General features: G+C 47.0%; 2 protein-coding genes across 8 annotated transcripts; one reads left to right on the top strand and one right to left on the bottom strand.

The window, feature by feature from the left end:
• Positions 1-29,759: 29,759 nt before the first annotated feature.
• On the bottom strand, positions 29,760-30,689 carry LOC146397951 (vomeronasal type-1 receptor 3-like). Its single transcript, XM_084987402.1, has one exon. The coding sequence runs from the start codon at positions 30,687-30,689 to the stop codon at positions 29,760-29,762; it is 930 nt and encodes a 309-aa protein (XP_084843528.1).
• Positions 30,690-54,726: 24,037 nt separating this feature from the next.
• LOC110259168 (aryl hydrocarbon receptor-like) lies at positions 54,727-125,426 on the top strand. 7 transcript variants are annotated; one of them, XR_014825311.1, is made up of 12 exons: positions 54,727-55,386; positions 75,633-75,820; positions 93,994-94,115; positions 105,461-105,550; positions 106,994-107,120; positions 111,143-111,285; positions 111,895-112,097; positions 112,650-112,833; positions 112,951-113,060; positions 113,230-113,371; positions 119,048-120,794; positions 121,781-123,191. XR_014825311.1 is itself a non-coding variant. In XM_084992450.1 (11 exons), exons 1-11 carry the CDS (start codon positions 55,328-55,330, stop codon positions 121,862-121,864), a joined length of 3,015 nt encoding a protein of 1,004 aa, XP_084848576.1. In that variant the 5' UTR covers positions 54,774-55,327; the 3' UTR covers positions 121,865-125,426. The 7 variants fall into 7 exon arrangements, 5 of the variants coding, with proteins under 5 accessions (XP_084848576.1, XP_020938157.2, XP_084848577.1 ...); XM_084992450.1 differs by lacking the exon at positions 112,650-112,833 and having other exon boundaries at positions 54,774-55,386; positions 121,781-125,426; XM_084992451.1 differs by lacking the exons at positions 106,994-107,120; positions 111,143-111,285; positions 112,650-112,833 and adding an exon at positions 68,972-69,062 and having other exon boundaries at positions 54,928-55,386; positions 121,781-125,426.
• The last annotated feature ends 6,220 nt before the right edge of the window (positions 125,427-131,646 follow it).

The following is a 131,646-nucleotide window of genomic DNA, read 5'->3' as shown; positions in this document are numbered from 1 at the left end:
CTAACCCTAACCCTAACTTTTTTTTTTTTCCTAACCCTAACCCTAACCCTAACCCTAACCCTAACCCTAACCCTAACCCTAACCCTAACCCTAACCCTAACCCTAACCCTAACCCTAACCCTAACCCTAACCCTAACCCTAACCCTAACCCTAACCCTAACCCTAACCCTAACCCTAACCCTAACCCTAACCCTAACCCTAACCCTAACCCTAACCCTAACCCTAACCCTAACCCTAACCCTAACCCTAACCCTAACCCTAACCCTAACCCTAACCCTAACCCTAACCCTAACCCTAACCCTAACCCTAACCCTAACCCTAACCCTAACCCTAACCCTAACCCTAACCCTAACCCTAACCCTAACCCTAACCCTAACCCTAACCCTAACCCTAACCCTAACCCTAACCCTAACCCTAACCCTAACCCTAACCCTAACCCTAACCCTAACCCTAACCCTAACCCTAACCCTAACCCTAACCCTAACCCTAACCCTAACCCTAACCCTAACCCTAACCCTAACCCTAACCCTAACCCTAACCCTAACCCTAACCCTAACCCTAACCCTAACCCTAACCCTAACCCTAACCCTAACCCTAACCCTAACCCTAACCCTAACCCTAACCCTAACCCTAACCCTAACCCTAACCCTAACCCTAACCCTAACCCTAACCCTAACCCTAACCCTAACCCTAACCCTAACCCTAACCCTAACCCTAACCCTAACCCTAACCCTAACCCTAACCCTAACCCTAACCCTAACCCTAACCCTAACCCTAACCCTAACCCTAACCCTAACCCTAACCCTAACCCTAACCCTAACCCTAACCCTAACCCTAACCCTAACCCTAACCCTAACCCTAACCCTAACCCTAACCCTAACCCTAACCCTAACCCTAACCCTAACCCTAACCCTAACCCTAACCCTAACCCTAACCCTAACCCTAACCCTAACCCTAACCCTAACCCTAACCCTAACCCTAACCCTAACCCTAACCCTAACCCTAACCCTAACCCTAACCCTAACCCTAACCCTAACCCTAACCCTAACCCTAACCCTAACCCTAACCCTAACCCTAACCCTAACCCTAACCCTAACCCTAACCCTAACCCTAACCCTAACCCTAACCCTAACCCTAACCCTAACCCTAACCCTAACCCTAACCCTAACCCTAACCCTAACCCTAACCCTAACCCTAACCCTAACCCTAACCCTAACCCTAACCCTAACCCTAACCCTAACCCTAACCCTAACCCTAACCCTAACCCTAACCCTAACCCTAACCCTAACCCTAACCCTAACCCTAACCCTAACCCTAACCCTAACCCTAACCCTAACCCTAACCCTAACCCTAACCCTAACCCTAACCCTAACCCTAACCCTAACCCTAACCCTAACCCTAACCCTAACCCTAACCCTAACCCTAACCCTAACCCTAACCCTAACCCTAACCCTAACCCTAACCCTAACCCTAACCCTAACCCTAACCCTAACCCTAACCCTAACCCTAACCCTAACCCTAACCCTAACCCTAACCCTAACCCTAACCCTAACCCTAACCCTAACCCTAACCCTAACCCTAACCCTAACCCTAACCCTAACCCTAACCCTAACCCTAACCCTAACCCTAACCCTAACCCTAACCCTAACCCTAACCCTAACCCTAACCCTAACCCTAACCCTAACCCTAACCCTAACCCTAACCCTAACCCTAACCCTAACCCTAACCCTAACCCTAACCCTAACCCTAACCCTAACCCTAACCCTAACCCTAACCCTAACCCTAACCCTAACCCTAACCCTAACCCTAACCCTAACCCTAACCCTAACCCTAACCCTAACCCTAACCCTAACCCTAACCCTAACCCTAACCCTAACCCTAACCCTAACCCTAACCCTAACCCTAACCCTAACCCTAACCCTAACCCTAACCCTAACCCTAACCCTAACCCTAACCCTAACCCTAACCCTAACCCTAACCCTAACCCTAACCCTAACCCTAACCCTAACCCTAACCCTAACCCTAACCCTAACCCTAACCCTAACCCTAACCCTAACCCTAACCCTAACCCTAACCCTAACCCTAACCCTAACCCTAACCCTAACCCTAACCCTAACCCTAACCCTAACCCTAACCCTAACCCTAACCCTAACCCTAACCCTAACCCTAACCCTAACCCTAACCCTAACCCTAACCCTAACCCTAACCCTAACCCTAACCCTAACCCTAACCCTAACCCTAACCCTAACCCTAACCCTAACCCTAACCCTAACCCTAACCCTAACCCTAACCCTAACCCTAACCCTAACCCTAACCCTAACCCTAACCCTAACCCTAACCCTAACCCTAACCCTAACCCTAACCCTAACCCTAACCCTAACCCTAACCCTAACCCTAACCCTAACCCTAACCCTAACCCTAACCCTAACCCTAACCCTAACCCTAACCCTAACCCTAACCCTAACCCTAACCCTAACCCTAACCCTAACCCTAACCCTAACCCTAACCCTAACCCTAACCCTAACCCTAACCCTAACCCTAACCCTAACCCTAACCCTAACCCTAACCCTAACCCTAACCCTAACCCTAACCCTAACCCTAACCCTAACCCTAACCCTAACCCTAACCCTAACCCTAACCCTAACCCTAACCCTAACCCTAACCCTAACCCTAACCCTAACCCTAACCCTAACCCTAACCCTAACCCTAACCCTAACCCTAACCCTAACCCTAACCCTAACCCTAACCCTAACCCTAACCCTAACCCTAACCCTAACCCTAACCCTAACCCTAACCCTAACCCTAACCCTAACCCTAACCCTAACCCTAACCCTAACCCTAACCCTAACCCTAACCCTAACCCTAACCCTAACCCTAACCCTAACCCTAACCCTAACCCTAACCCTAACCCTAACCCTAACCCTAACCCTAACCCTAACCCTAACCCTAACCCTAACCCTAACCCTAACCCTAACCCTAACCCTAACCCTAACCCTAACCCTAACCCTAACCCTAACCCTAACCCTAACCCTAACCCTAACCCTAACCCTAACCCTAACCCTAACCCTAACCCTAACCCTAACCCTAACCCTAACCCTAACCCTAACCCTAACCCTAACCCTAACCCTAACCCTAACCCTAACCCTAACCCTAACCCTAACCCTAACCCTAACCCTAACCCTAACCCTAACCCTAACCCTAACCCTAACCCTAACCCTAACCCTAACCCTAACCCTAACCCTAACCCTAACCCTAACCCTAACCCTAACCCTAACCCTAACCCTAACCCTAACCCTAACCCTAACCCTAACCCTAACCCTAACCCTAACCCTAACCCTAACCCTAACCCTAACCCTAACCCTAACCCTAACCCTAACCCTAACCCTAACCCTAACCCTAACCCTAACCCTAACCCTAACCCTAACCCTAACCCTAACCCTAACCCTAACCCTAACCCTAACCCTAACCCTAACCCTAACCCTAACCCTAACCCTAACCCTAACCCTAACCCTAACCCTAACCCTAACCCTAACCCTAACCCTAACCCTAACCCTAACCCTAACCCTAACCCTAACCCTAACCCTAACCCTAACCCTAACCCTAACCCTAACCCTAACCCTAACCCTAACCCTAACCCTAACCCTAACCCTAACCCTAACCCTAACCCTAACCCTAACCCTAACCCTAACCCTAACCCTAACCCTAACCCTAACCCTAACCCTAACCCTAACCCTAACCCTAACCCTAACCCTAACCCTAACCCTAACCCTAACCCTAACCCTAACCCTAACCCTAACCCTAACCCTAACCCTAACCCTAACCCTAACCCTAACCCTAACCCTAACCCTAACCCTAACCCTAACCCTAACCCTAACCCTAACCCTAACCCTAACCCTAACCCTAACCCTAACCCTAACCCTAACCCTAACCCTAACCCTAACCCTAACCCTAACCCTAACCCTAACCCTAACCCTAACCCTAACCCTAACCCTAACCCTAACCCTAACCCTAACCCTAACCCTAACCCTAACCCTAACCCTAACCCTAACCCTAACCCTAACCCTAACCCTAACCCTAACCCTAACCCTAACCCTAACCCTAACCCTAACCCTAACCCTAACCCTAACCCTAACCCTAACCCTAACCCTAACCCTAACCCTAACCCTAACCCTAACCCTAACCCTAACCCTAACCCTAACCCTAACCCTAACCCTAACCCTAACCCTAACCCTAACCCTAACCCTAACCCTAACCCTAACCCTAACCCTAACCCTAACCCTAACCCTAACCCTAACCCTAACCCTAACCCTAACCCTAACCCTAACCCTAACCCTAACCCTAACCCTAACCCTAACCCTAACCCTAACCCTAACCCTAACCCTAACCCTAACCCTAACCCTAACCCTAACCCTAACCCTAACCCTAACCCTAACCCTAACCCTAACCCTAACCCTAACCCTAACCCTAACCCTAACCCTAACCCTAACCCTAACCCTAACCCTAACCCTAACCCTAACCCTAACCCTAACCCTAACCCTAACCCTAACCCTAACCCTAACCCTAACCCTAACCCTAACCCTAACCCTAACCCTAACCCTAACCCTAACCCTAACCCTAACCCTAACCCTAACCCTAACCCTAACCCTAACCCTAACCCTAACCCTAACCCTAACCCTAACCCTAACCCTAACCCTAACCCTAACCCTAACCCTAACCCTAACCCTAACCCTAACCCTAACCCTAACCCTAACCCTAACCCTAACCCTAACCCTAACCCTAACCCTAACCCTAACCCTAACCCTAACCCTAACCCTAACCCTAACCCTAACCCTAACCCTAACCCTAACCCTAACCCTAACCCTAACCCTAACCCTAACCCTAACCCTAACCCTAACCCTAACCCTAACCCTAACCCTAACCCTAACCCTAACCCTAACCCTAACCCTAACCCTAACCCTAACCCTAACCCTAACCCTAACCCTAACCCTAACCCTAACCCTAACCCTAACCCTAACCCTAACCCTAACCCTAACCCTAACCCTAACCCTAACCCTAACCCTAACCCTAACCCTAACCCTAACCCTAACCCTAACCCTAACCCTAACCCTAACCCTAACCCTAACCCTAACCCTAACCCTAACCCTAACCCTAACCCTAACCCTAACCCTAACCCTAACCCTAACCCTAACCCTAACCCTAACCCTAACCCTAACCCTAACCCTAACCCTAACCCTAACCCTAACCCTAACCCTAACCCTAACCCTAACCCTAACCCTAACCCTAACCCTAACCCTAACCCTAACCCTAACCCTAACCCTAACCCTAACCCTAACCCTAACCCTAACCCTAACCCTAACCCTAACCCTAACCCTAACCCTAACCCTAACCCTAACCCTAACCCTAACCCTAACCCTAACCCTAACCCTAACCCTAACCCTAACCCTAACCCTAACCCTAACCCTAACCCTAACCCTAACCCTAACCCTAACCCTAACCCTAACCCTAACCCTAACCCTAACCCTAACCCTAACCCTAACCCTAACCCTAACCCTAACCCTAACCCTAACCCTAACCCTAACCCTAACCCTAACCCTAACCCTAACCCTAACCCTAACCCTAACCCTAACCCTAACCCTAACCCTAACCCTAACCCTAACCCTAACCCTAACCCTAACCCTAACCCTAACCCTAACCCTAACCCTAACCCTAACCCTAACCCTAACCCTAACCCTAACCCTAACCCTAACCCTAACCCTAACCCTAACCCTAACCCTAACCCTAACCCTAACCCTAACCCTAACCCTAACCCTAACCCTAACCCTAACCCTAACCCTAACCCTAACCCTAACCCTAACCCTAACCCTAACCCTAACCCTAACCCTAACCCTAACCCTAACCCTAACCCTAACCCTAACCCTAACCCTAACCCTAACCCTAACCCTAACCCTAACCCTAACCCTAACCCTAACCCTAACCCTAACCCTAACCCTAACCCTAACCCTAACCCTAACCCTAACCCTAACCCTAACCCTAACCCTAACCCTAACCCTAACCCTAACCCTAACCCTAACCCTAACCCTAACCTAACCCTAACCCTAACCCTAACCCTAACCCTAACCCTAACCCTAACCCTAACCCTAACCCTAACCCTAACCCTAACCCTAACCCTAACCCTAACCCTAACCCTAACCCTAACCCTAACCCTAACCCTAACCCTAACCCTAACCCTAACCCTAACCCTAACCCTAACCCTAACCCTAACCCTAACCCTAACCCTAACCCTAACCCTAACCCTAACCCTAACCCTAACCCTAACCCTAACCCTAACCCTAACCCTAACCCTAACCCTAACCCTAACCCTAACCCTAACCCTAACCCTAACCCTAACCCTAACCCTAACCCTAACCCTAACCCTAACCCTAACCCTAACCCTAACCCTAACCCTAACCCTAACCCTAACCCTAACCCTAACCCTAACCCTAACCCTAACCCTAACCCTAACCCTAACCCTAACCCTAACCCTAACCCTAACCCTAACCCTAACCCTAACCCTAACCCTAACCCTAACCCTAACCCTAACCCTAACCCTAACCCTAACCCTAACCCTAACCCTAACCCTAACCCTAACCCTAACCCTAACCCTAACCCTAACCCTAACCCTAACCCTAACCCTAACCCTAACCCTAACCCTAACCCTAACCCTAACCCTAACCCTAACCCTAACCCTAACCCTAACCCTAACCCTAACCCTAACCCTAACCCTAACCCTAACCCTAACCCTAACCCTAACCCTAACCCTAACCCTAACCCTAACCCTAACCCTAACCCTAACCCTAACCCTAACCCTAACCCTAACCCTAACCCTAACCCTAACCCTAACCCTAACCCTAACCCTAACCCTAACCCTAACCCTAACCCTAACCCTAACCCTAACCCTAACCCTAACCCTAACCCTAACCCTAACCCTAACCCTAACCCTAACCCTAACCCTAACCCTAACCCTAACCCTAACCCTAACCCTAACCCTAACCCTAACCCTAACCCTAACCCTAACCCTAACCCTAACCCTAACCCTAACCCTAACCCTAACCCTAACCCTAACCCTAACCCTAACCCTAACCCTAACCCTAACCCTAACCCTAACCCTAACCCTAACCCTAACCCTAACCCTAACCCTAACCCTAACCCTAACCCTAACCCTAACCCTAACCCTAACCCTAACCCTAACCCTAACCCTAACCCTAACCCTAACCCTAACCCTAACCCTAACCCTAACCCTAACCCTAACCCTAACCCTAACCCTAACCCTAACCCTAACCCTAACCCTAACCCTAACCCTAACCCTAACCCTAACCCTAACCCTAACCCTAACCCTAACCCTAACCCTAACCCTAACCCTAACCCTAACCCTAACCCTAACCCTAACCCTAACCCTAACCCTAACCCTAACCCTAACCCTAACCCTAACCCTAACCCTAACCCTAACCCTAACCCTAACCCTAACCCTAACCCTAACCCTAACCCTAACCCTAACCCTAACCCTAACCCTAACCCTAACCCTAACCCTAACCCTAACCCTAACCCTAACCCTAACCCTAACCCTAACCCTAACCCTAACCCTAACCCTAACCCTAACCCTAACCCTAACCCTAACCCTAACCCTAACCCTAACCCTAACCCTAACCCTAACCCTAACCCTAACCCTAACCCTAACCCTAACCCTAACCCTAACCCTAACCCTAACCCTAACCCTAACCCTAACCCTAACCCTAACCCTAACCCTAACCCTAACCCTAACCCTAACCCTAACCCTAACCCTAACCCTAACCCTAACCCTAACCCTAACCCTAACCCTAACCCTAACCCTAACCCTAACCCTAACCCTAACCCTAACCCTAACCCTAACCCTAACCCTAACCCTAACCCTAACCCTAACCCTAACCCTAACCCTAACCCTAACCCTAACCCTAACCCTAACCCTAACCCTAACCCTAACCCTAACCCTAACCCTAACCCTAACCCTAACCCTAACCCTAACCCTAACCCTAACCCTAACCCTAACCCTAACCCTAACCCTAACCCTAACCCTAACCCTAACCCTAACCCTAACCCTAACCCTAACCCTAACCCTAACCCTAACCCTAACCCTAACCCTAACCCTAACCCTAACCCTAACCCTAACCCTAACCCTAACCCTAACCCTAACCCTAACCCTAACCCTAACCCTAACCCTAACCCTAACCCTAACCCTAACCCTAACCCTAACCCTAACCCTAACCCTAACCCTAACCCTAACCCTAACCCTAACCCTAACCCTAACCCTAACCCTAACCCTAACCCTAACCCTAACCCTAACCCTAACCCTAACCCTAACCCTAACCCTAACCCTAACCCTAACCCTAACCCTAACCCTAACCCTAACCCTAACCCTAACCCTAACCCTAACCCTAACCCTAACCCTAACCCTAACCCTAACCCTAACCCTAACCCTAACCCTAACCCTAACCCTAACCCTAACCCTAACCCTAACCCTAACCCTAACCCTAACCCTAACCCTAACCCTAACCCTAACCCTAACCCTAACCCTAACCCTAACCCTAACCCTAACCCTAACCCTAACCCTAACCCTAACCCTAACCCTAACCCTAACCCTAACCCTAACCCTAACCCTAACCCTAACCCTAACCCTAACCCTAACCCTAACCCTAACCCTAACCCTAACCCTAACCCTAACCCTAACCCTAACCCTAACCCTAACCCTAACCCTAACCCTAACCCTAACCCTAACCCTAACCCTAACCCTAACCCTAACCCTAACCCTAACCCTAACCCTAACCCTAACCCTAACCCTAACCCTAACCCTAACCCTAACCCTAACCCTAACCCTAACCCTAACCCTAACCCTAACCCTAACCCTAACCCTAACCCTAACCCTAACCCTAACCCTAACCCTAACCCTAACCCTAACCCTAACCCTAACCCTAACCCTAACCCTAACCCTAACCCTAACCCTAACCCTAACCCTAACCCTAACCCTAACCCTAACCCTAACCCTAACCCTAACCCTAACCCTAACCCTAACCCTAACCCTAACCCTAACCCTAACCCTAACCCTAACCCTAACCCTAACCCTAACCCTAACCCTAACCCTAACCCTAACCCTAACCCTAACCCTAACCCTAACCCTAACCCTAACCCTAACCCTAACCCTAACCCTAACCCTAACCCTAACCCTAACCCTAACCCTAACCCTAACCCTAACCCTAACCCTAACCCTAACCCTAACCCTAACCCTAACCCTAACCCTAACCCTAACCCTAACCCTAACCCTAACCCTAACCCTAACCCTAACCCTAACCCTAACCCTAACCCTAACCCTAACCCTAACCCTAACCCTAACCCTAACCCTAACCCTAACCCTAACCCTAACCCTAACCCTAACCCTAACCCTAACCCTAACCCTAACCCTAACCCTAACCCTAACCCTAACCCTAACCCTAACCCTAACCCTAACCCTAACCCTAACCCTAACCCTAACCCTAACCCTAACCCTAACCCTAACCCTAACCCTAACCCTAACCCTAACCCTAACCCTAACCCTAACCCTAACCCTAACCCTAACCCTAACCCTAACCCTAACCCTAACCCTAACCCTAACCCTAACCCTAACCCTAACCCTAACCCTAACCCTAACCCTAACCCTAACCCTAACCCTAACCCTAACCCTAACCCTAACCCTAACCCTAACCCTAACCCTAACCCTAACCCTAACCCTAACCCTAACCCTAACCCTAACCCTAACCCTAACCCTAACCCTAACCCTAACCCTAACCCTAACCCTAACCCTAACCCTAACCCTAACCCTAACCCTAACCCTAACCCTAACCCTAACCCTAACCCTAACCCTAACCCTAACCCTAACCCTAACCCTAACCCTAACCCTAACCCTAACCCTAACCCTAACCCTAACCCTAACCCTAACCCTAACCCTAACCCTAACCCTAACCCTAACCCTAACCCTAACCCTAACCCTAACCCTAACCCTAACCCTAACCCTAACCCTAACCCTAACCCTAACCCTAACCCTAACCCTAACCCTAACCCTAACCCTAACCCTAACCCTAACCCTAACCCTAACCCTAACCCTAACCCTAACCCTAACCCTAACCCTAACCCTAACCCTAACCCTAACCCTAACCCTAACCCTAACCCTAACCCTAACCCTAACCCTAACCCTAACCCTAACCCTAACCCTAACCCTAACCCTAACCCTAACCCTAACCCTAACCCTAACCCTAACCCTAACCCTAACCCTAACCCTAACCCTAACCCTAACCCTAACCCTAACCCTAACCCTAACCCTAACCCTAACCCTAACCCTAACCCTAACCCTAACCCTAACCCTAACCCTAACCCTAACCCTAACCCTAACCCTAACCCTAACCCTAACCCTAACCCTAACCCTAACCCTAACCCTAACCCTAACCCTAACCCTAACCCTAACCCTAACCCTAACCCTAACCCTAACCCTAACCCTAACCCTAACCCTAACCCTAACCCTAACCCTAACCCTAACCCTAACCCTAACCCTAACCCTAACCCTAACCCTAACCCTAACCCTAACCCTAACCCTAACCCTAACCCTAACCCTAACCCTAACCCTAACCCTAACCCTAACCCTAACCCTAACCCTAACCCTAACCCTAACCCTAACCCTAACCCTAACCCTAACCCTAACCCTAACCCTAACCCTAACCCTAACCCTAACCCTAACCCTAACCCTAACCCTAACCCTAACCCTAACCCTAACCCTAACCCTAACCCTAACCCTAACCCTAACCCTAACCCTAACCCTAACCCTAACCCTAACCCTAACCCTAACCCTAACCCTAACCCTAACCCTAACCCTAACCCTAACCCTAACCCTAACCCTAACCCTAACCCTAACCCTAACCCTAACCCTAACCCTAACCCTAACCCTAACCCTAACCCTAACCCTAACCCTAACCCTAACCCTAACCCTAACCCTAACCCTAACCCTAACCCTAACCCTAACCCTAACCCTAACCCTAACCCTAACCCTAACCCTAACCCTAACCCTAACCCTAACCCTAACCCTAACCCTAACCCTAACCCTAACCCTAACCCTAACCCTAACCCTAACCCTAACCCTAACCCTAACCCTAACCCTAACCCTAACCCTAACCCTAACCCTAACCCTAACCCTAACCCTAACCCTAACCCTAACCCTAACCCTAACCCTAACCCTAACCCTAACCCTAACCCTAACCCTAACCCTAACCCTAACCCTAACCCTAACCCTAACCCTAACCCTAACCCTAACCCTAACCCTAACCCTAACCCTAACCCTAACCCTAACCCTAACCCTAACCCTAACCCTAACCCTAACCCTAACCCTAACCCTAACCCTAACCCTAACCCTAACCCTAACCCTAACCCTAACCCTAACCCTAACCCTAACCCTAACCCTAACCCTAACCCTAACCCTAACCCTAACCCTAACCCTAACCCTAACCCTAACCCTAACCCTAACCCTAACCCTAACCCTAACCCTAACCCTAACCCTAACCCTAACCCTAACCCTAACCCTAACCCTAACCCTAACCCTAACCCTAACCCTAACCCTAACCCTAACCCTAACCCTAACCCTAACCCTAACCCTAACCCTAACCCTAACCCTAACCCTAACCCTAACCCTAACCCTAACCCTAACCCTAACCCTAACCCTAACCCTAACCCTAACCCTAACCCTAACCCTAACCCTAACCCTAACCCTAACCCTAACCCTAACCCTAACCCTAACCCTAACCCTAACCCTAACCCTAACCCTAACCCTAACCCTAACCCTAACCCTAACCCTAACCCTAACCCTAACCCTAACCCTAACCCTAACCCTAACCCTAACCCTAACCCTAACCCTAACCCTAACCCTAACCCTAACCCTAACCCTAACCCTAACCCTAACCCTAACCCTAACCCTAACCCTAACCCTAACCCTAACCCTAACCCTAACCCTAACCCTAACCCTAACCCTAACCCTAACCCTAACCCTAACCCTAACCCTAACCCTAACCCTAACCCTAACCCTAACCCTAACCCTAACCCTAACCCTAACCCTAACCCTAACCCTAACCCTAACCCTAACCCTAACCCTAACCCTAACCCTAACCCTAACCCTAACCCTAACCCTAACCCTAACCCTAACCCTAACCCTAACCCTAACCCTAACCCTAACCCTAACCCTAACCCTAACCCTAACCCTAACCCTAACCCTAACCCTAACCCTAACCCTAACCCTAACCCTAACCCTAACCCTAACCCTAACCCTAACCCTAACCCTAACCCTAACCCTAACCCTAACCCTAACCCTAACCCTAACCCTAACCCTAACCCTAACCCTAACCCTAACCCTAACCCTAACCCTAACCCTAACCCTAACCCTAACCCTAACCCTAACCCTAACCCTAACCCTAACCCTAACCCTAACCCTAACCCTAACCCTAACCCTAACCCTAACCCTAACCCTAACCCTAACCCTAACCCTAACCCTAACCCTAACCCTAACCCTAACCCTAACCCTAACCCTAACCCTAACCCTAACCCTAACCCTAACCCTAACCCTAACCCTAACCCTAACCCTAACCCTAACCCTAACCCTAACCCTAACCCTAACCCTAACCCTAACCCTAACCCTAACCCTAACCCTAACCCTAACCCTAACCCTAACCCTAACCCTAACCCTAACCCTAACCCTAACCCTAACCCTAACCCTAACCCTAACCCTAACCCTAACCCTAACCCTAACCCTAACCCTAACCCTAACCCTAACCCTAACCCTAACCCTAACCCTAACCCTAACCCTAACCCTAACCCTAACCCTAACCCTAACCCTAACCCTAACCCTAACCCTAACCCTAACCCTAACCCTAACCCTAACCCTAACCCTAACCCTAACCCTAACCCTAACCCTAACCCTAACCCTAACCCTAACCCTAACCCTAACCCTAACCCTAACCCTAACCCTAACCCTAACCCTAACCCTAACCCTAACCCTAACCCTAACCCTAACCCTAACCCTAACCCTAACCCTAACCCTAACCCTAACCCTAACCCTAACCCTAACCCTAACCCTAACCCTAACCCTAACCCTAACCCTAACCCTAACCCTAACCCTAACCCTAACCCTAACCCTAACCCTAACCCTAACCCTAACCCTAACCCTAACCCTAACCCTAACCCTAACCCTAACCCTAACCCTAACCCTAACCCTAACCCTAACCCTAACCCTAACCCTAACCCTAACCCTAACCCTAACCCTAACCCTAACCCTAACCCTAACCCTAACCCTAACCCTAACCCTAACCCTAACCCTAACCCTAACCCTAACCCTAACCCTAACCCTAACCCTAACCCTAACCCTAACCCTAACCCTAACCCTAACCCTAACCCTAACCCTAACCCTAACCCTAACCCTAACCCTAACCCTAACCCTAACCCTAACCCTAACCCTAACCCTAACCCTAACCCTAACCCTAACCCTAACCCTAACCCTAACCCTAACCCTAACCCTAACCCTAACCCTAACCCTAACCCTAACCCTAACCCTAACCCTAACCCTAACCCTAACCCTAACCCTAACCCTAACCCTAACCCTAACCCTAACCCTAACCCTAACCCTAACCCTAACCCTAACCCTAACCCTAACCCTAACCCTAACCCTAACCCTAACCCTAACCCTAACCCTAACCCTAACCCTAACCCTAACCCTAACCCTAACCCTAACCCTAACCCTAACCCTAACCCTAACCCTAACCCTAACCCTAACCCTAACCCTAACCCTAACCCTAACCCTAACCCTAACCCTAACCCTAACCCTAACCCTAACCCTAACCCTAACCCTAACCCTAACCCTAACCCTAACCCTAACCCTAACCCTAACCCTAACCCTAACCCTAACCCTAACCCTAACCCTAACCCTAACCCTAACCCTAACCCTAACCCTAACCCTAACCCTAACCCTAACCCTAACCCTAACCCTAACCCTAACCCTAACCCTAACCCTAACCCTAACCCTAACCCTAACCCTAACCCTAACCCTAACCCTAACCCTAACCCTAACCCTAACCCTAACCCTAACCCTAACCCTAACCCTAACCCTAACCCTAACCCTAACCCTAACCCTAACCCTAACCCTAACCCTAACCCTAACCCTAACCCTAACCCTAACCCTAACCCTAACCCTAACCCTAACCCTAACCCTAACCCTAACCCTAACCCTAACCCTAACCCTAACCCTAACCCTAACCCTAACCCTAACCCTAACCCTAACCCTAACCCTAACCCTAACCCTAACCCTAACCCTAACCCTAACCCTAACCCTAACCCTAACCCTAACCCTAACCCTAACCCCTAACCCTAACCCTAACCCTAACCCTAACCCTAACCCTAACCCTAACCCTAACCCTAACCCTAACCCTAACCCTAACCCTAACCCTAACCCTAACCCTAACCCTAACCCTAACCCTAACCCTAACCCTAACCCTAACCCTAACCCTAACCCTAACCCTAACCCTAACCCTAACCCTAACCCTAACCCTAACCCTAACCCTAACCCTAACCCTAACCCTAACCCTAACCCTAACCCTAACCCTAACCCTAACCCTAACCCTAACCCTAACCCTAACCCTAACCCTAACCCTAACCCTAACCCTAACCCTAACCCTAACCCTAACCCTAACCCTAACCCTAACCCTAACCCTAACCCTAACCCTAACCCTAACCCTAACCCTAACCCTAACCCTAACCCTAACCCTAACCCTAACCCTAACCCTAACCCTAACCCTAACCCTAACCCTAACCCTAACCCTAACCCTAACCCTAACCCTAACCCTAACCCTAACCCTAACCCTAACCCTAACCCTAACCCGTACCCTAACCCTAACCCGTACCCTAACCCTAACCCTAACCCGTACCCTAACCCTAACCCTAACCCTAACCCTAACCCTAACCCTAACCCTAACCCTAACCCTAACCCTAACCCTAACCCTAACCCTACCCTAACCCTAACCCTACCCTAACCCTAACCCTAACCCTAACCCTAACCCTAACCCTAACCCTAACCCTAACCCTAACCCTAACCCTAACCCTAACCCTAACCCTAACCCTAACCCTAACCCGTACCCTAACCCTAACCCGTACCCTAACCCTAACCCTAACCCTACCCTAACCCTAACCCGTACCCTAACCCTAACCCTAACCCGTACCCTAACCCGTACCCTAACCCTAACCCGTACCCTAACCCTAACCCTAACCCTAACCCTAACCCGTACCCTAACCCGTACCCTAACCCTAACCCGTACCCTAACCCTAACCCTAACCCTAACCCTAACCCTAACCCTAACCCTAACCCGTACCCTAACCCTAACCCTAACCCTAACCCCTAACCCTAACCCCTAACCCTAACCCGTACCCGTACCCTAACCCTAACCCGTACCCTAACCCTAACCCGTACCCTAACCCTAACCCTAACCCGTACCCTAACCCTAACCCGTACCCTAACCCGTACCCTAACCCTAACCCTACCCTAACCCTAACCCTAACCCTAACCCTAACCCTAACCCTAACCCTAACCCTAACCCTAACCCTAACCCTAACCCTAACCCTAACCCTAACCCTAACCCTAACCCTAACCCTAACCCTAACCCTAACCCTAACCCTAACCCTAACCCTAACCCTAACCCTAACCCTAACCCTAACCCTAACCCTAACCCTAACCCTAACCCTAACCCTAACCCTAACCCTAACCCTAACCCTAACCCTAACCCTAACCCTAACCCTAACCCTAACCCTAACCCTAACCCTAACCCTAACCCTAACCCTAACCCTAACCCTAACCCTAACCCTAACCCTAACCCTAACCCTAACCCTAACCCTAACCCTAACCCTAACCCTAACCCTAACCCTAACCCTAACCCTAACCCTAACCCTAACCCTAACCCTAACCCTAACCCTAACCCTAACCCTAACCCTAACCCTAACCCTAACCCTAACCCTAACCCTAACCCTAACCCTAACCCTAACCCTAACCCTAACCCTAACCCTAACCCTAACCCTAACCCTAACCCTAACCCTAACCCTAACCCTAACCCTAACCCTAACCCTAACCCTAACCCTAACCCTAACCCTAACCCTAACCCTAACCCTAACCCTAACCCTAACCCTAACCCTAACCCTAACCCTAACCCTAACCCTAACCCTAACCCTAACCCTAACCCTAACCCTAACCCTAACCCTAACCCTAACCCTAACCCTAACCCTAACCCTAACCCTAACCCTAACCCTAACCCTAACCCTAACCCTAACCCTAACCCTAACCCTAACCCTAACCCTAACCCTAACCCTAACCCTAACCCTAACCCTAACCCTAACCCTAACCCTAACCCTAACCCTAACCCTAACCCTAACCCTAACCCTAACCCTAACCCTAACCCTAACCCTAACCCTAACCCTAACCCTAACCCTAACCCTAACCCTAACCCTAACCCTAACCCTAACCCTAACCCTAACCCTAACCCTAACCCTAACCCTAACCCTAACCCTAACCCTAACCCTAACCCTAACCCTAACCCTAACCCTAACCCTAACCCTAACCCTAACCCTAACCCTAACCCTAACCCTAACCCTAACCCTAACCCTAACCCTAACCCTAACCCTAACCCTAACCCTAACCCTAACCCTAACCCTAACCCTAACCCTAACCCTAACCCTAACCCTAACCCTAACCCTAACCCTAACCCTAACCCTAACCCTAACCCTAACCCTAACCCTAACCCTAACCCTAACCCTAACCCTAACCCTAACCCTAACCCTAACCCGAACCCTAACCCTAACCCTAACCCTAACCCTAACCCTAACCCTAACCCTAACCCTAACCCTAACCCTAACCCTAACCCTAACCCTAACCCTAACCCTAACCCTAACCCTAACCCTAACCCTAACCCCGTACCCTAACCCTAACCCTAACCCGTACCCTAACCCTAACCCGTACCCTAACCCTAACCCTAACCCTAACCCTAACCCTAACCCTAACCCTAACCCTAACCCTAACCCTAACCCTAACCCTAACCCTAACCCTAACCCTAACCCTAACCCTAACCCTAACCCTACCCTAACCCTAACCCTAACCCTAACCCTAACCCTAACCCTAACCCTAACCCTAACCCTAACCCTAACCCTAACCCTAACCCTAACCCTAACCCTAACCCTAACCCTAACCCTAACCCTAACCCTAACCCTAACCCTAACCCTAACCCTAACCCTAACCCTAACCCTAACCCTAACCCTAACCCTAACCCTAACCCTAACCCTACCCTAACCCTAACCCTAACCCTAACCCTAACCCTAACCCTAACCCTAACCCTAACCCTAACCCTAACCCTAACCCTAACCCTAACCCTAACCCTAACCCTAACCCTAACCCTAACCCTAACCCTAACCCTAACCCTAACCCTAACCCTAACCCTAACCCTAACCCTAACCCTAACCCTAACCCTAACCCTAACCCTAACCCTAACCCTAACCCTAACCCTAACCCTAACCCTAACCCTAACCCTAACCCTAACCCTAACCCTAACCCTAACCCTAACCCTAACCCTAACCCTAACCCTAACCCTAACCCTAACCCTAACCCTAACCCTAACCCTAACCCTAACCCTAACCCTAACCCTAACCCTAACCCTAACCCTAACCCTAACCCTAACCCTAACCCTAACCCTAACCCTAACCCTAACCCTAACCCTAACCCTAACCCTAACCCTAACCCTAACCCTAACCCTAACCCTAACCCTAACCCTAACCCTAACCCTAACCCTAACCCTAACCCTAACCCTAACCCTAACCCTAACCCTAACCCTAACCCTAACCCTAACCCTAACCCTAACCCTAACCCTAACCCTAACCCTAACCCTAACCCTAACCCTAACCCTAACCCTAACCCTAACCCTAACCCTAACCCTAACCCTAACCCTAACCCTAACCCTAACCCTAACCCTAACCCTAACCCTAACCCTAACCCTAACCCTAACCCTAACCCTAACCCTAACCCTAACCCTAACCCTAACCCTAACCCTAACCCTAACCCTAACCCTAACCCTAACCCTAACCCTAACCCTAACCCTAACCCTAACCCTAACCCTAACCCTAACCCTAACCCTAACCCTAACCCTAACCCTAACCCTAACCCTAACCCTAACCCTAACCCTAACCCTAACCCTAACCCTAACCCTAACCCTAACCCTAACCCTAACCCTAACCCTAACCCTAACCCTAACCCTAACCCTAACCCTAACCCTAACCCTAACCCTAACCCTAACCCTAACCCTAACCCTAACCCTAACCCTAACCCTAACCCTAACCCTAACCCTAACCCTAACCCTAACCCTAACCCTAACCCTAACCCTAACCCTAACCCTAACCCTAACCCTAACCCTAACCCTAACCCTAACCCTAACCCTAACCCTAACCCTAACCCTAACCCTAACCCTAACCCTAACCCTAACCCTAACCCTAACCCTAACCCTAACCCTAACCCTAACCCTAACCCTAACCCTAACCCTAACCCTAACCCTAACCCTAACCCTAACCCTAACCCTAACCCTAACCCTAACCCTAACCCTAACCCTAACCCTAACCCTAACCCTAACCCTAACCCTAACCCTAACCCTAACCCTAACCCTAACCCTAACCCTAACCCTAACCCTAACCCTAACCCTAACCCTAACCCTAACCCTAACCCTAACCCTAACCCTAACCCTAACCCTAACCCTAACCCTAACCCTAACCCTAACCCTAACCCTAACCCTAACCCTAACCCTAACCCTAACCCTAACCCTAACCCTAACCCTAACCCTAACCCTAACCCTAACCCTAACCCTAACCCTAACCCTAACCCTAACCCTAACCCTAACCCTAACCCTAACCCTAACCCTAACCCTAACCCTAACCCTAACCCTAACCCTAACCCTAACCCTAACCCTAACCCTAACCCTAACCCTAACCCTAACCCTAACCCTAACCCTAACCCTAACCCTAACCCTAACCCTAACCCTAACCCTAACCCTAACCCTAACCCTAACCCTAACCCTAACCCTAACCCTAACCCTAACCCTAACCCTAACCCTAACCCTAACCCTAACCCTAACCCTAACCCTAACCCTAACCCTAACCCTAACCCTAACCCTAACCCTAACCCTAACCCTAACCCTAACCCTAACCCTAACCCTAACCCTAACCCTAACCCTAACCCTAACCCTAACCCTAACCCTAACCCTAACCCTAACCCTAACCCTAACCCTAACCCTAACCCTAACCCTAACCCTAACCCTAACCCTAACCCTAACCCTAACCCTAACCCTAACCCTAACCCTAACCCTAACCCTAACCCTAACCCTAACCCTAACCCTAACCCTAACCCTAACCCTAACCCTAACCCTAACCCTAACCCTAACCCTAACCCTAACCCTAACCCTAACCCTAACCCTAACCCTAACCCTAACCCTAACCCTAACCCTAACCCTAACCCTAACCCTAACCCTAACCCTAACCCTAACCCTAACCCTAACCCTAACCCTAACCCTAACCCTAACCCTAACCCTAACCCTAACCCTAACCCTAACCCTAACCCTAACCCTAACCCTAACCCTAACCCTAACCCTAACCCTAACCCTAACCCTAACCCTAACCCTAACCCTAACCCTAACCCTAACCCTAACCCTAACCCTAACCCTAACCCTAACCCTAACCCTAACCCTAACCCTAACCCTAACCCTAACCCTAACCCTAACCCTAACCCTAACCCTAACCCTAACCCTAACCCTAACCCTAACCCTAACCCTAACCCTAACCCTAACCCTAACCCTAACCCTAACCCTAACCCTAACCCTAACCCTAACCCTAACCCTAACCCTAACCCTAACCCTAACCCTAACCCTAACCCTAACCCTAACCCTAACCCTAACCCTAACCCTAACCCTAACCCTAACCCTAACCCTAACCCTAACCCTAACCCTAACCCTAACCCTAACCCTAACCCTAACCCTAACCCGTACCCTAACCCTAACCCTAACCCTAACCCGTACCCTAACCCTAACCCTAACCCTAACCCTAACCCTAACCCTAACCCTAACCCTAACCCTAACCCTAACCCTAACCCTAACCCTAACCCTAACCCTAACCCTAACCCTAACCCTAACCCTAACCCTAACCCTAACCCTAACCCTAACCCTAACCCTAACCCGTACCCTAACCCTAACCCTAACCCTAACCCTAACCCGTACCCTAACCCTAACCCTAACCCTAACCCTAACCCGTACCCTAACCCTAACCCTAACCCTAACCCTAACCCTAACCCTAACCCTAACCCTAACCCTAACCCTAACCCTAACCCTAACCCTAACCCTAACCCTAACCCTAACCCTAACCCTAACCCTAACCCTAACCCTAACCCTAACCCTAACCCTAACCCTAACCCGTACCCTAACCCTAACCCTAACCCTAACCCTAACCCGTACCCTAACCCTAACCCTAACCCTAACCCTAACCCTAACCCTAACCCTAACCCTAACCCTAACCCTAACCCTAACCCTAACCCTAACCCTAACCCTAACCCTAACCCTAACCCTAACCCTAACCCTAACCCTAACCCTAACCCTTACCCTAACCCTAACCCGAACCCTAACCCTAACCCTAACCCGTACCCTAACCCGTACCCTAACCCTAACCCGTACCCTAACCCTAACCCTAACCCTAACCCTAACCCGTACCCTAACCCGAACCCTAACCCTAACCCGTACCCTAACCCTAACCCTTACCCTAACCCTAACCCTAACCCTAACCCTAACCCGAACCCTAACCCTAACCCTAACCCTAACCCTAACCCTAACCCTAACCCTAACCCGTACCCGAACCCTAACCCTAACCCTTACCCTAACCCGTACCCTAACCCTAACCCTAACCCTAACCCGTACCCTAACCCTAACCCGTACCCTAACCCTAACCCTAACCCTAACCCGTACCCTAACCCTAACCCTAACCCTAACCCGTACCCTAACCCTAACCCGAACCCGTACCCTAACCCTAACCCTAACCCGTACCCTAACCCTAACCCGTACCCGTACCCTAACCCTAACCCTAACCCTAACCCGTACCCTAACCCTAACCCTAACCCGTACCCTAACCCTAACCCGTACCCTAACCCTAACCCGTACCCTAACCCTAACCCTAACCCTAACCCTAACCCTAACCCTAACCCTAACCCTAACCCGTACCCTAACCCTAACCCTAACCCTAACCCTAACCCTAACCCTAACCCTAACCCTAACCCGTACCCTAACCCTAACCCTAACCCTAACCCGTACCCTAACCCTAACCCTAACCCTAACCCTAACCCTAACCCTAACCCTAACCCGTACCCTAACCCTAACCCTAACCCTAACCCTAACCCGTACCCTAACCCTAACCCTAACCCTAACCCTAACCCGTACCCTAACCCTAACCCTAACCCTAACCCTAACCCTAACCCTAACCCTAACCCTAACCCTTACCCTAACCCTAACCCTAACCCTAACCCTAACCCTAACCCTAACCCTAACCCTAACCCTAACCCTAACCCTAACCCTTACCCTAACCCTAACCCTAACCCTAACCCTAACCCTAACCCTAACCCTAACCCTAACCCTAACCCTAACCCTAACCCTAACCCTAACCCTAACCCTACCCTAACCCTAACCCTAACCCTAACCCTAACCCTAACCCTAACCCTAACCCTAACCCTAACCCTAACCCTAACCCTAACCCTAACCCTAACCCTAACCCTAACCCTAACCCTAACCCTAACCCTAACCCTAACCCTAACCCTAACCCTAACCCTAACCCTAACCCTAACCCTAACCCGTACCCTAACCCTAACCCTAACCCTAACCCGTACCCTAACCCGTACCCTAACCCTAACCCTAACCCTACCCTAACCCATACCCTAACCCGTACCCTAACCCTAACCCGTACCCTAACCCTAACCCTAACCCTAACCCTAACCCGTACCCTAACCCTAACCCTAACCCTAACCCTAACCCGTACCCTAACCCTAACCCTAACCCTAACCCTAACCCTAACCCTAACCCTAACCCGTACCCTAACCCTAACCCTAACCCTAACCCTAACCCGTACCCTAACCCTAACCCTAACCCGTACCCTAACCCGTACCCTATCCCCTAACCCGTACCCTAACCCGTACCCTAACCCTAACCCGTACCCTAACCCGTACCCTAACCCGTACCCTAACCCTAACCCTAACCCTAACCCTAACCCTAACCCTAACCCTAACCCTAACCCTAACCCTAACCCTAACCCTAACCCTAACCCTAACCCTAACCCTAACCCTAACCCTAACCCTAACCCTAACCCTAACCCTAACCCTAACCCTAACCCTAACCCTAACCCTAACCCTAACCCTAACCCTAACCCTAACCCTAACCCTAACCCTAACCCTAACCCTAACCCTAACCCTAACCCTAACCCTAACCCTAACCCTAACCCTAACCCTAACCCTAACCCTAACCCTAACCCTAACCCTAACCCTAACCCTAACCCTAACCCTAACCCTAACCCTAACCCTAACCCTAACCCTAACCCTAACCCTAACCCTAACCCTAACCCTAACCCTAACCCTAACCCTAACCCTAACCCTAACCCTAACCCTAACCCTAACCCTAACCCTAACCCTAACCCTAACCCTAACCCTAACCCTAACCCTAACCCTAACCCCTAACCCTAACCCCTAACCCTAACCCGTACCCGTACCCTAACCCTAACCCGTACCCTAACCCGTACCCTAACCCTAACCCTAACCCTAACCCGTACCCTAACCCTAACCCGTACCCTAACCCTAACCCTAACCCTAACCCGTACCCTAACCCTAACCCTAACCCTAACCCGTACCCTAACCCTAACCCGTACCCGTACCCTAACCCTAACCCTAACCCGTACCCTAACCCTAACCCGTACCCGTACCCTAACCCTAACCCTAACCCTAACCCGTACCCTAACCCTAACCCTAACCCGTACCCTAACCCTAACCCGTACCCTAACCCTAACCCGTACCCTAACCCTAACCCTAACCCTAACCCTAACCCTAACCCTAACCCTAACCCTAACCCGTACCCTAACCCTAACCCTAACCCTAACCCTAACCCTAACCCTAACCCGTACCCTAACCCGTACCCTAACCCTAACCCTAACCCTAACCCGTACCCTAACCCTAACCCTAACCCGTACCCTAACCCTAACCCGTACCCTAACCCGTACCCTAACCCTAACCCTAACCCGTACCCTAACCCTAACCCTAACCCTAACCCTAACCCGTACCCTAACCCTAACCCTAACCCTAACCCTAACCCGTACCCTAACCCTAACCCTAACCCGTACCCTAACCCTAACCCTAACCCTAACCCTAACCCTAACCCTAACCCTAACCCTAACCCTAACCCGTACCCTAACCCTAACCCGTACCCTAACCCTAACCCTAACCCTAACCCTAACCCTAACCCTAACCCTAACCCTAACCCTAACCCTAACCCTAACCCGTACCCTAACCCTAACCCTAACCCTAACCCTAACCCTAACCCGTACCCTAACCCTAACCCTAACCCTAACCCTAACCCTAACCCTAACCCTAACCCTAACCCCTAACCCTAACCCTAACCCTAACCCTAACCCTAACGCTAACCCTAACCCTAACCCGTACCCTAACCCTAACCCTAACCCGTACCCTAACCCTAACCCTAACCCTAACCCGTACCCTAACCCGTACCCTAACCCTAACCCTAACCCGTACCCTAACCCGTACCCTAACCCGTACCCTAACCCGTACCCTAACCCTAACCCGTACCCTAACCCTAACCCTAACCCTAACCCTAACCCGTACCCTAACCCTAACCCTAACCCTAACCCTAACCCGTACCCTAACCCTAACCCTAACCCTAACCCTAACCCTAACCCTAACCCTAACCCGTACCCTAACCCTAACCCTAACCCTAACCCTAACCCGTACCCTAACCCTAACCCTAACCCGTACCCTAACCCGTACCCTAACCCCTAACCCGTACCCTAACCCGTACCCTAACCCTAACCCGTACCCTAACCCGTACCCTAACCCGTACCCTAACCCTAACCCTAACCCTAACCCTAACCCGTACCCTAACCCTAACCCTAACCCTAACCCTAACCCTAACCCGTACCCTAACCCGTACCCTAACCCGTACCCTAACCCTAACCCTAACCCGTACCCTAACCCTAACCCTAACCCGTACCCTAACCCGTACCCTAACCCTAACCCTAACCCTAACCCTAACCCGTACCCTAACCCTAACCCTAACCCTAACCCTAACCCTAACCCTAACCCTAACCCTAACCCTAACCCTAACCCTAACCTAACCCTAACCCTAACCCGTACCCTAACCCGTACCCTAACCCTAACCCTAACCCGTACCCTAACCCTAACCCTAACCCTAACCCTAACCCTAACCCTAACCCTAACCCTAACCCTAACCCTAACCCGTACCCTAACCCGTACCCTAACCCTAACCCTAACCCTAACCCTAACCCTAACCCTAACCCTAACCCAAACCCTAACCCTAACCCGTACCCTAACCCTAACCCGTACCCTAACCCTAACCCGTACCCTAACCCTAACCCTAACCCTAACCCAACCCTAACCCATACCCTAACCCTAACCCGTACCCTAACCCTAACCCGTACCCTAACCCTAACCCGTACCCTAACCCTAACCCGTACCCTAACCCTAACCCGTACCCTAACCCTAACCCGTACCCTAACCCTAACCCTAACCCGTGCCCTAACCCTAACCCGTACCCTAACCCTAACCCGTACCCTAACCCTAACCCGTACCCTAACCCTAACCCGTACCCTAACCCGTACCCTAACCCGTGCCCTAACCCTAACCCGTACCCTAACCCGTACCCTAACCCTAACCCGTGCCCTAACCCTAACCCTAACCCGTACCCTAAACCGTACCCTAACCCGTACCCTAACCCTAACCCTAACCCTAACCCTAACCCTAACCCGTACCCTAACCCTAACCCGTACCCTAACCATAACCCTAACCCGTACCCTAACCCTAACCCGTACCCTAACCCTAACCCGTACCCTAACCCTAACCCGTACCCTAACCCTAACCCGTACCCTAACCCGTACCCTAACCATAACCCTAACCCTAACCCTAACCCTAACCCTAACCCTAACCCTAAACCGTACCCTAACCCGTACCCTAACCCGTGCCCTAACCGTAACCCTAACCCTAACCCGTACCCTAAACCTAACCCGCACCCTAACCCTAACCCGTACCCTAACCCTAACCCGTACCCTAACCCTAACACTAACCCTAACCCGTACCCTAACCCGTACTCTAACTCTAACCCTATCCCGTACCCTAACCCGTACCCTAACCCGTACCCTAACCCGTACCCTAACCCGTACCCTAACCCTAACCCGTACCCTAACCCTAACCCTAACCCGTACCCTAACCCGTACCCTAACCCTAACCCTAACCCGTACCCTACCCGTACCCGTACCCGTACCCGTACCCGTACCCTTACCCGTACCCGTACCCCTACCCTAACCCTAACCAGTACCCTAACCCTTATCCTAACCGTACCCTAACCCATACCCTAACCCTAACCCTAACCCTAACCCTAACCCTAACCCTAACCCTAACCCTAACCCTAACCCTGTAAAGATCAAATGCCCCATATGTCAATTCCTGTTGTTACACCTATCTGATCCTGAGACTCAGACCCCAGGGACTTCTCTCACTGTTCTAACGTTGCCCTTCCCTTATCACTTTCCCTGCCACAATCATTCTGTCTTGGGACTCAACCGCCCACCCCTTCCCCAGATTGTGTAGCCTTCTTTTCATTGTCCTTGCTCCAAGTTCCCACTATAGACCTCACCGCAGATTCCCTTCACGAACACTTATAACACTAAATTTTCCTCATAGGCCGATTCTTGAGCTCAGCTCAGCCATATTTTAATAAATGAATTTACAAATCATTTTAATAAATCTCCTATTTGGCCTTGTGTGCCCCTCCCTCAGAAAACCTAACAAACAGAAATCCTCCTTCACTTCTGACGGTGACGGGGTTAGGGGACTTGTACAGCCACGTTGTGAGACAGTTTGGCAGTTGGTTCCAGAGTGAAGAGAGTCTCGCCCTGGGATCCAACAATCACGCTTCCAGTATTTAGGCAACTGCTTTGAAAAATTGTATCCAAACGCAAACGAGGATGCAAGTATGTACAGCAGCTCTGCTCATAATGCCTACAGACTTGAGGAGACCAGGATGCCCTTCAAGAGATGAATGTATACACAAAGCGGGGTACATCCATGTCAAGAAGAGCAGAACACGCCACCTCAAAACATATCTCTTTGGCATAAGGATTATTTTGGTCTGATTAATTTTTTAAAAAAGAATCTCGGAAAACAAAGTAGAGTTGGACGTTTTGTGAAGGACATTTACGTTTATTAAGTAAATCTCCATTTGAAGGATGTGCCCCTCTTTGTACCAGAAATTGAAGGATAATTAAATCTTAAGTAACTATTATCAAGAGACAGGTCCTGACTTAAATTGGCATAACAACCATATCCTTGTTTCCTGTGGTTTGCATGATAACACGCCCACCCCTCCAAATCTTTCTTTTGTTTTTAGATGGTATTTAGGTCAATGGCTTTGGCCATCTCAGGGAGATATCATTTTCCCTGGGTATCTCCCATGTATTCAGGTTGTATGCCTGCTATTAAAATCCTGTTTGTTTTTCGCCTACTAATCTATCTTTTATGTAAGGGGAATCTCAATCAAAAGCCTAGAAAAGTAGAGGGAAAGTTGGTTTTTCTCCCATATGCATGCAGTGGAATACTGCTCAGCAACAGAAAGGAATGAACCCACAGAAAGACTGGGACAAACCTATGTGCATATTGCTCAGTGAAAGAATCCATTCTGAAGAGCCTGCACACGGTATGACCCCATCTGTGACACTCTGGGAAAGGCAAAGCTACGTGAACATTCAGATCATGGGGCGGGGGAGGTAATCTGTGTGATACTTTAGGATGGATGCCTGTCACTATGCATTTATCTAAGCCCATAGCTTTGGACGCCCCAAAGGGTCAGCTGTAACCTATTCCAATTTAGTTATTTAGGATGTAGGAGCGTCACAGGGTAGAATACACACTGTGACATAGAATCTAACTGAATCAGAAATGTATGGAAACCTGTTGGGGGTGGGGCAAAAAGTGATGCCCTAAGTTAACTTTGGAAATGAAAGGGATCTGTAGACTAAAAGCACCATGGACGGTGCATAAACACTGGGCTTTGCTTTATGATGTTCTTCCCAGGGGCAGCAGCTAACAATGCTGAGACCTCTGCACATGTGACCTGGGAGGAACAGTGCATTGATCATGGCGGGTGGTGGGAGCCAGGTAAGTTGCAGATAAACAAGGGGAGAGTCTCTGCCCTCTTAAACCTGGATCTGACCTTCCTGGGAGGATGGTGTGGGGAGGTGGCTGCCTGGGGGAAAGGCATAGATCTTCACACTGGGAAGGCCCTGTAGACTTTGGAGCCTCACATTCCATCTTTCCACCCAGACCTGCTGGAAATGCTCAGCTGTCTATGATCAGTCAGCTGCAGCTTTTAAAATGTTCTTCCCCAGGCAGATAAAGGAGTGTGAGGGTCTTGCATGACCCCTAAGCTGTCCCAGAATCCAGGCCCTTGGGGAGGGGGGTGGAATGAGTATGGCAGTGTCTGGGCCTCTGACCAGAAGGTGAGAGGAAGACCAGTCCTGGGGGCAAGCCTTCCCTTTCTGTGGACCCCAGTGCCCTGATGGAATTCATTTTCGGTTGGTGGGGCCTGCAAGTGGTTCTGTTCTGCACATGATCCCCTTTGACTGAAATGGCAAAAAGGAGCTCAGAATTCGTCTGGTGCTGTCTCAGACTCTGACACAGCAGCTTTACAAGGAAATAAGAGACTGGGCTTCTTCCAGAAACTTCCGCAATAAAAGAGAAGAGTGAAAGTGAAAGAGATGAACTCAAGAAGCTTTTCCTGCAAGAACCCCTGTTGGGAGAGGCAAGGATGGAAGAGCTGGGATTGGTGGACAAAAACTCCCACCAAGCACTTCCCTCACATAGGGGTCATTGAGAAAAAAAAGGGGGGGGACCTTATTCCTGCCTGAGGATGCCTGGAAGAGGGTGGCCCTCGGACCCAAATGCCTCTCAGGTTTTGGGATTGGGGTCGTGATGGGGGACCCCTCACCTAGTATGTCTCCAGGGGATACTGTGGTCATCTGACTCATCGAAGGCCACCCACAAGGAGACCCTCCCGTGTGGACATCTGCGAGGTGGACTGGATGGAGGTGACAGCCATGAGAGACAGATGCCATCTGGGCCTGCTGAGAGCTGGTGTCTGAGTCAGAGGGAGAAGAATGCAGAGGCTCTTTGCTGGAGCTGGACGCCTCGCTAACTGCATGTTCACTGAAACACAGGCAGGAGTTCTTGCTTCCACCTCTGGAATGTGAATGCGTGCTTTCAGAATGACAGCAGCCCACACAACAGACCCTTTATTTGGAAAAGAGAAACAAAATCAGGTGAAATAGTTTGCTATCTACTGAGATGACATCTTCATCCCAAATACTTCTCAAGTACAAGGGTTTTGGTTTGGTTTTGGTTTTGTTTTGAGGGTTAATGTTATTTAGTTTAGCTTTTTAATAACCGAATATCCAGCAGCGTGACACTAGGTAAGTGTAACACTCTGGAATCTTTGCAAATTGTGAGAACATGTCTGTGTAAAGGCATTTACAGAAATGAGAAGAATGCAAAGATTGTGGAAGAGATGTGAACATGTGCATGGTTTTTCACACACAAGCAAGTGACGTAATCATTGTGGAACAGGCATTGGGACAGGCCAGAGGGTCTGCGGTCAGGCAACAGGGACGTCAAATTGGGGCCAGTTTTCCGTGGCTAATCCCCAGTTCCCCCAAACCTCGATGTGACTCTTGAGAGCAGGTGGTACCTCCAACTCTCCCTACATGACCCAGAAAGGTTATGTAGAAGAAAATAGAACACACCCATGTGCTCAAAGTCCCCAAGACAATTTGATCTTTATCCTCCACCCAAAGATTTAAGCATCTTATCAAACAGGAGTTAACCAGGGCCAGGGCCAAATATAGAACGTGCCATACAGTGGATGTTTAATAATAATTTTAAAAAACCCACTGAATTAATATTGCTGCTTCTATGTGAAGGCTGAGTAAAGAATCTGACACATCTCACTGCCCTTTATAAAACAGTCAACTGAAAATGCCAGCCTTCTAACAAGGTCTAGGTTGATTAATTATAGAATTTAACAAATTTATTTTAAAAGCAATTGCAAAAGAGTGTCTTGGTAACAAACATACAAAACCTGTGACATTATTCATCATAAAGATTGACTTACATGCATTGTAGACATTTAATGAAAAGCTAGCATTTACTAGATGTCAATTATTACAAAACATCCTACATTACACGTGCTACTGTTTCATAAAGTTTTAAAGCTTATATACATGACATTATAATCTAAACCTTGTTAACTCAGCCCAATAAGAACAAAAATGTAACTTGTCATATGATCATTTCATTTACTTTAGGAAGAGAAAATTCTGATTCTTGTTTTAATGTAATTTATTCTGTAAATTCTATTTTCATTTTTAATCAGTAAGAAAGGACAGATGCTTGGGTAACATGATGCAATAAAGTTACCAAATTTTTCCAGTTGCCAACTTGTATTTTTTATAACAAATAAATAAACAGTAAGAAAGGTGTTGATCCAGTAAAAGAAAACAAAGCCAGTCACCAGCGTAAGAATAAGTCTGGCAGCTTTTTTTTCGGGAGAGTCTTGTGAAGAATGGGTGGTACTGCGAACATGCTGAGCTGTTTTGTGATGTTTAAAAAGAATATTCAGTATGTATATACTATTACATGTCATTAGAGAGAGAAAAAACAAATCTCTAATGAATATTGTACTTAGAAACATTGCATCAATATGGGGATTCTGGGTAATGGTTTCACAAGGGACGGCGATAGGCTGAAGGCTAGCCTCAGTGGCATTCCTTCTGGCTATGTATTCTAGGATGACCATAGTATAAATGACCATATTCATGATCCAGGCACAAAGCAAAGAGGGCTGAATCAATGTAGAAATTTTGGGTTTGAGCCAGACCCACTTACTATCACTCGGAGTAAGAGTCACAGCCTGAAATGTACTCTGGAGGGAGGTTGTATACAGAGAAATACCTCGGGTCACTCTCTGAACGTAAAACACAGCTTTACATCCAACATCACCTATCTCAGGACTCACTCCAAAGGATGACATTATGTTTGGAACTCCTCTGAATATGAGGGACAGGGTGTTAGCAAAAGTCAGGTGGGCAAGAATGACATCTGCAGGCTTCTTCTTATGGGGGAGAATTAAAAAGATGTACATATATATAAGAAATAACAAGAAATTCCCCATGAGCCCAGTACACATTTGAAAGATGAAGATGATTCCAAAAATCATTTCACTGGAAATCATTGTCTTTCAGTATTGGATCTTCAAACCAAGGCCAGCACATCCTACGGACAAATAATTTGATTATGAAAGTAAATATTCAAAATCATTGTGGTTGTGCATGTACCAAGTTTCCAGGTGACTCCCACAGGATGAGTAAATGTTCAGCTACCTCAGACCAAGGGGCACCAAGATTCTTAACGAGCAGAATTTAATGTTCATGAAGACAAAAAGTATCCCATGTTCTCACAATTTCTTCCAGTCAATTTCTCTTTGAAGTGTTCTGCTCATTCTGAAGACTTTTTTTACATATTAAGAGGCAGTTTATTTTAAAAGTGCAACTCTTAACCTATGTCATCTAGTTTTCTTATCTTTCTATGAATACCAGCAGCATATGTACAGTGATGTTCTTCCCAAATGCTTACTGTATTATACAGCTCATTTTTACAAATAATAGTTATGGAAGCATATAAAAATATGTCACGTAAGAATTCTGGTAAACCAAACTTATCAGACACTAGTATATTTTATTGTCATGTTTGTCATAGGTTGACTTAATATAAGAGAGACTACAGCAGATATTATGACCAAATTCAAAATCAACAGCCAAGTTACAGACTACCTTTGTCATGTTCTAAATCTCCATCCACAGCACAAATGAACATCGCAGAAAAGAAAATCATGGACTTGGAGAAGAGACTTGTGGCTGCCTGATGGGAGGGGCAGGGAGTGGGAGGGATCGGGAGCTTGGGCTTATCAGACACAACTTAGATTTACAAGGAGATCCTGCTGAATAACGTTGAGAACTTTGTCTAGATACTCATGTTGCAACAGAAGAAAGGGTGGGGGAAAAAATGTAATTGTAATGTATACATGTAAGGATAACCTGACCCCCTTGCTGTACAGTGGGAAAATAAAAAAAATTATATAAATAAAAAAATAAATTAAAAAAATAAATAATTTTTTTAAAAATCTAACTTAAGAATAAAAGTAAGGAGAAATGAAAAAAAAATCTCCATCCGCTGATCTGCGGAAGACGGAAATTTAGAATTACCTGATTTCACTCCACAGTCAGTGCGTGTACACCACAGTGTGTCCCATACTGCACACTGATGTGTCTCATGGCCCCCTTTTCTTTTGCTTGACTACTTCCCTGAGTCATAAGTGGAGACTGATGAGGCCACAGACAGACCTAGGGGTGGGAAGAGGCTCTGTCTGGGGAGAGAAGGACAAGCCTCCCGAGATGATCTGAAAATGGCTAGAGAACATAAAAGAGATTAGCCTGTGTTGTTGTTTTTCAGGGTCAGGGTGTGGCCTGGGTGAGGGTTCACACCTGCCAGCAGAGGGCTGCCTGCTTTGAGTCTCTTACTGGGGCCAAAGGAGTGAGCACTTGAAATTGATTCTCTATCAGTTTGCCCAGATGTGAGTCACAGAGGGAAGAGTGAGCAGCAGGCCTAAAAGCTGACGGCAAGCATCCAAAAAAGAGTCAGACTTATTATTTCAACTGCTCACCTACTGGAATAGCTGAAATTTAAAAATAACGTCAAATGCTGACAAGGGTGTGGGGAAACGTATCACTCATCTATAGCTGGCTGGAATGTAAAAATCAATCGTGCTGGAAAAGAGTTCAGCAGCTTCTTCAAAAAACACTTAACATGCAACATCACTCCTGGGAATTTATTCCGAAGAAATGAAAACATATCTTCCCACAAAACCTGTACTTCAATGTTAATAGGAGAGTCATTCGTAAAAACCACAAATCGGCAACTTAGGCATTTTTTGTTCAATAGACAAATGATTTAAATAAAGTGTGATACATTCACATAATGTGATACTTTTCAGAAAGTAAAGAAGCAAACTATTTATATACACAGCAACTGGTATGAATTATGTTGGAAGAACAAAGTCAATCTCAAGAGGTTACACAATCTATTGTTGTATTTATACATCGCATTTGCATGACAAAATACGGAAATGGAGAACATATTGGTGGTTGCCAGGAGTTCTGTAAGGGAAGGGGTTTAATGCAAGATGGTGTGGCTGTAACAGGGCAGCATGAGCTATCTCTGTGTTGATGGAATGCTCTGTATCTCTGTGAGCATCCCACTTGTGGTATTGTCCTATAGTTTTGGAAAATGTTACTAAGGAAACTGAGTACAGGGTACCCATGATCTCTCTGCATAATTTCTAATAAATACATGGGAATATATAATTTTCTCAAAATAAAAAGTGTAAGTCAATATTTTAAAACTCATTGTCACTCCCATTAATTATGTTGTAAGCTATACGAGTTAAGGGATGACCTTTACTGAGTTAAGGGTGTTCAACTCTATTCCTAGTTTGCTGAGAGTTTTTTAAATGAATGGACATTGAATTTTGTCACATATTTTTCTGCACCCATAGAGATAATAATTTAATTTTCCTTATTTTATCTATTAGCATGTTGTTTACCTTGATGAAAATTTAGACCAACAAACCTTTCATTTCTGGAGTGAATCCAACTTCATTATGTTTCTTCTACTTTTTTATAAATGGCTGGATTCAGTTTGCTAATATTTAACTTGAGATTTTTGTGTCTGTGTCCATGAGAAAGAGTGATCTTTCATTTTCTGGTCCAGTTTTTACAGTAGAGTAAAAGTGGCCTTAAAAGGTGATTTGGGAAGTGTTTCTTTCCCTTACATTTTGTGGAAAAGCTTGTGTAGAAGAGGTATTATTCTACAAACATTTGGTAGTATTTGCTCCTGAAACCACCTGGGTCTGGAGTTTTACAAATGATTCTTAAACATAACTTCAATTTATTTAATAGGTACAGGGATATCTAGTTCTTCTGAGTGGCTCTTTGTAGTTTGTCTCTAAAGGAATTGGTCTATTTCACGTAAGTTATCAAACCTACAGGTTTAGAGTTGATTGTGGCATCCTCTTCCTAATATTTAAGTGCTTTGGGGATCATTAGTTATGTTCTCTTTTATTCCTGTAATTAGTTTGTGTCTTCTCGCTCTCTCTTTTTTTTCCCCTTGGTCAAACTGTCTGGAGCTTTACTACTTTTCTTGATATTTGATTCACTCCATTGCTTTCCTTTTTTTTTTTTTTTTTTTTTTTTAGGGCCTAGGGTGAGGCTTATGGAGGTTCCCAGGTTAGGGGTCAAATCAGAGCTACCGCTGCCGACACACACCACAGCCACAGCAACATGGGATCGAAGCCATGTCTGCGATCTACACCACAGCTCAAAGCAACACTGGATCCTTAACCCACTCAGTGAGGCCAGGGATTGAAGCCACAACCTCACGGTTCCTAGTCAGATTCGTTTCTGCTGCCCCACTACAGGAACTCCTGTTTTCTCATTTTTTAAGTCATTGATTTCTGCTCTAATCTTTATAAGTTTCTTGCTTATACTTGCTTTATGTTTCATTTCCTTTGCTTTCTTGGATTGTATTTGGTAGCTTAGCTGAACTCTGAGCTGAAATTAGCAGTTCTTACTGTGTCTTAAATAGCTTGTGTCTGAAATTCATTACCTTCGAGAATTTTAGTCTCTATTTACAAAACCTGTGACTGCATGAGAACAGAAGCTGTTTCTGTCATGATATCTAGCAGGATAAGAATGCCTCCATATCAGTGTTATTGGTGCTACTTCCACCTCTGCTTTTAGCTTAGATACCCAGGGACCCATCCAGACCATATCAGCAATAACAACAAGCTGCCACTATTACTGTTGCAGCCTCTCTGGAGAAGAGCCTGGCTGGTCTGTCCATTCCTACTCCCATCCCAGTGTGTAAAGTGCAGGATGAATCACAGTTTGAGCAGAGTCATAGAAAACTGAATCCAGCACCACACTAAAAGGATGACACACAACAATGGGTGGATTTATCCTAGGAATGCAAAGGTGGTTCAGCATATGAAAATTAATCAATGTAATACACCACATTAATGGAATGAGGGGAAAATCCACACGGTAATTTCAATGATGCTTCAAAAGCTTTTGAAAAAATTCTGCATCCTTTTGTGATTAAAAAAATACTCAATAATCTAGGAATAGAGAATTTCCTCAAGACAAGAAAGGGCATATATGAAGGTGCTACCCTTAGAAAAGCTGATCATCAAATTCCTATGAAATTTCAAAGGATCTCAAATTGCCAAAGCAATCATAAAAATGACAAGTTTGAGAATTCACAGTTCCTTTCTTTAAAACTGCAATAACCAAAACAGTGTGATACTTCCATAAAGATAGAGATATCAGTGAATGGAATGGAATGGAGAATGCAGAAATAAACCCGTATGTCTGTGACAAAATGATTTGTGGCGAGGATGCCAATACAATTCAGTGGAGGAAAGAACAGTGACCAGTGTCGGACAACAGAAGATCTGCATGCACATGAGTGATGTTGGACCTTTATTTCATGTCATATACAAAATAACCCCAAATAGCTACATTTAAGTGCTATAAAACTCTTAGAAGAAACAAAGACAAATTTCCATATCCTTGATTTTGCCAGTGGTATCTTAGGTATGACACGAAATGCACAAAACAACAAAAGAAAAAATAGATACATTGAGCTTCAAAAAATTAAAAATTTTTGTACATCAAAGGACAAGATCAAGCAAGTAAAGAGATTACCCACAGAGTGGGAGAAAGCATTAGCAAATAATATTTCTGATAAGGGCCTTGTAGCTGGAATATGTAAAAAACTCTTACAACTCAACAATGAAAACACAAACAAACAATCCAATTAATATGTGGGCAAAGAACTTGAACAAACACTTCTCCAAAAAAGACATTCATATTTCCAGGAAGAACATAAAAAGATGCTCAACATTAGCATTCTTTAGAGAAATTCAAATCAAACTACACATGAAATGCCACTTCAAATCCACTAGGATTGTCACAATCCAAAAGAAGAAAAATACTGACAAGTATGTGGAGAAGTTGGAACTCTCCAAATACTGCTGTTCAAAAAGTAAAGTGGTTTCACCTTCAGGCAAAAAAATTCAGTTGTTCTTCCATATATACAATATAGAATTACCATATGATCCAGCAATTGTATTCCTAGACATACACTCAAATAAACGAAATAGGTGTTCAAACAAAAACTTGTGCACAAATGTTCACAGCAGACCCAGTTGCAATAGTCAAAAGGTGGAAATAGCCTAAATACCCAACAGAAGACTGAATAAACAGACTATAGTACATTCATCTGATGGACTATTATTCAGCTAGAAAAAGGAATGAAATGTCAATACATAGGTGAATCTTGCAAACATTATACTGTGTTTAAAAAGCCAAACCCAAAAAAGTCCATATTGTATGAGTCCATTGATATGCAATATCCAGAAGAAGTAAGGCCACAGTGATGGAGAGCAGATCAGTGGTTGCCAGAGGCTGTGGGGAAGAGGGAATAGGGAGTGACTGCTTAAGGGGTGGGAGGTTTTCATTTGGAATGATAAAAATGTTCTAGAACTAGGTAGTCCGGTGATGGTCACCTAACATTGTGAACGTCTGTGCTACCACCGAATTACAGACTTAAGAAGGTCAAAAACATGATTTTTGTGTTATGTGTATTTCATTACAGTAAAAATAATTAAGAAAAAAACGACTTTAGCTCAAAATAGAGACTATCATTCTTGAGAATGTTTCAACACTTATAACGGAAGTCACAGATAACAGAATTATATATTTGATGTAATAAAGGAAAATAATTGCTGTATGAGAAATTGACTGCAAATTAAAATGTCAAATAATAGGGATATTTCAGACACACGTGTACATACATGTGCACACGCACTCCAAAATCACCGCAATCACTACAAAAAAATTCTAAAGAATGATTTTCAATCGGAAGAAAAAGTGACTGCTGGTAGATAATACCCTAAATTAGATTCTTAAAACAGCCCTTACAATGAGGTTGTCAGAAAATTGTCTGTGAGTAAAGCTCTGGAACCAGAGAGCATCATGGTGAATTACATCCAATTCTTACGGTACAGGAATTCCATAATTCCCTTTATTGCCCTGCTGTAACACTGAAATAAACCCCCACAGTGATAGGACATGACAACGAAAAGACACATCAATATTATCATATCAATGCTGTCCTTGAGGATAAAATCCTGATCAAAATCAGTTAAGAAATCCAACATATAAAAATGATAGTTTTCAAAAATTAGTTATCCTCATCTCATGAAAATAGGTTTACCTTAATACTAAAAAGAAATTAGTCAAGAAATAGCTATATTCACAGTATAAAATAAAGTATGATCATCCCAGTACTTGCATTAAAATTCCACGATAAAATCCAAAATGCTTTCAAAATTAAAACAAGGCGTTCCTGTCGTGGCACAGTGGTTAACGAATCCGACTAGGAACCATGAGGTTTCGGGTTCGATCCCTGCCCTTGCTCAGTGGGTTAAGGATCCAGCGTTGCCCTGAGCTCTGGTGTAGGTTGCAGACGCCCCTCGGATCCCGCATTGCTGTGGCTCTGGCGTAGGCCGGCGGCTACAGCTCCGATACGACCCCTAGCCTGGGAACCTCCATTTGCCATGGGCGTGGCCCTAGAAAAGACCCAAAAAAAAAAATTGAAATAACTTGTAGAAAGTAAGGATGAAATGGCACATGCTTAACCTAGAAAAAAATAATTATAACCCTTGGTCCATAGTCACCCTGTGTAACGGTTAATCCCTGTGAACTCACTCCTCATGAATGGGAAGAAAACAGGATAACTCTTTTCATCTTTGTGCCAGAGGATATGACCCCCAAAGCAGGGCAAGAATATGACTAGCATAAGTTTGGGAAAGGAAGAAACATAATTTTCCCATTAGATGTTATGATTTTGTGTATATAAACTCCAAAGAATCTAGAGTTTAAGAAATAGAAATAAGAGAGCTTTACAAGGTGTAAGTGGATAAAAATATCAATACACAATAATCACTTATATTTGTGTATATCAGAAACAAACTCTATTTCTGTAAGATAAAGTTTAAAGTTGAGATACTCTCTAGTGTAAAAATATCAAGTAGCTATAAACAAAGAGATAAGAGACAAGAATGCAGTAAAAGAAAAAGTATGTAGCCGCGTTAAGAAACATTAAAGCCCTGAACAAATGCAGAGGTGCACCATGCTGAAGAACTCAATAGGTACTATGTTAGTGACGTCAATTTTTAAAAATGACATATGGATATTATGGAATCCAACTCCATTCTTGTTTTTTTACGGGCCACACCCATATGGAAGTACCCAGACCAGGGGTCAAATGGGAGCTGCAGCTGCCGGCCGATGCCGCAGCCACAGCAATGGCAGACCTGAGCCATGTCTGCGACCTACGCCACAGCTCTCGTCAGCGCTGGCTCCTTTAACCCACTGAGCAAGGCCAGGGACTGAACCTGCATCCTCATGGATCCTAGTCAGGATCATTGCCACTGAGCCAAAACAGGAATTCCCAAATCTATTCTGAAAATGATTTTCCCAACTGTTGAATGTCTATGCTGCACACAACATCAGCAATAGCCAAAGCAATTTCTTTAAAAGAAGAAGAATGTGTAAATAATGGTTCCAGGAGGTACCAAGAGAAATCATTAAGATACAAAGGTTTTGGTCCAGGAAGCCCCTATGAAACATCTTAGAATTCCTAGAAATCAACCTATACATTTTTCTAGTCCTGATACGTGATAGAGGAAGTAAAGAAGCGATGGAGGAAAAGAAGGATCTTTCACAAAAGCGGTGTTGAGTTTTTCTAAAAAATGGCCTTAGCTATTTCTGTTATAACACCATATGATCGCCATTTTCATATCCAGTGAACACCTCATAAAACAAATTTATTAAATAGTTTGGAATATAGAGAGCATCTTCAAGAGTTTAGTCCAGATATATTTTCTAAAATTTTTTAAAAGAACAAATACAAATAAGAATATCAAAAGTTTTGACCACATTAAAATTAAGAATATAAAGTGAGAATAATAACAAGCCCTACGGATGAGGAACCAACTTGCCACAAACATCACTTCAACTTCTGGTATGCAGATGTACTCAGGAATAAAACAAATATATTTAGGCTAAAAGATAGTAGAATCGAGTATAACCTAATGAGAACAAAAAAAGAAAAACAAAAGATCAAATACTCCTCTGAAAATAGGGGATGATGGAGAAGGTCATGGAAAGCACAGAAATGCTATAAGCAGCAGCAGGGAGAAAAGGATGATACACGTAAAGATGTAGCTAAATGGAAGAACAGAGAAAATGACTTGAAATATTAATTGGCAGGAAAAATTACTGGATATATACTTAAAAGAAACAAAGGTCTGTGAAGTGTTAAAACAAGGGTGTGAAAATTGAAAAGAAAGTGCAGCAAGAAAAGAAGCAAGGAATAGAACAGGTGTTCAGTCACGTTCTTCAAGTGTGAAGGACCAAAAAGAAATCATCAAAGAAAAACAGCCCCCAAAATGCTGTGTAATCAATACATGATGCGTTTTAATTTATAATCAAACACACATGATTATATTAACTACATGGAGGAGTTTTTTGGAAAATGAACAAATACTAAAGAAAAGAAATGAAAATGACTAGGAAGGCCAAAGAAATTTTAAAAGAGGAACGAGGAATTCAGTAAGGGAGATTAACTCACAGCAGAGAAAAAGATAAACAGAAGAAATTGTAAAAGTTTATAGAGTAAAACCACAACATAGTCGTATCATTAACATTTACCATAACAAAGAAGTTGAACTAGAAGGGGATGTAAGAGGGATGAACACGAGTTTAGATTTGGAAAGAAGAGAACAGAATGTGTAGGAGAAATTGCAGGAAAGGTTTAGCATCTTCCTTGCAGCCCTGACACCTCAGTCACACCCGCATACTTACCGAAGCTGGTCTTGGTGGCCCTGGTGCAGGGAGATAACCCTCTTGGGCTGTCAGAAAAGCAGTGACAGGATGCCACAGTTATGGGGAAGGGGCTGTGTGACTTCATCTCCCACTGGGCACTAACTAGTTTGTTATCCAGAACGGCAATGGCTTTGTATACAGGGACTCAGTTTGACGTGCCCTCTGTAGTCTAAACTGCCCTCCCTGATGCCTTGTGTCCCCTGTTAGTTATTATGCTCATCAGTTTCAAGTGTGCAATTACCTTCTGAGGTAAAAATGGCTCCTGAGTGTAACTGAGCCTGCTAATTATTCCTCAGCGTTCCAGAACAATAACAGGAAGGTAATCAGAAATTTAATTCTCTCAGATGACAGAAATTAAGCCAATATTCAGTGCTACACTGGCCACCATGCAGCATCTCTGAGGCTGTGGTGGTGACTATTCAGAGCTGAATTCCAAGTTTATAAATTTTCCATGTAAAACAAGGGCATTGCTTTATCTTGCTCAGTGACCAAATCCTAATTTTTACTTGAGTTTCTAATACATACTCAGGAATATAAATTAAAATTAAACACATGAAAAATTTTACATTTTAAATTTCAAATCTTTTATTTTGAAGTGATTACAGATGCACAGTAAGTTGAGAAAGTAGTATGCAGAAGCCCCATTACCTCTTCACCCAGGTTCCCCAATGGTTGCACTCTTCATATTTACAACACACTACAAAACTTTTTTACAGCAATGCAGTATATATGTACAGTCATGTCATTTTTTCGCATGTATAGATTCATATAACTATCATCTCCATCAAGATACAAAACTGTTGGAGCCACACAGATTTCCCTTGTGCTGCCTCTTAAACTCACATCCACATCACCAACACAAATCTGTTTCCCACTATAATTTTGTTTTTTTCAGGAACATTATCTAAAAATAATCATGTAATCCTACAGCATATAATCTTTGGGGATTTCCCTTTATCACTTAACATTATCCTCTAGATCCGTCCAAGTGGCTGCATGTCTCAAGAGTGCAATTGCTTTTGTTATTAAGTAGGAATCCTAAGGTGGATGCACCACAGTTTAACACCTACCCATCAAGAGACACTATTGTTGTTTTGCAGTTTTGGCTATTACGAAGAAACAAGTTTTGCCTATTACTATGAACAATCATGTACAGGTTTTTGTGTAAACATAAGTTTTTATTTCTCTGAAATAAATGCCCAACAGTACAATCAATGGATAGTATGAAAACTGCACATTCAGTTTTTTAAGAAATTGCAAAATTGTTTCCCAGAGTGGCTGTACCATTTTACATTCCTATCAGCAATGTATGAGAGATCCAGTTTCTCTGAATTCTTTCCAGCATTTGGCATTTTAATGATTTTTTGTAACTTGTAGCAAATAACACACAACATAATCCTTATCATCTTAACTATTTATAGGCATATAGTTCAGTGGTGTTAGGTACATTCGCATTATTATGTATCAGATCTCCAGAATTTTTCATCTTGCAAATCTGAAATGTTACACCTATTAAACAACAACCTGCCTTTCCCTCCTTCTCCCAACGTTCTATTTTCTGTTGCTATGAACTTGGCTACTATAGATACATCATATAAATAGAATCATAAAAGTATTTCTCTTTTGCCACTGTTTCATTTCTCTTAGCTAATATCCATGCTATAGTGTGTGACAGAATTTCCTTCCTTTTAAAGAATGAATACTATTCTACTGTAGGTATATGTCACATTTTGTTTGTTTGTTGTCTGCAGCATATGGAGTTCCTGGGCTAGGAATCAGATCTGAGCCACAGTTGTGACCTATGACAGAGCTGTGGCAATGCCAGATCATTTAACCCACTGTGCCAGGCCAGGGATGGAACCTGTGTTCTAGTGTTGTAGAGATGCCCACTGATCCTGTTGCTCCACAGTGGGAACTCCTGTTTATCCATTTATTTTTTTTAATTTTTTGTTTTCTGTAATTATACTATTCTATTTATTTATTTTTTCTGTTCTTTTTGCCTTTTCTAGGGTTGCTCCAGCAGCATATGGGGGTTCCCAGGCTAGAGGTCTAATCAGAGCTGTAGCCACCAGCCTACGCCAGAGCCACAGCAACACAGGATCCGAGGGGCGTCTGCAACCTACACCACAGCTCACGGCAACGCCGGATCCTTTATCCACTGAGCAAGGCCAGGGATCGAACCCGCAACCTCATGGTTCCTAGTCGGATTCGTTAACCACTGAGCCACGATGGGAACTCCGATATGTGAATTCTATCAAACATTTAAAGAAGAGTTATCACCTATCCTCTGAAACTCTTTCAAAAAATTGCAGAGGAAGGAACAGTCCCAAACTCATTCCATGAGGACACCATCATCCTGATATCGAAGTAAAAGATACCACCAAAAAAAGAAAATTGCAGACCAATATCAGTGAACATAGATGCAAATATCCTTGACAAAATACTAGCTAACAATATCCAGCAATACATTAAAAGGATCATACATCATGATCAAATAGGATTTATCCAGTGATGCAAAGATATTTTTCAACATCTGCAAATATACCTCAAACAATAAAAAAAGTATATGAAAAACCCACAGCTAACATCATTCTCAATGGTGAAAAATTGAAATTATTTCCACTAAGATCAGGAACAAGACAAAGGATGTCCACTTTCACCGCTATAATTCAACATAGTTTTGGAAGTCCTAGCCACAGCAATCAGAGAAGAAAAAGAAATAAAAAGAATCCAAATTGGAAAAGAAGTAAAACTATCACTGTTTGCAGATGACATGATACTATCCCTAGAAAACCCTAAAGACAGCACCAGGAAACTGTTAGAACTCATCAATGAATTTGGCAAAGTTGCAGGCTACAAAATTAATACACAGAAATCAACTGCATTTCTATATACTAACTGAAAGATCAGAAAGAGAAGTCAGAGAAACCATCCAATTTACTATTCCAGCAGCTTTCAATATTTTCTGTCTTTAATTTTGGCCAGTTTGATTAGTATGTGTATTGGGGTGTTCCTCCTTGGCTTTATTCTGTACGGTATTCCCTGTGCTTCCTGGGCTTAAGCGAATGATTCCTTTCCCATGTTAAGGAAGTTTTCAGCTATTATCCTTTAAAATATTTTCTCCAGAACTTTCTCTCTCTCCTCATTCTGGCACCTATTACGTGATTATTGGTGCATTTAATGTTGTCCTAGAGTTCCCTTAGACTGTCCTCATTTATTTTCATTCTTTTTCTTTATTCTATTCTGCATCAGTGATTTCCACCAGACTGCCTTCCACCTCACTTACTTGTTTTTCTGTCTCCTGTATTCTGCTATTTGTTCTTTCTAGTGATTTTTTTTTATTTTGGTTACTGTATTTTGCATTTCTTCTTGTTTAATTTTTAAATCTTCTATTTCTTTGTCCAAAGTTCTTTATAACTTATGGATATTTGCCTCTATTTTTTTTTCCAAGATCTTGGATCAGCTTTACTATAATTACCTGAAATTCTTTTTTTAATAAGGGTTGCTAATCTCCAGTTCACTTAGCTGTTTTTCTTGGGTTTTGCCTTGCCCCTTTATTTGAGTCATATTTCTCTGCTTTTGTATAGCTTCTTCTGTGGTTTCCTTTTTGCAGGCTGGAGGGTTGTATAGCCTCTCTTGCTTCTGATGTCTGCCTCCTTGTGGGTGAAGTTGATACTGAGGCTTGTGGCTGGCTTCCTGGGAGGGACTGGTGCCTGCCCACTGATAAGTGGAGCTAAGTCTTGTCCTTCTGGTGGGTTGGGCTTTGTCTCTGGGTGTGATTAGAAGTGGTTGTTTTCCTAGGAGGACTTTAGACAGCCTGTTTGTGGATGGGTGGGGCTGTGTTCCTACCCAGTTTGTTGTTTGCCCTGGAGATTCTCAGCCCTGATGGGTGGAGCCAGATTTTTCCAAAATGGCATCCTCTAGAGGATCTCATGCTGACAATTATTCCTTGTGACTCCACCTCCAATGTCATACCCCCGCAGCAAGCCATGGCCAACCCCAGCTTTCCAGGAGACACTCCAAGAACCCCAGGTAGGTCTGACCTAAATTCTTATGGAGACCCTGCTTTTCCCGAAGACTCAGTGCACATGAAGCCCTGTGTGTGCCCTCCAAGAGTGGAGTCTCTGTTTCCTCAAGTCTGGTGGAGCTCCTACACATAAACCCTGATGGCCCTCAAAGCCCAATGATCCATGGGCTCCTTCTCCTAATGCCATCCCCCCAGGCATGGGAACCTGATGTGGAGTTCAGAACTCTCACCCTTGTGGGAGAGCCTCTGTGATATAATTACCTTCCAGTTTATGGGTCACCCACCTGGTGGGTATGGGATTGCTTATATCATGAAAGTGCCCCCTCCTGCCACCTTGATGTGGCTTATTTGTCTTTGGGTGTAGTTTTGGTAGCTTCCAGTCTACTTTGTTGATGGCTGTTCAGCAGTTAGTTGCAATTCTGGTGTTTTCATGAGAGCTTACTTCTGCCCTACCGCCTTGTCCCTAACCCAGCACTATTTGTTGAACGGCTGTTCTCCCTCTTTTGAATTGCATTTGCTTCTTTGCAAAATATCAGCTAGGCATATTTGCACATGCCTATTTCTGGGTTCTCTATTCTGTTTTTATTGACTTTTGTGTCTATCCCTTCATCAATACCACAAAATCTTGATTCCTGTAGCTCTTGCTATATAATATAGTCTTGAAATTGAGGAAACTTATTCCTCTTACCTTATAGTTATTTTTCAAAATCATTTTATTTATCCTAGTTCCCTTGTCTCTCCATATAAATTTAAGGTATATATCATGTGTCTCTCCAAAGTGTTTACTGAAAAATTTAAAGGAATTATGTTAAGTATATAATGTAATTTGGGGAGAAATGACATGTGTGCTATGGACAATTCCAATCTGTGGAATGCATTTGTTTAGATTTTTGATATATTTCTTTAGCATTTTTTATTTTCAGGAGACAATTAGCTTTAATCAAGTATTTCATGTACATTTGTCATATTTTTAAGTTTTGATTCCATGTGTTCATGCTAGTATACAGAAATGTAATTTTTTTACATGTTTATCTTTTATCTTGCCACTTGCTGAATTCACATATTATTTACAGGATTTCTTTTAAAAAGTTAGTGGATTCTTTGAAATTTTAATGTAGACAATCATGTTATCTATAGATAAGATAGATTACTTATCTTATCCCATCTATGTACCTATTTCTTCCTTTCCCACCAGTGTACCTATTATTTCCTTCTCTTGCCTCCTTGTACTGACCAGAATTTGCAGCACTATGTTAAATAAAAGGGGTAATGGAAGCATCCTTACTTTTTTTATTGCTTAAGAGAAAAATATCTAATAGTTCACCATTAAGTATGAAGTTAGGTTTTCATAGGGTTTGTTAAAGGAAAGAAATACTCAAAACAATTAAAGTCCTCATTTCTGTACCTGGTTACATGTTTGTAGCTGATATTTGTAGTATCTTCTTCTACCCATTCTGTGTATTCACTTTGCCTTCAGAAAGCACTTCTTCTGATCATAGCTCTTGGTAGGTAAGTTATACAAACCTTCATTCCTGAAGGGTATGGGCCACTAACTGTCCTGCCTGAATTGGGCATTGACATTCACCACAAGACGTGGTGGCACTAAGAGTCACTCCAAGGCGTCATATGTACTTCAGACACGTACTCCATACATCCATGGTACAGCAGCAATCCAGATCAATGATCCCAATGAGCAGAGTAATTCAGTTTTTTTCAGTTGCTTCAGAGACATGATGAGCCCAAACTGGCCAGATGATAATCAACATCCCAGCCCATAGAATGATTGTTGTATCTCCCGGTGGAGGCATTCCTGCCTTTGACTAAGACCTCTAAGCCAGCAGATGCTAAGGTCATATGAACAGGAGGTTAAAATTGTGTCAGCGGCTATCTAGGGGTAATAGTGAGTGGTGTCACTCCCATTCCACCTCTTGATTCCTGGATCCATGGATTCAGGCTGTGGGAGAGGGAGCATTAAGTATTGGATACTGGTTTTGAGCATATATAGTCTCCTAGACATCATTGTCCCAGCCGTGTCAAGGATGGTCACTGGTGTATCCCTATCACCTAAAACTGCCAGCACATGAATATGCACTGATTGCATCCCCTCTGATCACAGCCAGCTCCCCTCCCAGCACTCTCACCCGATCCCTTCCCTACACCAAGATCCTCAGGCCTCAGGAGACTTCCTCCTTCAGGAGGTGACGTATTGCTCAGGCTCTGGAGTCCATCTGAATCCCAGACCTAGCATGATACTGGAGTTAATGTTTTTTGAGCTCTATCTTCCTCATCTGCGAAATGAAGCTAATAACTGTACTTGCATCTTAGGGTGATGGTGATGACTAAATAGGTAAGCATGTAAACCACTTAAGAGAGTGCCTGGCAATGATAAGAGATCAATAAAATCAGGATTATTTGTCTTCTTCCCTCAACATTTTCTTCACTATCCAGCAAGGAGCTCATTTTTATCACTTTGATTATACCCCTTGGCCAGGATATGCAGCTCTCCTTAGCCACTGTCTTTCCAGCCCTCTCACCCAGCACATGACAAAAACACTCAACAACCTAGGGAGAAGGGAACTTCCTCAAACCAGTCAAGGGCGTGCACAAAGAACCCGCAAATAACATCATACCTAATGGCAAATAAATGGATGGTGTCCCCCTAAGATCAGGGCTCTTGCCATTTCTCTCAACACGGTACTAGTCAGGGCAATTAGGCAAGTTAAGTAAAAGGAGTACAGATTGGAACGGGATAAGGAAAATCTCTACTCACAGGTGACATGATCTTAAATAACGAAGATCCAAAGGGCTTCACTTTAGAAAGTTAGAACTAGCAAGTGAGTTCAGAAGATACCAATTGGTAAGCAATTGTTAGACTTAATGAAAAAGACAAAATACACAAAATGAAAATTTAGTAAATTGGACTTCATGAAAGTTTTTTTGAAAAAAACAAGAAACAGACCAGGAGAAAATGTTTCCAAACCACTCATCTGACCAAGGAACTCTGTCTAGAATATGTCTCAAAACCCAATAGCAAGTAAAACAAATGATCCTTTTAGAAAATGGGAGAAAGATATGTCCAGCACAACTCACTGAAGGTGTATGGGTGGACCATGAGCACATGAATAGGTGCCCAATACCATTAGCCATCGGAGAAATGCAAATTCAACCACAATGAGATATCATCACATGCTCATGAAAATGGCTAAAATTTTTAAAGTGAGTGAAAAATGCCAGACAGAGAAAGGCAAATACTGCATGATATCACGTATGTGTGAAATCTTTAAAAAGTCAGAGAAACAGAGTAGACAGGTGGGTTGCCAGCCAAGGGCTAAGGTGGGAAGGAACAGGAAGGTGGTAAAAGGGTATAAACTTTCAGCTAGAAGATAGATAAGGTCTAAGGATCTAATTATAACATGGCTTCTATAGTTGATAACACAGTATTCTATCACTAAAATTTGCTAAATAAGTGTAACTTAAATGTAAAAAAAATAAAAAGCAAGCAGTGGCAACACCAAATGCTATGAAGGTGAGGAAAAACTAGATGACTTATACATGGCGAGTGGGATGTAAATTTTTTTTAAAGAGTCAGTCTGGAATTCAATTTGACAGTTAAAAAAGAAAAGAAAAGAAAAGAAAACTGAACATGAAGCTTCTCTATGACCTGACAATGACATTCCTGCACATTTATCTCAGATAAATGAAACTATATGTTCACACAAAAACCTGCACCCTTCATTCATAACTGTCCCAAGCTGGAAACAATCCAAATGTGTTCAACAGGTGAAGGGTACATCCATACCTTGGAACACCAACTTTATGTGCAATAAAAAGAACAAAATATTGCTATGCACAACACTGCAACACAACACAACAACAGAATGAATCTCCAGAGAATTACATCATGTGAAAAAAAATCAATCCCAAGAGGTTACATATAAATATTTCCACTTATATAAGATTCTTGAAATTACTAAACTGTAGAAACCCAGGACAGATTAGTGCTTGCCATGGGAGGATAGGAGAGACAGGCAATGACTATAAAACAGGAAGATGAGGATTCTTGTGTTGATAGGACAGTCTTGCATCTTGGCTGAGTCAAAGTGGACCCTGGTTGTGATATATTTCTGCCTGGTGTTACCATTGGAAAACCTGAGTAAAGAATTCACAGATCGCTCTCTTATTTCTTACAACTGCATGGAAATCTAAAATAATCTCATATTTAAAGTTTAAATTATAAAATTAGCTATTCAAGTTTTCTTTGTTTTGGGAGTTCCCGGCATGGTGCAGCAGAAACAAATCTGACTAGGAACCATGAGGTTGTGGGTTCGATCCCTGGCCTCACTCAGTGTGTTAAGGATCCAGCGTTGCCGTGAGCTGTGGTGTAGGTCGCAGACATGGCTCGGATCTGGTGTTGCCGTGGCTCTGATGTAAGCCAGCTGTAGCTCCGATTAGACCCCTAGCCTGGGAACCTCCATATGCTGTGGGTGCAGCCCTGAAAAGAAAAAGACCAAAAAAAAAAAAGTTTTCTGTTTTATTTTTCTATATAAACCAAACTTAAGTTGCAACAAACATTTTCAAAATTAAATAATGAAATTTTGGGATTGTTATTTTTAAAGGGGGGGCTGTTAGCTGCCCAAACTGGGAAAAATGGAAAGATCAAAGAGTGGCTCCAAAGTCATCAGCCCCTGACTGCACCCCTCTTCCTCTGTGGTGGTAGAGAAGGAATACGCAGCTGTGCCAAAGCAGCGCGTTGCCTGAGTGCTCTATTTTGCAGCCCAGGCAACATCACCTCCACTGCCTCCACTCCCTGGATTGATGTCAACCCTCTCACCTTCCCTCTGCACTCTCAGTACTTCCCGAACACCCTTGTGGACACTGCTCTGGCACCAGGAGCACAACTGAACCAACGATGACATATCTGCCCTCAAGAGCACCAGCCTGGTGAGGGAGACATTTGAGTAAACAAACATCTGCAAAGCAGATGCGCATGGAGAAGACACTGGATGGGACACATAACCCAACTTTAGCAACTGTTATCCCTACCGGTGTGAGCCAGGTGATTTTTAATTTTACACACACCTGGATTTTCCACATGTTTTACAATGGACACATATGACTTATATTCAGGAAATAACTTTTCAAGAAGCTTTCAATCAGTATGATAAGAGCTATATGGAGACATGCCCAGAGTCCCAAGGGAGGCGGGGGCTGGGGGGGGGAGATCATGGGAGTCCTGAGTTGCATGTTGAAGAATAGAAAAAATGCATACGTCAAATAAAGGGGAAATGGATCACTCTGTGAGAAGGAAGCCCACATTAAAGGAGATGGAGACGTGGAATCTGGAAACCACATATTGTTAAACAAGGTCGCAGGTGTAAATGGGGGTGGGGGCAACAGATGCATCTGAAGGGACAGAGGTGGATGATGTCTAAGGCTCGGAAGACCAATGAAGAGTCACATACAGACTCTACCCAGGTCATGGGGACCCACCAAGGAATTTCGAGCAAGAGGGCAGCATGATGATCATTTTTTTCAGAAAGATGACCCTCAGACCTGGAAAAACAAATTAATAAGAAAGCAGCAGCTCTGAAGAAGAACAGGCTCACTGGCCAGGAATCCAGGACAGGGTTGTTAACTGCAGAGAACAGAAGCCGCTGTGGATGGCTGGAGCAGAAAGGCAATCAATTAGTGGGTAGCGGGAGTTCACAGGATCTCTGGAGACAAGGGACCAGCCTCTGAGACTAGGCAGCCAGGAGCACAGCTCAGCAGTGAGGGGTGTGCCTGATGGAATCCCACAGTCCCGGCTCCTCCCACTGACAATGCCCAGAAGCCAGGATCCCTCGGCCAGTGCCAAGAATCAGGCAGCACCAGTTCGATTGTGGACAGTGGGCAGCTTCCCTTGTTCTCTGCTACCTGCTCACACCTGCCCTGTGAGCCCAAGACCTGCAGATGCACCTGGCAGGGAGGGCACTGCACGATCATGTGCCTAAGCAAGTGCCTAGGAGTCTAGTAAGATGGGTTTTCTGACCTCCTCCTTGGAAGGGGGGGGGGGCCTAGTATGGAAAATGACTGAAGCATAAGAAGGGCATGGGGGCTGCCACAAGAAACAGATGTCCATTTAGTGCCAGGTAAGAAATTGCGGAGCCTCTGAACAAAGGCAGTGCTGGCAGAGTTGGGGCTGAGGGATCGGAATGCAGACCCCAAGAAGCTGGGTCAGCAGAATCTGGTCCCTTTTGAGATGGAAGGAGGGGGTAGGAAAGGGCAGCATGGAGACTCCCAAGTGCATAAATCAAGAGCAAACCACCCACATCTGGAAGGAGGTGTGCACAGATAAGAATTCCTAAACCTGCATCTGGAAGCAGATGGTTCTTATCTAGATGATTGGCCTGATCTGAATACCCTGCTGACAGTTATGTGCCCCTAAATATCCATCTACCCAGGAAAACAACAGCCAAGGTCAACAGCACCTTCTCAGGTACCCAGTAGGGTACAGAGCATAAGGTTAGCGGCAAGTCTTTTTTTTTTTTTTTTTTGTCTTTTTGCTATTTCTTGGGCCGCTCCCGCGGCATATGGAGGTTCCCAGGCTAGGGGTCCAATCGGAGCTGTAGCCACCAGCCTACGCCAGAGCCACAGCAACGCAGGATCCGAACCGCGTCTGCAACCTACACCACAGCTCACGGCAACGCCGGACCGTTAACCCACTGAGCAAGGGCAGGGATCGAACCCGCAACCTCATGGTTCCTAGTCGGATTCGTTAACCACTGCGCCACGACGGGAACTCCGAGCGGCAAGTCTTTAGATAAAAGCTTACCGGTTACACAAACTGTGCTTTTTATATTTTGATGGAAATAACTTTAAAATATACACTTCACTGTCCTGTTAATGAAAGTATTCCTATAAGTTGTACCTAGTTTACTTTTGTTAATGAGTAGAGCTGATCCTTGCAAACACTGGGGACTTTACTGAGCTGTGGTTACTGGATCTGGAGGGCTGGCTCAGTGCCTTAAGGAGAGAATGCTTACTTTTCATGCATCATGGTGCCATGAGGAGAAGGGAGCTTCACTCCCATTTGAAGGGATTTTAAGACAACCTCAAGTTTGCTGGTCCACTAGACTCACAAGACTCAATGCAAGTTGAGGGGAAAGGTTAGCAAAAAAGTGCAGAGCAGCAGGAAGAAGATGTGTATCCGGTGGGGTCCAGAGAACAGGCACAAGCTTCTGAGCTTTCCCCCTTCAGGGACACTCAAGATGTGCCTTCTGCTTATAAATAAACTACAGAAACATATGTGAAATGTCTTTCCTCAGGGAAAACAATTGGCGTCTTGGGGTCCAGGGATTTTACAGAAGGCTGGTCACACAGGCACATCCTGTTACAATCAGTCGCGGTAACCAAGACACAGGACCCCAACAACGAAATCAAGAACATATCATCAGTCTTTGACATGTGTGCAGTCCTGACAAGCTGATGTGGCCTGGCCCACTTCTCAGACACACAAAACGAGTCATCAACCACCTACGTAAAGAACTTTCCTAATGCCACATTCCGGGTATCGAGCCAGTAGTGAGTCCAGGCGCCCTTGGAGACATGTAAAGACTGAACAGCTAGATCTGCTGTGCTCTCTCCTCACACTCCATCCCCTGACTCCTGGTCAAGGTCACAAATATTTGGTCTCTTTCATTTTTCCTCCTATTTTTTTCTAGGGGGAGGGGGGAAGGAATCTTTTTCTCTCTGGAAACTCATAGAAATGATTTTATTTTGAATGTCATGAAATGCCAAGGTATTTCAGTCTTTTCTTTTCTGCTGTTTATCACCTCTGCTGAGGGTTTTCTTCTTCATACGTTTTGTGTTTGCTGTGTTACCATACCCTCCTTTATCTCTGGACAGATATTATCAAACTTGGACTGCCTGTGGCTCGACTTGCTTTCTTTACATGGGTTTCTGCTCCAGCTGCTGGGGGGTGGCAGCCCTAGCAGCTCTAGCTCACCTCTTCATTGGCTACTGTCTCAGGGAGCTCAGGCCTCCATAACAGGTACCACAGACTGGGTAGCTCAAACAACAGACATTTATTTTCTCACAGTTCTGGAAGTGGAAGTCCAAGATCAGGTTGCCAGCACAGTCAAGTTCTGGTGAAAGCTCTCTTCCTGCCTGCCAGATAGCCACCTTCTTGCTGTGTCCTGGTATGGAGCAGGGAAAGAGATGGGAGTCGGAGAGGGGGCAGAAAGAGAGCGGGGGAGGTCCTCTGGCATCTCTTCTTATGAAAGTAATAATGCCATCACGAGGGCCCCAGGCTTGTGGCTTCATCGAAGCCTAATTACCTCCCAAAGGCCCTGTCTCCAAATACTGTCACGTTGGGGCTCAGGCTTCAGTAGCGTATAGAGTGCCTCCGAGCACAACCTGGACTAGGCTTCCTGGAACCTCCCTCTGGACTCTGCTCCTTGCCATGAGCCCCCAGTGCATGGGGAACGGGGTGTGCAGGGGCCACCTACTCCACCCACACCATTTGTTACCTATGTGTCATCTCCTCTGGGCATCAGGGCCCACCTCCCACAGGCACCATGTGGCTCTGCTGCTTCTCTGTCCTGGGTGCCGAAGGGTGAAGGCATGGTGGGTGCAGCTGCGGACCTAGGCGAGGACAGCCTTGGAACCTCCGTGTGACACTGGCCACCTGCCCCCTCCCAGCACTGTCACTTGATGCCCGTGGCTATCTCAGTTTCATGGCAGCTGTCCAGTCCACACACTTTTTGTGGTGCTGCTCCCCAACCTCAGACAAGGCCAGGACCTTCCTCCTACCAGTCTTCCAGAAGCTTCCCTACGAACAGGGCATGTTGCAGGTCATGACACAAAGACTCTCAAATTCTTCAAGAGGGCTCTCCACTCAAAGAAAGAAATCACACCACTTTCATTCAGAAAGACACCAACTGGACTTTTACTGCCCAGGGCAACTAGCTCCTGAGAAAGACAACCCATTTTTCAAGACATCTTAGAAATCATAAATGACTTTCCTTAAAATCAAGCATTCGCTAAACCTGGGGATTTTAATGGGTTGTTTGGTTTTTGGCCACCCCATAGCACATGGAGTTCCCAGACCAGGAATCAGATCTGAGCGGCAGCTGTGACCTACTGTGACACCAGATTCTTAACCCATTGTGCCTGGCCAGGGACCAAACCTGCAACTCAGTGTTCCAGAGACACTGCCAATTTCTTTGCACCACAGCAGGAACTCCTGGGGATCTTAGAAGATTCATTTGTTACTGGTGATATTTCAGTAGTAACAGGAAACAGGGTAGACTGCATACAGTTAAAAACCTCCATGCAAGCATAAGCACTGAGGAGAAAAAGACTGTTTTCTAGAAGCACCTGAGGTGCCACCATCAGGGGCACCTCATACTTCCTTAAGGCTCAGACTTTGTCAGCCTGTGAGGGAAGTTGGGCGGGGGGGGCACTTCATCTCTCCTTCCTCATAAGCTTCCATTGGGAGGGTCTACCCTCCCTCCTCCCCCACTCACTCAGCCCTGGATGCATGCCAGGGTCTCTGGGAATGGGGTTGGACACCAGCGTGTATTAAAAGTCCCCCAGGAGAGTCTGACGTGCAGCTGAAGACAAGAATCCCCAGGCTATGCTCTTAAGACAAAGGAAGGACTCACAGTGGAATCGCAGTTATTAGCTGTTGGGAAGAACAGGCCCATAAAATCTAAAACGGACAAAATTAAAAAGAAAATTTTAACTTGCCCTGCTTTTCCCCTGGGAAGGGTGGCCTTCTCTCCTGAATTCAACAAGGTCTTCTGACAGAGGGGTCTCCCCAGAGCCATGTGAAGGGTTCCCTCCTGGGTTTGGAGTCAGCCTCTGGTGCAACCTGTGAATCTGCATTTCTGACTACTCCCCCTTGACGCTGATGCTGCTGGTCTCTGGAACCCACGTTGAGTAGCAAAGCGCTAGATGGCGTCACAGCCCAGAACATAAAATGCAGCCCAGGCTGTTCTCCACCTGATAAACAGTATTCCTCCCTGGCAGGACTCCCAGGGCAAGACCGTCCTTCCAGAGCTTCCAGATGTGGGCGTGCTGCTCTGAGGTCCTTAGGTAACTGTTTACCCCAAGTTCTAGGGAATTAATGGCACTCATGAGAATATCAGAGCACCATTACCCTAGAATTTTGAAAACTCACCCAAACTGCACAATGTCAGGTCTTGAGCTAATACAAAGCAATTCCCAGAGACTTCCAAACTCCCTCTGTCTCTCTCTCCATCTCTGTCTCTGCCTCTCTCTCCTCTGCTCCTCCTTTTACTCTCCATCTCTCTGTCTCCCTCACTTCCCCCCTCTGGCTTTCTGCCTCTCTCTTTCTCCATCTCTCTGTCTCTCCCTTTATCTCTCCTCCCTGTCTCTGGCTTTGTCTCTCCATCTCCCTCCGTCTCTTCACATGGACTGTGGCCATATGCTGCCACCCCTGGGCCTGCCCTCTTCAGTCTCCTCCCCTAAGATGCTCAGGAGAATGTGGGCACCAGGAACATGGTCCAAGTCAACCAGCAAGCCTCCAGGTGGACCCCAAAGACCTGCAGCCGATGTGCCCAGGTCCAGGGCACCACAGCCAGCAGGAGGTGGACCCTGCACTGCTGCCTCTCCCCCCAGGCAGTCACAGAACCACAGAGCTCACTAAGGAGGCCCACACATGGGGAGTAAACCCAGGACATAAGCTTGTCTCTCCCAGCATATAGCAGGTGCTCACATAACACCTGTTTAACACTGAGGCTTGGGACACCTTCCCAGATAGTCTCTGTGGTACAAGGATTTCTGAGAGCTTGAGGACCAGCCCCTCGGCTCAGCCTCCTGCAACCTCCTACATGGCCACCTTCCATTGCCCCCCCCAACCCTCCAGCATGTGTGTCCAGATAATCTGAGCCTTTCCCTTGTATTTAAGACAGGACATCCAATAAAGACAGAGTCCAAGAGAAGATGATTGTTTGGCCCCCCACAGAGCTCAGGAGGTTGGGCCACAGTCAAGCCTCCCTCTCCACGTGCAGCCTTTTTCTGGCCCCACCCTTGATCCACACAACCTTGTGCAAAGTCCTCACCCATTCAGCTCCACCCTTCACAGGCGGGGTCTTCACAGCAGGACATAATGCGGGGGCTTCTTCCCCAAGCCCCGCTCACAGCCCCAAATCCTTCACTCCCAGAATCACACACAGACACGCATCCAGCAGAATTAAGCACAAAGGCTCCCGGGCACAGACTTACAAACCAAGGCCTTCGCTTCCTGGAGGAGATTGCTTGTCTGCTTCCTGGGTCACACGTGAAAGAGTCACTCTAGGCGAGCTGGTTGCTGGAAGGTGCGGTCTGGTGCCGCACTGAGTCACAACTTACGAGTGTGGCGCACAGCTGCCAAGGAGGAAACCTGTGTTCGCCTGGACAGAGAGTCCCCGGGGAAGCCGGCCAATCTTGCTCCACCTTCCGCATCCCTTGCCCGAAATCCCGGAGGACCCCCCTCAGCCGGCGGACCCGCGCTCCCCTGACCCGGGAGGGGCTGGTGCAGACCCTTCCAGGCGCCGGCGGCCAGGCACTCTCCTGCCCTGGGAGGGAATATTGACGACCTGTCCAGGTGTACCCGGGTGCGACGAGCACGTGTGGTGCGGTCACGGTCAGAAAGGGAGGGCCGTGACCTCGGAGCTGGCAACCTTCGGGCGAGACCCAGCGGAGCAGGCGGGCTCCGGAGGGAGGCCCAGCTTACTGGCGCTGGGCGGCGCCCCCAGCCTGCGCCCTTGTGTGCTGCCACCTACGGGCACCATGCTGTCCACCGGGGGCCAGTACGCCGTGAAGAAGAGGAGAAAACCGGTGCGGAAGAGGTATGTGGGGCAGAGGGGACGGGAGGGGGCAGCGAAGCCCGGGGGGACTGGTTGGGTGCGGGAGTGGGGGTGGGGTTCTGAGTCCTCTCGCAGCCCCCAGCTCCGCACTCTGCGCGTCCTCCGCGGGTTGAGAGCCGACTTTATCTGCCTGGGGAGGACAGATTTCATTTTAGAGTCCCTGCTCCCACCCCTGACACCCCTGCTGGGTTTTTGACGGTAAGGTCAAAGTGCAATTTGGGACACTTGTTTCTGGGAAGCACCGGGTCTCCATATTAGTGACCTGTGCCTTCCCGCCGGCCCCCGGCTCCAGGGCTGAGTTTGCTGGGCGCGCGCATCAGCAGGTGGCGGGTCCTGAGTCACAGCGGGACTGGAAGGGAGAGGCTTCCGGGATGGGCCACCCAACCCGGTTACAGAGCGGGTGCCGAGCCCCGCGGGGTGAGAACCCCCACGGGTGTGCGTCCTGCCCCGACTGACCAGACAGGGTCCCTTCTAGGCTCTTCAGTCTGGAGCGGCAGCTCTGTGGGGCGACGGGGCTCTGGCAGGGAGGACAATGGCTCGAAGGTCCGGTGGAGCAGACTCTCCGAGGGCTTCCCGAGGCCCCGAGCGCTGGGATGACCCAGGAAGCGGGGCTGGTCCGGGGCGCTGCAGAAAACCGAGCGGCGGCGGCCGGGGCACCGGGAATCTTCCAAGCGACCTGAGATGCTCACCCGGCTGGCGCAAGGTTCCCAATGCCAGAGGCTCATCCATGTCTGAGAAATTTCCAAAAGCTCTGGAGACAAACTATTCTAGGTCCCTTTAATTTTTAAATACCAAAAAAAAAAAAAAAATGCCATGAGAGAAGCAAGGTACAAAAGGGAAACTGTCCTATGAGTCCATGTATATGAAGCGTCTATCTACGAAAAGCAGATGGGAACGGCGGCCAGGAGCGACTGCCAATGCTAAGGGATTTCTTTGGGGGCTGAAAAAGATCTGGAACTGGACAGTGGTGATGGTGACACAACATCCTGAGTATACTTAATGCCACTGAATGGTACACTTTAAAATGGTTAAAATGTAGCATTTACCTTATGTGTGTTTTACCACAATTAAAAAAAAAAATAGGGGGTTCCCCTTGGGGCTCAGCGGTAAGGAACTCAACTAGTATCCGTGAGGATTCAGGTTCCATCCCTGGGTGCGATCAGTGGGTTAAGAATCCTGCGTCGCCGTGACTGTGGCTGTGGTGTAGACTGCTCCAATTAGACTCTCAGCCTGGGAATTTCCATATGCTGCAGGTGCAGCCCTAAAAAGCAAAATGAAATAAATAAAATGAAATAAAATAAAATAAAATACAACCATGCAACTTCTCCATGGGAGCACGTGTATCCCAGACCAAGCTTATCAGAAGTTCCCTTTTCAGGGCAGCAAACCAGTAAGCATTGGTTAATTGGAAAATGTGCTCAAAATGGTGGGGTCTCTAAGAGTGCTGCAAATATCTTACATATTTTAAGTGAAAGAGTCAACATATATCAACTTGCCAGTCTCGTAATGCTGGTACACTTTATTGCACAAGTCATTTCCACAAGGTACTGTCTACAATTTAAAGAGCTTGTGACACTATACAGATATTAAACAACTTTCTCCCAGGTTTTACAGGAATGCCTGGTCCAACAGAAATTTTTTTTTTTCCCAACAAATGTCCATTGATGCTTTTCAAAGCACCAGTATTGTTTCCTTAAAAACTGTGCTTTTGGAGTTCCCATTATGGCTCAGTGGTTAACGGACCTGACTGGTAACCATGAGGCTGAGGATTTGATCTCTGGCCTTGCTTAGTGGGCTAAGGCATTGCTGTGAGCTGTGGTGCAGGTCACAGACACAGCTTGGATCCCGCGTGTCTGTGGCTATGGCGTAGACCAGTGGCTACAGCTCCGATTCAACCCCTAGCCTGGGAACTTCCATATGCCAAAAAAAAAAAAAAAAAAAAGACAGAAACAAAAACCTGTGCTTTTGTTTCCTTGATGATTATTGACAAGATCTGACATGACACAGTCTTGGGACTTTAAGCAGTGATTCTCCATTAGCACAGAGCTCACCTTGTGGGAGCAAAGCTTCAGGCACCTGCGCCCCCCTGCCCGCAGCGCTGTGGTGTGGGCATGTTAGATTTTCGGAGCGACAGAACAGCACTGTACATGGGGGAACAGAGTTAGGTGGTTGCCAGTTAAAAGTCCTCTACTGGAATAACATCCTTCTTGTTTGCAAAAACCCTACACTCTTGCTTTCAGAATCATTTGAAATGTATTAATGTACTTGGTCCTCAGGCAACCCAGGAGGAAGCATGATTCCCTATTACCACTTGGGAAATATTGTGCACCAGGCTGCGTGGTGAGGGGGCTGCCTCCTTGCCTACCACCTCACTTGGACCCAGCCTCTTCTGCAGCCCCTTTGTGTGGCTTGTTGAAGAGGCTGAGATCCTGCCAGCAGGCTGGGGCAGACCTATCGGGATACATCTTCCGGACAGCAGGCTGCACTTTAGAGGATGGAGGGCAGAGTACCGAGCCCCCTCCCCACTGCCTTGGCCAGCTGGTCCGCCCCAGAAACTGGGGCGCAGCCGATGGAAGTGATCGGCACCAGCCTGAGTGGCCTTGCCCACAGCCAGTTGTCCTGTGTCATATATGTGGCGCCACAATGCAGAACCTGGGCCTACTGTGAGTGGCTTACTACACATTAGTCTCTGTCTTCCATCACTGTATTATGTAGAAATGTACACAGTTTTACTTCACATTTGAAAGAACTAGGGCCCTGGGTCATGGGTGGATTCACTTGTTAAATCTGCATAAACTTTGAATTTGAGCCCTGGGGAGAGCAGGGTGCAGCCGCCAACACCTGGTCCGATATTGTGTGTTCAAGATGCCCCAGAGACACTATGGCCCCATTCCGTCCGTCTGGAGGTGCTGGTGATCAGAACCTCCTCCTCGGTCTGCCTTTCAAATCTGTGGGGGGACCCTGGGCCCGAGCACGGAGAGCCCTCTGTCTCTGAGACACATACCCCCAGGTGAGAAGTATTGGCAGCCTCAGCTCGGGAGCTACTGATTTTATTTTATTTTTTGTCTTTTTTTTTTTTTTTTTTTCAGGTCTGCACCCGCGGCATATGGAAGTTCCCAGGCTAGGGTCCAATCAGAGCTGCAGCTGCCAATCTGTGCCAGAGCCACATCAGATCCAAACCATATCTGTGAACCACACCACAGCTCATGGCAACACTGGATCCTTAACCCGCTGAGGGAGGCCAGGAATCAAACCTGCATCCTCATGGATACTAGTCAGGTTCATTACCACTGATCCACGACAGGAACTTCAAGGAGCTACTGATTTTACTGAGTCTTCCCTTCAGCTTAGGAACAAAAGGCGAGGGATGTGGTCCAGGTGGGAAGAGCCCCTGTGAGTGGGGCTCCCTGGGGATGCACCCCTTGATGTAGAAGTACCCCTGCCCAGGCTAAGAACTGCTGACATCACAAGGGCTTTGAAGACTGGTCCTCACGCCAGCCTGTGCCTTTCTGGGCTCTCCGCCATATGCCTTCTTCCCTTGTCCACTGGCTCTCTGCCAGGCCTTTGTCTTCCCACCAGAACTCCTCTGCTGATCCATCTCCTGAGGTGGCATTCCAGCCCTCCTTCACTGGAAGGGTCCTGGAGGCCTCCACCACCTGCAGAGAGGCCCTCCTTTCCTTGCACTCTGAGGGAACAGGACTCACCACCCCACAGAGTCACAGAGCCTTCACCCCCATCGCTGCCACCTACTTAGGTGCTGGACCACTTCCTGCCCCTCTGGCTGCTCGGTCCTGGCTATGTGACACTGCCTACCCTGTTCACCCATGATCTCTGACCACCAGAATGGCCCTGCCCAGTTCGTCCCCCTCCCTTCCAGGCCCAGGGGCTCCCTGATTTCCCTGCACCCCACCTTTCTCACCTTCACTGGTCTCCTTGCCTTGCTCTCCTCTCCAGCCCAGCCCAGGCTCCAAAATGCTGTGTGCACCCCACAGACCTCCCACCAGACTCGTGGGCAGAGATCGGCCCCATCCCTCTGCCTGGACACCCTCCCATGGCCAGAGTCTCTGGGGTCCTGCCCACCTTCCATGTCTGTGGCTGACCAGGGGACCCCCTTCTCTGCTCAGCCCCTCCTCAGAGTGTCCTGAGCTCCTGGGCCAGGGATGGTGGCTCTTCCATCTCTGTCCCAGGCTCTTGCACTGTGCTCTACTGTTTGCTGTACTTAGCTGGAGTTCCAAAATCTGGGACCAGCTAACAAATCCCTCTCAGTTAGACAACCATTAAGGGAAAGTGGTGCCAGCTGAATTCGTGATCACCAGAAGTTTAAGATCTTTCAGGTCTCTACAGTGATGTGGGTGTGTGTGTGTGTGTGTGTGTGTGTGTGTGTGTGTGTGTGGTCAAGCCTCGGTTTAAACCCCACATCTGTCCTGACCTTTGCCCCCCACCCCACCCCACTGCAAGGCCTCCCTCCCCAGTTGGTGTCCTGGAGCTCACCGTCAGCTTCAGGGCTGTTCTCTGGGGCCCTACTCTGCCCCCACCACTGTCAGAGTCACCTGCACTTCGGTCCTCTGAGCCCCTCCCAGACCCGCCGGTCCTCGCACACACTCCACACCCACCTCTAGGGGGCAGCAAACAGCAGTGTAGTCGTCAAAGATGCCCTTGATCGTCTCTGTGGACGTCATAACTTTCCAGCTGAGGACGCCTGATTTTTCGCATCGGAGGGAACCCAGCACTTTCAAATTGCTGGTGAGGGCACAGGATGGGCGAAAAGGTGAGGTAAGGAACCAAGCCGTTCCCTTTAACACATATGGATCAGGTAAATTGACCCAGTGTGTCACAATGTCTTCTTATGATTTGTGGCTTGTTTTTCAACTCTCTTCATAGTATTTCTGTGAACAGAAGTTCTTCATTTAAATCTTTTTGAAGGCATCAATCTGTTCCTTTGTGGTTAGAGGTTTTTTTCTCTTGCCTAAAATGTCTGTCACCACTATGACGTCATAAAGTGTGCCCTCTGCTTTCTGAAAGCTTCATAATTTGTCATTCACATTTTAAGCCTGTGGTCCACCTTGAGCTATTTTAGGATGTGGTAGGGGGTGCCCCCTTAGAGACTTTTCCTATGTGAAATGCCAGTTATGCCAGCACAGTGGTTAACAGGTCCAGTTCCCCCTGCCCTTCCCAGTTCCCCTTGAGTCGGGTTTCCTTCTCGGTGCCGGCTCCAGGCTGAGCCTCTGCCCTCCCCCACCTCCACCCCACCTGAGTGGCGCCAGCTTTGCTTTCCTCGTGTTTCTTCCTCTCCAGGTATGTCTGACTCCTTTGCACCTCAGCTCACCCACATCGACATGAGAATCACCTTGCTAAGTTCCACCAAGGCACACTAAACAGAAACAAACGAGACACCTCTGGGGAGAAGCTCTTTGGGGAAATGGGCGTCTTTACTCTGCAGACCTTCCTGTGACCAGACTCGGTCTCTCCGTGTGGTGGGACCTTTTTAAATGACTCTTTTTGAATTTTATAAATTTCTCTGTACAGATCTTGCATATCATGACATGTACTCCTAAACAGGTTTTTATTTTATAGGGGTTTTTTGGTAAGATTTTTTTTCTATTATAGTTGATTTACATTGTTCTGTTAATTTCTGCTGTACAGCAAAGTGACCCAGTCTCTCTCTCTCTCTCTCTCTCACACACAGACACACACACATACACATTCTTTTTCTCACATTATCTTCCATCATGTACCATCACAAGTGACTAGAAATAGTTCCCCATGCTATACAACAGGATCTCATCCTCTCCAAATGCAATAGCTTTTGTATCTACTAACTCCAAACTCCCAGTCTATCCCATTCCCTCCCCCTTCCCCTCCCCCGGCAACCACAAGTCTGTTTTCCATGTCCATGAGTTTGTTTCTTTTCTGCAGAAAAGTTCATCTGTGCTGTATATTAGAATCCACATATAAGTGATATCATGTGGTATTTGTCTTTCTCTTTCTGACTTACTTCACTTAGAACGAGAGTCTCTAATGCCATCCATGTTGCTGCAAATGGCCTTATTTTTATGGCTGAGTAGTGTTCCATTGTATATATGTACCACATCTTCTTAATCCATTCTTCTGTCAATGGACATTCAGGTTGTTTCCATGTCTTGGCTATTGTGAATAGCAGTGCAATGAACATACAAGTGCATGTATCTTTTTCAGTGAAAGTTTTGTCTGGATGTGTGCCCAGGAGTGGGATGGCTGAGTAATGTGGTAGTTCTATATTTAGTTTTCTGAGGTACCTCCATACTGTTTTCCACAGTGGTTGTACCAATTTACATCCCACCAACAGTGAAGGAGGGTACCCTTTTCTCCACGCCCTCTCCAGAATTTGTTACTTTAAACTTGCTACTAATGGACATTCTGACCAGTGTGAGGTGGTACCCCATTGTAGTTTTGATTTGCATTTGTCTGATAATGAGTGATGTTGAGCGTTTTTTCATGTGCCTATTGGCCATCTGTATATCTTCTTTGGAGAAATGTCTATTTAGGTTCTCTGCCCACTTTTCCATTGGGTTTCTTTGGTTGTTGTTTTTTTGTGTGTATTTGCTGTTGAGGTGTGTAAGTTGTTTGTACATTTTATTTATTTTTTAAATTATTTTTAATAGTTATTTCCCCAATACAATTTTTTTTCCTACTATACAGCACGGTGACCCAGTCACATTCTATTTTTTTATATTATTATGCTCCATCATAAGTGACTGGGCATAGTTCCCAGAGCTACACAGGGCATAGTTCCCATTGCTAATCCATTCCAAAGGCAAAAGTTTGTCTATTAACCCCAAGCTGCCCAACCACCCCACTCCCTCCCCCTCCCCCTTGGCAACCACAATTCTATTCTCCAAGTCCATGATTTTCTTTTCTGTGGAAAGGTTCATTTGTGCCATGTATTGGATTCCAGATATAAGTGATGTCATATGGTATTTGTCTTTCTCTTTCTGACTTACTTCACTTAGGATGAGAGTCTCTAGTTCCATCCATGTTGCTTCAAATGGCATTATGTCATCCTTTTTTAAGGCTGAGTAGTATTCCATTGTGTGTATATACCACTTCTTCCTAATCCAATCATCTGTCAATGGACATTTGGGTTGTTTCCATGTCTTGGCTATTGTGAATAGAGCTGCAATGAACATGCAGGTGCATGTGTCTTTTTTAAGGAAAGTTTTGTCCAGATATATGCCCAAGAGTGGGATTGCTGGGTCATATGGTAGTTCTATGTGTAGATTTCTAAGGTACCTCCATACTGTTCTCCATAGTGGTTGTACCAGCTTACATTCCTACCAGCAGTGCAGGAGGGTTCCCTTTTCTCCACACCCCCTCCAGCATTTGTTATTTGTGGACTTATTAATGATGGCCATTCTGACTGGTGTGAGGTGGTATCTCATGGTAGTTTTCATTTGCGTTTCTCTAATAATCAGTGATGTTGAGCATTTTTTCAAGTACTTGTTGGCCATCCGTATATCCTCCTTGGAGAAATGTCTATTCAGGTCTTTTGCCCACTTTCCCATTGGGTGATTGGCTTTTTTGCCATTGAGTTGCATAAGTCGCTTGTATATCCTGGAGGTTAAGCCCTTGTCCATTGCATCGTTTGAAACTATTTTCTCCCATTCTGTAAGTTGTCTTTTTGGTTTCTTTTTGGTTTCCTTTGCTGGGCAAAAGCTTGTCAGTTTGATTAGGTCCCATTGGTTTATTTTTGCTCTTATTTCTGTTGCCTTGGGAGAATGACCTGAGAAAATATTCATGAGGTTGATGTCAGAGAATGTTTTGCCTATGTTCTCTTCCAGGAGGTTGATGGTGTCCTGTCGTATATTTAAGTCTTTCAGCCATTTTGAGTTTATGTTTGTGCACGGTGTGAGGGTGTGTTCTAATTTCATTGCTTTGCATGCAGCTGTCCAGGTTTCCCAGCAATGCTTGCTGAATAGACTTTCTTTTTCCCATTTTATGCTCTTGCCTCCCTTGTCAAAGATTAATTGACCATTAGTGTCAGGGTTTATTTCTGGGTTCTCTATTCTGTTCCATTGGTCTGTATGTTAGTTGTGGCACCAGTACCACACTGTCTTGATGACTGTGACTTTGTAATATTGCTTGAGGTCTGGGAGAGTGATGCCTCCTGCTTGGTTTTGTTTCTCAGGATTGCTTTAGCAATTCTGGGTCTTTTGTGGTTCCATATAAATTTTTGGATTGTTTCTTCTAGTTCTGTGAGAAATGTCTTGGGTAATTTGATAGGGATTGCGTTGACTCTGTAGATTGCTTTGGGTGGTATGGCCATTTTTACAAGATTAGTTTTTCCAACCCAGGAGCATGGAATATCTTTACATCTTCTTTAATTTCCTTTATTAGTGCCTTATAGTTCTCGTCATATAAGTCCTTTACCTCCTTGGTCAAGTATATGCCCAGGTATTTGATTTTTGGGGGTGCTATTTTAAAAGGTATTGTATTTTTGTGTTTCTTTTCTAATATTTCATTGTTTGTATACAGAAATGCAACTGATTTCTGAATGTTAATCTTATATTCTCCACTTTGCTGAGTTTGTTGATCAGTTCAGTTAGGTTTTGGGTTGAGTCCTTAGGGTTTTCCATGTATAGTATCATGTCATCTGCATGCAGTGACAGTTTTACCTCTTCTCTTCCCATTTGGATTCATTTTATTTCTTTTGTTTGTATGATTGCTGTCGCCAGGACTTCCAGCACTATGTTGAATAACAGTGGTGAGAGTGGACATCCTTGTCTTGTTCCAGATTTTAGTGGAAAGGCTTTCAGCTTTTCTCCATTGAGTGTTATATTTGCTGTGGGTTTGTCATAAGTGGCTTTGATTATGTTAAGGTATGTTCCTGCTATAGCCACTTTGGTAAGAGTTTTGATAGTGAATGCATGTTGGACTTTGCATCTATTGAGATGATCATGTGGTCTTTGACTTTTCTTTTGTTAATGTGGTATATGACATTGTTGACCTGCACATGTTGAACCATCCTTGTGCACCTGGGATAATCCCACCTGGTGGTGGTATATGATGTTTTTCATATATTGTTGGATTCGGATGGCTGAAATTTTGTTGAGAATTTTTGTGTCTATATTCATCAAAGATATTGGCCTATGGTTTTTTTTTTTTTTTTTGGTGGTATCTTTGTCTGGTTTTGGAATGAGGGTGTTGGTGGCATCATAGAATGTCTTTGGGAGTGTTCCTTCTCCCTCAACCTTTTGAAAAAGTTTAAGGAGGATGGGTATAAGTTCTTCTTTGTATGTTTGGTAGAATTCACCTATGAAGCCATCTGGTCCTGGGCTTTTATTTTTAAGGAGTGTTTTTATGACGTATTCAATTTCACTTCTGGTGATCAGTCTGTTCAGTTGATCTATTTCTTCTTGATTCAGTTTTGGCAGGCTGTAAGTCTCTAGAAAGTTGTCCATTTCTTCCAGGTTGTCAAATGTGTTGGCATACAACTGTTCATAGTATTCTCTCATGGTTTTTGTATTTCTGTGGTATCCATTGTGACTTCTTCTTTTTCATTTCTGATTTTGTTTATTTGGGTTTTTTCTCTCCTCTTCTTGGTGAGTCTGGCCAGAGGTTTGTCCATTTTGTTTACCATTTCAAAGAGGCAGCTCTTGGTTTTATTGATTTCTTCAATTGTTTTTTGAATCTCTATTTTATTGATTTCCTCTTTGATCTTTATGAGTTCCTTCCTTCTGCTGAGTTTAGGTTTGGTTTGTTCTTTTTCTAATTCATTTAGGTGGTGGGTTAAGTTGTAGATTTGAGATTTTTCTTCTTTTTTGAGGAAGGTCTGTATTACTGTGAATTTCTCTCTGAGCACTGCTTTTGCAGCATCCCATAGATTTTAAGTGGATGTGTCTTCATTGTCATTTGTCTTGAGGTATTTTTTAATTTTCTTCTTGATTTCCTTATTGACCCATTGGTTTATTAGTAGCACGTTGTTTAGTCTCCATGTAGTTAGTTTTTTCTCATTTCTTTTCCTGTGGTTGAATTCTAGTTTCATGCCATTGTGGTCAGAGAAGATACTTGAAATAATTTCTATATTCTTAAATTTGTTGAGGTTAGCTTTGTGCCCCTCTATGTGATCAATTCTTGTGAATGTTCCATGTGCACTTGATAACTTGATAAGATGTATATTCTAATTTTTTTAGGTGTAATTTCCTGAAAAATGTCAGTTAAGTCTAACTTTTCTACTGTTTCCTTTAGGATCTCTGTTGCCTTATTGATTTTCTGTCTAGAGGATCTGTCCATTGCTGTGAGTGGGGCGTTAAAGTCTCCTACTATGATTGTATTCCCATCCATTTCTCCTTTTATGTCTGTTAGTATTTGTTGTAGGTATCTGGGTGCTCCTATATTAGGGACATATATATTGACGATTGTAATGTCCTCTTCTTGAATGGATCCTTTAACCATTAAATAGTGTCCATCTTTGTCTTTCTTTATGGCCTTCATTTTAAAGGCTATTTTGTCTGATATGAGTATTGCAACTCCTGCTTTCCTGTCTTGTCCATTGGTATGAAATATCTTTTCCCATCCCTTCACTTTCTATCTGTATGTGTCCTTTGCCCTAAGGTGAGTTTCTTATAGGCAGCAGATTGAAGGTTTTTGCTTTTTTATCCAACCTGCCACTCTGTGTCTTTTGATTGGAGCATTTGGTCCATTGACATTGAAAGTGATTATTGATAGATACATATTTATTGCCATTTTAAACCTTGTTTTCCAGTTGATTCTGTTTCTCCTTTGTTCCTTTCTTTTTCTGGTTGGATGATTTCCTTTTCTTTTATGCTTGTTGTCATCTTCTTTTTGGTTTTCGTGGATGTAGTATTTGGTTTTGATTTGTGGTTGCCCTGTTTTTCAAGTATGTTAACCTCTTCCTGTATCTGCTTGCTTTAGCCTGATAGTCATATAAGCTCTAACACATTCTTTAAAAAAACAGTCTAGATTTTCTTATTTTCCTTCCCCACATTTGATGATTTTGAAGTCCTTTTTTTTTAACATCTTCATATTTGTCCTTTTGCTGTTCCTTGTGTTTATTGTTGCTTTTACAATAGGGTTTTTTTTTCTTTTAGATCTGTATACTGGCTTATTTCAGTGATTGCTTTCCAACTGTTATTTCCTACATCCTATTCCTTCTTACTTCTTTTTTATTTAGAGGAGCCCTTTCAGCATTTCTTTTAGAATGGGTTTAGTATTGCTGTACTCTTTTAGCTTTGTTTGTTGGGGAAATTCTTTATTTCTCCTTCTATTTTAAATGATATTCTTGCTGTGTAGAGTATTCTAGGCTGCAAATTTTTCCCTTTTAAAACTTTGGATATATCTTGCCACTGTTTTCTGGCCTGTAGTGTTTCTTTAGAGAAATCAGCTGGTAGTCTTATGGGAGATCCCTTATAATTAACTCTTTGTTTTTCTCTTACTGCCTTTAGAATCCTCTCTTTAACTTTTGCCATTTTTCTTGTAATATGTCTTGGTGTGAGCCCGTTTGGTCAACTTGTTTGGGGCCCTCCGTGCTTTCTGTATCTTGGTATCTGTTTCTTTTCAATTTGGAAAGTTTTCAGCCATAATTTTTTCAAATATATTTTCAATCCCCTTTTCTTTTTCTTCTCCTTCTGTAACCCTTATTATGAATAGATCAGACCACTTTGTATTATCCCATAGATCTCTCATATTGTTTTCATGTTTTTTCACTTGGTTTTCTGTCTGATGTCCCGACTGGGTGATTTCTATTATTCTACCTTCCAAGTCACTAATTCATTCCTCTGCATCATCCATTCTGCTCTTCAGTGACTTTAAGTCAGCTTGCATCTCTGAAAATGAATTTTCAAATTTTTCTTGGCTCTTCCTTATATATTCTAGTTCCTTTCCAAAGTAATCTGCATTAGTGTTCATATCCACTTTTAATTCCTTCAAGTTTTATCTTAATTCCTTCAGTATTTTCACTATCTCCTTTTTGGACTCGGTGTCTTTTTAGAATCCAGAGTTCTATTGCATTATTTGCTCCTTTAGGAGAATTCTCCTGTTCTCTTAACTGGGAATGGTTCATGAGCTTCTTCATTTTGCTTATATTTTCTTATTCTGTGAGTTTAGTGAAAACAACTACTGTAGTCTTGGAGGGCTATTTATATGCATGAGTTCCCCTGGGTATTTTGTGAGAGCTTATTACTTTTTATTTCTAGGGTGTGTATGTGCTTCCAGGGAGATGGAGGCAATTGGCAGGGCTAATAGCTAGTGCCTGGTTGCTGGACACTTGGCAGCAGCAAGGACCCATGAGAAGGTGGTGCAGGCTGCTCCTAGTTACAGGGGCCTTGGAAGTGATAGTAATCAGGCAGGTGTAGGTGGTGCCTGGAGCATTTGGCAGTGGCAGCTGCAGGGTGGGTGTGTTCCCAGAGAGGTGAGAGCCACAACGGGTGGTGCTTGCTCGCAGTGCCCTCTTCTTTGCCCACCAATGAGGTGCCTGGGGCTGCAGGTGGTACCTGTTCACAGCCCCTACTGGTCGCAGGCCATGCCTACCTCTGGTGTCTGAGATGACTGCTGCAGTTTGCCACCTGTCCATCATGCAAGAGGTGCCATATTGCACTTAGCCCCCCACTGCCCTAGCCCAAGCAAGAGGTGCCTGGCCACAACTAGCCCACACAGGAGGCGACCTGTCACCCATAGCCTGTGCAAGTGGTACCTTGCCATCTGTAGCCTGCACCAGAGATCCCCCACCCTCTGAGATTCCATACATGTGAGGGAAATATATTCCTATGGAAGGTCTGCCCTTCCTCCTCTTGCCCTCCCCAAAAATGGTGCCTTGCTTATTCTGAGGGCCCAGACCTCCTCCCGGTTTCCCTCTGCTGTGGCATTCTGCACCCCGGCTTATGGCACACCGCTCCCCAGCCCATAGCACACTGCTCTTTAGCCCCTCAGGGTGTCTCCAAACAGCGAACAGCAGTCCTCTCCCCAGAACTGTCCTCTGGAGCCTGAGTCTCAGTGCCCAGCCCCCACTGAGCATCTCAGGCTGTGGTGTCCAGGGTGGTGGTACAGATGGTCTGTGTGGCTGTCACTTCTCAGTCCAGCTGTTTTGCCCTTCTCAGTCCAGCTGTTGCACTTTTCTCTGTGACTTTGAGGTCCTCCATCTCTGCTGACTTCCCTGTGGGTTAGGTAGCTCCCCAGGGTGTGGATTCCTTTCCTCTTTAACAGCTCCCTCTCAGGGGTGCTAGTCCCATCCTGATTCCTTTTCTCTCTCTCTCTTTTTTTTCTACCCAATTCTGTGGAGGGTTTGTTGCCTCTTTGGAGGTTTAAGGTCTTCTGCCAGCATTCAGTAGATGTTCCATGTGAATTATTCTAAATGTAGTTGGGGGTTTTTTAATGTGTTTGTGGAAGAAGGTAAGCGCCACATCTTACTCCCCTGCCATCTTGATTCTTCTCCTATTTTATGGTATTTTATATGCTATTTTCTCGTTGATTATTGCTGCCATCTCAGAATGCATTTATTCTGTTAGTATTGATTATTTAACCCAGAAATTTAATTAAACTCTGTTATTAATCTACAAATACACTTATGTTTCAGTTTGCTGGGCCTGTCTGGAAGTACTGCAGCCTGGGCAGCTTACACAGTTTATTCTCTCAGAGTCTGGAGGACAAGATGCCCAAGTTGGCAGGTGATTTCTTCCAAGGCTCCTCCACTGGGCTTTAGGTGCCACCTTTGTGCTGTGCCTGCCTATGGTCTTTCCTCTGTGCAAGCACATCTCTGGTGTATCTTTGTATGTCCAAATTTCCTCTCCTAAAGACATCAATCAGGTTGGACTAGGGTCTGCTCTGAACTCATTTTAGCTTACTCACCTCCCTAAATCATCACCCAATACAGGCACATTCTGAGGTGTTGAGGGTTAGGGCTTCAGTGTATAGATTTGGGGGAGGGGCACCGTTCCGCCCATAAAAACCTACAGATCTTCCGTGGAGGGCAGTTTCCCAAAGCACAGCTCCACAACAGCAACGCTATCACCTGGGAACCTGTTAGAAGCACAGGTTCTCCAGCCCCACCCAGACCTACCAAAGTGTGGGGCAGGGCCACTTGCCCTGCAGGTGACATTTGAGCACTGCCCATGGGCCAAAATATAATCTGCTTTAAGAGCTGATTTTTCTTTTTCAACTCAGTCATTGTCATTTTGTCATATTAATGTTTTTCTTCCCACAGTGAACTGGCTATGTCTTTCAGTGCAATGCTGAGACAGGTGGTAATGGCAGGCATTCTTGTGCTCAGGTGTCACAGGGTCTGATTTTAGTATTTTATCACTAATAGTGCCTTTTGCTATAAGTTTTTTGAAACTGCCTTTTGCAGTGAGGGTTTCCTATATATTCCAACTTGTCTAAAACTATTTTTTATAACTAAAGGATGTCACATTTTATCAAACACTTTCCTTCATCTATTGAGATAAATGTATTTTTCTTTTAGCTTTTCAATGTAGTGAATTACAGTAATGTTCCAATACTGAGCCAAATTGAATCCTGAGATAAGCTCAACCCGATCACAGCACACTATTTTTTCATATATTTCTGCTTTTAACTTTTGATTCAATATCTCTGTTTGTGAGTGAGAGTTACCTACACTTTTTGTTTCTTGAACTGTTCTGGTTAATTTTGGGGGTGAAGTTTATGCCAGCCTCAGAAAAATTATTTGGGGATAGTTATCCTTTTCTATTCTCTGTATAAACTTGGAACTTGATTCCTTAGATAGTTGACAGAAATCACCTGTGAAAATCTAAGCCTAGGAATTCTTTGTGGGAAGAATGTTTTGTGGAAAAACATTTTTCTTTCCTTCTAGGGCTGCACATGCGGCATATGGAAGTTCCCACAGCTAGGGATAGAATCAGAGCTGCAGCTCCAGCCTATGCCACAGCCATAACAGTGCCAGATCTGAGCTGCATCGGTGACCCACACCACAGCTTGTGGTAAAATGGAACCCTTAACCCACTGAGCAAGGCCACAGATCAAACCTACATCCTCACAGACACTGTGTTGGGTTCTTAACCTGCTTAGCCACAGCAGGAACTCCAAGAGGGAAAACATTTTTAAATGTTTTCTTATTTATTATTTTTATTGAGATATGTTTTACCTATAGAGAAATTGTCAGATCATAAGTTAACCATGAAATAAGTTTAATGAAAGTGTATCAAAATACAGAACATTTCTTTCACCCCAAAAAGTTCTACCTGCCCTGACACAGCTGCCCAGAGCAGCCTCTGATCTCACACTAGGATTAGGTTATTCCCAACCTAGAACTTTCTAGAAGTAGAATCATACAGTGTGCACTTTTTTCATCTGGCTTCTTTAGCAATTTAGTTTCATCCATGTTGCTGCATGTGTAGTTGGTTTGCTCCTTTCCGTGGTCAAGTATTTTATTTTATGAATGTCTGGAGAGTTTTTAAATCTATTCATCTGTATGTGGACATCTGGGCTGATTCCAGTTTGGGGCCATTATAAATAAAGTGCTGTAAGTATTCCTGTACAAAGCTTATGTGGACACATGCTTTCATTTCATTCCAATAAGTACCCAGAAATGTAATTGCTAGGCCAAATTTAACATTTCAAGAAACTGTGAAATAGTTTTCCAATGAATGAGAGTTCCAGTCCATTTAGGGAGTGACCATGATGGCCGAGTAGGAAGACCCTGAGCTCACCTCCTCCCAGGGGCACACCAAAGTTACAGCTGTTTATAGTGCAACTTTAGATGAGAAGGGCCTGGGAAAGATCTTCCACAACTAAAGATATAAAGAAGGAAGCACAAGCTGGGAGGGGCAGAGTGCTATAGTCAAGTCCCACAAGCCCAGGTGGGACCACAAACAGGAGGATGATCACGGTTGCAGAGTTTCTCCCCAAGGAGCAAGGGGTCCAAGCCCCATATCAGGTTCCCCACCCAAGGGCTCCTGCACCAGGTAGATGAGTCCCCAGAAGTCTGGCTTTGAAGGCCGGCGGGGCTTACTTTTGGGAGAGACAGAAGGCTGTGGGAAATAGAGACTCCACTCTTAAAGGGCACACAAGATCCTGCACACTCCAGGACCCCGGCAGAAGCAGTGAAGAAGCCTAGGTCAGACCCACGTGGTGATCATGGAGAGTCTCTGAAGAGGCAGGAGGCAACTGAGCTCACTCTGAGGACATAGACCGTGGTGGCAACCAGTTTGGGGAACTCCTTCTACCTCCTGGACACTGGTGCTGGCAGGTGCCATGGTGGAATCCTCCCTCTAGCTTATTAGTGCTGGTTCCCAGCCCTGCCTACCAGTCTGCTGGCACCAATACTGAGACACCTCAGGCCAAGCAGCTGGCCAGGCAGGGACACAGCTCTACTCATGAGCAGGCACACTGCCTTAAGACCCCCTCAGCCCACAGTGTGCCAACCACATTGGCTTCACACAGCCTTCACACCAGTGTGCCAGCACCAGCCCCAGGACCTCCTGGACCCATACCTGCCAATGGGCTGACACCAACTCCTGCAGCCAGAATCCCCAGGACCTGGTTCCTCATACCAGTGGGCCAGCACCAGCCCCAGGACTCAGCATCAACCACCAGTGGGGAGCACCAGCTCCAGGAACACTGTGGCTCAGGAACCTACTGTGTCAGACACTGCCCACCCACCAGCATGCCAACATCAGCTCTGGGGTACTTTGGGCCCTCAGCCAGCTGCCATAGGATCTGGCATCACCCAACAAAAACTTTGCCACCCCAGAACCTAAAGCCAGCCTTGTCAAGAACCAGCCTGGCCCAGCAGGGGACCACTAGACCCAGGAATCACAGAACCCAGCCCCACCTGCCAGGAAGTCAGCACCTAACCCTATGCAACCAGCTCTCCCATTACCCAGCCCCACCCTCGGTGGCTGGCAGCCTCAACAAAAGGCAGGGCCTAGAAACCAACCCAAACTAGGGCCAACCAATCATACCAGACCCCCTATGTAGTCAGACCACCACAACAGAAGGACCCATGCAACCCTTAGTGGGGACCCCGAGGCATATAGCACTGCTAGGAAGCATAGGACGTGTCCTACAAAAGGCCACTTCTCCAAAGTCAAGAAACATAATCAGCTTACCAAATACAGAGAGTCGAAAACATGAGGTAACAGAGGGATATGTTCCAAGTAAAAGAACCAGATAAAATCCCAGAAGAAGAACTTGGCCTTGTAAGCTTCTGGACCTGGAAACAATCATCTGTGTTTTGCTCTGAGCTTTGGATGGTGAAGGTGGAGTGGAAGTGAAATGGAGATAAACAAACTACCCAATAAAGTGTTCAAGGTGATGCTGATAAAGATGAGCAGAGAATTTGGGAGAAGAATGGATGAACAGGGTAGAAGTTAGAATTTTTTAACAAAAGGCTAGAAATATAAACGAGAAACAAACAGAAATGAAGAATGCAATATCTGAAATTAAAAATGCACTAGAAGGAATCAACAGTAGATTAGATGATACAGAAGAACAGATCAGTGACTGGAAACAGAGCAATAGAAATCACTGAAGCTGAACAGACAAAAAGAATAAAAGGAGAAGAGGACAGTTTAAGAGGCCTCTGGGACAACATCAAGCATATGAACATTCACATTATAGGAGTCAAAGAAAGAGAAGAGAGAGGAAGGAGCAGAGAATGTATTTGAAGACATAATAGCTGGAAACTTCTGGGAAAGGAAACAGACATCCAAGTTCAAGAAGCTCAGAAAGTCACAAGCAGGATCAACCCAGAGGACCAGGCCAAGGTATGCTGCACCTAAAATGGCAAAATTAAAGATGAAGAGAATGTTAAAAGCAGCAAGTAGGAGTTCCCGTTGTGACCCAGTGGTAACAAATCCAACGGGTGTCCATGAGGATGCGGATTCAATCCCTGGCCTCGCCCAGTGGGTTAAGGATCCAACATTGCCATGAGCTGTGATGTAGGCTCAGATCTGGCATGGCTGTGGCTGTGGTGGAGGCCAGTGGCTACAGCTCTGATTTGACCTCTAGCCTGGGATTTCCGTCCGCCGTGGGTGTGGCCCTAAAAAGACAAAAAAGAAGAAGAAGAAAAGAAAAGCAACAAATAACATACAAGGGAGTCCCCATAAGGCTGTCAGCTGACTTTTCAGCTGCAATCCTGCTAACAAAGAGGGAGTGGCACAATATAGTTAAAGTGATGAAAGAGGAAAACCTACATCAGTACTCCACCTGTCAAGGCTCTCAAGGGTCTCATTAGATTTGATGGAGATCAAAAGTTTCGCAGACAAACAAAAGCGAAAAAAAGTTTAGAGCCAGCTTTACAGGAAATGCTAAAGGGACTTCTCCAAGCAGAAAAGGCCACAACTAGAAGTAGGGAAATTACAAAAGGAAAAATCTCTTTGGTGAAGGAAAATGTGCGGTAAAGGCGGGAAACCAGCTGGATATGAAGCTGGTGGGAAAGTTAAGAGTCAAAAGGAGTAAGACCACCTTATTCAGAATAAGCCGCTAAGGAATGCTTCGACGTCTGTCCTTCTCCTTTCCTTCCTTTGGATTTCGAAGTGTTAGTATCTCTGTCTCTCCTTTTGTGGCTCAGCAGCTGTGCTGTGCTTTCCCAGTGATTGCTGTGAGGTTTACAGTGTAAATCTTCTTACTAAATACCTTCAGAGAGTTACTCTACCACTTTGTGAATGTTGTAGGCCCCTCGCGGCCGTGTTCTTCCATTTCCCATCCCATTCTTTGTGCTGCTATTTTCATACATTTTGCTGTTTCCACACATGCAACACTATAATCATTCTTTACGCAGTCAAATAGCTTTCAAGTAAATTAAAACAACTAAGTTTGTTTGGCATTTACCCTCATTTTTGTCATTGTAGCTTTGTTTGTTCTTTCATGAAGATCCACATTTCTTTTGCCTCTCTTTTTTTTTTTTTTTTTTTTCTCATTTTTGGGCCACGCCTGCAGCGTAATTGGAGCTGCAGCTGCCAGCTTACCACACAGCGCTGCGGTCTTTGTACTGTTGCAGCTTTTGGCAACAATCCTTAACACACTGAGTGAGGCCAGGGATCAAACCCGCATCCTCATGGGTACTAGTCAGATTCTTAACCCACTGAGCCACAACAGGATCTCCCATAGGGTCCACATTCTGTCTAGTTCCATTTTCCTTCAGCTTAAAGAACCTTTTTAAATACTTACTGCAGCTCAGACTTTCTGTAGACACATTCTCTAAATTTTTGTTTGTCTAAGAGTGTCATTACTTTGCCCTCATTGTTTTCTTTTCCTTTTTTTTTTTCTTTTTTTTTTTTCTTTTTTTTTTCCTTTAGGGCTGCAAGTTCCCAGGCTAGGAGTCAAATCAGATCTGTAGCTGTCAGCCTACACCACAGCCACAGCAATGCCAGATCAGAGCCGAGTCTGCAACCTACACCACAGCCCATGGCAATGCTGGTCCTTAACTGAGTGAGGCCAGGGATCAAACCAATATCCTCATGGATACTAGTTGAATTCTTAACCTGCTGAGCCACAATGGGAACTCCTGCCCTCATTTTTCAAGAATCTTTTCTCCATATTGAAATCCTGGGTTAAGCTTCCCTCTTTTGGGACACTGTCTTTTGGCACCCACCCTTTCTGACGGGAGCTCAGCATTCATTCTATCCTTACTCATCTGTATGAAATTCCTCTGGCTGCCTCTAAGGTCTTCCTCTCCAACACTGGCTTTCAGAATTCGATTATGATGTACTTTGGTCGTGTGTGTGCGTGTGTGTGTGTGTGTGTGTGTGTGTGTGTGTGTAGAAAAAGGAAGTGTACACCCAGATTAATATATTTTGGGTATATGTTCATCTGTGGGGGCTCAATTATTAATAAATTATAATTTCTAAGTGGAGTTTCAGTCTTTTCTGTGTTAATTGTTGTATAGAGATTTCCTAATTTAAAAATCGCATATGTATGCAAGTGCATCAGGCCAGGGGAGGGAGGGACAATAAGCCCCTGGGTCCCTGTGCTGTGAGGGCCATCAGGTCTAACCTTCATGCATAGTGTGAAGCAGCCCCATCTGTGCCTGGGGCCACAGCCGTGAGGATGGTGGGGGCAGAGCCACAGTGGGGCTTCATGGATGAGCACAACTTGAAACTGTACACAACAGCTTCTGCCTCAGAACACCAAGAGTTTGAGCTGCACTGAGCCTGGCCCAGTGTTGGGGCCCCTGAGTGATACTGCAGAGGAGGTGATATTGAGAGTGAAATGGCAGAGGAGGGTGGGACAATGATCACTTTTCTTTTTCCCCTAAGTCCTAAGCTTCTGCCTCCAGAGGGAGCCAAGTCCAACCCTTCCAAACGGCACCGGGACCGCCTCAATCAAGAGCTGAGCAAACTCAGCCGCTTGCTGCCCTTCCCCGAGGACGTGCGGGCCCGACTTGACAAGCTCTCCATCCTCAGGCTAATCGTGGGCTACCTGAAGGTGAAGAGCTACTTCACAGGTAAGTGGCAGCTGTGGTTCAAAACCAAGGTGTGGGAGGAGACAGCAGGCACTAGCACTTGGGGTTAGCCTTCTGTGCAGGCAAAAGCCACATCATTGCCTTTGGATCTTGGGCAGAGGTGGAAGGCACCATGCCCAAGGCAGGTGTGATCAGTGAATCAGAACACAGGTGCATCAGTGCCCCATGTGATGTGCCAGTCTTGGGCTCCACGTCACCTCTCCTGCTGCCCATGGAAGGAGGGCTCCCTAGTGCCCCGCCTGGCTGTCCTCTGCAGAACAGCCTGAGTAGATGCCTATAGCCAACTGCCCAAATCCTTTCCTTCCTTTGCTTTGTCATTTCTTATGAGATCCAAGTGCCCCTCCACCTTGTAGAACTTTGGCTCAGAACGAAGGGCCTGTTTTTCTGAACCTAAGAGAGGAACCAGGACATTTTTTCTTGTCTTCTGGAAAACTTACTCTTCTAAAATTCCCCCTCATGTCATGGGCACAGGGCTTCCTGGTCCCACTCACTTCGCTGCATTGTTGCTGAAAGATAAGTGAAAGATAAGGGTGATGCTGACGAGGGCAGAGGAGGTCGTGGCTCCTGTGTCCTCTGGAGAATGTATCCCCCTCGTACCTTGCAAGCCAAGCTCTGGGTGAATGAACAGAGGAAGTCTAGGCTGGACAGTATGTTACAAATTGTTACAGCTGCTCAAAAAAAACCTCAGAAACTCACTGGATCCAATTGACCTTGATAATACCCTGAGAATTACAAAACTTTGCCCTGAATGCGATGATAACTATTTAATCATGTGCGTTATGATGTGGCGTGTCCACACCATGGCGAGCACACTTGAGGTGGTAGCCAAGGGCTGCGGCAGGGGTGCGCAGTGACTGCTAACAAGGTGCAGGGTTTTACTTTGGGGTTCTGTCAAGGTCTTACAACTAAATAGAGGTGACGGTTGCACAGCATTGTGAATGTGCTAAACGCCACCAAATTGCTCAGCTTAAATTGGTCTGTTTCATCTTATGCGCATTCCACGAGAACTGGAATCCTTTGAGGGTAGGGAGGCACAGGGCCCGCCAAAACGCTGTCAGCATGTGAAGGCCCTGAATGTCTTGCCTTCTGCTCAGCTCTGTCTCTCTCCGGCAGTGCCAGGGTCTGTCCACATCCAGCCATCACTGGATGCACAGAGCCTGTCCTCACCCACTCAGCTCTTCACGGTCTACTGGCAGCAGTGGGAATCCCGGGCAGCAGGGTGGCTCTGGCTCCCCCACAGGGTGGCCTGAAGGAGGCAGGCACGTGTGTGCCCCGGGCTGAATAGAGACATGTGCTGCGGCTGTTTTCACACAGGACTCCTTGGTCCTTTCTCCAGCCCAAGTCTGGTCTGTTCAGAGGTGCGCATCTGAGTCTCTCCCACCATGTTCCTCCTGAGTCTCCTCTGAGCGCCAGACCCACGGAGGGATGGCCCCCAAGGCTGTGTCTCATCTCGACAGGCGCAGGCAGAGCCTGGGGAAGAGGTTGGGTTGTCTCAGAAGCCGGCCTGGGAAAACAGTGCCCACTCCTCCTGGACCCTCCAGAGGGCGAGAGGGCCGGGCCCTGGATCCACACCCACATGGGCTCTGTCAAGGACACGTTGCTGTCCCCTGGGGTCCTGGCGTTCCTGAGCCATGCAGTCCACCTGGCTGCCACTCTAAGGGCCCAGCTTCCTGCTGCCATGGCCTGAGACTAGGGTCCAGGGCCTTCCTTCCACACTTCTGAGGAACTTTAAAGCCTGCTGTTCAAGGCTTGGCCTGGCCTTTTTACCCCTGCCTCCAACTCCAGACCTCTCATGGCCTTGGCTCCCCATCTTCGCCCCCTCCTTACCTTCCCCTCAGAGTCCCCTGCCCTCCTCTCCTTTCTACTGGGTCCCCTCCTCCCCTTCCTCCCCTGCTCCCTGGCCCTTTGTGACATTCGTGGTGGCTCTGGTTGTACAGAGTCCAGAAACTCTGTGACTCTCCTTGTTTTCCTTCCAGGATGCCTGAAGGGGCAGATGCCAGTTTGTCTTTATCATGTAGTATCCAGTAAACAGAGGAGGGAGGCCAGGCCCTGGGGTTGGCACCTACCTTAACCCCATCTGCTGGTCAGAGGCTGCACCGAGCAAGGCAGGGAGTCCAAGGGCTCACAGGGCAGAGGACCACCTGGGTGGGCAGAGCCCAAAGGCCAGTAACTGATGGTCCCCCTGGGCTGCCCCAGTCCTCCGGGCCCCTCAGGAGATCAGACAGGCTCCATGCATTGGACCATGGCCAGGGCAGCTGTGTCTGCTCATGGGAGCCCACCACACCCGGGGCAGACCTGAGAGGAGAGGATCCCCTGCATACAGTCAGGTGGGAACCGCTCAGTCCCACCTCTCACCCAAGGGAGAGGGCAGCAAGGTGCCCCGTCATGGCATGTCCCTGCAGGGTCAAGACCCCTGGCTCCAACCAGCTAAATGAACTCCCATCTGGCATAGAGAGCAGTTGAGGCAACTTGATCACATAAAGTCACAGCACAGCTCGGCTCAGGGAAAACCAGGGCCGGCAGACACCTCCCGCGCTCCATGGGGAGGGCAGGTGGGAGCACAGAGCTGAGAAATGTGCTGGCAGCCCTGGGAAACTGCCTGGTTCCAGTGCTCGGAGGACCGTTTCCATCCTCCTGCAGAATTCACCGTGTTCCTGACAGGAACATGCTTTTAAAAAATGACTGACCGACATCAGGATTAAAGATTCAAGTAGAAATTCACATTATTCTTCAGGAAACGTTTCTAAACCTCGACAAGAATAGTGGTGTTGTCAAGCTCCAGGATGTGAGATGAACAGCCTGTCTCTTTGAATTTTACCTGCTGTCTCAGTAGGACAGGCCCAGCTATTCCACCAGGGTCCCCAGACAAGATGTGAGCTATTCTACAGGGGGTGTTGCTGGCACTGACTCTGAGCTCGCTGTGCCAGGGCCAGGTCTACAAGCCATGCCTCTTGGTCACCAGGTGGCTTCATGGCTCCTACCATCAGGCTCCAGTTCTGGGCAGGAGGAAGGAAACGAGAATGAGTTGGTGCCTACCTCCAGCATCCCTGGGTGACTTTGGCATATATCTCACTGTCCCATGGTCACCTGGTACTGAGACCAGCTCAGCAGGAATCATACAGTTTCCTTCAGCTACTCCCTGCATGATTCCTCTTGTAAAGGGAGAATTAACACCATAGTTTTGAACGGCCTGTTTTAATTCTTTAAGAATTTTAAAAGGTAAGGGCTCATGAATGAACTCATAAACTCCATCAGGGTTGGCAGGATCAATGCCTGGAGCCACTGTCTCCCTGACAGTTACTGGAAAGGCTAAATGTGTGGCGTCCAAATCGCCTTCCCTTCGAGCCTGTCATAGCCCCTGTTGAAGGGATGATAGATGGTGTTCAGGGATGATGCTCAATTTCTTTACAAACCTGGAAGTAGAGGCTTGACGAGTCCTCATCACCTCACTCCTAATAGGAGGCAATGGAGGAATATCAGAATCAAAATTTGCAGCCAAAGGCTCAGGAGCCAAATATTCTCTATGATAATTTTGTTCGGGGACTCTATTTATGTTCCTCAACAAAGGTGTAAACTCCCCTTCTTCTTTTGTCTCTAAGTCCTCTGTGGTCTGTGTTGGTTCTAAAACTGATTTACTTAAGCTCCAAGTACTCCAAAGGGACACAGGAATTGGACCGCCCTCATCATGTAACATCCTAAGTTCCCTTCCTACCGTTTCCTATATCCTTACAATCTAACGTTTCCAATGTAAGAAACCAATCACAATGTTTCTCAATAGTCTGAAAAAGCTCCAAAAGCTGTCTTTCACTTGTTTTTGCTCCCCCTTTTTTAAGGAGTTGTCCTAACAAACAAATGTAAGGACTAGAGTTTCCTGCAATTACCTTATTTCCCGTGTTACCCTGTAAATACCTGAGAGAGGGAACGTATCCGCAGGATATCTCCAGCGTGGCCACGCAAAATTCCTCCCTTCTTCTCAGGGCTCCACAACACTTCCAGTGAACAAAAATTCCGCTGTCGTCGCAGTCCTTCATTCCTCGTGCCCGCCTGTCTGCCCCACGTTGGGCGCCACTTGCTGAGACCAGCTCAGCAGGATGGGGCTGAAGAACGGGCGCTGTGGAACTTAAGGAAAAAAGTTAACATAAAACAAGACACAGAGACAGAAAAGGTGGGGGAACTGGGGGACTCAAGGTCTCAGGGACCAAGAGCACCACCTTAAGAAACCACACTGCTTTTATTGTGCTCTTTAGATGAGATCAAGTGAGGAGGGGCTATGGGTGGAGGATATGGGGTTTGTTTACTATTTTATAAGTTCTTTTACTATTTTAAAAGCCACTTAGCTGGTAAAGGTTAAGCCTTTACTCTGACCTCTAGGCACATAACACTCTTTGTTCTTAAGCTTAAGTCATTTACCAGCACTGTGACAGTTTTTCAAGCAGGAAGATGGGATAAAGTAAAGAAGGACAAGATGGAGTTTTCAGCAAAGAGGCTAAGAAAATATTGCAGAAACATGTCTTGCAACAACCTAGCTCCAAGGGAGGCTGGGAAATGTAGTTTCTCTGATCTTCGTTTAAAAGTGAACCAACGGAGGAGTTCCCCGTCGTGGCACAGTGGTTAACGAATCCGACTAGGAACCATGAGGTTGCGAGTTCGGTCCCTGGCCTCGCTCAGCGGGTTGACAATCCGGCGTTGCCGTGAGCTGTGGTGTAGGTCGAAGACATGGCTCAGATCCTGCATTGCTGTGGCTGCATTGCTGAGGGCGCCAGTGGCTACAGCTCTGATTAGACCCCTAGCCTGGGAACCTCCATATGCGGCGGGAAGCAGCCCTAGAAAAGGCAAAAAGACCAAAAAAAAAAGAAAAAAGACATTTGAGCCACCATTTATCATGCACTTATTAAATAAATAATCACCCAAAAAAAAAAAAAAAAAAGTGAACCAATGGAACAGAACAGAGACCAGAAATAAACCCACACATATACTTACAACAAAGGAACCAGGAATGTACAATGGGGAGAGGAGAGCCTCTCCAATAAAAGGGTTAGGAAACTGGATGGCCCCACGAAAAGGGATGAAGTTAGACCACACCATACCCAAAAATTAACTCAAAGGGGATTAGAGGCTTGAAAGTAAGACCTGAAACCATAAAATTCTAGAAGAGAACATAGGTGGCAAGCTCCTTGACGTAGGTCTTGCTGATGGTTTTTTGAATTTGACACCAAAAGCAAAAGCAACTGGAGCAAAAATAAGTGGGATTACATTACATCAAAGTAAAAAGCTTCTGCACAACAAAGGAAACCATCAACAAAATGAAAAGGCAAGCCCTGAATGGGAGAAAATATTTGCAAAGCAAATGATAAGGGGCTTCGTAGCCAAAATACGTAAAGAAACCATCCAATTCAATAGCAGAAACAGCCTGGTTTAAAATTGGGTAGAAGGGGGTTCCCGTCGTGGCGCAGTGGTTAACGAATCCGACTAGGAACCATGAGGTTGCGGGTTCGGTCCTGCCCTTGCTCAGTGGGTTAACGATCCAGCGTTGCCGTGAGCTGTGGTGTAGGTTGCAGACGCGGCTCGGATCCTGTGTTGCTGTGGCTCTGGCGTAGGCTGGTGGCTACAGCTCCGATTGGACCCCTAGCCTGGGAACCTCCATATGCCGCGGGAGCGGCCCAAGAAATAGCAACAACAACAACAAAAAAAAGCCAAAAAAAAAATAAATAAATAAAATTGGGTAGAAGATCGAACAGAATGTTTTCCAAAGAGGACATAAAATGGCCAACAAGTACCTGAAAAGATACTGATTGCTCAGCATCAGTAGTCACCAGGGAAAGGCAAATCAGAACCACAGTGGCTTATCACTTTACACCTCTCAGAGTGGCTGTCACCAAAACGATAAGAAGTAGTAACTGTTGGCAAGGATGTGGAGAAAGGGGAACTCTGACACACTGTTAGTGAGAATGTCAATTGCAGCCCCTGTGGAAGACAGTATAGAAGCTCCTCAAAAAATTAAAAATAGAGTTACCTATGACCCAGCGCTTCCACTTCTAGGAGTTTATCCAAATAAAGGAAAACACAGCAGGAAAGAATAACCACACCCCATGTTCATCGCGGTACTACTTAACAGACAGGACGTGGAAACAGCCTCAGTGCTCCCTGACGGCGTGAGAGGCAAAGAAACTGCAGGCTTTATGGAACAGTGGGATAGTGTGCAGCCCTTCGAGAGAGCGGAATCACACCGTGTGTGGCCCGTGGATGGACTTTGAGGGCGTCATCCCAAGTGAGGCAAGTCAGACGGGGGAAAACCAGCAATGTGCGATTTCTTATACGTAGAACCTAAAACAGCAACAACAAAAACTCCAAGTTTATAGACACAGAGGACAGGTTGATGATTGCCAGAGGTGGAGGCAGGTAGGAGAAATGGGCCATAGGGATTAGAAACGTGCATGTGTGATGATTGCAAGAGTTCCTTTATGGCTCAGTGGGTCAAGGACCCTACATAGTCTCTGTGCAGATGTTGGTACAATCCCTGGCTTTACTCAGTGGGTTAAGGAACCAGTGGTGCCACAAGCTGCATGTAGGCTGCAGATGTGGCTCCAATCTGGTATTGCCATGGCTGAGGGGTAGGCCTCAGCTGCAGCTCTGATTCGACCCCTGGCCTGGAAACTTCCATATGCCATAGGTGCAGCAGTAAAAAAGAAAAGAAAAAAAAAATTTAAAAGTAATGATTAAGTAATGTACAATGTTTCCAATTATCAGCAAAAATAATAATAGCTTTTAAGGATATTATTTTCCTGTTCATGAATGTGAAGTTTTGTCACAATATTGGGGCACCATCCTCTCTGGGGAAAAGGACTGGGGTGGGGACTCCACAGCAGAAAAGCCCCCTCTGGACGAGCAGCCGGGCTTGACCCACCAAGGAAGGGAGCCCAGACCTTGGGGGCGCTCCCCGCTGCAAGTACTCGACGGAAACGCATCTCATCTTAGGAAAGGACTCAGGGAGTAGGAGAGGACACTATCTCCCACTGGGAGGCGCGGTCCCCAGGTCTTCTCCCTGTCACTGCTCCACCAGCTTCAGCACTTGGCTCCGTCATCTGTGCGTCCCCAGGTGGCCAGAGGGCTGGGTCTCCTTTCACAGGAAACTGTTGCCCTGCGGCCTCAGCGGCCTTCAGCCACGTGTCTACCTGAGGGAGCGGCAAGCCGCCCAGCCCAGCCGGGGCTCTGCGGGAAAGGATGGAAGGAACCGTGTGCACACGGAGCCGCTCTCTCTTTCCCTTAGCACGGAGCTCGTTTACCGACAGAGCATCGCTTGTTTAGTGTCGAAATCTCGGAATGCACAGAAGAGACAAAGAAACAGCAAAACAATGCAAAGGGACCGGTCGCCCAGTTACCCGGAGAGAATCGTGATCGTTAGGCGCTTCCAGCCTCTGACTGCATATCCACGTTCCTTGTGCAAGACAGCCCGGGAGTCAACCTCAGAGACGGGGGCTCCCGATTTAAGCGAGGTCGCCCCAGGAAGTCCGAGGCCCCGCCGGCTGTGCTCACGGCTCCTCGACGCTGAAGCCCAAAGGCTGCTGTGGGGAAACTGCCCACACGGGCTTCTGAGACCAGGAAGAAGGAGGAAACGTCGCTTCAGAGGTCACGTGCCACGAAGTCCTTTGCTGTGACGCTGCTCCCTCAGAGCGTCTTGCCCAGACTACCCCAGAAGGCCTCTGAAGGCTGAGCCGCGACAGGCTTGAGGCTGAGGTGGCCAGGTTTCTCACAAAGACTAAACTGGGATACAACAGCGGGGCCACGAAGGGTTCTGCTTTTTTCTGACTCTCGAGGGTTTACTGCTTTTCTTCAGTCAAGAGAGAAGCCGAACACTGCTCTTGGGCCTCTTGTGCAAACCTCACTGAAATTTCGTGAGAGGAGAGGAGAGGAAGAAATTCCCGGCACACCATCCCCTTGACTCCAGCTCCCAGCTTTTAGCTGGCCGCTAACTTCCGGTCAAGAGCTGAAAACAGTCTGCAAATACTATCCGGCTGAGTGTCTAAAACTCTCTGGTAAGGCCACCAGAAATCTGCCGACATTCCTTATGCCCTGAATCTTTTTTTTTTTTTTTTTGTCTTTTTGCCATTTCTTGGGCCGCTCCCGCAGCATATGGAGGTTCCTAGGCTAGGGGTCGAATTGGAGCTGTAGCCACCGGCCTACACCACAGCCACAGCAACACAGGATTGGAGCCGTGTCTGTGACCCACACCACAGCTCACGGCAACTCCAGATCCTTAACCCACTGAGCAAGGCCAGGGATCGAACCCGCAAACCTCATGGTTCCTAGTCGGATTCGCTAACCACTGAGCCACGATGGGAACTCCTGCCCTGAATCTTCTAAGTAAAGAGTAAGAAAAATGCTTAACTGGATAATTGTCACCATGGTGAAACTTTCTGTTTCATTTTTATAGGGTTATCATTAAATTGAAATCACATTTGGTTTGCATTATTTTAAATTGCGATGAATCTTTGGTCTGTGTTTCACCTATAGATGACGAAAGTGTAGACGCTGGTCTAGGGAACAATTTCCTCAAGAGCCAGGGTGTGGCTGGTTCATCTTGGAAACTCTTGTTCAGTTCCTGAGACATGGGGAACCCTTAACAACACTGGAAGAATTGAGGTGCATTCGTGTTTCAATTTTATTTTGACCCTCTGAGACATTCAAGGGAGGGAGGAGGTGAGGTTTCCCCTGGAGGCCTGCAGCTGGAACTTCTGTGCCTCCTTCCTCCCGAGGCTGGTTTTGTGGCCGGCCTGCAGGAGAACTGCAATGAAAGACGGAGCCACTCTGAGGCTGTTAACTTTGACAAGAACAGCTGTGTTGGGTGTGGGGGTGCAGACACATGTGTGTTTATGACCACATTTCTTTAAATGCAGTATCTCTGTAACAGTAGCAAAAGGAGGCACCCAGGAGTGCTGGGTGGCACCATGGCAGAGCTCCAGTGCCAGGCAGGCACGGCCTCTCCCCATGCCGAAACCCCTGCTGCAGCCTGTGTCTTCAGCTCAGAGACACGGGCCAGCCTGTACCATGAGAGCTGACTGTTAGACTTCCAGGAATTTTGTGATGGATGGCTAAACACAGCCACTATTAAAAATTAGGTTACATAACCTTATAATTAAATATAATTTGGTACCTGTACATGGCATTTTAGAAACTGGCCCCAACTGCATCATGAGAATGGCTGGAGAGAGGAGCCCAGTTGGGGTCTCTCTGGGGACCAAGGCACAGCTGGAGTCCCTGCTCTCCTCCCCCTGCATCACTGCTAAGGAGCCCTGAGAACCTGGATCCCTTCTGGCAGGACCCACACCTCCATCTGCAGGCTCCTCCACCCCGCCCCCCACCAACAGCTGGCCTCTGCTGACCACTCTGCCTCATGGGTGGCCTGGACCCTCGCATCCCTCACCCCCAGCTCTGTCTCCCTGAGGCTCTCGGACTCTCCACCCTGTGCTGAGCCCTCACCAAGCTCCCCCAGCTCCCGAACTCAGGATCCATCTCAGCAAGTCATCAGCGTATCTCCGCCTCTCCCACTGTTTTGAGCTGACCTCCACCCCACCCCCACCCCCCACCCCCGCTCCCACTTCCAGCCAGGAGTGAGGCTGCCCTGGAACCTGAGGCTCCTCTTTCACAAGCCTCTTCTGCCCGGCCCTTAGACCACCTGCTCTGACTCCCACAGCCTGGGTGTTCCTTCCAGTTCATTTTTATGCTTTGATCAGTGGGTACATTTCAGTCAGGACCCTCTGGGCTGCCAGTAGCAGAAACCCTGACTCCAGCTGCTCTGGCTATTGCCTCACCCAGGGTCTCCCAGGACAGGCTCTCTCTCAGCCTCTCTGCCCCACCACCCTCGGCGGCTTCACCCCCAGGCAGCACTGTCCCCAGTGCACACTTCCAGGGACGTGCACTGGGGACAGGGAGGAGGGCAGTTCCAGGATGCCACCCTCTCGCAGAGACTGTTCACCAGGTGGGAACCCTGGGAGACAGAAAGGCTGGCAGTAGTGCAGGGAACAGGCCAAGAACACACTATTGTGCCCCAGGCCTGGAGACGCACTTGCCTGTGGAACATGGTCAAGTGCAGGTCCTGAGTCACTGTGCCCAGTGGGGCTGCAGAGCCTGCATCTCTAACAGGCTCCCGGAGCACTTCCAGCCCCAGACCACACCTTGAGCAGTGAGGGTCCACCCTAGGCCTCTCACTGACCACTTGGGCAGCACAACAACAATAGAAGCGAGTGTAGGCCTGGACTCTGGGCTCTCCATTAGAAGGGCACTGTTCCCCCAGTAGGGCACAGTCCCAGGGGGCTGCAGAGCTGCCAGAAGAGGCTCTACAGAGACCAGGGTCTGCAGAGGCGCCATCTGCTCAGACTTGGTGGGGGACATCTTTGCACTCACTGCCCCCTCCCCTTCCATGACCCTGTACCAGGCTCCTGGGAGGTGGTAGTGCTTGCAGAGCCTCCAGTGAGCAGAGTGTGTGTGTGCAGAGCCTCCAGGGAGCAGGGTGTGTGTGTGCAGAGCCTCCAGGGAGCAGGGTGTGTGTGTGCAATGCCTCCAGGGAACAGAGTATGTGTGTGTGCAGAGCCTCCAGGGAACAGGGTATGTGTGTGTGTGGAGCCTCCAGGGAGCAGGATGCGTGTGTGTGCAGAGCCTCCAGGGAGCAGGGTGTGTGTGGGGGGTGACTCCTGGGAGGATGTATCTGTGCAGAGCCTCCAGGGAGCAGGGTGTGTGTGTGCAGAGCCTCCAGGGAGCAGGGTTTGTGTGTGTGCAGAACCTCCTGGGAGCAGGGTATGTGTGAACAGGGCCCCCATGTTCCTGCTGTGCTGCCTCCCAGCCTAAGGAGTGCCCGCCCACCTGCACATCTGATTCTTCTGACCTACTGTAATGAAATCACTGAGCCAAAACGAGTCTAGTTGATCTAAATGTCAGAAGTTGACCTAATGGGCTTTGAATCAAGATCTCTGTAATTTGGGATTTTCTCCAGCATGTTTTTTTGTTTTTGTTTTTGTTTTGCCTTTTAGGGCTGCACCCACGACATATGGAAGTTCCCAGGCTAGGGGTCAAATTGGAGCTACAGCTGCCGGCCCAAGTCACAGCCACAGCAACCCAGGATCTGAGCCTCATATGCAGCCTACACCACAGCTCGTGGCAACTCCAGATCCTTTAACCCACTAAGCAAGGCCAGGGATCGAACCCACGACCTCATGGATACTAGTCGTGTTCATTTCCGCTGAGCCACAGTGGGAACTCCCCAGCACATTTTGTTCATTCCCACCGTGTTGTATCAATCATGATCCCTCTCATCCACCACCACCCCCATGCCATGTCCCTGCCCAGGCACCAGAGGGTCAGCAAATGGGGTAGAAAGGTCCACCTGCTTCTAGGGGACATTTCCATGCCATGTGCCCACAGCATCATAGCTAAATGGTAACCCTCACTCCCTGATACATGCTTGCCAAGTCCAGCTGTCCTGCCTCTCCCTCTTTCTGTGACTCAGCATTACATGATTTTCATATTATGTCATTTATTCTCAGTGAGAAGTCAACATTCTGACCATCCCCACGAGCCAGGCCTTTTGCTCAGGTATTTCCTCTGACCGGGTGGCACTGTCCTCATCCCCCCGTCAGATGAGGAAAGTGAGGCTCAGAGAAGTCAAGAATTCTCCGAAGGAGGCACAGAGCTTCTTCTGCCACAGGGATGAAGTAGTTTAAAGCCATGAACTGGGAGTTCCTGTCATGGCGCAGTGGTTAACGAATCCAACTAGGAACCATGAGGTTGCGGGTTCGATCCCTGCCCTTGCTCAGTGGGTTAACGATCCGGCGTTGCCATGAGCTGTGGTGTAGGTTGCAGACGCGGCTCGGATCCCGCGTTGCTGTGGTTCTGGCGTAGGCCAGCGGCTACAGCTCCAATTAGACCCCTAGCTTGGGAACCTCCATATACCGCAGAAGCGGCCCAAAGAAATAGCAAAAATAAAATAAAATAAAATAAAATAAAGCCATGAACTGGAGCTCCAGGAGACTGCATAGGGCTCCCCGCCCTGTAAAGAAAGTAGGTGAGAAGGTTCCGCTGGAGAGGTGAAAAGCACCTGACGACGGCCACGTCTCCTTCCCCCGGAGAGACCTCGGGCTGAACTTGGGGGCCAGGCTGGGGCTGCCTGCCTGGCAGATGAGCACATGAGCCCCTAGCTTGGCAGAAGGTGCAGGGCAGCAGCGTTCCTGGGGTGGTGCAGAATTGTGGTGCAGAATTGGAGCAGGGCGGGCACACTGGGTCCCTGGGGGCCTGGCCCAGATGTCTCACCTGGAAGAGTATCCCTTTTCTCAAGACGTCTCAGTGCGAGGCTGCTCGAGGGGTGAATCCCTTCCCCAGCTCCACCTGCATCCTGCAGACAACCAGCGGCGGCTCCGGCAGCGCCTGACCCAGAGCCACACTAGTGGTCCTGGCTCAGGGCTCAGAATCAGGAATGCCCCTAGTTTCCGAGGGGCTCTGTGGTGACAGAGAAGGGCGTTTGTTTGTTACTAAGTTACTAAGTAGTAAAGTACAGACCTCTTTGTACAAGTGACTGTCCTCTGATTTCAAGTATATATAACTTAGTACAGTGATGCCTGGATTAATGTGTATTTTGAGACTTAAATCCCTTGATTATAAAAATCATCTGCAGACTTTGGGGAATAGCCAGTCAGTCACAGGAAGGCAAGGGAGCATGCTCATCCAGTCCCCTTGGTCCTTCCTTTGACAGGGAGGATGTTGCCCTGATGGTTGGCAAAGCCATGTGATAAAAGCAAAGCCCCTCTTTCAAAGATTTCTAACAAGCTTGCTAGTGTATCTTTGCCACCAACTTTCCTGAAGGCTTTAGAAGTTCAGTTATGGAGTTCCCGTCGTGGCGCAGTGGTTAACGAATCCGACTAGGAACCATGAGGTTGCGGGTTCGATCCCTGCCCTTGCTCAGTGGGTTAAGGATCCGGCGTTGCCGTGAGCTGTGGTGTGGGTCGCAGACGCAGCTCGGATCCCGCATTGCTGTGGCTCTGGTGTAGGCTGGCAGCTACAGCTCACATTAGACCCCTAGCCTGGGAACCTCCATATGCCGTGGGAGCGGCCGAAGAAATGGCAAAAAGACAAAAAAAAAAAAAAGGACGAATGTTTCGGGGAGTTCCCATCGTGGCGCAGTGGTTAACAAATCCGACTAGGAACCATGAGGTTGAGGGTTCGGTTCCTGCCCTTGCTCAGTGGGTTAACGATCCGGCATTGCCGTGAGCTGTGGTGTAGGTTGCAGACGCGGCTCGGATCCAGTGTTGCTGTGGCTCTGGCATAGGCCGGTGGCTACAGCTCCGATTCGACGCCTAGCCTGGAAACCTCCATATGCCACGGGAGCGGCTCAAAGAAATAGCAAAAAGACAAAAAAAAAAAAAAAAAAAAAAAAAAGGAGTTCAGTTATGATGCTATTTTCTGTATAAACCAAAGGAGGGCCATGTGTACCTGTTTCCAACATTAGACCCGTTGCCCGGATTATGCACCTTCTGGGCAAACAGGGTTTTTATATCTTTCTTGTTTCGAATCTTCATCTCAGAGAGAAGGAATCATGGTCCTCCCTACCCCTGAGAAGTCTATGGGGAGGAGTTTCCAGAGTTTGCCCTGGAGACTCATTCATTGCCAAGTAAATTATGAAATTACTTCCTCAGCTACATTAGTAATAATGTCTTTGGGACAGATACAGACTCAAGCCTGAAGAGAACACCAAGAAGTAGGAAAAGGCAGCCTTCTTGGCTCATTTCTCTGCTCCCTGCGGAACTCAGGGCAGCTTTTGCAGAATGGGAGGCTGCACCTGGAGCCATGTTCTCTTCATTTTTATAGACACAGGGAAATGGGGTTTGGAATGGATGGGTTGGTGACACGCCCCTTGATTCGTGGAACAAAGAACCAGGACAGAGAAAAAGTGAGCACTTGCTCAGGGACCCCCGAGCCCTGAAGCCTGTTCCAGGGGGATCTACCTTCCCTTATCTGTGACCCCCAAACCCACACCCTGTTGTGTACAAGTGTGACAGTGACCTTCAGCTCCCATCAGCACCAGGAGAAGGCCCAGCACATGGCATCTGCCTGCCCACATTCACACAGCTGGCCATCTGGCACATGGCATTGCTTCACATGCTCTGTTGGCTTGGATGTAACATGAGAGTGGAGGACATGGCTGTGAATCCAGAGACGGAGGCACAGATGTCAGATAAGAGTTCAGATGGACCATAACACGGAGTAAGAGGAGAGTGCTGCTGAATAGATGCCATGGTGGGTGAGGCCGCTCAAGGATGGCTGAGCAGGCCCGGAAGTGAAGGAGAGGCCACCACAGAAACCATGGGAAGACTCTTCTAGGTGGAGAGCAGTGCCTACAGGGTTCCTGGCATGGTACGAGCATGGCCTGTTTTGGAAACAGTGAGAAGACCAGTGTCCAGGATGGCAGAGCGTGAGCTCCAAGTGATTTCAGAGAGACAGCAGTGAGTGATGGCTTGAAGCAATATCTTAATTCTCTGCTTAGGAATTGAACCTCGGTAGCCTGGGTGAAAACCAGGAATGCCAGCCACTAGACCAGCTAGAGGCTGAAAGCAGAATCATCCTGCTTCTTGCCCTGTTGAGAGCAAAAATGTTTCAAAGAGGCAAAGACTGTAAAAACAGGTACAAAGTTTATTATTAGAGACACAGTACCATAGCACACAGAGATTAGTCTGTTTATCTAAGGCAGAAGCAAAACAGTTAACACACACCCAAAGGAGTAGCATGGCTGCAGGCGTCCCCCTGAACGCGGAGCACACGAGAGAGGTGATCTAAACCATTTTTACAGGACAGTTCTTCTGGGTCTTTGTTTTCCTCTGGCCAATTACCTAGTTTTCTCACACCTGACCAGACCCAGGGCCTCCCTGATGTGCATGCACATCTTTTGGCCAAGATGGATTCCAAAGCAAAGCATGGTGGGAAGGTTATCCTGACTTATCATGGCCTGGCTCCTCTCCCTTTCTGACCCAAAGGGGTCTCTGTGCACATGTGTAGTTGGGGTCTCGCTGATCCCAAAGACAGGAAGTGCATGAGTGGTCTTTTGCCCAAGCAGGGATCTGCCCCTCTCTGATCCTGTCGTTACCACTGTCAACCTAAAAAAATGCACAACCTGAATGTTGAGAGTTAAGTGTTATTTGGGGTGAAATTAGGACTTAAGCCCAGGAGACAGCATCTCGGGTAGCTCTGAGAAACAGCTCCTGAGGAGGTGAGGGGAGAACTAGGGTACCTAGGATTCTTTGCAACGAAGGGCAAGGATCAGGAGCAAAAGAGGCCTGGGCACCCTGAAATCACTCCTTTGATGTGCACATCAGCTATGGGGCCAGTATCCTGAGTTTTCACAGCCTGCAGGACTCACCGGCTCTCACTCTTGGAGGCAGCTGCATTCACAGATGACTGTGAAACTGTCCCAAAGGGGACGAGGGATAGTATCAGCATATACGATAAAGGGAGGGGCAGGTGCACGCAGCCAGGCACCCATTTTACAAAGGTTTGCGGCTGGTCTCCTGAAGGTCACCTCCAGACGCAAGGAGCAGACATCACCATGAAGGATTTTAGCGCTTTTCTAGATACGAGGAGATGCAAGAATTGGGCACATTAAATCTTCTCCTAAAATCATCTGACTCTCTGAAGGGCTCTTCTTCCAGTTTTCCCAGAGCACAGAGGGCCTCACTCCCGGTCTCCACCCCGGGCTCTGCTCAGCGGGGGCCCCGGGTCGGCAGCTGCAGGGGCTCATGGTTTACTCGGTGCAGAGGCTGATGGCAAAAGCTTCAATTGACAGCATTTACAGCCAGCCTCCCGTCTGTGCTTCAAGACAGAAATAACAACAGGCACAAGACAAATAATTGGTTCTTGTCTTCTGAGAACTTGGTGTGAACTGAAAGAAACAACGCTGTGAACTGAAGTTTTGGCACCTGCATCAGCCTCTGCACCGAGTAAACCATGAGCCCCGGCAGCTGCCGACCCGCGGCCCCCGCTGAGCAGAGCCCGGGGTGGAGACCGGGAGTGAGGCCCTCTGTGCTCTGGGAAAACTGGAAGAAGAGCCCTTCAGAGAGTCAGATGATTTTAGGAGAAGGTTTAATGTGCCCAATTCTTGCATCTCCTCGTATCTAGAAAAGCGCTAACATCCTTCATGGTGATGTCTGCTCCTTGCGACTGGAGGTGACCTTCAGGAGACCAGCCGCAAACCTTTGTAAAATGGGTGCCTGGCTGCGTGCACCTGCCCCTCCCTTTACCATGTCCTGACGTTCCCCCTTTTCCTCCTTGGGTGGTGTTTCAGCCTGGTCTGCAGGAAGGATAAAGAACATCACGGTCATCTGTGGAGGCAGCCGTCTGCCAGGGTGAGAGCCGGTGAGTCCTGCAGGCGGTGAAAACGCAGGATGCTGGCCCTGATAGTGCAGATGCACATCCAAGGAATAATTTCAGGGCGCCCAGGCCTGTTTTTGTTCCTGCTTCCTGTCCTTTGCTGCGAAGACTCCTATGCACCCTAGCTCCTCCCTCACCACCTCAGAGTGGTTTCTTAGGGCTACCTGAGATGTTGTCTCCTGGGCTTAAGTCCTAATTTCACCCCAAATAACACTTAACTCTCAACTTTCAGGTTGTGGATTTTTTTAGTCGACAGTGCCTACCCTGGAGCCCATCTGTCTCCTGCCTCACAAGGAGCCAGTCCCAGAAAACCTCAGGGGACATAGCTGCACACAACCCTGACCGCACAGCCCTGAGACTGCACAGGAGAAAGTTTTATCTTGGTGATTTTTGTTGCCCAAAAGCAAACTGAATTTTAACTAATACATCGTGGTCAGGACCTAAGATTTCGGTCCATGTTGTGGGGCCTTTTGAGGGTTTTGAGCAGGAAAGTGACATTATGTGCTTTGTAACTATAAGAAATGTGATGTGAAAAATAAATAAATAAAAAATAAGGAGTTTCCACTGTGGCTCAGCAGGTTAAGCACCCAACATTGTCTCTGTGAGGATGCAGGTTCTATCCCAGCCTCGTTCAGATCTGGCGTTCTGCAAGCTGTGGTGTAGATTGCAGAAGTGGCTTGGATCTGGTATTGCTATGGCTGTGGTGTAGGCCAGCAGCTGCAGCTCCAACTCAGTGCCTAGCCCAGAAACTTCCATTTGCTGCAGCACATATAGTGCAGGTGTGGCCATAAAAACAAACAAACAAACAAATGTGATGGGAGCTGCTGTTTGGAGGCTTCAACTCCTGGGAGAAGGTAGACGTTGGGACCAGTGGGGAGGCTGGTGTCTTGGTCCATTCAGAGTTGGTGGCGGTTCAGACCACGATGGGTGGAGGTGATGGAACAAGGGCAGGCATCTGGGACAGCAAGGTGTATCTTGTGCTTCAACCTGATCTGTACGGTAAGGCCGAAATGACAAGCCCCGATGGCCATGACTACGCAGTGCTCGTAGAGGGAGCAACAACCAACTTTCCTCAGGAGAAACAGCAAGGCCTCCTCAGAGTGGGCAGCATTCCAGTTGAACTTTGCCTGCAGAGAAGCTACAGTAACAGTTCGGACAAAGAGTTTGTGAATGAAATGTGTTGCCTGCTGTCAGCAACAAAGGATACTGTAGCCATCAGGCCATCAGGCCCTCAGCCACCACAGCCCCGCCAAACATGCACCCTGAGGGGGCTCGGAATGGGAAAGAATTGATAAGAGCCCCTGAGGTGCACATCGAAGGAATGGTTTCTGTGTATTTTCCCGTACACAGAAGAGCATTAAATTCTTTAACTAACAGTAATTTTTGGGTGTTCCAACGACATGGTCATTGTTGCAAAACCCCCCATATATCCTGGATCCTCCCTGACCTCTTCTGAGCAGCCCCTCGAGCTATTCTTAGAGACTCGAAGTCCTCAGTGTCCCCTGAAGAAAATCAAACTCTTAACTTTAAGGTTGTGCATTTTCTTCAGTGGACAAGTAAATTGATGTCCTTTCCCAAGTGGATGGCGCCAGTGTTCAACCAAATGTGTCTACTCGTGCTGGAACCAGTGTACAGAGCCACCCTCACCATTCTGGAGCTGAGGACCAGGGTCATCTGGGGTCTCCTCTCTATCCTGGGGTCGGGGCGGGGAGACAGAACGTATTCATAATAGCACCTTTTCTCTTTCTCAGCTGCCCTAAAGGATGGCAGTGAAGGCAGCTCAGCTGACCCACCCATGAACCCAGGAAGAAGTGAGCATCCCTCTCTACAGGTGGCTGCAGAGCTGTGTGCTGAAGGAGACTTGCTTCTTCAGGTATGGTGTGGTATGGACCATCTCTATCCCTGCCAGTAGCTGCGATCGTAACAGGATCAAGCCCAGAGTTTTCCAGAAAACTTTTTGTTTCAACTCTTATTGAAGTTATCTTTAGTTATCATGTCAAAGTTCTGGTTGAGTAGCATATTCTACAGCTAGTTTCCCTTTTAACAATGCCCTAATCACTGCCGTGTGGATGGCAGTCACACATGGGGTAGAAGGAGTTAGAAACCCTAATGGCTGGTCACGTGCCAGGTGCCTCCCCTCCAAGGTGATTCTCCATCTGAGTGTCACAGGCCTGAGCAGGAAGAGCACACATAACATGGGGTGACGGTGATACCGGAATCCAGGTTCTTGCTCACAACAGGACAGTCGAAGAATGAACTCCATGAACACACAGGCAGCAAGCAAGCAAAGTCTTCACTAAAGAAAAGCAAATAGCTCCCAGGGCTGCTGGGAGGGGGGAGAAGAGCCCCCTTCTCTACTGTCCTATAGGGATTTTGATCTCTTAAAGTGGGGAGGGGCACCAACGTGGGGGCCAGAAAGATGTGGTTTTCAACCATTGGCCTTGCTCAATTACCTATATCAGTCCTTGTCCAATAGGCGTTTTAGGGTTGGAAATGTCCCGTAAGTTTTATGGTTTCTTTGTCCTTTTCTTTCCTTAGATTGTCACCATTCCTCTCATTCCCTTTCTATCATTTGAGGGGTGGGCTAGAGATTCACATTTCCTATAGCAAACAAGCCTGTGGAGAATGTGCATTTCCCATAACAAAACAAGGTCTGTGGAGGTGTTTCTCCCTGGAGCCCTTAAGCCGTAAATGGTAATCAATGTCCACATCAAAAGAATGTATTGGAGCCCGTTCCTACATTGACTACCTGAGTTAATATTCTGTCTCAACGGGAAGCAGGAAAGAGAAGGTAGCATGTATTTACTTGGTATTGGTTTGCTGTTGTTTGTTTGTCATGGCTCATTTACCTGTTGGGGCAAATCATTAGGCTTTTCTCTGACTAAGGAGACTCAGTCTCAGCACAGTTATTCTGCCTTAAAGGCCTTTTTTTCCCCCACACCCTGGACATGTGGAATTCCCAGAACCCACACCACAGCAGCAAGACAAGCCACTTGCAGTGACAACACCAGATTCTTAACCCGCTGAGCTCCAGGAAACTCCTTTAAAAGTCTTAAAAGTCAGTTATTCTCCCTACTCTCAAGCTAAAGGAAATACTTTTTTCAATACTTCAGATTTTTTTAAAACTTAAAAAGAGACCTGCTAGAAAGATTCTATCAAAATGTTACCGTATATTGTCTGGATATATGACTCTTTTTGTTTGAACTGTTTTGTATTTATACCTTTAAAATAGAAATTTTAACAAAAAAACCTCTTGAAATGTCTAAAGAATAATTTAAAATTTGTTTAGTTGAAAATTACCAAGATTCTGTTTATTAGTCAGAGTTCCCCAGAGAATCAGAACCAATAGGATATGTGTGTGGGGAAGGGAGATTTTAAGGAATTTGTTCATGTGAATGTGGGGTCTGGCAAATTTGAAATTTGCAAGAAGTATGGAAGCTGGTAGGCCTAGGGAAGAGTTGATGTTGCAGCCTTCAGTTCAAAGACTTTCTGTAGGCAGAAATTTTTCTTACTCAGCGGATCTCAATCTTTTTCAAGTCCTTTAACTGATTAGATGTGGCCCACCCACAGTAATTTTTTTTTCTTTTTCTTTCAACAGCATGTTATAGTTTTCAGAGTATAGATTTTTTGCCTCCTTACGTAGGTTTATTCCTGGCATCTTATTCTTTTTGATATGATGGTAAATGGGATTCTTTCCTAATTTCTCATTCTGATCTTTCATTGTTCATGTATAGAAATGTGAGAGATTTCTGTGTATTCATTTTATATCCTACAACTTTACCAAATTCATCTTTAGAATTTCTATGTATAGTATCATGTCATCTGCAAACAGTGACAGTTTTACTTCTTTTCCAATTTGGATTACCTTTATTTCTTTTTCTTCTCTGATTGCCATGGCTAGGACTTCCAAAACTATGTTGAATAGAAGGGACCAGAGTGGATATCCTTGTCTTGTTCTTGATTTTAGTAGAAATTCTTTCAGCTTTTCAAAGTTGAGAATGATGTTATCAGCAGGTTTGTCGTAAATGCCCCTTATTATGTTGAGGTAGGGTACCTCTATGCCCACTTTCTGGAGGGTTTTATCATAAATGGATGTTGGATTTTGTCAAAAGCTTTTTCCACATCTATCAAGATGACCATAAGCTTTTTAGTCTTCAGTTTGTTGATATGGTATATCACACTGATTGATTTGTGGATATTGAAAAATCCTTGCACCCCTGGAATAAATCACACATGATCATGGTGTTTGATCCTTTTAATGTATTGTTGGATTCTGTTTGCTAGTATTTTGTTGAGGATTTCTGCATCGATATTCATCAGTGATATCAGATTATAATTTTCTTATTTTATAGTATCTTTATCTGGTGTTGGTGTCAGGGTGATGGTGGCTTCATAGTATGAGTTTGGGAATGTTGCTTCCTCTGCAATTCTTTGGAAGAGTTTCAGAAGGATAGATGTTAACTCTTTAAATGTTTGATAGGATTTGCCTGTGAAGCCATCCAGTCTTGAACTTTTGTATGTTGGAAGGTTTTTTTTATCATAGTTTCAATTTCTGTGCTTATGATTGGTCTGTTTGTATTTTCTATTTCTTCTTTGGTCAGTCTTGGAAGGTTGTACCTTTCTAAGAATTTTTCCATTTCTCCTAAGTTGCCCATTTCCTTGGCATATGGTTGCTTGTAGTAGTCTCCTATGATCCTTTTTATTTCCAAGGTGCCAGTTGTAATTTATCCTTTTTCATTTTGAATTTTATTGATTTTGTTGTAGAATTCCCAGAAACCACCTCGGAGGACACTCGAGGGAGATGGAGAACAGCTTTATTACACTGGTGGGTCCACGGGGAATTGCTTCCCAATCACGGACCCCGAACAGAAAGGGGGAGATATATTTATGCCTAACATGCTACAGTAATCTTTAGTTACATGCAGGATACAGAAAGATGTATAGCTATACAGAATGTCTTATACTGTTACTTTAATGATTAACCTCAAGTACAATCTGGCAATTCTGGAATATCTCGAGAACAATTGGGGCCTGGAGTTTCTCAAGTCCTAATGACTTTGTTTTCCTCGGAGCCGTCATATGGGTCACCTTAAGTTCACCAAGATGGTGATGGCAGCAAGATGGCTTCACTCTTGCCAAGCTCCCTATTCCCCTTTCCACACCCCTACCATTTGAGCCCTCTTCCTTTTTTTTCTTGATGAGTCTGGATAAATGTTTCATGTTTTTTCCGAAGAACCAGCTTTTAGTTTCATTGATCTTTTCTTTTTGTTGTTGTTATTGTTGTTGTTGTTGTTGCTATTTCTTGGGCCGCTTCCGCAGCATATGGAGGTTCCCAGGCTAGGGGTCCAATCGGAGCTGTAGCCACCGGCCTACGCCAGAGCCACAGCAACGCAGGATCCGAGCCGCGTCTGCAACCTACACCACAGCTCACGGCAACGCCGGATCGTTAACCCACTGAGCAAGGGCAGGGACCCAACCCGCAACCTCATGGTTCCTCGTCGGATTCGTTAACCACTGCGCCACGACGGGAACTCCTCATTGATCTTTTCTACTGCTTTCTTTACCTGTTTATTCCTGCTCCCAGCTTTATGATTCTCTCCTTCTACCAACTTTGGGTTTTATTTGTTCTACTTTCCCCAGTTGCTTTAGATGTAAAGTTAAGTTTTATTTGAGATTTTTCTTGTTTCCTGAGGTAAGATTATATTATTCCCTCTTTGGCAGTTCTCACCATGGCACAGTGGGTTAAGAATCCAATTGCAGGAGTTCCCATTTTGGCACAATGGAGTCAGTGGTGTCTCTGCAGTGCCAGGATTCGGATTCAATACCCAACCTAACACAGTGGGTTAAAGGATCCAGCATTGCTACAGATGCAATGCAGGTTGCAACTGTGGTTCTGGTTTAATCCCTGGTCCAGGAACTCCATATACTGCAGGGTGGCCAAAAAGGAGGAAAAAAAGAAAAAAAAGAATCTAACTTCAGTGGCTCGGGTCACTGCAGAGGCACGGGTTTGATCCCCAGCCCAGAGCAGTGGGTTGAAGGATATGGTAGTGCCACACTGTGGTATAGGTTGAAGCTGCAGCTCAGATTCAGTCCCTGGCCCAGGAACTTCCATATGCCACAGGTGCAGCCATAAAAAGGTTTTTTTAAAAGTAAAATTAAAAGGAAGTGCTTTTGCTGAGTGTCATGGGTTTTAGATCATCGTGTTTTCACTTTCGTTCGTCTCTAGGTATTTCTTTATTTTCTCTTTGTTTTCCTCAGTGTCCTTTGGTTGTTTAGTAGCATATTATTTAGTTTGTTTGTTTGTTGTTTTTGAAGTGTTTTCCTTGTAGTTGGTTTCCAGTTTTATAGTGTTATGGTCAGAAAAGGTGCTTGATATGATTTCAGTTTTCTTACATTTACTGAGGCTTGATTCGTGGCCAGTATGTGATCCATCCTGGAGAATGTTCCTTGTGCGTCTGAGAAGAATGTGTATTCTGCTTTTTTCAGATGGAATGTTCTATAAATATCAATTAAGTCCATTTGGTCTAATGCATCATTTAAGGCCTGTTTCCTTATTTTCTGTCTGGATAATCTGTCCAATGCTGTAAGTGGGGTTTTAAAGTCTCCCACTATTATTGTGCTATTGTCATTTTTTCCTTTATGGTCGTGAGCAGTTGTCTTATATATTGAGGTGCTCCTATGTGGGATGCATATATAATACAATTATTATATCTTCTTCTTGGATTGATCCTTTAGTTATTATGTGGTGTCTTTGTCTCTTGTAACTGTCTTTATTTTGAAGTCTATTTTCTCTGACATGAATATTGCTACTCCAGCTTTCTTTGGACTTCCTTTTGCCAGGAACACATTTTTCTGTTCTCTCACTCCCAGTTTGTATGTGTCCCTAGATCTGAAGTGGGTCTTCTCTAGATGGCAATGGACAAAACCCACATGATCAACTCGATTGACATAGAAAAGGGATTAAATCAAACCCAATACTCTTTCATGGTAACAACTCTCACCAGAATAAGAACAGAACTTTCTCAACCTGTTATAGGGCATCTTCAAAAAACAAAACTAAACAAACAAAAAAAAAAAAGTTAAAGATAGAAGAACGAAGCTTTCCCCTAAGATCAGGAGGGGAAATGTATACCTGTCGTCACCATTTACTTTCTCCCTCTCTCTCTCTCTCTCCTTTTTTTTTTTTTTTTTTTTTTTTTTTTAGGGCTGCACCCATGGCATAGGGAAGTTCCCAGGCTAGGGGTCAAATCAGAGCTGCAGCTGCTGGCCTATGCCACAGCCACAGCAACACAGGATCTGAGCCACATCTGTGACCTATACCACAGCTCATGGCAACACCAGATCCTCAACCCACTGAGCAAGGCCAGGGAGTCTCACCATTTCCATTCGACATTGAACTGGAGGGTCTATGGAATTTAGGCAAGAAAATCAAATGAATGCTATCTCAACTGGAAAGGAAAAAGTAGAGCTACCCCTACTTACAAGTGACAACATCTTGTATTTAGAAAATCCTAAGGAACCTGCTACAAAATTATGAACACTAAAAACAAGGACAGCAATGTTGCAGGATACAAGATTGATCTACAAAAACCAATTGTATTTCTATACACTAAAACTGAAAAATCTGGAAATGAAATTAATAAAACAATTTTGTTTATAACATAAAAAATAAAATATTTTTACTAAATTGAACAGAATAAATGCTAGTCTTTTACAGTGAAAACCACAAAACATTGTTGAAAGAAATTAAAAAGACATAATAAATGCATCTTACATTCATGAATCAGAAAATTTAATATTGTTAAGTGGCAGCACTCCCCAGATTGATCTACAGATTCAACACAATCCATGTCAAAATCTAAACCGACTTTTTTAAAGACATTGACAGGCTGATCTTCAAATTCATAAGGAAGTGCAAGGAACTCAGAATAGCCAAAACAATCTTGAAAAAGAACAAAGTGGGGGAATTCATACGTCCTGACTTCAAACCTTACACTGAAGGTACCGTTATCAAAACAGTGTGATGTCAACAAGGATAGAAATACAGGTCGACACAGTAGGATTTAAAGTCAAGAAACGAATGCTTTTGTGTGTACGCACTTGATTTTTGCCAAGAGAATTCAGTGGGGAAAGGATAATCCTCTCAACCAATGCTGCTGAGACAATGACACACAAAAGAATGGGGCTGGACTGTCTTGTCACACCATGAACAAAAATTCACTCAAGCTGGACTGCATGTGTAAATGCAATAACTAAAACTATAAAACTTCCAAAAGAAAACATAGGAATAAATCTTCATGATCTTGGGTTAGGTAATGGCTTTTTTGATATGACCCCAAAACAAAAGAAAAAAGGGATAAATTTGGAACTTCCCATTGTGGCTCAGAGGGTGAAGAACCTGATTAATATCCTGAGGATGCAAGTTCTGTCCCTGGCTTCACCCAGTGGGTTAAGGATCTGGCATTGCTGTGAGCTGCAGTGTAGGTTGCAGACACGGCTCAGATCTAGCATTGCTGTGGCTGTGGTGTAGACCAGCAGGTACAACTCTGATTAGACCCCTAGCCTGGGAACCTCCATATGCCACGGGTGGGCCCTAAAAAGACAAAAGACAAAAATAAATTAATTAAAAAATAATTTAAAAAAGGTATTTGTGCTTCAAAGGACACCATCAAGAAAGTGAAAGATATATCACAGAAATAGGAACAACCACAGAGAGAAATATTTTCCAATTACGTATCTGATAGGGAACTTTAATCCTCCAGAATATGTAAAGAACACTTATAACTCAACAATTAAAGGGCAAATATCCTAATTTTAAAATGAGGAAATAGGCTGAATAGACATTTCTCCAAAGAAGATATACAAGTGATCATAAGCACCTAAAAACATACCCAAAATCTTTAGTCACAAGGAAAATTTAAATCAAAACCCCAGTGAATGTCATTTCACAGGTTAGCCAAAAATAGACTGTAGCAAATAACAAAAACTCATACTGGGATGTTTATAGCAGCGTTATTTGTAGTAGCCAAACTGATAATAGCTGATAAGTGGATCAAAAAGGTAGGATACCTATACAATGGAACCACATTAAATTACTCAGCCTTAAAAAGGGATGAAATACTTATACATGGAGGGTCATCTAGGAGAACAGAAGAAGGAACAGGCCAGGGGGCGTGGAACATGTCTAAGTAGTGCCAGGGGCCGTCTAAGCCTCAGGCGTGAATGGAAAGTGGAAACCTCGCCTTCAGCAGTGAGGCGCAGATGCAGAGTAAGCAGAAGGTTGCATTTCACCAGGTTGAGCATTTACCCAGTTGAGCTCAGTGAATCAAGAGAATGGGAACTGGAGCGTGTCTTCAAAGCAGTGGTTACAGTGACTGACAAGCTTTTGTAGTAAAACCGGTGAGGAGAGAGGAGTCCGTGATGCTCTCAGCGGCGTTACCGTGACTGTCACCGCCGTGCGGTGGTTTCATCACCTTTATCAGGAGCGCGCGAGTGACCGTCTCCCTCCCACACTGACTCGGGCAAGAACCGCAGCAGCCTCTGCGTGTCCGTGACCTAGTTAATATTTTCAGCCTGTCAGTTCATGAACGCCTGCTCCCTCCTCGGAGCTGATGTGAGTTCACAGGGACGGCACAGTGTCACGTTTGCGGCTGGGGGCAGTGATCGGGGCTGTGCACGCGGGTGACTTCCCCGCCGCCCTCTGGGCAGCTTTCAGGCAGTCCCTTCTGACGGCCCGCATCCCTGACCACCCGCCTCCCGAGGTCCAGGACCACCCACACTCTGCGCCCACTCGGCTGCGAGACGCCAGGCCGGGTCCAAAACACCCTCCGCTGGACTCACCAGTCCCTTCCGGAATCTTTCCGGGGAAGGGAAACTGAGCTTTAAACTAATCTACCGCCGTTAATATTATCCCAAGAGACTGAACATACAAACAGACAAACGCGAAACCATAAATAAAAATGGAACTCTGCTCCATAACCTGCAGCAAACTGCCTACAGGAAACCAAAAGCGCGTCTACAGTAACCAGGCCCGCAAACAGCCTGCTGCGAGTCAGACTGCGGGAAACGACCTCCACCTCCTTGACAGTCAGGAAACTGACAGAGACTTCTGTCAACAGACAACTCAGAATGGCCAGGATGTGAGGAAAAACGGGCAGCTTTCCTAATTGTTGTCCCCCCTTCCCCTGAGCCCCGTCCAGCCTTCCCAGGCCAGCAGCCTCCAGTCAGGGCACCTCCTTTTCCACTACAAAAATTTCCCACTCCTCTGCCTGCCTTTGCGTCTCTGCCCAAACTCGGAGGACGTGGCTGACTCCCTGGCTCCAGCAGGCCCTGAAGAAATAGCCTTTGCTTTTCTCCTTTGGCGGGTCTTCATTTATTTCCACCCTCCTGAATGGCTGAACGAGGGTTCCGGAGCCAAGCAGGTTAACGACCGCTTACTCACAAGGAGACAAACGCCTGCAGTTCTCTGGTGACCCCATCCTCACCTCTAGGCCGTGGGGTGAAACTGGAGGCTATCCTACTCGTGGGAGCCCGTACTGTGGTCAAGGAAAGCCAAGAAATTACTTTGGGCATTTACGCAGCTTCCCTCGCATCCTGAAAGGATCCCGAGTGCTGAATGCCCCTTGCTGGGGAACAAAAGGCCCGCTGTGTACAGCTTTACAAGCAGAGATGATCCAGGCTCCCAGGCTGCGAGCCAGCACCCGTCACAGGAGTCTGTCCAGTCTGTCTGCACGGCTGTTCAGGGAAGCCCGAGGCTTGCTCGTGGAGCCAGTCCCAGGTCTGGAAAGGTTTCCTCGGAGCCCCAGCTGTGCAGAGACATGGAAGTGTCTCTCTCTAGAGCCCCTCGTACCTCAGGCCTGTCTGGGCTTCCTTCCTCCTCCATGGGGAGGACGGCCTCACCCCCACCTCCGGAGCACCCCGCTTCTCTCATGAGTCCCCACTTACCGGACGGAGAGCCTCTGAGTCTCAGGGGCAGAAAGCTGAGTGGACATCCTGTCATCAGCACCAACCACGCCCTTGTCTTGACTAGACCCATGAACTCTTTCTTTTCCTTCAGCCCCAGGACTTGGCCTTTGAAACGCAAACACCAGGAAGGTCCTGCTTTCTTCTGCCAGGTCGTCTTTCCCCCGGGCACCCGCCATACCCAGAATCCTCACCCCAAAGCGCCAGGTGGTGGGTAAAAGGAGCAGCTCAGAAATGGAATGTTCTGAAGTCCTGCCCCATCCCGCCACACCATGTCACTGCCCTCCCTGGCACATGTCCTCTTACCCACAAGTCCACCGCCTCGCCTTCGTTTTTGAACAAATAACTTACTCATAGCTGAAAAATTATAAAGATGGGCAAACATCATACCACCAGAAATAGCTCCTTTAAACATTCGGAACACATGTCTCTATGCTCAGTACACGGGAGTCACTCAGCACACAGCCTGCCCCTCGCCCCCGCGAAGTGCCCTTTCCCTTCAGCTAAACCTCCTGGAGGCCTGAGCTGAGCTGAGGTCCGGGGTCCCTCAAGCCACCAGGCCCTATGAACTCTGGGCCCCAAATGCCCTTGCCTCTCACTACAACACTCTGGCAACTGCACTGGCTCCGTGCTCCCCTCAGCCTGTCTCCCAGGTGAACCCCCTTCTCCTGCAGGCCAAGGCGATGGTTTTCGTATCTTTTGTCTTAGGCTCAGACCAAAGGAACGGGAATGTGTGTGTTCAGTAAATACTCACTGAAGAAATGTGTTTTTCCGAATGAGCATTTGCTTGGAATTTTTACTTGGAGATACTGGGCAGGGGTGGCTTCAGATCATAGGTACATGTACCAAAGGGGGCGACGGGTTGGTGGGAGGGATGGACTGCAGGTGTGGCATTGGCACATGCACGCTGCGGTCTATGGAATGATTGGCTAATGGGGACCTGCTGTGTAGCCCAGGGAACTCTACCCGCTATTCTGTGAAAATCTATATGGGAAAAGGGTCTAGAAAAGATGTGTGTATATGCATGAATGAATCACTTTGTTGTACAGCAGAAATTTTTTTTTTTTTTGTCTTTTTAGGGATACACCCACAGCATATGGAGGTTCCCATGCTAGGGGTCAAATCATAGTTATAGCTGCTGGCATACATCTCAGCCACAGCAACTCAGGATCTGAACGGTGTCCACAACCTTGTAAATTAACTATACTTCAATAAAACTTTTAAAAATAAAAAAGTGAAGTCCCCGTCGTGGCTCAGCGGAAATGAATCTGACTAGCATTCATGCAGATGCAGGTTCTATCCCTGGCCTTGCTCAGTGGTTTAAGGATCTGGCGTTGCCATGAGCTGTGGCATAGTTCGCAGATGTGCCTCAGGTCTGGCATTGCTGTGGCTGTGGTATAGGCTGGCAGCTACAGCTCTAGTTTGACCCCCAATCTGGGAACCTCCATATGCTGCAGGTGTGGCCCTAAAAGATAAATAAATAAATAAATAAATAAATATTAAAAAGTGACCTAATTCTAAGCAGCCCCCCTCTCCCAGTCTCTTCTAAGTATGTTCTGTTCTACCTTTAATAACAGCATCAAATAAAACATTTTAAAACATGAAAAAAAAAATTCACAGATACATGTTTCACTGACATGAGTATAGAAAACCATTCCATACTGAAAAAAAGCTTAAAATTCAAACTCAACTCAACCACAACCAAAAACATTTTGTCCTAAGGCTGGATGTCTCTTCAGAATCTCCTGGAGAAATGATTAATGTTTTATACTCCTGGAGTTTGTAAGGGGGTGGCTCCCTGAAGGGCTGGGGGTGAATGGGCACTGCTTTTAGCCCCTGCCAGGCTAGCCCAGCAGATGAGGGCATTGGGCAGCTTGTCCCTCTGCTGCTGAGGAGAGGCTTGAACAGACGGCGTAGCCCTGGCGGGGGGACCCAAGATGCAAAGAGGAAGAGAAAAACACGTTGAGTGTATTTGTTTAACTGCTGTCTGCACTGCTCTTGATAGATATGAGTGCACACGCGCGCGTGCACACACACACACACACTCCTGTCCTTGGGAGCAGAACTGAACGAGAGGGTTTGAGCTGAGCAGATAGCAGGATGTGCTGGGCCTGCCTAGGAATTGACGGCTCAGGGATGTGTGTGGCTCCCACACCAAAAGGAAGTTGGGCAGGAACAACGCACTTCTGGCCCTGGGCCCTCAGGAGCTCTGCCTGCCTGGAAACAGCGAACTGACTCTTCTCTGCCTCTCCCCAGGCCCTCGACGGCTTCCTCGTGGCGGTTTCGGAAGACGGCTACGTTTTCTACGTGTCTCCGACAGTCCAGGACTACCTAGGATTCCATCAAGTGAGTGACTTTATCTTGCAGTTGAGGAATTGGGGCGCCTCTGAGGGCGGGGCCTCGTGACGCCTGTCCCTGGGGCCACTGTGGAGACCTGGGTCTCCAGCTCAGTCCAGCATACTCAGTCCTGCAAGTCCTCGACAGAGCCCCCCCAGTGCTGGCCTCCTCACCGAGGGGAGGGCATGTCAGCCCGGGTCCTCTGAGAAGCAGAGGCCAAGGCAAGAGGCCCTGAGGAAACCGAGGAAGAGCTGGGTGGGTTCCGCAGGAGGTGGAAGCCATCGCCTCCATGCAGGTCTGACCTGGGCAGGGGCTGGGGAAGGAGCGAGAGAGCAGAGTGTCAGGTAGCAGTGTAGTTCTAAGGGAATTCGGCAAGGCCATGGCACGTCCTCAGCTCGCTGCCCCAGCGACAGTGCATCACAAGTGGGGGGAGTGCCCAGAGCCAGTGGTGGGCGGGCTGCACCAGGGGTGGAGATGGGGTTCCCAAGCCTTTTTGCTGCCTGGCTTTCAGAAAAGCCCCTGTGCCACTGTGGTGAAATCCCTTCCGCTTGCTCTTAGTGCGTAAGGCACCTGCACACGGGTGTTGCTGGTTTCCAGGCTGCACAGCTTAGTGAGTGTGGAACGTCAGGCCGTGGACACACCTCTCAGGTCTCCAGCTGCAGGCCGCTGACCACACAAATCCATGTGGCAACAGCTCTGAGGCAGGCATCAGTTTGGTTTTCAAGGAATGCATTAAGACGTCTCAAGGAAAACTGGCTTGAAGAGTATTGAAAACAGCTGCAAAGTCTGTATCGAGACAGGATACCTAATTCTTGCTCAAGTCACTGTGTAGCCAAACCCATTTCTTTTGAGATTACTCTGGTGTTTATATTCCCTCATGTCCTTCAACAAGTGACAGAACAAACCTGAATCTCCTTGGAAAGGAGATTTTTGTTCAAATTCAGTTTAATCTGTTTATCCAGGAAAGCTGATACCTGCCTTCAGGGAAACTCAACATTCTCCTTCCATAAAGCTTTAGGCCAACTTGGGGCATCCCAGTAGCTGCCTGCAAGTGTCCCATCCCAGGCGCTCCCCTGCAGCTGGCTTGTGACATCTTCTCAGCCTTCATTCTTCCCTCCCCACTGGCCCCAAGAACTGCCACCCTTTTTGAGATGCGATACAGGGATGGCCCCCAGCATCCTGGGCGTGACCACCTCCTGCAGTGTCGTCTGAGTCCCGGGTTAGCAGCAGCCCAGGAAGCAGGCTGAGCAAGACCAAGGAGGGCATCTGGAACAGAGTGTACCCGCCAGCCCCCAGCATGGGGAGGGACAAGGGCACGTGAACCAAAGAGGCTGGGAGGGATGTCAGAGGGGAGGAGTGGCTCAGGGACACGGGAGGTGAACCGGTCGCACCTGGCCTCACGAAGGCAGGAAGCAGCCCCAGGAGTGCGACACTGACCCTCGGCCTTTGCAGTCAGATGTCATCCATCAGAGCGTGTTCGAGCTGCTCCACAAGGAAGACAGAGCCCTGTTCCAGAGCCAGTTGCTCTGGCCTCCAGGCACAGCACCCATCAGCAGAGAGGGAGAGCACGACACCCACCGTAAGTCACCAAGGCTCAGAGGGAAAAGGGCTGGAGCACAAACCAACCCTGTCCGTGTTTCAGTTACAGCCCAGAGTGAAGAAACAGGACAGGAAGTTAGACTTCCTCAGCTCAAAGCTGTACTTCATTAAGCACTGATCAATCACCCACTAAAGGCCCAGCTACATGATGGGCTCGGTCCTGCGTGTCCTCGACGGAGCCTCCCCCCAGCACTGGCCTCCTCACCGAGGGGAGGGCATGTCAGCCCGGGTCCTCTGAGAAGCAGAGGCCAAGGCAAGAGGCCCTGAGGAAACTGCGGGAAGAGCTGGGTGGGTTCCGCAGGAGGTGGAAGCCATCACCTCCGTGCAGGTCTGACCTGAGCAGGAGCAGAATCAGGACCAGGCAGAATCCATTGAAACGGGGCATCTTTCAGAAATTTTTCATATCTGTGACCTCAGCTGATCCTCCCAGGAACTGGAAAACATCTATGAGGCATGGATTTCTGTTGTTTTTACGCCAGTAAGATGCGGGAAGGAATTTCCTACCATTTGGATACCTGATGTAACCCCAGGGCCCAGAACAGTGCCTGAGACAAAGCGAGCACTCGGTGAGCGCTCATTGCTTTAACGGATCAATGTACAGACAAGGAGACTAAGGCTCGCCCAGATGGGTCCAGCTGGTGAGTGAGAGGGCTCACACAGGAGCGAACATCCTGCCTGCCCAGGTGGGTGCTACTCTGAACCACGATCAGGCTGACAGGGAACTGCGTGTGGCTGCCTGGCCATGTGTCACCCAGCTGGCTGGTGAGGAACCGTAAGCAAAGGCCACATTGTCATCTACAAGTCAATGCCATTTTCCAAGTCCAGACGCAGGCCCACTCCCCAAGGATTTAATTTTTTTTTTTTTTTTTTTTTTTTTTTTTGTCTTTTTAGGGCCACACCTGCGGCATATGGAAGTTCCCGGGCTAGGGGTCGAATTGGAGCTGTAACTGCTGGCCTACACCATAGCCACAGCAATGCAAGCTCCGAGCCACATCTGTGACCTACACCACAGCACACAGAAATGCCAGATCCTTAACCCACTGAGCAAGGCCAGGGATCGAACCCAAATCCTCACGGATCCTAGTCAGTCCATTAACCGCTGACCCACGAAGGGAACGCCCTCCCCTGAGCATTGAGAGTGCATTTAATGCATTCACACTGGATGCAAGGAAAGTCTCTTCCCCCGTTCAGATGGTCAGAAAAGAATGAAATATTCAAAAGACAGATGTTTCACTTAGAAAAAAAATGCGGCCACATGCCGACTTTTGCATGTTAATAATGATTTCCTTTTCGCAGTAGAGAGTCTAAAACACTAAACAGGAATAAACTTACAGGACTGACTAAAAGGTATGGTTGTATAAACTTGAAATATCCAGCTTGAATTCAGTGCAGCCGTGGCTCCGTGAGCTTAGTCTTTCTCTCTCCAATGGCTGCACCCACTTGAGACACTCCACACAAAACTGTCGCAAGCAGCCCACGTCTGGGGTGGGGTGGGGGAGGGGATAAAATTATTCAGTGAAGTATGTCTCTACTTTCTTTTCTCTTTTCCAGCAGATCATCAGCTCCTTGAAGGGAGGAACCTTATCCTAAGCACTGAGCCTTGTGCCTCCGTGTGGGCCTTGGGACGCCTCGACCTCTGTCCACGTGGACTGGCCAGGGTCAGGAGGGCAAGGAGCAAAGGGCTGGAGTTCAGACCCCTGTACACTTTCGGACACTGACAAGCTCAAGTCCTGTCCCTAACAATGGCCACTCTGAAATTTTGCCCAGAGCTTCGTATTTTAAATTTTCTTGTATACCTTTCCACCGCTGCAATAGCAGAAACCATACAGCAGTCTACCTACCTGTTTATAAATGCAGGCATGGCAATATTCTTCAAAATACAAATCAAACTTTACTAACAGTGCTATAAATATGCCAGAAAATGTCTAAAGTCCACCCACCTAAGCCAAATTCCAGTAGATACATGCTTTATACATGTGTATATTATAGGTTCTAATATTTATTGAGGGTGTACCACATGCCAGGAACTGCACTGGGAGCTTTATTCCATGAGATTAAGGAAAAACAGTAGTTAAATTTATCAGATCATACTCGGATTAAGCCCTTCCCTTCACTCGTCCCATTAAAACATTTAGGATTGCTAGGGAGTTCCCGTCTTGGCTCAGTGGTTAACGAATCCAACTAGGAGCCATGACGCTGCGGGTTCGATCCCTGGCCTTGCTCAGTGGGTTAAGGATTCGGCGTTGCTGGGAGTTGTGGTGTAGGTTGCAGACACGGCTCAGATCCCAAGTTGCTGTGGCTCTGGTGTAGGCTGGCGGCTAGAGCTCCAATTAGACCCCTAGCCTGGGAACCTCCATGTGCCACAGGAGCGGCCCCCGAAAAGACAAAAAAAAAAAAAATTTAGGGTTGCTAAGCTATCACAAACCTGCTCTCATTTTATTCTTCTGCAGAACCCAATTCTAGCTAAATCAATTTTCACATAATACAAGGAAAACCATCAGTGTAAATATAATCAGACTTGTCAGGTTGAGAATTACAACGAAAGAGAACAGATTGGGGTTTTGCATCCCCAACTTTCTAATGAAGTTTAGATGGTACTTAGACGGATTTTTAACCCTAAGACTTCCCTCGTATTGCCCTTTGAGAAGACTTCTCTGCAAACTCCTGGGATAGGAGAGGAGTTTGGAATAGGAACTGCCCCCCCCCAAAAGTGAAAAGCGGCAACCTCCACAAAAGTGCTCCTTCCTGGTGGGTAAGACTGCCATGTCACTTTTCTGTGCACAGCATTTTCTTTTCCTTATAAGGTGGCAGTAACTGACATTCATTGTGGAAAGCAAGAATGAGAAAAAGCTTCATTTCTACTACATTTGGTTCATTCTTCCATTTAACTAATGTGTACTGAGCACCTATTACGTGCCATGCTGTGTTCCAAGCATTAGGGGTAGAGCCGTGAGCAAAACAAACTTCCTATTCCAGTGGAGCCTAAACTTAATGAATAGTTACATACCATTTCTGGCGGGGTACAGCACCAAGAAGAAACTCAAATTAAGTAAGGAGAGAGAAGGTAGGGGCAGGCATGCTGCCATTCAAAGAGCTATGGATAAATGGGGGCGAGCACTGTCGGTGGAAGTAACAGCAGAGATGCAAAGGCCCTGAGGCAGAAATGCGCTCAGCAAACCTGAGGAATGGCAAGGAGGCCACTGAGAAGGCTACAGCAAGAGTGAAGGGGAGGCTAGGGGGAGATTACTATAGACCTTGAGGGAGGAAGTCAGTGAAGCGTTCTGAGCCGAGAAGTGACATGATCTGACCTATTTTAATGTCACCGTGGGACAGACTATAGGCGGCAAGGCTGGACACAGGGACACCAGTTAGCAGTCTATGGCAAGTCAAAGCAAGAAGGAAAATGATGAGTAAGAGCCGACTTACATAGAGGCTACAACATGCCAGGCACTATTCTAAGTGCTTTACATATATAAATTTGCTTAATTCTCATAGCCTCATTAATTCAGATACAACTGAGGCCAAAAGAGATGTCCAATAACTTTGCCAGGGTCACACAACAGCTGAAGCTTCAGTCTAGGTCCAGGGTCCATGCTCTTAACCACAAAGGTGTTTCTGTCCAGCCTATAATGAGAACACTGGCCAGCAGGCTAAAGGCGAAAACGCTAAGAAGTGATTGCTTACAAAGTATATGTGAACAGTGGAGCCAGTATGGTTGCTGGATATCTATGTCATTTGCTTCATCTCATTTTTATCTTGATTCTCACAACAATATAAGGCAGGTGAGCAGGCAGGACTGCTAGAATCATTTGATGAATGAGAAACCAGCCTTAGTGGCCAATCAAGGCCAGTCTCCTGGGGAAGGACAAAGTCCACTTGGCCACAGGGCTTGTGACTCCACATTCTCTCCGCCCACCAGCTTTTTCCAAAACTGCAGATGTCTCAGCTCTGTGATGATGACTTCTCTGGTGGAGTCACCTCACTTGTCTCTCTGTCTTCCAGCTATGTCTGGAAAGAAGTTTCTTCCACTCAGCGGTGCCCCCACTGACAACCCGCAGCATCTGCCTTTGGAAGACCCCGCCTATCTTGAGAGAAGCTTTGTCTGTCGGTTCCGCTGCCTGCTGGACAATTCTTCTGGGTTTCTGGTAATCGCACTGTCCTTAGAGGGTCAGGAACTTCTTAAACCAGAGCATGGCTCTGCTCAGACAAGCTTCCTCGCCATCCCTGGAAGGCCTTCTGGCCTTCAGCCCGCTGCCGTTTCAGAGGGTCAGACTCTTGAAGATTAAGATGCCTTTTGAAATGCTCTGCCTCGTTAAGACTTGGATCTGTTAACTTGGGATTTAGCTGCACCTGTGACCTCTGGCACGGCCCTGAGTGGGGATCCCTGGTGACCTCGGGATGTTAACATCCACCTTTTTCACCATCACCAAAACCAGCTAATAACACCTCCCAACTCCTGGACTTGCGTACTCTTCACAGTTCAATTACCTCCACAGCATGAGGGCCCTGAGGGAGGACCGAGAAACCATGAAAAATTATCAGGGCCTGATGAGAAGAGCAGAAGAAATAGGAGACCCCAAACCTGAGCACACCTATGCTCTAGGGGAAGAGGATAGGGAGAATCCTGCCTGTTTAACTCCAAAGACACTGGACCCTCCCGAGTTCCATAAGGGGAATTTATAGCCACTGTTTTAGCCACTTAACATCCTCTTTCTTTTCTCTGCTAATTATCTTTTTGGGTCTTCTTTTTCTAGGAGTTGAATTTCCATGGCCATCTTAAATTCCTCCCTGGGCAGAACAATAGGTCAGAAGATGGCATCCTCGAGTCTCCTCAACTCACCCTGTTTGCTATTGCAACGCCTCACCAACCACTTACTATCCTGGAACTCCAAAGCAAAACAGTCCTATTCCAAACAAAACACAAACTGGATTTCACACCTGTAGCCTGTGATTCCAGGTACATCCCTCTGACTAGAAATCAGGACTCAAAGAGTGTCCCAACCTGTTATAGCCCAAATCCTAGGTCTTGAACCAAAGGCAAGGCAAGAATCATTGGCCAATCCTACCCAAATGGGTTCTCTAAAGTGAGTCAGTAGAAAATATGCTATTTATAGGGCCAATGTAGCAAATTTTCCACATAGGAATACCGGGACTGGGCTAGAGTGATGCAGATAGCAAACACCTGTCGTCTTCTCAGAGCCTTCCAATAACAGATCAAGGTGAACTCCCCAGAGGGCCCACTGTGAGGACATCTACTAAACTAGGTTTGGCCCAAATGTTCCCAGATTTATTTGACCATTGAGCCTTTCTTGGGGAGACATCAATTAACAGGCTCCAATTCCAATGCCTCTTAGAACAAATTCTAGGACGGCACTGGTTTAAGAAAAAGTGATCCAAGGTATCATTATTACAACTTGCAAGTTTCAGGGGAGTCACAGAGCTCTCTGATGAATGGCTGTGGAACTTCTCAACAAAAAGGCCACTCCTTCTCTTATATGCATAATTTTAGGTACGACACGGGCAAATAAGCATAAGCTTATTGCGGAAAACAATTCTGGAGCACATGTGTGGCAGAAGTATCTGAGAGGGCACCACAATCTTTTCGGTCCTTCCCCAGCGGTGCTGGTAGGAGAGGTGCCGCTTCTGAATCTGGAACGTCCAGGGGAAACTGTTCCTTGAAGCTTGTTTCCAGGGTGAGATACGATGGGTGGGCACAGAGCTGAAAGGCCTGCTTCAGAGAAGAGGGTAGGGCGCTGGCCCTGTTCCTTTCCTCCACGAGGCTGTAGGTCAGGCCGCGGTCTCTTCTACAGAGCAAAGGCAGTCCTGGGCTACACGGACAGCGAGCTCTGCAGGCAAGGATCTGGCTACCAATTCATCCACGCCGCCGACGCCGCGCACTGCGCTGAGAATCACGTGCGCAGTGAGTCCGGGGGCGCTCTCGGCCCGCCCGCCCCGGGAGCCGGGGCCCCGCGGCGCCCACCGCCTCCGCGGCTCCCACCGCCGGCTGCCCCGCCCCGGGGCGGGCTCCCGGGTCTGGGGGGCGGGCAGGGGGCGCCGAGGCTCCCCTGAGCGCGCCGGTCTCTCCGCAGTGATGAGGACCGGCGAGAGCGGGCTCACGGTGTTCCGGCTGCTCACCAAGCGGGCCGGCTGGCTGTGGGTGCAGTCCAACGCCCGCCTGCTCTTCCGCGACGGCCGGCCCGACGGCATCGTGGCGCGACAGCGGGCCCTGACGTAAGTGAGGGGCCGCCGTAAACGGGGCTTGTCGTAAACGGGGCCCCGACGGAAGAGAAGCTGGGAAAGCAGCGCCGCTTAAGGGCCGCGAGGTAGGCGAGGGCGCTGCGGGAGGCGAGGGCCCAGCGCCCTGTGAGCGGAGCTCGGTCCTCCTTCTGCAGGGAGTCGGCCCCCTCCGAGGTCCTCCGGACTCCGTGAGGCAGAGCGGGGTGGGGGTGTTTCTCCAGCCCTCTGGCCTTAGACGACAGGCTTCGTCCCCATGGGCTCAGTGGCTCCCCCTGTAGAGAGAGTAGGAGTGATGCACAGGAACCAGCCCGGTAAGTATGCCTTGCCCCCCAGTGGCTGGCAGGGTTGGGCGCGAAAACCTGCACGTGGCTTCGCCCGCCTCTCTGCTGAGCCGTTAATCCAAGCGTGTCCATGCGCTCTCTTTCCCTGAAGGAACCCCAGAGAGGGGGTTGTCTGCTTCTGCGCCTAGTGCGCTTCCTCACATCCTTCTGGTTCACAGATCCTTATTCTCGGGCCTCCTAGACCAGTACCACAGTGGTTGCTCGCGTGGCGGCCCTGAATACAAGTTGCAGAAAATCCCAAGGCTCCATTTGCCCAGATTTCAAACTCTGAATATAGTCTTCCATCCACTATATTCAAAAGAAGTAGCAGTGCTCCATTGCACTCAGTAAAAATCTATTTACCTTTCTTCCACAATGCAATTCTTCAACCTGCCTTCTCCACTTCCTGTTCACCTGCTTCTGCTGTGACTCTGTGACACGTGGCTTTTGGGGGGGAAGAGTATCAAAGCAATCCCTCTGTAGGCTCTTCAGTGTGGCAGGCTGATTACAGCCTCTAGCACACTTCCTGAGTAACAGAGCAGTGACCCCTCATTCATGCCCACTCTGTTGTCAGCATGTAATGTGCAACATATTTGCAAACTGTGATGTGCATACAAGAAGACTCCAATTATTGTTCATTCTTTTTTATGTTGCTAGCGTGTCCGACAAACAAATGTTCTCTCCTAGCTTGTGGACCCGCATGACTGGACCCCATTTGGGTCTGTGGCATATGTGTATGAGGTGGGTGGTCGGGATTGGAAATGTAGTGAGTGATGATTGAGCCCAAATAAATTATCCAGTCCAGGTCTCATTAGCACCATATTCTGAAGAGTGACCAGAGATCCAGTAATGCCAAGCTATGCCACATATAACAAACTTTCCTGCCTTCTGAGCCTGCAACCTTGCTGAGTAATACTCAGGGGAAATTAAAGAACTGTGTCAAACAACTTGGATTCTGAGCCCGATTCCACTCTGGCCTCAGAAAAGTACTCCATAAATGTACCTCAGTTTATTGCCTTGCAAAAATAAGAGGGCTTTAGTGTGTTTTTTCTGTGAGTCTTACCAGCTTTCTTTGGATTCACGAAGCAAGAAGTTCAGGGACCAATGGCATCATTGGCTAATATTTGTTTCACTGAATGTGTTAGCAACACTTACCCATTGTAGAAAGTGAAAAACATTGCAAAAGTGAAATAAAAATCAGCTGTTATCAAATTTCCATTTGTGGCTCAGTAGTTAAGAACCCACCATTAGTGTCTGTGAGGATGTGGGTTCAATCCCTGGTCTCGCTCAGTGGAATAAGGATCCAGCATTGCCACAGAGTAGATCGCAGATGCAGCTCAGATCCATTGTTGTTGTGGCTGTGATGTAGGCCTACAGTTGCAGTTCCGATTTGACCCCTGGCCTGGGTACTTCCATATGCTGCAGGTGCAGGCGTTAAAAAAAAAAAAAAAAAAAAAAAAAAAAAAAGCTGTTATCTTACTACTCAGAGTATTGTCAATGTGTTGATTTTTCCTTCAGGTATATCTGGCACATATTTTGAATCTTATACTTGAGATTAGATCCCATATATAGTTTTATGTCTCTGATTTTTCCACATAAGTTAAAAGCAATTTCTCACATCAAAAGTACCCATAAGAATCTTTATGACTGTATAATATACTCTTATATGGATACATTGTAGCCTTTCATCAAATATTAAAACTTGGGAGAGGAGGGTTTTTCATTATTACGAAGATATTATGATGAGCATTTAGTATATGAATATCTGACTGCTATTCTGATTTCCTTAGAAGGATTCTCAAGAGTAGAGTTTTTATATCAAAGAGTTAAAACATTTCAAAGGCCCTTAACACTATTGTCAAATGGCTTTTCACAAGGGTTGTAGTATTCTCTGGCCAGGCGTAATGCCGCACCAACTTTAGCACAGATTTGTCCTAGCACCAGATAGAGCAATGAAAAGGCAGTTTGTCAAGAAACAGATCTAATGAATGAGTGGAAAATGAAGTACAATTAAAGAGGCGTTTTTAAATCCATAAGGACAAAACAAAGAAGTGAGGTTAGGGTAGCAGATAAGCCATTGGGAGGATGGGAGAAGTGAAATCTCTACCTCATACATTTTACTACGAAAATTTATCCATATTTGATTCTCTTTTTTTTTAATTTCCTGGAAAGTTCTGCTGGTGGTGGTGGTGAAGTTCCCCTCTGTATCAACTTTCCCATAAGTAACAGCTATAGCAACAACACTAACTAATACTCAGGTCAAAGTGGTAAAAAACAGTAACAGTTACTGCAGTCTTGGAGAATCAATGATTGAAGGGCAGGAATGGCATAGGGCGAGTTTCCTGGTGTACTGCTATTTGGGGAAAGATTGCACTTGGACTGGGCAGTTAAAGCTTCAATAGAAAACCCATGGTCTTAATGATGCAAGAACCAAATAACGGGCATGATAGTGACCACAGCAGCTACAAAATGAAATAAAAACTTTGTGTCTTTCAAAGTTTCTGTCTTCTAAAGAGAGCCAGAGAGGAGGAACTGCCAAATTCTATGAATAAACACAATCCACATCTCTGCTGACACCTGAACCATGCATGTGTGAAATATAATGCAAGCAGCCAGCCTAAAGCCAAAAGAACACAGATTTCAGCTGTCACTCATCGCAGGGAAAACAGAGTTTGCATTTTCATTCTTGCCAAGTTAAGCAAAATAAAAACATCAGTGATCTTTGGAAGGCAATAATAGAATCCAAATCTACAATGTATTATCACAACGTCCAGATACAATCCAAAATTACTTCTTATTTGGTCAAGAATGCAATCCAAAATTACTTGATATATGAATGAACAGGAAAGTCTCAAAAGTAATAGGGCCAACCCTAAGATTACGCAGATATTGGTTAAAAATTTCATAGCAGCTGTTTATGCTTATGGCCATAAGGGAAAATATGCTTATGATGAGTGGCAAGATAAGAATTCTCAGCAGAAGAATAGAAACTATTTTTAAAAACAGAAATGTGAAGTGGTATCTAAAGTAAAATTTCACTGAATGGATTTAACAGGAGATTGGAGATTGAAGAATTTGTGAACTTGAAGCTAGATTGATAGAATTATCCAACTTGAATAGCAAGGAGAAAAAATATTGAAAAAAGAAATAAACAGCCTCAGAGGTCTCTGGGACACTATCAAATGGTCTGACATATGGTTAGGTGAGATCCCAGAAAAAGAACCGTATGGTCAGGAAAAAATATGTGTGTATATGTAATTTTCATTTGACTATTTATTATAAAGATATATTTGTGTAGTATATAAATTACATATATTTGAAGAAATAATGACCAGAAACTTCCTCAATTTTGTAAAAGCTAAAATTTTACAGACTCAAGAACCTCAGCAAATTCCAAGCAGGATGAATACAAAGAAAACCACTCCAAAGCATGTTTTGGTCAGACTGTCGCACACCAAAGGCAAGAGGAAAACTTTGAAAGCAATCTACCATAAAAAGCACATTACGTGTGGGTAATAATGATTCAAATTATTGTGGGCTTCTCACCAGAAACAATGGTGATCAGAAAACATTAGAACAAGATCTTTAAAGTACTTTTTAAAAGTGTGAACTCTGAATATTGCGCCCAGTGAATATGCCCTTCAAAAAATGGTGGCAAATAAAGACATTATTTGGGGGAAGAAGGCCAAGAATTTTTTACCAGTAGACTTGCACTACAGTAAATGCTAAAAGAAATATGTGAAGCTGAAGGAAAAAACCTTGAACTTTGAAAAAGGAATAGAGAGAATAGGAGATAGTAAACGTGAATAAAACTGTAAGATAATTTCTCCCTTTCCCTTTTTTTCAAAATACATTGGGATTTATAACACGTAGATGTAACATATAAGACAACTCTAGTATAAATGATGAGTGTTGGGAGCACGTGGACGACACAGTTGCAAGGTGCACGTTTTATGTAAAGCAGCACAGAACTAATTATAAGAAGATATTGAAATGTTAAATGTGTATGTTGTCATTCCTAGAGCACCCGTAAAAATTATAATGCAAAAATACAGTGAAAAATCTGGTATATATGTTCAAATGACTTTCTTTAAAAAATAGGCAGTAAATAAATGCATGAACAGAGAAACAAAAACCCCAAAAAAGAGAGTACAAAAGAAAGCAAATAGTAACACAGAGGACCCAATTCAGCCTTATCAATAATTCCATTAAATGTTAATGGATGAAGCACTCCAATTAAAAGACACAGATTGTCAGAATGAATTTTTAGAAAGCACTGAACTATGTATCTTCTATAAGACATACATTTTAAAATAATGACACGATGGAAGTTCCCCTTGTGGCTCAGAGGTAACAAGCCTGACTAGCGTCCATGAGGATGCAAGTTCAATCCCTGGCCTCACTCTGTGGGTTAAGGATCCAGCATTGTTGTGCACTGTGGTGCAAGTTGCAGACACGGCTCGGTTCCCGTGTTACTGTGGCTGTGGCTTAGGCAGCTGTGGCTCCGATTCGACCCCTAGCCAGGGAACTTCCATATGCCACAGATGCAGCCCTAAAAAAAGCAAAATAAGTAAATAAATAGTGACATCAATAGGTTGGAAACAATCAGATGTAAAAAGATACACAATATGAACAGTAAGCACAGAAAGCCAGAGTGGCTGTTGTAAGAACAGACAAAGTAGACTGCAAGACAAAGGGCATGACCAGAGATCCTCCGGTAACACACTGCCTTCTCTAAAGATCTCTCCTGCAATAGTGTTTCCTATGCCCACGTCAACCTGGTCAGCTTTTGCCAAATACACGCTTTTTCACTTTGGTCCATTTTCCTTTGTAGGGCTCCAGACCAAATGTGAGATTCAAGTGGAGTCGGGCCAGTGAAGGAAAGCTCGCACCTGCTGAGCACAGGGTTCCGTGAGTGTAGAGCAGCCCTACAGCAGACACCTGTTGTCAGTCTTCAGAGGAGGAGGACGGAGGAAATTATTTTCCCTAGTGAAAAACCGTTGCATATATCACATTTGTGTAATGATTTATTCTTTTTAAAGTAGACTCATAATGTAGGGAATTTCTATGTGGATTTCTCCAATGTTCATCCCACAAATGAGCAGTTTTCTCGAGACTATTTCAGAATCAAAGATAGAAAGTATTGACCAAGATTGTACTCTTTAAAAAAATGCAAGAAATGTGCAGGTTCAATGCTATGACTTCTTTGGGTTAAAGAACAGAGCAGATGAAGTCCTGCCACTTGCTCATCTGTTTAGTTGTTTGGCCACTACTGTCCTCCGACCAGGAGACCCCCTGTCTTATTTCTGTGCTGAGTCCCAGTTTCCGTATCGTGTGTTCTTACCCGCAGGGATGCGGAGGGGGAGGATCACCTGCGTAAGCGGGCCCTGCGGCTGCCCTTCACCTTGGCCACAGGGGAGGCCATCCTGTATGAGAGCAGCCTCCCTGGCCCCCTGACTGCCCTCCCAGCCAGCAAGAGGACCAGGGCAAGGCAGGGTGCCCCCACTGGCCAGGACCCTGTGTGCCCAGCCTCTCTTCTTGGAGCCGTGGTGCAGGATGGATCCACGTACTTGGCCTGCATTCCACCAACCCCTCAAGGATCACTCTTGGAGAGGTGGGGGTCTCATGACAAACGTGAGGACAAGGAGGAGGAAGACAGCTCCCTCCTGACCCTCGAGAGCCTGCTGGAGAAGGACATGGAAGAAGAGCCCAGTCTCTGCTCCACTCTCCAGCACCTGGGCGTCGCCAACCTCCACCAGCGTCAGTGGGGACAGGCCTTTCTCAGGGCTGACGCAGACCCTGCAGGGCCTCAGAACTGCTGCCTGCTGCCACCCAGCCGGGGAAGGAGCCTCTCCAGCAAGAGGGAGGTGCTTTCTCACAGCAGTGAGAATGTGTGCTCATCCCTACCAGCCTGCACAACTGCTCCACAGACCCTGAAGCCACTGTCTTCTCTGGACACGGGCCAGCTAACCATGCCCTTAACCATGGAAGTAAGTCCACTGCAGGATGGGGACACAGTGCCCAGCTGCCCTCAAGCACACACTCAGCACTTTCCCACCTCTGGCCCTGCCCTCCAGAGCCCTCTGCAGTGGCAGCTTGGGCACAGCCCGGCAGCGCCTCTGAATTGGGGGGTGTGCAAGAAACCAACAGTATTTGGCTTTGTCCCACCGCCCAAGCCCCTGTCTCACAGCCAGTCGGCCCAGCTCTTTCAGCCAAGCCACACACCTTCACTCCCTTTAGGAGGAACTATCCCTGGACACCTGGCCCTGCCGGGCCGTGGGAATCTGGATTTCTGTGAGGAGTCCACGCACCGGGCACCTGCACGGAGTGATCACTGTCAGGAGCCCCTCATTGCCTCAGACCACACGTCCTTTGTCAACCCATATGGCACCTGTTCCTTGGACAGCATTTGGGGTTTCCACATCCAGGGCCAGCCAGAAGTGGTCCCTGGGCAAGTTGGGGCAGGGAAGGAGGCAGGACAGGCCCCACCTGACCGTTTCAGCCGCGCATGGTCCACCATGGCTGACCCCTGCCTTCTGTGGACAGGGCCAGCCAGTGACATTCCTCCCAACTTGTGCAGGGGTCGGCCCCTATCTGTGTACGGGGCCTTGGGTTCACCACAGCACACACCTGGGAGCCAAGAGCAGCCACCCCACGCCCTCTCAGGGAGCCCTGCCTGTCCGTCCCAGGTGCTTCCACATGGACCCTTGGCTACTCGGGACTCTTATGGTGCAGACTCAGGCCCAGTCACCAAGCAACAGCAGTGGGTGCAGATGGGGCTGCAGACCCAGGGAACTTGCAAGCAAGTGAGAGAGGGGATACCAAGTGTCCAGCAGCTGGGTGGCTGTGTGAGAGCTGCCATTCCCCAAGCCCCACAGTTGAGCCCCCTCCTGTCCTCAGAGAGCATCTCTCCCGGCACAGGAAGCAGCCAGGGCAACAGCCCCGCTGAGCCAACAAGGCAAAGCAAGAACAGACTGGCCGTGCCAGCACCATGTGCTGTGGGCAGACAGCAGGTGCAGTCTAGCCCAGCCCTGCCTCCCTGCCCTCCTGTTCCTGCCTGGCCACCCCCATCCACGCAGGGTGGCCACAACTTCCAGGTAGGTGTTGGCACTCAGGGCCCTGGGGACCTGTGGGCGAATCTGAATGTTTCACCTCAGCCGGCCAGCAGAGGAGGGGGTTGTGCAGGCCAGGCTGGGCCTAGGTGCGGGGTGGCTGTCAGGCTCCAGTGTGGGGACATGTGGAGGGATTTTGCAAATATATTGATGATCACTATTGATGTTGGTCAGGTGAGGCCTGCGAAGACAGGAATGGCTTTACCCCTGGAGAACCCTGATTTTAACCCTATAAGCCCTCCGGCTGCCTTCTGCTCCCAACTTGCTGTCTCCTGGACATCCCTGAGACACCTTAACACCTGTGTATAATTCAGCCCAGTTTTGAACACCAAGAGCTTGAAATAGTCGTGGATATTTTGAATTTGGCACCCACTTCTGCTGTGCTGTCCTCTCCTGGCACCACTTCCTGTGCCCGCATCCAGGTTCCTACATGATTACCTGGTGATCCAGGGAACCAGGACCTCCATACATGTGGACCCTTCACATAACCGTAGCTCTCTCCCTAAATGCAGCTTGGGATGGAAGTCACACTGCAGCGTTGTGACCCTCCCACCTCACACAGAGAAGCAGATGCCTTAGCGGTTTCTGGTGATACAGGAAAGCCCTTGGGGCTTAGCTGGAATACAGAACAGTTTCCCTGTTCCCCAGGCTCCCGCCACCTGACTTTTCTGGGGTTTCTGCCCCTTTCTCACTGTCATACTGCCAGCCCTCACTCTGGGGCTCTTAGTCTCCCGTCTCTTAGCAGCCTTATGCTCACACCCCTTCCCAGTTTTTTTCCTTAACCCTAACCCTTCATAGGTTAGAAAATCAGGAGACCGAATTTGTTAGACTTATATCTAAAACCAAGCAGATTCCTAATTAAAGCCTCAAATTTACATCATTATAAACAAGGGTCAGCTTTAGAGCCCTTGGACTGAGCCATGTCTTCTGTAACTTTGTTCTAACCTAATCTTCCCCGTTCTCCTAAACAGCAGTGTCACCAAAACAAAGTACATCGCACCACGGCACTTAGGGTTCCAGGCCCAAAAGGGAGCTCGTCTTCCTCCAAATTCTGACTTACAGAGACAGCGTCATGCTTTGTACTCGATGTCTATGGATGCGGTTTGGGGCCTTAACTACTGATGTTTACGCTGAAACTGAAGTATCTTAAACTTTCATATCTGGGTGAATATTTAATTTTGTTCTGTGTGTGTAAATACACATATCTGAAAGCTTATTCTCTGGATCCCAAAGGTGGTTTTTTGGCTTTTTTGTTTTTGTTTTTGTTCTTTTTTTGGTTTTTTTGCTTAATTTCATTCTGTGCACTTTATACTAAAGAAGCATACAGAATTCACTTCTTCGTTTCAAAAATAGCATCTGAATCACAAAACTGTTAACAGGAAAAAGACATGATGAATCGCCAGCCTCCCAGACCCGTCCTGTTTGCCAGGCCCTGTGGTTTGGGAGCCCTGTTTCCAGATTCAGGGGTGAGGCTCGGCACCAGATAACCTGGGACCAGGGCCATCCAGACGCGTGGATGACATGATACAGCACAGTGGCGTGCTGGCGGCCGCCAGGGAGAAGGGATGTGTGGCCCTTTGGTCTGGACCCCTGAAAGGGCCAAGCCTTCACCCAGGACTCAGGCAGGGGAAGAGGGCGCCCTTCTCGGAGCCTGCGTGCAGGATGGCGCCCACCGGAGGGCACTGTGCAGGGACACCACGGGTGAGGATCCAGACAGGGTGCGTCGGGGGACTCGGGTCCACAGGCCCCCATCTCCCAGAAGAGCAGACAGAGCGTGGTCCTGAGGCCCGGGCTGCCCCTGCTTCTCCTTCCACAAAGGATCAGAGCGGACGAGGCTCCTAGGAGCTCTTCCACTTCTCCTTCAGCCTTGAACCACAGGACTTGTTGTTGAGGAGCTGAAGGTGACCTTTGATGTCATCCAGCAGGACTCTTCCATCTGAGCTGCTCACCCCTGTCACCCAGAACCAGGCCCCAGCTGGTGCCTCACGAGCACATGAACACATGGATGGAAGACCACAGGACGGAAACACCAAGAGGCTGGGGACCTGCCCGCTGCAGAGCCCAGCGGAAGGACCCTTCTCACACCGCTGAGTCCACCCCCAGGTACCAGAAGCTGCGCGACCTGCGCATGGCAAGGAGCCGCAGGGAGCCATTGGTGCTCGGTCCCCACAGTGCTGGGCACGCTGGGCGCTGGTGACGCTGTTTTGCATGGGGTGGGGGGGCCTCTGCTGTCTTGGACCCAAAACACCAAGACGTCAACTAAGGCCTTGCAACCTGACAAACGGAGGAAACAAGCACGAACATGCACCAATACCCTGTAAATACTTCTTCCTTTGCTCTCAAACCAAAAAGTACAGCCTCCCATCATGGGGTGAGGTCTAATTCCCCAGCCTCATGTGGGATCTATACATGGGGAGCGTCGTGTCCTCACGGATGTGGTCTGTCTGGAGAGCCTCTTACATTTGTCTCTGCTGGAACACTGGGGCCTGTCCTGACGTGAGGTTTCCAGCTGGGCCACAACCTTCATGGTCCCGTGTAAAGTGCAGACTCACTGCGTGTGTGTAGCAGTGCACACCGGTTCTCCAAGTTGTGTGGCTGCCCTCTGCAGACCGAAACACTGACACAGTCAGGTGAACATGTCTGGTGTCTCCGTCACAGTGCTGACGAGCAAGTCACCAGCACCCGGGGGGATGAAACATCAGTTCCCTGTTTGCTCACGGTTCTGCGATGCGGTGGGCTCGCCTGCGTCACTCTTGCAGCCGTGGTCATCAGGCAGCTCTGCTGGGGCCTGAGGGTCTGAGGTGTCCCCACGCATGTGCATGGCAATTTGCTGGGTGTCAGCAGCCTCCTTGGTCCTCTCCCTGTGGCCTTTCCAGTAAGAGGCCAGGGTTTCTTGGCTGTAAACTGCTCGAAGAGCAAGGCCGTGCCCGTCAGGCCTCTTTGAGGGCAGGTGATTAAACCAAGTCACAAAGCCAAGCCCAGGATCAAAGTGGGGGGGGGGGTCATGGGACTCACTGTCAGCTGTCCCCCAGAAACACTGCTGAAAGCAGGACCCCAGGTAACGGGTGAGTGGCGCCCATCACATCCATTTGAAGGTGAGTTGTTCGAAACGCTCCCCAGAAAACATCTCCCAAGGACCAGTGCACATGCGATGAGGCTGGGCTGGTCCTTGGGGACAGGAGCCCGTGGGGTTGGAGGCCAGCGAGGGAGAAGGTGATCTTCTGGAGAGACTTCGGTGGTCCAAGCTCTGGCAGGGCCTCCCTACCCCCTCCTCATCGCCTCTCCCTCTTCCCACCTATGGAGCCCGGGATCCCTCCTGTTGCCCACCCGCTGCCACACCTCACTGTCTCCCCCAGATCTGAGGAGAATTCGGGAGGAGAGAAGGCCCAAGGTGCACACCTCACTGAACAGAATCCACAGAGACGTGAACGGCTGGGGGGCCCACCTTCCCAAGGTGCTGACGTGCAGAGGGTGTTGACTCACTGATCTCCTTGGGGCATCTCCCAAACCCCGCAGACTGGTGAGGCCGAGAACACTGACCCTAGCAGTCCTGCCCTCCCCAGAGACTCACAACACACCTGGTTTATCTGCTAAGGCAGATGGAGACAGGGCAGGTGGCGTTTCGCATCGACCATTCCAGCGAGCTGGACTCTCTGGGCCACTGACCTCTCAGGGGACACAGGGGACAGGGAGTAGGGGTGCAGAGGCACGAGGTTAGGAAGCCAGGCTCAGGATGTCAGCATAGCAACCACACTGTGCCCCAATCTGAAGAACCAGTTAAAGACAACCCTGAGCACATAAACTCATTTTGCAGTAGGCAGCGCCACGTTCTTTTTGTGGGGGCCTGCTGGTCAGTGCTGACACGCTGCCAGCTGTGTGACTGCCCAAGGTGATGTCCGGCTGGGGTCTGCCCTCCTCGCCACAGAACGTGCGCCCACCGCCTGGGAGCCTTCAGTCTCTTGTGAACTGCACTCTTGTCCTGGGAGCTCCAGGAACCCTCAGTAGCCTCGGTGTCGTTGGATTGTCCCAGAATGACGAATCTCTCAAGGGAACAAGTAATACGCCCTAATAATTGGGATGTACGGTGTAATTAACGTCTTGGAAATAACAACCTTTAATCGAATATGCATGCCCCTGGCAAGATATTATCCTTTACTCAAAAAAAGAAGATGGGTGGAGTTCCCATCGCGGCTCAGTGGTTAACAAATCCGACTAGGAACCTTGAGGTTGTGGGTTCAATCCCTGGCCTCGCTCAGTGGGTTAAAGATCTGTGAGCTGTGGTGTAGGTCACAGATGCGGCTCAGATCCCAAGTTGCTGGGGCTCTGGCATAGGCCCGCAGCTACAGCTCCAATTAGACCCCTAGCCTGGGAACCTCCATATGCCGCGAGTGCGGCCCTAAAAAGCAAAAAAAAAAAAAATGTGTCTTACGTGGCCAATATCATATCCTCCTTCTGACACAATCTGTGACTTAGCATGTTAAAGCAGGTAGCATGTGCACGTGTGTGTGTTTATAGTTCTAGGTGTGACTTATCTTTGGTGAGCGTAGCTTTCTCAAACCATTGTGTTTGTGATCTGTGCCAAGCAGGAGGAGTTGAAGTAAATGTGTGTTAAAACTACCCTGACTCATGAGGTCAGATGATTGAGCTGTGTTCTTCCTTTCTCCTGATTATGATTTGAAAATGACTTGACGATTGTCCTTTTAAGTTGGCACATATGCTTCAGGCCACCGTAGACAGTTCCTGAAACATGTCCCACAGCTACTATAATTCAGAATGTGCTGGGGAATTGATGAAGGGGACTGATGGGCCACCTGAAGACCCAGGCACGCGGTTTCTCAAAGCCAGGGCAGAGGGAGGGCTGGCCCAGGGCTTGATCGCCCAGGGCTAGGACTGGCCAGAGGAGGCGAGACGGGAGGTTGGAGTGAAGGAAAAGAGAGTGGGCTTGCAGGGTCACAAAGAGCAGTCACAGTGGCTGGAGGGGCTGCGCTGTCCTCACCCTATTTTAGGTGTGTGCCACACCCACCCCTGCGGTCCCGGGTTCAGGTGCTAGGGAACAGATTCTTGCACCAGATCTCAAAGGAAAGCCCAGATTCTTTGGCATAAAAATAACCAGAGGGACCCCCATTGCCGCAGCCCTGGAGAGGCTGCATTTGGTCCCCCTCAAGGACCTGCATGGGCTGGAAACATGCCCCTGGCTTAGCCAAGGTCATAGGCACCACTCCTGCAGTGGGAGAGGGGCCGCATCCCCAACCTAATAAATGGGCTGAGAGTGGGGTACAGGGTTTTCCGGGGGGAATTTGGAGCTCTCATAGGGGATCATCAGAAGGAATGCTGTTGGATGGCATCAACAGAAAACCCAGCTCTGTCTGGTTTGAACATTGAGACCCAGGGGAAAAGCCCAGTGCATAGAAGAGACTTTGGGGACATCCACTGTTGCTGGTGTTTCTCTCCACATTTTGGTGCTGCCCTCTGCAGTGTGTTTGCCAAGCCCATGTCACATCCACACATGGCACAAGAGACACTGTCCTTCCTTTTCCTCTCTCTCAAGAGCAAGTAAAATTTCCCTAGAAGTTCCCAGCAATCACCTTCCACTGATCCAAGACGAGTCATGTGCATGCACTTGAATTAATCTTAGGAGAAGAACTCAGGGAGGATGGGGTTGCCTGGATTGTCTGGAATTTCTCTGGTAGGTCTGGGAGATGCAGAGCCCAGCACTGGATCTGGGTCCACCTTTCATTCCCAGTGGAGGAAAGGTGGCTGGACAGTAGGCAGAGATGCCTGGGGAACCCGGCACCCATGGGCCCTCTGAAGGCTTGGTGGGTGCTCTGTCTTTGCCTTTGATGAGCTCTGATTCCTGAAGCTGTTAGGCTCACAGGAAACCCTATAAAAGCCTGGAGGCACAAGGAGACCTGTGAAAGTCCAGGGAAGTTCTCATTCCAGTTTTGGCGGAAAACCCAGCACCATAAAGTATCCATAGTTTCTGACCTAAGGATTCAGTGCGATTCCAGTCAAAATCTCAGGGTTTCTCAGGGACCTTGACAAGTTGTATGTATGGAAATCAGTAATAAAAACATCAAGTGGAAAACTGCCAAACATTTTACAATGAGGAAAGAGAAAGGGCAGTGCACTTAAAAAGACACAACCTGAGCAGAAACAAAATTAAATTAAGATGGTGGCAATTCTACACCATCTTGACTGGCAAAAGTTTTAAAGTCTGGCAGTACCAAGCTTTGGCAAAGATGTGGAACATGTTGCCCTCCAGCGGTGGGAGTGTAAGTTGGTACAAATTTGGAAAATACTTTGGCATTATAATGTAAAGTTGAACTAGGGTACACTCTGATTCAACCCAACTCTTTACAGGTACACACTCAGGATAAGTGCTTGCACAGGTATAGACATTGTGACTGCAAACACCTGGAAGCAACCCAATGACCACCAACAAGGCAAACAAACTTGGAAGAGTCGTATGATGGGACTAATTCATCAGTGGACACCAGTGGACCACTGCTGCTGCACCAACATGAGTGAATCTCAGACATGTCAGATGAAACATGAAAACTGCAGAAGAATACATGCAGTAGATACCTTTTTTAAAGTTTAAAATAATTAAAACTAAACATTAAGAATACATGCATATGTATTAGAGAATGATAAACACAAAACATCAGAATGGTGGGCAGGAGTGGTAAAAAGAAGAATGTGGCTGGGAGGGGCAAGAAGAGGTTCTCAGTACTGGTAAAATTCCATTTCTCTCACCAGTGGTAGGAGGTCATTTTATTATTCATTTTTGTGTATGATGCGTGATAAAGTTAAAAAGTAATTTTAAAAAGTCATCCCTATGCTTCTAGTACAAGGGATCAGTTACAAATATTGACACTTCCTAGAGTGTGGGCTCCTCAGGATGTGATGTAGGGTCTTATTAATGTGAAGGGAATGCCCCAGTCTGCACACCACCAAACATCTGCTCATCCTTTTAAGCAGAAGCTGGGCTCAACCGGGTGCTTTCCCGTAACAGATCTGGATGGCATTGCATTGCCTCATTTTCATGTCGTTTAGATTTTCTGCTTATCTATTCATGGCTAAGTATACTGCTTTTCCATTTTAAAAATTAAGACAAACTTCTACTTCTGGGAAATGGATTAGACTTTTTGCTCTATTCCTTAACTAAGTACAACTAAAAATCCTGGAAAGTATATATAAACACACATAAGGAGACTAAAGCAGAAAGAATAATACAGACCAACTAGGGACATTGGGACCCAAGGAAAAACACAGCACTGAGTCCCCATTTTGCTTATTTTTTTCAGTTGATGAAGAAGCCAGCAAACTAGAAACATCAGTGGGCATAGATTTATGAAATCTCCAACAAAAATTGGCTCCCTCTAATCAACCAGAAAAAAAAAAAAAAAGCCTAGGAAGACAGAAAACTTTTAAACATAGTCACTGTATTCCAGCAAAACATCACAGAAAATACTGATGCCCTGTGCCACTCAGGTGAGCAAAGACCTAGGATTCACCCTCTCCAGGCATCACAGATTCTCCACTCAGGGGTATTCAGAGAATGCCAGATTGGGAGCCAGGGCTTTTACGCCAATGGTTACTAACAAGGTCCTCAAACCCAGCAGGGTCAGTAGAGAGACCACATGAGGACCTCAACTACCTCCAAGCAACAATAAGGCATACCTCCTGCTCCCACCTCGGGTGGCATCAGAGGAGGCCCAATAAGCAGTCAGGAACTTCATGCCACCCAGTGGTAATGAGTCCACACCCTGCTCTGTCATGGTGTCAGTGGAGGCCAGGTGGGGAAGAGCAAAAAGCCACTCCAACCTCTCTCAGAGATTCATACCTGTGGCAGCCTCATGGACAGCCAGAACTCACATCCCTGCCCAGAAATAATGAGCACCCCTTACTTCAGGTGTCAGTGAGGGCCAAGTGGGGAACCTGGGCTTCAATGCACACCTGGCTGTAATAAGGCAGTGCTCCCACTTACCCTGCTGAGGCACTGTCAGGAGAATCCAGCTAGAATGGAAGATTTCAATAAGATCCAGAGTCTCCTAACATAATACGCAAAGTATCAGGTTTCAGTGGAAAGTTATTTGTCATACCACAAACCAGGAAGAGCCTGAAATGAATGAAAAAGGATTGTCAATTGATGCCAACACAAGATGAAAGAACTATTAGAATTCCCTGACAAAGATTTTAAAGCAATCATCATAAAAATGCTTCAGTGAGCAATTATGAACACATGTGAGATAAATGAAAAAAATAGTTTCGGAAAGTAGAGAACTATAAAACATTAATCAAGGAAATTAAAGAAGATGTAAAGAAATGGAAAGATACTCCATGCTCCTGGGTTGGAAAAACTAATCTTGTAAAAATGGCCATACCACCCAAAGCAATCTACAGAGTCAACGCAATCCCTATCAAATTACCCAAGACATTTCTCACAGAACTAGAAGAAACAATCCAAAAATTTATATGGAACCACAAAAGACCCAGAATTGCTAAAGCAATCCTCAGAAACAAAAACCAAGCAGGAGGCATCACTCTCCCAGACCTCAAGCAATATTACAAAGTCACAGTCATCAAGACAGTGTGGTACTGGTGCCACAACTAACATACAGACCAATGGAACAGAATAGAGAACCCAGAAATAAACCCTGACACTAATGGTCAATTAATCTTTGACAAGGGAGGCAAGAGCATAAAATGGGAAAAAGAAAGTCTATTCAGCAAGCATTGCTGGGAAACCTGGACAGCTGCATGCAAAGCAATGAAATTAGAACACACCCTCACACCGTGCACAAACATAAACTCAAAATGGCTGAAAGACTTAAATATAAGACAAGACACCATCAACCTCCTGGAAGAGAACATAGGCAAAACATTCTCTGACATCAACCTCATGAATATTTTCTCAGGTCATTCTCCCAAGGCAACAGAAATAAGAGCAAAAATAAACCAATGGGACCTAATCAAACTGACAAGCTTTTGCACAGCAAAGGAAACCCAAAAGAAAACCATTTCAGAATGGGAGAAAATAGTTTCAAACGATGCAATGGACAAGGGCTTAACCTCCAGGATATACAAGCAACTTATACAACACGTCAGCAAAAAAGCCAACAATCCAATGGAAAAATGGGCAAAAGACCTGAATAGACATTTTCCCAAGGAGGATATACAGATGGCGAACAAGCACATGAAAAAATGCTCAACATCCCTGATTATTAGGGAAATGCAAATGAAAACTACCATGAGATACCACCTCACACCAGTCAGAATGGCCATCATTAATAAGTCCACAAATAACAAGTGCTGGAGGGGATGTGGCAAAAAGGGAACCCTCCTGCACTGCTGGTGGGACTGTAAGCTGGTACAACCACTATGGAGAACAGTATGGAGGTACCTTAGAAATCTACACATAGAACTACCATATGACCCAGCAATCCCACTCTTGGGCATATACCCAGACAAAACTTTCCTTAAAAAAGACACATGCACCTGCATGTTCATTGCAGCTCTATTCACAATAGCCAAGACTTGGAATCAACCCAAATGTCCATTGACAGATGATTGGATTAGGAAGAAGTGGTATATACACACAATGGAATACTACTCAGCCTTAAAAAAGGATGACATAATGCCATTTGAAGCAACATGGATGGAACTAGAGACTCTCATCCTGAGTAAAATAAGTCAGAGAGAGAAAGACAAATACCATATGATATCACTTATAACTGGAATCTAATATCCAGCACAAATGAACCTTTCCACAGAAAAGAAAATCAAGGACTTGGAGAATAGACTTGTGACTGCCTGAGGGGAGAGGGAGGGAGTGGAAGGGATTGGGAGCTTGGGGTTAATGGATGCAAACTATTGCTCTTGGAATGGATTTATAATGAGATCCCACTGTGTAGCATTGAGAATTATGTCTAGATACTTACATTGCAACACAGCAATGGAAGGAAAAATTATGTATACATGTATGTGTAACTTGGTCCCCATGCTGTACAGTGGGGAAAAAAAGAAAACTAATAGAGTTAGCCCTGTTAGATTCTAAAAAAAAGAATAAAATACATCTCTCAAATTAAAAAAAAAAAAGAAAGTCTTGGCAAGTAAATAGAAAATATAAAGAACCAAATGAAAAGTTTAGAGCAGAAAAAATATAATAAATAAAAATGTAACTGGATGGGCTCAAAAACGAGAGAATGAGAAGAAGAAAAGCATCAGTGAACTGGAAGGTAGGACAAGAGAAATTACACAATCTAAACAGAGAGAAAGTAGATTGAAAAAAATTAGCAGAGCCTTAGGGACTTAGGGAGCTGTAATAGAAGATGTGATATATGTGCCATCAGAGCTCAAAAAAAAAAAAAAAAAAAAAAGGAAGGGGCAGATCTGAAAAAATACGCAGAGAAATAATGTCTAAAGTCTTCCCGAATTGGCAAAAGACATAAACCTATAGATTCAAGAGCTGAGAAAATCCAAAAAAGGATGAAGTCAAAGAAAGCCACACCCACACATATAGCCAAACCTATGAAAACCAAAGACAAAAACAAAAAACAAAACACAAAAACAAGCAAATAAACGAAACCTTCAAACACTAACTGAGAGATAACACCTACTTGCAGTGGAAAACAATTTGAATGACAGTGATTTTTTTTTTTTTAATCAGAAACCATGGAGGAGGGTAGCACTACCTTTTCAAGTTCTGAAAGAAATGTTAACGCAAATTGCTATGTCCAGCAAAAATATCATTCAGAAATAAAGAGGAAATCTAGACATTAGCAAAGGAAGAAAAATTAAGAGAATTTATCACTAACAGAACTACCCTAAAAAT

The sequence above is a fragment of the Sus scrofa genome, chromosome 13, assembly GCF_054392235.1.
Source record: "Sus scrofa isolate SSC_HxYL_T2T_F1_AM1 chromosome 13, Sscrofa_HxYL_maternal_Yorkshire_Landrace_v2.0, whole genome shotgun sequence".
NCBI classification, from domain to species: Eukaryota; Metazoa; Chordata; class Mammalia; order Artiodactyla; family Suidae; genus Sus; species Sus scrofa.
Note: the sequence above shows the minus strand (reverse complement) of the source record. Positions and strands in the feature narration are given on the sequence as shown.

Excerpts from the sequence above, each read along its gene's own strand:
- LOC146397951 (XM_084987402.1), bottom strand. The coding sequence starts at position 30,689 with ATGATTTCCAGTGAAATGATTTTTGGAATCATCTTCATCTTTCAAATG.
- LOC110259168 (XM_084992450.1), top strand. The coding sequence starts at position 55,328 with ATGCTGTCCACCGGGGGCCAGTACGCCGTGAAGAAGAGGAGAAAACCG. Across the intron at positions 94,116-105,460 it reads AAGGAGACTTGCTTCTTCAG|GCCCTCGACGGCTTCCTCGT; the intron begins GTATGGTGTGGT and ends GCCTCTCCCCAG. Across the intron at positions 105,551-106,993 it reads ACTACCTAGGATTCCATCAA|TCAGATGTCATCCATCAGAG; the intron begins GTGAGTGACTTT and ends CGGCCTTTGCAG.